Source organism: Anomaloglossus baeobatrachus, chromosome 10, assembly GCF_048569485.1.
Source record: "Anomaloglossus baeobatrachus isolate aAnoBae1 chromosome 10, aAnoBae1.hap1, whole genome shotgun sequence".
NCBI lineage: Eukaryota > Metazoa > Chordata > Amphibia > Anura > Aromobatidae > Anomaloglossus > Anomaloglossus baeobatrachus.
In genome coordinates, this window is record NC_134362.1 from 35412527 (window position 1) to 35556705 (window position 144179).

The 144179-nt window shown below is 50.2% G+C and overlaps 1 protein-coding gene across 1 annotated transcript; it reads right to left on the reverse strand.

The window, feature by feature from the left end:
• Positions 1 to 4119: 4119 nt before the first annotated feature.
• CTCF (CCCTC-binding factor) lies at positions 4120 to 119547 on the reverse strand. The gene is made up of 11 exons (XM_075325890.1): positions 119381 to 119547; positions 85186 to 85970; positions 72179 to 72349; positions 71827 to 71960; positions 42697 to 42817; positions 42374 to 42523; positions 41616 to 41776; positions 29124 to 29306; positions 12791 to 12938; positions 6155 to 6334; positions 4120 to 5668 (listed from the first exon to the last, which is right to left on the reverse strand). Exons 2-11 carry the CDS (start codon positions 85958 to 85960, stop codon positions 5484 to 5486), a joined length of 2208 nt encoding a protein of 735 aa, XP_075182005.1. The 5' UTR covers positions 85961 to 85970; positions 119381 to 119547; the 3' UTR covers positions 4120 to 5483.
• Positions 119548 to 144179: the final 24632 nt, after the last annotated feature.

Consider the following 144179-nt stretch of genomic DNA (forward strand, 5'->3'; position numbering starts at 1 on the left):
GAGCTCGCTTAGGGTGGCTGGGGCTATCATCTGAGTCATAATCCTCGGCCTGTGAAGCCGGGGACCCCCCTGTGGGCTGGATACATTCCAAGTGAGGGGGACCTGAGGACAGAGGCCTCGCCGTGCCCAAAGACTGAGCCCCATGCATAGATTGCAGGGTTTCAAGGATTTTTGCCATAGCCACAGACATATCAGCAAAAACTGCAAAGTCTGTCCCTGTCACCGGGGCAGAACCTACAAGCGTCTCAGCCTGGGTCACTACCTCTCCTGACTCCGGCTGGCGAAGCAGCACCGGGTCGGAGCATTGCACACAATGGGGGTCATCGGAGCCTGCTGGTAGATTAGCCCCACATGCAGCACACGCAGTATACACAGCCCTTTTTGCCTTGGCAGCCTTGCGTTTTGAGGATGACATGTTGCTGCTTCCACAGAGCGATCTGGGATATGCAGCCAGAAGCGACCTCACAGTGCAAGAAATACAATCTTTCTATATCTTACACAGTCCACCGATACACCGTGAGGCACTAGAGGGACCAGCACAGAAAAATCGCTTACCGCCCGCTTAAAAAAGCGGGTGTGTGGTCGCCAGATAGCCCCTAGTCCAGGTCTCCCAGAGCCTTGCATCCTTCCTCCAGCCAGACATGCATGTAATGGCTGCCGGCGTCCTGAGAGAGAAGGGGGGCGGGCCCTGGGCGTTCCTGACCAAGAGCGGGAAGCCTGCTTCCCTCTGTGCTTAGTATGAGGGCTGGAGCATGTAAATCAGGCTCCAGCCCTCGTCGCTGCTAGCGAACAGCGTCTCTCCCCTACCCTGAATGACAGGGTGGGGGCGGGAACGAATCGGAGCTGCCGGCGTCCTAGGCCCAAAAAGCCGGGGACTAAATTTATAACCGCCGCCGCCGTAAAAGCGCGGACGGCGGATCCCCGGCACACCCCAAGTCACGGCAGCGCCGCCCGGTCCAGAGGGGGTCGGCGCTGCGTTCCCATACACAAAAAAGTCCCCCAGTAATCTGTAGGGACACCAACTCCACGTTACGGTCCCCGGCGCACTACAACACCCAGCCCGGAGTGTGTCTGTGCCTGCCGGGGACACAGAGTACCTGTATGATGCAGGGCCTGTCCCTGATCGTACTCCTGCTCCGTATCCATCAGGTTCTAATGGGTCTGTGGATGGAGCCCGGCGTCAGAGCTGAGAGGCCGGCAGGATCCCACTTCCACAGAGCCCTACCAGGGGATGTGGAAGGAAAACAGCATGTCAGGCTCCAGCCCTGTACCAGCAATAGGTACCTCAACCTTACAACACCATCCAGGGGTGAGAAGGGAGCATGCTGGGGACACTATATGTGTCCTCTTTTCTTCCATCCGAAATAGTCAGCAGCTACTGCTGACTAAAATCTGTGGAGCTATGCATGGAATGTCTGACCTCCTTCGCACACAAAGCTAAAACTGGAGAACCCGTGATACCACGGGGGGGTATAGCCAGAGGGGGAGGGGCCTTGCACTTTTAATGTAGTGCTTTGTGTGGCCTCCAGAGGGCAGTAGCTATACCCCAATCGTCTGGGTCTCCCAATAGAGCGCTGAAGAAAACTGGAGTGGTTAAGGAACACACTCCTTGTTCTCTTAAGGTATACTGATGCCTTTCTGCCAGAGGGGGATGCTCCCCTGATACAGGCGGATTGAGGTCCAGTACAAATATAATGGACGCAATCAAATCATTAGCATCTGCGTCACCTTCGGACAGATCAATGGGGTACATGAAGTAGCGTCCGAGCCCCTAGTAAAGGCATCCTCCTCGTCCTGCGAGTCAGCTCGTGAATCAGAGCCGCGGGACGAGGAAGGAAAGAGGACCCTGCGTCTCCATTTTAGGAGGACGGGGTCTGAGACCAGATGAAGAATCCTCTGTGAGCTTTGCTGAGCGAGCCGTAGCAGCAGAAGCGCCCTGAGAAGGAGGCTGATGCATGCTCAGCAGTGTCCGGGACAGCTGTCCCCTGGAGAGAGGGATTCTACCCAAACCGGGGGTTCAGCCACCGGAGCCGGAGCAGCCGGAGGGACCACTGATGAGCTTCCAGGCTGAGGGACCACTATGTTAGAGCAAGCATCACAATGTGGTTATGTGCTCGGTACAGGCAGTACGAGTCTACATGCAGTGCATAATAAGAACAGCCTTGCAGCCTTGCTCTGATGTGAGACATGCTGCAGAAGTGGGGGTTCCTGTCCAGAATGACCCCCAGCAGAGTATATAAACAGAGTATATAAGCAGCTGCACAACTGGAGGTTGTGGCTTGCCAGACCGTTTAACATAGAGACATCTCTGTGCCCTCCAGATCCCCCAGCCCAGGCCCCCATTTGTCACAATGTGGTTATGCAGACATTGAGAACGCTGATAAAATGGCGCCGGAGCGAGGAGAGGGGGCGGGGCCTACTCTGAGGGCGGGATCCGGAGGACAAATGAGGTATACAGGGGAGGGAATCTTTCCTCAGTGAGGAGTGTCCGTTCCCTGTGCTGAACAGCCGCTGGGTGGAGCCGCACTGTCCCTCTGCATGACTGACATGCAGGGGCAGTGAAATCGAAACTAGGCCTCAGGCGAAGCCGGGGCCTAGATTTAAACATGCGGCCAGCGTGCAGGCACCATCGGCGCGGTTCTCCAGTGAAAACTGGAGAACCGGCCGGAAATGTTAACACAGTCATATAACACACTCTCCCCAATATATAAAGTACAAGGGATCCCTGGAAAGACCACTTTCTGTGGTAATAACGTCTCAGTACTTAGCTTGTGAGACGCAGGTGCCAGGTCCCTGGGGGGTGAGCGCTCCGTCCGGCAGGATCCTGAAAGGGCTGCGGATGGAGACCGGTCTCCTGCAAAGCAGTGAGAACAGTGATGGCTCCCACTTCAAGCCAGAGCCTCAGGGGATGGTGAAGGAGCGCGGCATGTGAAGGCTCCAGCCTTGTAAAATCAACCTTAACAGCACCGCCGACAGTGGGGTGAGAAGGGACATGCCGGGAGTCCAGATTGGACCCGCTTTTCTTCCAAATCTTTGAAATCAAAATTCAGAGAATGAATGTGTGTGTGTGACCTCCTGAACACAAAGCATTGAACTGGTTGGATTTGTCATCCAGGGGGTGTATATGCTCGGAGGGAGGAGCTACACTTTTAGTGTAGTACTTTGTGTGTCCTCCGGAGGCAGAAGCTATACACCCATGGTCTGGGTCTCCCATAAGGAACGATGAAGAAATGGAAATCGCACTGTGATCCTAAATTTCGTCTTCCCTTATCCTTTTGGAAACACCCAGATAGGGAGGGGGAGGTGACAACACACACACACACGAGAGCAGATTCTGCCCACTTTACTGCAGATGTAATGTGAGCTAGGTGTACAGTAGGATTTCAGCAGCTGCTCCCCCTAGTGTTTAAAGAGTGGAAAATATAAAAAAAAATAAATTATATTTTGCTCACTGATAAACAAAATTTAAACAAAAAACTTTTAAACACATTAACACTTGATATCTTTTTCAGTTATTTTAAAAAATAAAAAACAAAAAAAAAAACCCTAAAACAGAACTTTGAACACCTTGTTTGCAACACTCCAGGTTAAAATAAATAAATAAAATAATCTATATCTATATCTATATCTATATCTATATCTATATCTATATCTATATCTATATCTATATATATATATATATACACATACATACATACATACATACATACATATACACATACATACATATATATATATACATACATACACATACATGCACACATACATATATATATATATATATATATATATACACATATATTATATATATACATATATACATACACATATATATATATTATATGCATATACATACACACATATACACATACATACATATATATAAATATATATGGTATATACACACACACTAAGTGTATATATGCACATTAGTGTAGTGTATACATGCACACACACTAATATATATTAGTGTGTGTGCACATATATATATTTTTTTTTATTTTTTTTTTTGTTTATAATTTTTTTATTTAACTTTTTTTTTCTTTATACCTGGAGTGTTAATAAATTGTATTCATTTTTTACATTACGTGCAATACTAGTCAAAGAAACCACACAAGATAATCCTACATTATTTATTAGCTGTACAGTAGTACATTCGCATTTGAAAAAATCCTACTTTTTTTGCCCATCACAATATTTTAACAAATAATCAATGTTGGCCTTTTAAAATAATGAAAATTTCACAGGACAGAAATTTATAAAATAATTATGAAATTCCATGAGCAGAAAAAAAAAAAAAATTCAGACTTTTCAAAATCTAAACTGATAGCTAATGAAAAGCAATACATAGAGGGAAAATTAAATTACAGGCATAAGGATTGGAGTCTCTCTTATCATGATGTAATATATATAGTATGGATGAATCCTATGAATGTGATGGATATAAAGTCTAAAAGAAATGTATGTCAAGATGCTTGCAATACATCATTAAACTTATGGTTGGATGGAGAGGAGGGAAATAAAAAAAAAAAAATAAAAAAGAGACAAACCCAAACACTACATTTGGAATTTGAGGGTATTGGATTTGCAAATAGTAGCTTCCATGAACGCTTATGTATATTTATCTTCCCATGTCAGAAATTAAAATTGATCTGACTACAGTTTTCCACAGATTTAAACTTCTTGATAGAAAAAGATTAAATGTAAAAAAAAGTTATTTACAGAATCAAGTGTTGCACAACAAAGCCATAGTCTGGAAAAGAAAGTCAAAATAAACATTTAAGCATGCTTTATATATATATTTATATTTATACTAATGATGGACATCCATGTTTTGCAGTCAGTTGTACTTATTGGAACAAGGTTTTACGCCATAATTTTTAATAAAAAAATGTAGGCCTTACCAGAAGTCAATGCTCCTTAATGCAAATATAACAGTTTACGCAAAAGTAAATACCTGACACTGTAGCCAGTCCATTTGCAGTTGACATTTACCTTTTTATATATACCTATTTACCATTTAAAAATTGAAAGAATCTGCTAAAAAGTACAAGTTATGCAGTTTTTTTGTGTGTGTGACTTTTTTTTTTAACTGGGAAAAAAAAAACCAAAACAAAAAACAAAACCCTTACACGTGATCTCAATGTCGATACGTAAAAAAAACCAAAAACGTGAGCAACCATGACAGTGGTCAACTCTTCTTTTAGTGAAGTCTCTAAAACGCCATCAACACTACGTACAAAGCTCACGAGTCCATGATTTCAGGCTTGCCAACTTGGAGGACCATATCTTTCAGTAAGTCGATGTGTATCGCCACTTTTCCCATTATGGGTTGGTTTTTTTTTTGTAAAAGTCCTTAAAATTTACTGAAAGCAAAAAAAATAAAAAAAAAAAAAAATGAAAAAAATTCCCATAAAATAGAAGTGAGCCATTTAAACACAGCCCGGGCCAGTTCAATCAGAAGGCAATAAATCTTTTAGTCATCACCGGTCCATCGTGCTAAAGATCATCTCTGCGGTGATATCTCCATTCGGAGCTTCCACTGTAGCAACCATTGGTGGAGCATCTACTACTACTTCTGCCTCCATGTCAGTTTCTTTCTTCACTTGTACTATAATGTTTTCAATTTCTCCTGTACTTTGATCCTCCACATGAATAATGTTAGGAACTGTAAAGACAAATCATCATTAGGTTAAAGAGACTTCCTAGGAGACCAAACCCGGTTTGGCTTCTATCCTTAGGCGGTCGGACCACCACCGATCTGCTGGCTAAAAGGAGCACGAGCCCTTATCGCCTTCATTTGTAGTGGGTTTGTCTTGTGCTATAGCTCAGATACAATCACTGCAAAAATAAACAACTCAGTACACGGATTTAGAGAAGGATTTCTGGGTAAATCCAGACTTCTAAAAGACAAGCGGGTCTGGTTTATTCTGCCCACACTGGATACTCAGTGGGCAGGAAACAGGACTCTATTGTCTCCTCGAGAAATCCTGCTCCAAATCATATAAAAATGTATAGTGTTTACCAAGACGTTTTTTACGTAACTGAATCCGAGCTGCAGCAGCCACAAATTATACCACCCAATGTCCGATATATGTTGCTTAATTATTACACCACCTAACTTCATGTGATCAGAATAAAAAACTTAACATACTGTGTTTGTTAGTCTTTCCTGGAGGTCTTCCTCGGCGTTTCTTAGTTGGTGGGCTTAGAGACGTGATGGGCTGCTCTAAATCATGATCGTGTTCATGATCATGGTCGCCCATCTCAATTGGAAGGTCATCCTCGTCCTCCTCGTCTTCATCATCATCCAAATCTGGATCCGCGTTATCCTCTAAAAATAAAAAAATGTTGCAAAATAAAAACCTCAAACATCAAGAAGTTCGTAAATGAAAGCAGTAAAGTTTATTAATTCCTCAAAGTATGGGTCATATCAGATTGTGATAATTTGGGAAACTGGATATAGAAAACCCAAATCACTAACTACCGTACTTTTTGTTTGATAAGACGCACCCAAAATTTGGAGGAAAAAAAAATATGGGGTCAGTTTTATAATCTGGTGGTGTCTTACCAGGGAGAGGGTGCAGCAGTGGAGCTTGGGGGGGGTTGTCACAGGAGGCAGGGGCGGTTATGTAGTACTGAAATACTGCGAGTAGTATAGAGGGGGGCTCAGATACTCACTGCGGTCTCTGCCCTGTGCGGGGACGGCGACGCCACTCTGCCCTGTGCGGGGACGGCGACGCCACTCTGCCCTGTGCGGGGACGGCGACGCCACTCTGCCCTGTGCGGGGACGGCGACGCCACTCTGCCCTGTGCGGGGGGCAGTGAGTCACCAGTCAATCTGAACATGTCGGCGGTGAGCGCTTCAAATAATGGCGGTCGGAGTCTGCGCGTGTGCAAATGAGACCTTGAGCCGAGTACTCCATCTGCTCTCGTGCGGACCCTAGGCACCATTATTTGAAACCCTGACCGTCGACATCTTCAGAATGACCGCCCACCGCAGAGCAGTCGAGCAGAACAGAGCAGCCGTGCACAGAGCAGAGCTGATCGGCGCCGCCCGATGCACAGAAGAGCGTCGCACAGAAGAGCGTCGCACAGACCAGTGCCGGCAGCACACCGCATAGTATTACCCCTGCCTCCTGTGACCCCTCTGCACAACCCCCCCACAGTAAGCTACATTCGGATTTTAAGATGCACCCCTCATTTTCCTTTCGCCACGACAGCACCCACGAGAGAGGGATCCGCCCCCTTCAGGACAGGAAACCTACAGATAAAAAGGGGCGGTCCCCCTCCCTCATCAGTTGGTTTCCTGTCCTGGAAGGATCGGAACCTACCATACCTGGGTCTAGGAGTCCGTGCGGTGTCTAAGGGAACGGCGGAGCTCAGGATTCCAGAAGCACGGTCGGTGGAGCTCCCCTCGTGGACTCCATCCTTCCGGATTGTGGAGCATGTGCCGGGGGGGGGGGGCGTGTCCGGATACTGCCACGTCAGCTCACGCGCGAATTTCTGCAGGGACCCGGAAGTGAAAGGACACTTCCGGGGGAACGGATGGCTGGGAGACTCGTGGACTCCTCCTGCATACAATGTGTTTGGAACTTGCAGTAATCAACGGGCCGGTGAGTTGCTGTGTGCGGTGAGTCTGGCGCTTCCCCTGCACCACGTGCTTACAGTAACGTGTACGCGCGCGGGGTGGGGGGCGGGGGCGTGTCTGGGACTTGCTGCGTCAGCGCTCGTTGCCTCAGCGTGACGGAGCTGCAGGAGTGGTTGGGAAGCGCACAGCTTAAGAAGCGGGCTTCTTTTCTATTTGAATCTTCACCGCTTCTACAAAGATGGGAAGTCCCCGCGCCTCCCCAGCCCGGGACACCTCTCCGTCCAGGGATGCTGGACGTAAAGACTCGAGTGACACCAGGAGTTCCACGGGTCGTAAGAGGACCGAGGACTCTGCATCCTCCAAGGACCGGACAAATCGTTCGTCCCCACCTCCAAAGCCGGTATCCGTTCTTTTCCTGGTATGGGTGAGTGACCTTTGTGAATGTTGCCCTATACTGATGTTCCCTTCCGGTTCTGTTCCAGGGCCCTAAGAAAAGCACCGCTAAAACTAATAATAAGGAGTGCCCACTGTGTGCCTGTCCCCTCCCCAAGGACTATATACAGAAGCTTTGTAGGTCCTGTATCCAAGCTATTCGGGGGGAGGCTTCAGCTTCTACCAACCCCCCTCCGGATCTCAGGGAACTGATACGTACAGAAATTCAGGCTTCTCTTCAGTCCCTGCATGGGTCTAAGAAAACCAAGAAATCTCACCGCCAGCATGATTCCCCCCCGTCTTCTGACTCAGCTGACAGCCAGAGTGATGCTTCTTCAGCCTCTACCTCATCCTCTTCTGACGAGGCTGGAAAGGCGTGTTTCTCATTGGATGGGATGGACACATTAGTAAAGGCCGTTCGATCAACCATGGGGATTGCAGAAGAAAAAATCCCCAAATCTGCTGATCATACCTTGTTTGCTGGTCTCACTCAGAAGAAAAGGAAATCCTTTCCTGTGAATGAGGCCCTAAAAACCCTTGTTCGCAAGGAATGGCAGAAACAGGATCATCGTGGGTTTCTCCCGTCTTCTTCAAAACGGAGATACCCCTTTGATGATGCAGACTTGTCCCAATGGTGCAAGGTACCAAAGGTGGATGTGGCAGTAGCAAAATCCTCCAAAAAATCAGCCCTGCCTTTCGAGGATATGGGATTTCTACGAGACCCTCTAGACCGTAAAGCAGACGCCTTCCTGCGTAAAACCTGGGAAGCCTCTGCAGGGGCACTGAAACCAGCCATTTCCGCAACATGTACAGCCAGGTCACTTTTAGTCTGGCTAGATACCCTAGACAAGCAGCTTAAGTCAGGTACCTCCAGGGATAAGATTGTTTCCTCGCTACCCTTACTCAAAGACGCGGCTAATTACCTGGCAGATGCTTCTGCTGACTGTCCACCTGGCGGCCCGAGCGGCAGGATCTTCTAATGCAGCCCGGAGAGCCCTCTGGTTGAAATCGTGGAAAGGGGACACATCCTAAAAATCGAGACTGTGTGCACTTCCCTGTGAGGGTGAGTTCCTCTTTGGTCCACAGCTGGATGACATACTCACCAAGGCGGGTGATAGTAAAAAGGGGTTCCCTAATGCATTTGCTCCTCCTTCTAGGCTCCCGTATCGCAAACGTCGTTTCCAGCCCACACGACCTGATCGCAGGGATAGATCGGACAACCCCGCCTCTGGGTCCAAGGGGACCCTGTTTGGAAACCCTTCCTTCCGTAGGAAGTTCCCTAAACAATGATGGGGGGGTTCCGGTGGGAGGCAGACTCAGGTTTTTTGCAACCCTTTGGAAAACCATCACTTCCAGCTCCTTTATACTGGATTTGATTTCTCATGGTCTCCGGCTAGAATTCACTTCCCTACCTCCACAATTGTATTGTCTTACACCCACTAGGAGGTCGGAGGATCAACATAACGCACTGGTGACGGAAGTTCTCACTCTGGTGGAAAAACGGGTTCTTACGCCAGTCCCATTACATGAGAGGGGCCGAGGGTTTTACTCCCCTCTTTTCTTAGTACCAAAGCCTGATGGGTCGTTTCGGACCATAATTAATTTACGAAAGCTTAATCTCTTTCTAAAATACCGACGGTTTAAAATGGAATCCCTCCTGACCACCATAAAATTGCTCTATCCCAATTGCTACATGGCGGTCCTTGATCTAAAAGATGCATATTACCACGTCCCGGTTCACGCACATTATCAGAAGTACTTCCGGGTAGCACTCTATATGCACAACTCTGTTCACCATTTCCAGTTCACGGCCATGCCCTTCGGCGTTTCACTCGCCCCTCGGATTTTCACTAAAGTAATGGCAGAGGTCACTGCTCACCTTCGCGAGCGACAGACTTTCGTGATCCCTTATCTAGATGACCTACTGGTTGTGGGTAGCACGGCGGCACAATGTTCTCTCCGTCTCCATAATGCTATGTCAACTCTGGGTCGTCTGGGGTGGCTTTTAAATCTCCAAAAATCTAGACTCACGCCCTCAACTTTTCAGTCTTTCCTAGGCATGCTTCTGGATTCTCGTCAACAGCGTTGTTTTCTCCCAGTGGACAAAATAGCAAAAATCCAGAGGATTGTACGACACGCACAGAATCACAGATCTCTATCTCTCCGTTCTGCAATGTCCCTGTTGGGGTCCCTGACCTCCTGTATCCCCGCTGTCCAATGGGCCAAACTTCACTCCAGACCGCTTCAGTGGGAGGTCCTGGCAGCTGCACGATCCCATCCAGGGTCCCTCGATCGTCCTCTGAGATTGACAGACACTGCACGTGCATCCCTGACTTGGTGGCTTCGGGAGAACTTAACCAAGGGGAAGGAATGGCATGTTCACCCCACCAATGTCCTCACGACGGACGCCAGTCCCTGGGGGTGGGGGGCTCACCTGGGGGACTCTATGACCCAAGGTCTTTGGTCCCAGCAAGAATCAACCGAGTCCTCCAACCGGAAAGAACTCATGGCGGTCTCTCAGGCCCTGATGTCGTTTCTTCCCCTCCTCAGGGGAACACATGTACGGCTCTGTACGGACAATCAGACGGTGGTTGCATACATCAACCACCAAGGGGGAACGAGATAGTCTTCCCTCATGTCCTCGGCGGTTCAACTGTTGGAACTTGCCGAGACTCATCTGTTATCCCTCTGTGCAGTGCACATCCGAGGGGTGGACAATGTCAAGGCGGATTTTCTCAGCCGTCACACTCTCTATCAGGGAGAATGGGTCTTGCATCGGGAAGTGTTTGCTCAAATCATACAGTACTGGGGCCTCCCGGTTATAGATTTGTTTGCTACCAGAGACAACAGGCAGTTGAAACTGTTTGGATCCCTGAGCAGGGCGGATCAGCCAACGGTGCTGGATGCCCTTCAGGTTCCCTGGCGGTACAGCCTTGCCTTTCCTCCCATAATTCTTCTACCAACGGTCCTTCGGAAAATCAGGGAAGATCAGGCTCGCATTCTCCTTATAGCTTACCCTTCTGGCCCAGACGTCCCTGGTTCTCCCTCCTGAGACAGATGTCAGTGACGGACCCCTGGGTTCTCCCATCCCGACCGGATCTCCTATCACAGGGGCCTTTCCTGCATCCACGCGTCAAGGGAATCCACTTGACGGCATGGAATTTGAAAGGGCGTTACTAGACTCCCGGGGGTTTTCCGGTCGCCTGGTGGATACCTTGCTGCAGAGTCGAAAACCAGTGACTACCCGTCAGTATGGTCGGGTATGGCACCGGTTCCTTGTCTCCTTCCCTGATGCCGCACCTTCGGTAGTTCCGATTTCTTCTATTCTGGAGTTTCTCCAGTCTGGGCGAGATCTGGGTCTGTCAGTCAGTACCCTGAAAGTTCATGTGTCAGCTCTGGGCGCCCTTTATAATTCTAATATAGCGGGGGATAAGTGGGTCATGCGTTTCATCAAGGCCTGTGACCGGGGTCAGCCGCTCCGTCTTCCCTGCCCACCGACCTGGGATCTCACTCTGGTTCTGGATTCCCTAACCCGTCCACCCTTTGAACCACTCGCCTCGGCGTCTGACAAATTGCTATCTTTTAAAACACGCCTCTTAGTTGCACTCACTTCGGCCCGGCGGGTTAGCGATCTTCAGTCTCTTTCTGTAGATCCTCCTTTCCTTAGGGTCTTCCCAGATCATATTGTTCTAAGAACAGACCCGGCCTATTTGCCTAAAGTAGCCTCACAGTTTCACCGGAATGCCGAAATCATTCTTCCTTCCTTCTTTCCTGACCCTTCCACACCGGAGGAATGCCGGTTTCACACACTAGACGTAAAGGACACTATTCTAGCATATATCTCTAGGACAGCCCCTTGGAGACAGGATAGGGCTTTGTTTATTGCCTTTCAGGGTTCCAGACGTGGTCGTCAGGTGACGAAGCAGTCCTTGGCCCGATGGATGCGGGATGCCATTTCTGTTGCATATGAGTCGAAACATGAGCCCCTTCCGTCTCCTGTACAGGCTCACTCTACTAGGGCGATGGCTTCATCTTGGGCTGCCATGGCGAATGTCTCGATTGACAGTATTTGTAAGGCTGCGACCTGGTCCTCTCCTTCTACTTTTTACAAACACTACCGACTGGACCTTTCTTCCTCCTCTGACCTTTCTTTTGGGAGATCGGTTCTTCAGATGGTGGTCCCTCCCTAAGTGTGTTATCTCTCTAAGTCTCTCGTGGGTGCTGTCGTGGCGAAAGGAAAAGACTATATTACTTACGGTAATGGGATTTTCCAGAGTCCACGACAGCACCCTTTACACCCCTACCCTTTTGTTTTCTTCACCCTTTGGGTTTGGTGGTTCTACTTTTGTCTTGTCTTGTTACTAATTTGTGGCGGTTCCTCTCCATTTCTCTGAAACCAACTGATGAGGGAGGGGGACCGCCCCTTTTTATCTGTAGGTTTCCTGTCCTGAAGGGGGCGGATCCCTCTCTCGTGTGTGCTGTCGTGGACTCTGGAAAATCCCATTACCGTAAGTAATATAGTCTTTTCCTCCCAAAGGAATAGTGCATCTTATAATCCAAAAAATACGGTATATGGCAGAAGCAACAGATAGCGGTGTCTCTTTCACTGACTCCAATCTCCTGGGAGGCAGTGTAGCTTCCCCCTCTAAACCCCCCCAAAAAAAAAAAAAAAAAAAAAAAAAAAAAAAAAAAAAAAAAAAAGGTGCAAAACAACTGACATTAAAAGCCTGCAATTGCAGGCCATTTACCCAAACGGTATATTCCTACCACTGTCAGTTGATCCTTCCTTTTTGGAGCGCATCTTTCGCTTGCGGCCACGTTTCCCTTTTTTATGCAATACTTCACTATGACCTCCATTTTCTCCATCTGTGCCATCAGGGCCAGTGCAATTATCTGCATGCCGTGACATAGTGTTCTACAGAGACAAGATGACAAATAGGCATTATTGCATGCACTGCACATTATACAACACATACACACAATATATATATATGTTATACACAACCCCCACAAACTACCATGCTTCGTTCAATGTTTACTGCTAGAGAATGGAAAGAAGGGAATTTTGTTTACTTACCGTAAATTCCTTTTCTTCTAGCTCCAATTGGGAGACCCAGACAATTGGGTGTATAGCTACTGCCTCCGGAGGCCACACAAAGTATTACACTTAAAAGTGTAAAGCCCCTCCCCTTCTGCCTATACACCCCCCGTGGGATCACGGGCTCCTCAGTTTTAGTGCAAAAGCAAGAAGGAGGAAAGCCAATAACTGGTTTAAGAACAAATTCAATCCGAAGAAACATCGGAGAACCGAAACCATTCAACATGAACAACATGTGTACCCGAAAAAACAAAAATCCCTAAGAAAACAGGGCGGGTGCTGGGTCTCCCAATTGGAGCTAGAAGAAAAGGAATTTACGGTAAGTAAACAAAATTCCCTTCTTTGTCGCTCCTAATTGGGAGACCCAGACAATTGGGACGTCCAAAAGCAGTCACTGGGTGGGTAAAATAACCCCTCGTGATAGGACCGTAAAACAGCCCTTTCCTACAGGTGGGCAACCGCCGCCTGAAGGACTTGTCTACCTAGGCTGGCGTCCGCCGAAGCGTAGGTATGCACCTGATAATGCTTGGTAAAAGTGTGCAGACTCGACCAGGTAGCCGCCTGGCACACCTGCTGAGCCGTAGCCTGGTGCCGTAATGCCCAGGACGCACCCACGGCTCTGGTAGAATGGGCCTTCAGCCCTGAGGGAACCGGAAGCCCAGCAGAACGGTAGGCTTCAAGAATTGGTTCCTTGATCCACCGAGCCAGGGTGGATTTGGAAGCTTGCGACCCTTTACGCTGACCAGCGACAAGGACAAAGAGTGCATCCGAGCGGCGCAGGGGCGCCGTGCGGGAAATGTAGATTCTGAGTGCTCTCACCAGATCCAACAAATGCAAATCCTTTTCACATTGATGAACTGGATGAGGACACAAAGAAGGCAAGGAGATATCCTGATTGAGATGAAAGGGGGATACCACCTTAGGGAGAAACTCCGGAATCGGGCGCAGAACCACCTTGTCCTGGTGAATCACCAGGAAGGGAGATTTGCATGACAGCGCTGCTAGCTCGGACACTCTCCGAAGAGACGTGACCGCTACTAGAAAAACCACTTTCTGTGAAAGGCGAGAAAGGGAAACATCCCTCATAGGCTCGAAAGGCGGCTTCTGGAGAGCAAGTAGAACCCTGTTGAGATCCCAGGGCTCTAACGGCCGCTTGTAAGGAGGGACGATATGACAAACCCCTTGCAGGAACGTGCGTACCTGAGGAAGTCGTGCTAGGCGCTTCTGAAAAAATACAGATAGCGCTGAGACTTGTCCCTTGAGGGAGCCGAGCGACAAACCTTTTTCCAAACCGGATTGCAGGAAGGAAAGAAAAGTAGGCAATGCAAATGGCCAGGGAGAAACTCCCTGAGCAGAGCACCAAGATAAGAATATCTTCCACGTCCTGTGGTATATCTTGGCGGAGGTTGGTTTTCTAGCCTGTCTCATGGTGGCAATGACATCTTGAGATAATCCTGAACACGCTAGGATCCAGGACTCAATGGCCACACAGTCAGGTTCAGGGCCGCAGAATTCTGATGGAAAAACGGCCCTTGAGATAGCAAGTCTGGTCGGTCTGGTAGTGCCCACGGTTGGCCTACCGCGAGGTGCCACAGATCCGGGTACCACGACCTTCTTGGCCAGTCTGGAGCGACTAGGATGGCGAGGCGGCAGTCGGACCAGATCTTGCGCAGCACTCTGGGCAACAGTGCCAGAGGTGGGAACACATAAGGAAGCCGGAACTGCGACCAATCTTGAACTAAGGCGTCTGCCGCCAGAGCTCGGTGATCGTGAGACCGTGCCATGAAAACCGGGACCTTGTTGTTGTGCCGAGACGCCATTAGGTCGACGTCCGGCATCCCCCAGCGGCGACAGATCTCCTGAAACACGTCCGGGTGAAGAGACCATTCCCCTGCGTCCATACCCTGGCGACTGAGGAAGTCTGCTTCCCAGTTGTCCACGCCTGGGATGTGAACTGCGGATATGGTGGATGCCGTGTCTTCCACCCACGTCAGAATCCGCCGGACTTCCTGGAAGGCTTGCCAACTGCGTGTTCCTCCTTGGTGGTTGATGTATGCCACCGCTGTGGAGTTGTCCGACTGAATTCGGATCTGCTTGCCTTCCAGCCACTGCTGGAAGGCTTGTAGGGCAAGATACACTGCTCTGATTTCCAGAACATTGATCTGAAGGGTGGACTCTTGCTGAGTCCACGTACCTTGAGCCCTGTGATGGAGAAAAACTGCTCCCCACCCTGATAGACTCGCGTCTGTCGTGACCACCGCCCAGGATGGGGGAAGGAAGGACTTTCCTGTTGACAATGAGGTGGGAAGAAGCCACCACCGAAGGGATTCCTTGGCCGCCTGAGAAAGGGAGACGTTCCTGTCGAGGGACTTCGACTTCCCGTCCCATTGGCGGAGAATGTCCCATTGTAGTGGACGCAGATGAAACTGCGCGAAAGGGACTGCCTCCATTGCTGCTACCATCTTCCCTAGGAAGTGCATGAGGCGTCTCAAGGGGTGTGACTGGCCTTGAAGGAGAGATTGCACCCCTGTCTGTAGTGAACGCTGTTTGACCAGCGGAAGCTTCACTATCGCTGAGAGAGTATGAAACTCCATGCCAAGATATGTTAGCGATTGGGTCGGGGTTAGATTTGACTTGGAAAAGTTGATGATCCACCCGAAACTCTGGAGAGTCTCCAGCGCAACGTTCAGGCTGTGTTGGCATGCCTCCTGAGAGGGCGCCTTGACAAGCAGATCGTCTAAGTAAGGGATCACAGAGTGTCCCTGAGAGTGCAGGACTGCAATTACTGCTGCCATGACCTTGGTGAAGACCCGTGGGGCTGTCGCCAGACCAAAAGGCAGGGCTACGAACTGCAGGTGTTAGTCTCCTATAACGAAGCGTAGAAAACGCTGATGCTCTGGAGCAATCGGTACGTGGAGATAAGCATCCTTGATGTCTATTGATGCTAGGAAATCTCCTTGAGACATTGCGGCGATGACGGAGCGGAGGGATTCCATCCGGAACCGTCTGGTTTTCACGTGCTTGTTGAGCAGTTTTAGGTCCAGAACGGGACGGAAAGACCCGTCCTTTTTTGGTACCACAAACAAATTGGAGTAAAAACCGTGACCTTGCTCCTGAAGAGGAACAGGGATCACCACTCCTTCTGCCTTTAGAGAGCACACCGCCTGCAGAAGAGCATCGGCTCGGTCGGGAGGCGGAGACGTTCTGAAGAATCGAGTTGGAGGACGAGAACTGAACTCTATCCTGTACCCGTGGGACAGAATGTCTCTCACCCAACGGTCTTGGACCTGTGGCAGCCAAATGTCGCCAAAGCGGGAGAGCCTGCCACCGACCGAGGATGCGGAGAGAGGAGGCCGAAAGTCATGAGGAAGCCGCCTTGGTAGCGGGTCTTCCGGCTGTCTTTTTTGCAGGGTGGATTGATTTAAATCACGCCGATTTAAATCATGATTTAAATCACGATTTAAATCAAAAGATTTTTTTCTATTTAAATCGGATCGATTTAAATCATGATTTTAATCATGATTTAAATCACTAATTTAAATCAAAAGGTTTTTTTTTTAATATAAATCACGATTAAAATGAGAAGTGAGAGCAGTGTGCATGTGCGCCCATAGTTACACGGACGAAACTAGGGGCAACGATCTAACGCCAGGGTGAGGGGGGGACCCCAAAGTAAGTAAAAATCTTTTTTGTTTTACTATATGGCAATAGGTAGGTGTTTAAAAGCAGCATGTCTTAATTGTATAAACTATTAATAGCCTCCACATTTTGTTCATACTGCCCCTTTAATTCCACACTTCTAGCTTGGTTTCAGTTTTGGTTTAGTTTCTTTTTCCCTGCATTCAGTTGACATGCCCAAACTTGTTGGATAGTCAGCAGTACTTGGCTCAGGCTGTAGTAACATCAGCAGTGCTTGGCTCAGGCTGTAGTAACAATCAAACTTCATAAGTGATCTGTGTGAGCCATGGCAGCAGGTCGTAAGAGAGACCCTATTTGGGTTCATTTTGTTGAGATGCCAGCAGCAGATCTTGGAAAGAAAGGTGCAAGAGCAAAGTGCAAATACTGTCAAAAGGATATCCAAGGACTTGTTTGCCGTTTGAAATCACATTATGAAAACTGCAACCAGAAGGGAAATGAAGATGTTGATAGTGATACAACTAATGTCAATGAACCCCCACAGCTTCTTATGCACCAGGAGCCTAGTACTAGTGGTAAGTCTGGCAATTAATTTACAACCTATTTTTTTAACAGACATTTTACTGGGATGGTTAAAGTCTATGAAAAGAAAAATTTCTAGCACTGGTAGTTCTGGAGTATAGAATTTAAATTTATGTTAAGGCAGTATTTCACAGAAAATTAACGCTAAAGGACATGTGCACCTTTATTTTTTTAAGGTGCACATGTCCCCCCCCGCAGCGCTCTTACCTCCGATCCCCGCAGCGGTGAGATCCGTGGCTTCGTTTTGACCGTCCGCCTCCCGTCCTCCGGTTGCGGCCTACTCGCAGTGATCCAGCGGCGTGACGTCAGCGGGCCGCACGCTCCATTGAAATGAATGGAGGCGCGCTCGCGGACGGGCAGAACGAAGCCACGGATCCCCGCAGCGCTGACATCGGAGGTAAGAGAGCTGCGGGGGGAGGACATGTGCACACTGTGACTTGCTGCACCTTAAAAAATAAAGGTGCACATGTCCTTTAAGTAAAAATAAAGTGTGTATACGCTTATTATTTTTTTATTGTAGGCTGCAATTCACTTTTGAAGTCTGCCAAATTGACCATTTTAAAAAAAAAACATTTTTAAAACTTTTGTGACATAATTTTTTTCAGTTGCTGAGGCTCTGATATTAGTTACCAGTATTACAGCAACCTCACCGGAAAACTTGAGTAGCATAACTTTTGAGACAGCCCTTATAGGACGAGGACCATTACATTGTTCAAAAAGTTTGTTTCAATATTTTCGTTATATTTCTTCAAATACGCAGTCGATTTATATTTTTAATTTCTGTGCTTTCAGGGTCAAATATGGCTTGTGCTGCACGTGACAATCAATATCTGGGTACAACTTCAACAAAGCAGCCCAAAAAAAAACTTTGCGTGCAACAAAGTGTAGAAAAATTCATCTTAAAGACTACGACGAGCCAGAAAGAACATTTTGATGAATTAATTGCTAAATTCATATTTGCAACCAATTCTTCTTTCCGACTAGTTGAGCACCCATTGTTTGTACAAATGATCGAAGGAATTAGACCAGGCTACAAACCACCAAGTAGATTTGATATCTCAGGAAAACATCTTCAGGCTGTATACGACATAGAAAGAGCGGCTTGTACAAAATATTTGAAAGACAAGGTTGTTAACATGAGCTTGGATGGTTGGAGCAACATCCACAATGACCCCATAATTTGCACTTGTGTCACAACAGAAGATGGTGAAACTTACCTTACAGACACAATCGACACATCTGGAAATTCACATACTGCTGAATATTTACTTGAAATTGCTAGAACTCAATTCACCAATGCCAAGAACAGTTTGGATGTAAAGTAAGGAGCTTAGTTACTGATAACGCAAGCAATGTGGCAAAAATGCGAGCGGAACTGGCACAGGATGACACAAATGTCATTACATACGGTTGTTCTGCCCATTTGTTGCATCTTTTGGCAAAAGACCTGCATATTTTGGGTGTCAAGGAACATGTTGTAGAAATTGTTAAATATTTCCGCAATAATCATTTTGCACATGCAACCTACAAGGAAATGGGAGGACTGAAGTTGGCTCTACCACAAGATGTTAGATGGAATACCTTGGCTGACTGCTTGGAACTGTTTATTAACAACTGGTCAAAATTACTGTCCATTTGCGAAACACATCGGGATAAAATTGATGCTAATGTACGAAGCAAAGTATTAAATCTTGGTGTGAAGAGAAATGCCGAGGAACTTTTGGAAAGGTTAAAGCCAATATCGATTGCGTTGGATAAAATGCAGAAAGATACTGCAACCATAGCTGATGCCACAGAAGTTTGGAAAGATTTAGAAGGTTCTCTAGATCTCTTGAACCTCTCAAACAATGTAAAGGTTGCAATACAGCACCGCAAGGACCAAGCATTAAAAGAAGAACACTATTTAGCCAATATCTTGCATCCCATCTACAGAGGGAAAAAATTATCTGAGGCGGAAATCAACTCTGCAATGGAGTGGCTCGCCAATACTAACCATGACATTGTGGCAACTGTGCTGAAATTGAAGTGTGAATCTGCACCATTTCAAAAATACATGTTTGCAGATAACGTCGTTAATGAACTAAAACCACTGGACTGGTGGAAGTCGCAATCACTTGTTCTTCCAGCAAAGATAATAAATCTAGCTACTCAGCTACTGACTGCATCGGCTTCATCCGCAGGAGTAGAGAGATTGTTTTCTTCATTTGGTTTTGTGCACACAACAGTCCGAAACCGCTTAGGAACTGCTAAAGCAGGACAACTGGTTTTCCTATTAAAAGTCCTAAATAAACAGTAGGCTTAAAGGACTGATGTATTCACTGAAGATGTTTGCTTACTTCAAACGTTAGAGATAGGCTATTGGTAAAAAGTACTTAAGCTGGTGTCACACATAACGACGACGACAACGACGTCGCTGCTACGTCACCATTTTCTGTGACGTTGCAGCGACGTCCCGTCGCTGTCGCTGTGTGTGACATCCAGCAACGACCTGGCCCCTGCTGTGAGGTCGCCGGTCGTTGCTGAATGTCCAGCTTCATTTTTTGGTCGTCACTCTCCCGCTGTGACACACACATCGCTGTGTGTGACAGCGAGAGAGCGACGAAATGAAGCGATCAGGAGCCGGCACTGGCAGCTGCGGTAAGCTGTAACCAGCGTAAACATCGGGTAACCAAGGGAAGACCTTTCCCTGGTTACCCGATGTTTACGCTGGTTACCAGCCTCCGCTCTTGCTGCCAGCGCCGGCTCCTGCACTGTGACATGTGGCTGCAGTATGCATCGGGTAATTAACCCCATGTATACTGTAGCAAGGAGAGCAAGGAGCCAGCGCTAAGCAGTGTGCGCGGCTCCCTGCTCTCTGCACTGTGACATGTAGCTGCAGCACACATCGGGTTAATTAACCCGATGTGTGCTGCAGGAGAGCAAGGAGCCAGCGCTAAGCGCGGCTCCCTGCTCTCTGAACTGTGACATGTAGCTGCAGCACACATCGGGTTAATTAACCCGATGTGTGCTGCAGGAGAGCAAGGAGCCAGCGCTAAGCGCGGCTCCCTGCTCTCTGCACATGTAGCACAGCGACCTTATGATCGCTGCTTCTGCTGTGTTTGACAGCTAAGCAGCGATCATAACAGCGACTTACAAGGTCGCTGTTACGTCACCGAAAATGGTGACGTAACAGCGACGTCGTTGTCGCTGTCGTTTAGTGTGACACCAGCTTTACTCTCTGTAGTTCAATTCTGAGTGTTTAATAGTGCAAATAAAAATTATTAGGTTTCATAATCAACTGTTTTAATATAATTATTTGTGTAAAACAATTAGATTTGCAAAAAGACAAAGTTTTGCTTGTGTACAACTTGATTAAAAAATCTGATTTAAATCAAATGATTTAAATCAAAAAAATCTGATTTAAATCAAAAAAATCTGATTTTTTTGATTTTTTTAAAAAAATCAAGATTTTTATCCACCCTGCTTTTTTGGGCGTGACTGAGCCCGCCAAGAATCTGAGCTCCTCTGATCCTTTTGAGTCCTTTTGGACGAGGAGAATTGGGACCTGCCCGAGCCTCGAAAGGACCGAAACCCCGACTGTCCCCTCCTCTGTTGGGGTTTGTTTTGTCTGGGCTGAGGTAAGGATGAATCCTTACCCTTGGACTGTTTAATGATTTCGTCCAAACGCTCACCAAACAGTCGGTCACCAGAAAGAAGGGAATTTTGTTTACTTACCGTAAATTCCTTTTCTTCTAGCTCCAATTGGGAGACCCAGACAATTGGGTGTATAGCTACTGCCTCCGGAGGCCGCACAAAGTACTACACTTAAAAGTGTAAGGCCCCTCCCCTTCTGGCTATACACCCCCCCGTGGGAGCACGGGTCCTCAGTTTTAGTGCAAAAGCAAGAAGGAGGAAAGCCAATAACTGTTTCAAAAACAAATTCAATCCGATAAACAATATCGGAGAACTTAACTTATCAACATGAACAACATGTGCACCCGAAAAACAAAACCCTAAGAAAAAAACAGGGCGGGTGCTGGGTCTCCCAATTGGAGCTAGAAGAAAAGGAATTTACGGTAAGTAAACAAAATTCCCTTCTTTTTCGCTCCTAATTGGGAGACCCAGACAATTGGGACGTCCAAAAGCAGTCCCTGGGTGGGTAAAAGAATACCTCGTGATCGGGCTGTCAGGCAGCCCTTTCTTACAGGTGGGCCACCGCCGCCTGAAGGACTTGTCTACCTAGGCTGGCATCCGCCGAAGCGTAGGTATGCACCTGATAATGCTTGGTAAAAGTGTGCAGACTCGACCAGGTAGCCGCCTGGCACACCTGCTGAGCCGTAGCCTGATGCCGTAATGCCCAGGACGCACCCACGGCTCTGGTAGAATGGGCCCTCAGTCCAGATGGAAACGGTAGGTGTGAAGAATTGGTTCCTTGATCCACCGCGCAAGGGTGGATTTGGAAGCTTGCGATCCTGTATGCTGACCAGCGACCAGGATAAAGAGTGCATCCGAACGGCGCAGAGGCGCCGTGCGGGAAATGTAGATCCTGAGTGCTCTCACCAGGTCCAACAGATGTAAACCCTTTTCAAATTGGTGAACTGGATGCGGACACAAAGATGGTAAAGTGATATCTTGATTGAGATGAAAGGAAGAAACCACCTTGGGAAGAAACTCTGGAATTGGACGCAGAACTACCTTGTCTTGGTGAAACACCAGGAAGGGAGATTTGCAAGATAACGCCGCCAGCTCTGACACTCTCCGAAGAGACGTGACCGCCACCAGAAAAGCCACTTTCTGTGAAAGCCGAGAAAAAGAAATCTCCTTCATAGGCTCGAAAGGTGGCTTCTGGAGAGCAATTAGAACCTTGTTCAGATCCCAGGGATCCAATGGCCGCTTGTAAGGGGGAATGATATGACAAACCCCTTGCAGGAACGTGCGTACCTTAGGAAGTCGCGCCAGGCGCTTCTGAAAGAATACGGATAGCGCGGAGACTTGACCTTTAAGGGAGCTAAGCGACAAGCCTTTTTCCAACCCAGACTGCAGGAAGGAAAGAAAAATAGGCAATGCAAATGGCCAGGGAGAAACTCCCTGAGCAGAGCACCAAGATAAGAATATCTTCCACGTTCTGTGGTAGATCTTGGCGGAGGATGGTTTCCTAGCCTGTCTCATGGTGGCAACCACTGCATGAGATAAACCTGAGGCCGCTAGGATCCAGGACTCAATGGCCACACAGTCAGGTTCAGGGCCGCAGAATTTAGATGGAAAAACGGCCCTTGGGACAGCAAGTCTGGACGTTCTGGTAGCGCCCACGGTTGGCCTACCGTGAGATGCCACAGATCCGGGTACCACGACCTCCTTGACCAGTCTGGAGCGACAAGAATGGCGCGACGGCAGTCGGACCTGATCTTGCGGAGCACTCTGGGCAACAATGCCAGAGGTGGGAACACATAAGGTAGCCGGAACTGCGACCAATCCTGAACTAAGGCGTCTGCCGCCAGAGCTCGGTGATCGTGAGACCGTGCCATGAAGGCCGGGACCTTGTTGTTGTGCCGTGACGCCATCAGGTCGACGTCCGGCATCCCCCAGCGGCGACAAATCTCCTGAAACACGTCCGGGTGAAGGGACCATTCCCCTGCGTCCATGCTCTGGCGACTGAGAAAGTCTGCTTCCCAGTTTTCCACGCCTGGGATGTGAACTGCGGATATGGTGGATGCTGTGTCTTCCACCCACGTCAGAATCCGCCGGACTTCTTGGAAGGCTTGCCGACTGCGTGTTCCCCCTTGGTGGTTGATGTACGCCACCGCCGTGGAGTTGTCCGACTGAATTCGGATCTGCTTTCCTTCCAGCCACTGTTGGAAGGCTCGCAGAGCAAGATAGACTGCTCTGATTTCCAGAACATTGATCTGAAGGGTGGACTCTTTCTGAGTCCACGTACCCTGAGCCCTGTGGTGAAGAAACACTGCTTCCCACCCTGATAGGCTCGCATCCGTCGTGACCACTTCCCAGGACGGGGGTAGGAACGACTTTCCTTGTGACAATGAGGTGGGAAGGAGCCACCATCGGAGAGAGTCCTTGGCTGCCTGAGAGAGGGAGACATCCCTGTCGAGGGACGTCGACTTCCCGTCCCATTGTCGGAGAATGTCCCATTGTAGAGGGCGCAGATGAAACTGCGCGAAAGGGACTGCTTCCATTGCTGCCACCATCTTCCCTAGGAAATGCATGAGGCGCCTCAAGGAGTGCGACTGGCCCTGAAGGAGAGATTGCACCCCTGTCTGTAGAGAACACTGCTTGTCCAGTGGAAGCTTCACTATCGCTGAGAGAGTATGAAACTCCATGCCAAGATATGTTAGTGATTGGGTCGGGGTTAGATTTGACTTTGAAAAGTTGATAATCCACCCGAAACTCTGGAGAGTCTTCAGTGCCACGTTCAGACTGTGTTGGCATGCCTCTTGAGAGGGTGCCTTTATAAGTAGATCGTCCAAATACGGGATCACAGAGTGACCCTGCGAGTGCAGGACAGCTACTACTGCTGCCATGACCTTGGTGAAGACCCGAGGGGCTGTTGCCAGCCCGAAAGGTAACGCTACGAACTGCAGGTGTTCGTTTCCTACAACGAAGCGTAGAAAACGCTGATGCTCTGGCGCAATCGGCACGTGGAGATAAGCATCTTTGATGTCTATTGATGCTAGGAAATCTCCTTGAGACATTGAGGCTATGACGGAGCGGAGAGATTCCATCCGGAACCTCCTGGTTTTTACGTGTTTGTTGAGCAACTTTAGATCCAGGACGGGTCGAAACGACCCGTCCTTCTTTGGCACCACAAACAGATTGGAGTAAAAACCGTGACCTTGTTCCTGAAGAGGAACAGAAGTCACCACTCCTTCCGCCCTTAGAGCGGCCACCGCTTGCAGCAGAGCATCGGCTCGGTCGGGCGGTGGGGAAGTTCTGAAGAAACGAGTTGGAGGACGAGAGCTGAACTCTATCCTGTACCCGTGAGACAGAATGTCCCTCACCCAACGGTCCTTGACCTGTGACAGCCAGAATGATAGAATGAGAGCGGTCCCAGGATCAGAATCCTGATCAGTTACATCCGCCTCATCACCCATAGATTCGTCCCGCTGGGATCCTGACCAGTGAGACGAAGTTGAGGGCTGCTCATAGCGAGCCCGCTTAGGTTGTCTGGGACTGTCGTCCGAGTCAGAGTCGTCACCCTGGGGTGCATGTGACACTCCCGGAGCTTGGAAGTGTTCCAGCTGAGGGGGACCAGGGAGCAATGATGCAACCGTGTCCATGGTCTGAGTTACTGGTCTAGACTGCAATGTTTCAAGAATCTTTGACATAGTCGTAGACAATCTGTCAGCAAAAGCTGCAAACTCCGTTCCTGTCACCTGGACAGCATTTACAGGTGTTACACCCTGGGTCACATCCAGCAGAGGCCCCGGCTGTGCAAGTGCCACAGGGGCCGAGCACTGCACACAATGGGGGTCAGTGGAACCTGCCGGTAGAGCAGCCCCACATGCGGTACAGGCAGCATATAATATCTGTGCCTTGGCACCCTTGCGTTTTGCGGACGACATGCTGTTGCCTCCTTGTAATCTAGGAGGGTATATAGCCGAGAATCACCAGCGACCGTACAGTGCAAAGTATTTGGAAAAAACAAAATACTAAGTACACAAAACGGCACAAGTGGGGGTGAGCCCTGAGGGCTGCTTACCGCCCGCTGAACAGCGGGTATGAGGCCGTAGAATCCCGTGTCTGGGTCTCCCCGTCTCCCCTCTGCAGCTCAGCGTGCAGTCAGGAATGGCTGCCGGCGTTCAGTGAAGAGGGGCGGACCGTGGGCGTGCCACAAACAAAAGTGCGGGAAACTGCGTCCCCCTGTGCCTAGTGTGAGGGCTGGAGTATGTAAAAAAGACTCCAGCCCTCAGCGCTGATGCTCTGTACAGCGTCCCGCCCTCCTCCTGACTGGCAGGTGCGGAGGCGGGAACGAACGAACTAGGCCGCAAAAAGCCGGGGACTGTAGTAATAAGCGCGGCCGTGATATATGCACGGCCAGCGCGGTCCCCGGCGCACCACAAGTCCCAGCCGCGTCGCAGTCCCAGCGGCCGGCGCGACCGTTCGCCCTCAGTCTACTCACTCAGCCAAGCTGAAGTGAGGAAATGGCACAAGCGCAGCAGCGCTGATGTCCCCGGCGCACTAACACACCCAGCAATGCTGCGGTGTGCGCGCGATATGCACGGGGACACAGTACCTTGACGAAGCAGGGCCCTGTCCCTGACGATACTCAGCTCCATATCCAGCGGCTTCTCCAGGGGCTGCGGATGGAGCAAGGTCTCAGTGCCTGGAGACCGGTAAAATCCCACTTCATCCAGAGCCCTAATGGGGATGGAGAAGGAATCAGCATGTGGGCTGCAGCCTCCGTACCCGCAATGGGTACCTCAACCTTAACAAACACCGCCGACAGAAAGTGGGGTGAGAAGGGAGCATGCTGGGGACCCTGTATGGGTCCTCTTTTCTTCCATCCGACATAGTCAGCAGCTGCTGCTGACTAAACAGTGGAGCTATGCGTGCGTGTCTGACCTCCTTCGCACAAAGCAAAAAACTGAGGACCCGTGCTCCCACGGGGGGGTGTATAGCCAGAAGGGGAGGGGCCTTACACTTTTAAGTGTAGTACTTTGTGCGGCCTCCGGAGGCAGTAGCTATACACCCAATTGTCTGGGTCTCCCAATTAGGAGCGAAAAAGAAATGGCAAACTGGTTAAGCACTTTTTGGAAGCAGAATCTGCCTTCCATTCCCTTAACCACAAGGCTCTGCGTAAACCACGGAGTTGGCGGACGCCACTGCCGTACGGCTCGTAGAGTCCAGAACCGCATTAATCGCGTAAGACGCAAATGCAGACATTTGAGAGGTTAAGGATGCCACCTGCGGAACAGATGTACGAGTGACCGTGTCAATCTGTGTAAGACCAGCTGAAATAGCTTGGAGTGCCCATACGGCTGCGAATGCAGGAGCAAACGACGCGCCGATAGCTTCATAGATGGATTTCAACCAGAGCTCCATCTGTCTGTCAGTGGCATCTTTAAGTGCCGCCCCATCCTCCACTGCAACTATGGATCTAGCCGCAAGCCTGGAGATTGGAGGATCCACCTTGGGACACTGGGTCCAGCCTTTGACCACGTCAGGGGGAAAGGGATAACGTGTATCCTTAAGCCGCTTGGAGAAACGCTTATCAGGATAAGCGTGGTGTTTCTGGACTGACTCTCTAAAGTCAGAGTGGTCCAGAAAAGTACTTAATTTACGCTTGGGATACCTGAAATGGAATTTCTCCTGCTGTGAAGCTGACTCCTCCACTGGAGGAGCTGGGGGAGAAATATCCAACATTCTATTGATGGACGCGATAAGATCATTCACTATGGCGTCACCATCAGGTGTATCCAGATTGAGAGCGGTCTCAGGATCAGAATCCTGATCAGCTACCTCCGCCTCATCACACAGAGAGTCCTCCTGCTGGGACCCTGACCAGTGTGATGAAGTAGAGGGCCGCTCATAGCGAGCTCGCTTAGGCTGTCTGGGACTGTCGTCCGTGTCAGAGCCGTCACACTGGGATGCATGGGACACCCCCGGAGCCCGGAGCTGTTCCAACTGAGGGGGACCAGGGAGCAGTGGTTCAACCGTGCCCATGGTCTGAGTTACTGGTCTAGACTGCAAAGTTTCTAGAATTTTAGTCATAGTCACAGACAATCTATCAGCAAAAACTGCAAACTCTGTCCCAGTCACCTGGACAGTATTCACAGGTGGTTCTCCCTGGGTCACCTCTAGCAGAGGCCCCGGCCGAGCAAGTGCCACAGGGGCCGAGCACTGCACACAATGGGGGTCAGTGGAACCTGCCGGTAGAATAGCCTCACATGCGGTACAAGCAGCATAGAAAGCCTGTGCCTTGGCACCCTTGCTTTTTGCGGACGACATGCTGTTGTCTCCTCTGAGCAATCTAGGATGTATAGCCAAGAATCACCAGCGACCGTACAGTGCAATGTATAGCATGCAAGCATAAAAATACAATTGTACACTTCGGCACTAGCGGGGTCAGCACCGGAGGTGCCGCTTACCGCCCGCTCAAAAGCGGGTGTGTGGTCGCCAGAATCCCGTGCCTGGGTCTCCCAGAACTTGTCTCCCCTCTCCAGCTCAGACTGCACACAGGAATGGCTGCCGGCGTTCTGTGAAGAGGGGCGGACCGTGGGCGTGCCTCAGACAAAGTGCGGGAAACTGGCGTCCCACTGTGCCCAGTGTGAGGGCTGGAGTATGTAAAGTAGACTCCAGCCCTCGGCACTGACGTTCTGTACAGCGTCCCGCCCTTCCCCTGACTGGCAGGCCTGGGGGCGGGAACGAAACGAAACTAGGCCGCAAAAGCCGGGGACTCTAGTAATAAGCGCGGCCGTCAAATATGCACGGCCAGCGCGGAAGTCCCCGGCGCACCACAAGTCCCAGCCGCGCCGCAGTGTAAAACTGTCAGCAGCGGCCGGCGCGGCAGTTCCCAATACAATAACTCCCTCAGCAAGCTGTAGGTAGTGTGGCACAAGCGCGCAGCGCTGTTGTCCCCGACGCACTAACACACCCAGCCATGCTGCAGTGTGTCTGCGCGCGGTCTGTACGGGGACACGGAGTACCTTGACGTAGCAGGGCCCTGTCCCTGACGATACTCCGCTCCATATCCAGCAGATTCCCCAGGGGTTGTGGATGGAGCACGGTCTCAGTGCCTGGAGACCGGTGAAATCCCACTTCACCCAGAGCCCTAAAGGGGATGGGGAAGGATGCAGCATGTGGGCTCCAGCCTCCGTACCCGCAATGGGCACCTCAACCTTAACAAACACCGCCGACAAAAGTGGGGTGAGAAGGGAGCATGCTGGGGACCCTAGTATGGGTCCTCTTTTCTTCCATCCGACATAGTCAGCAGCTGCTGCTGACTAAACAGTGGAGCTATGCGTGGATGTCTGACCTCCTTCGCACAAAGCTTGAAAACTGAGGAGCCCGTGATCCCACAGGGGGTGTATAGGCAGAAGGGGAGGGGCTTTACACTTTTAAGTGTAATACTTTGTGTGGCCTCCGGAGGCAGTAGCTATACACCCAATTGTCTGGGTCTCCCAATTAGGAGCGACAAAGAAATGTGAACACAGAGGATTTAACTAGTCTCCTATGGAGGACACGTTTCCACATGGCACGGTGGCTCAGTGGTTAGCACTGTATGGTGGCTCAGTGGTTAGCACTGCAGTCTTGCAGCGCTGGGGTCCTGAGTTCAAATCACCAAAGACCACATCTGAAAGGAGTTTGTATGTTCTCCCCGTGTTTTCGTGGGTTTGCTCCGGATTCTCCGGTTTCCTCCAACACTCCAAAGGCATACAGAGATGGAATTTAGATTGTGAGCCCCAATGGGGACAGAGCTGCCAATGTATATAAAAGTGCTGAGAAATTAATAGAGCTATATAAAGCAATAAATATTTCCAAACACGTCTGGATCAAAGGGTCTGCGATGGCATGATGCAAGGAATGCTAGAGAAGAAAGTGTGTATTGTTTGTTACAAGGGAAATGATTTTGGTAGTGGTGGTTATGTAGAGTATACAATGAAGTCCACCTCAAAAGGCTGGCACACACACACACACACACACACACACACACACACACACACACACACACACTAGACCCTTTGCACGCAGCCTTGTAATTTCTGTAAATAATCTTTGTTAGTTGACATTTTTTTTCTATGGCTAATACAGCTTTATTTTCTCTTCCACAAAAAAAAGCAAACACCGTACCCTTCGTGTAAACGTTTTCCCACACTTGGAACAGACAAAAGCAGCGGGAACGAAGCTCGGATCGTGGTATCTCTTGAAATGCATGTCCAGGAGTTGCTTCTGACGGAACGTTTTGTCGCAATGGCTACAGGCGTAAGGCTTCTCGCCGGTGTGAGTACGTTTATGCATGATCATGTGACGTTCCTGAAGAAAACATAGTAAAAGACACAGACAAATTAGAGACAGTAGTTCCGCATATAAATCACTATTTATAAAAAGAAGGGAATTTTGTTACTTACCGTAAATTCCTTTTCTTCTAGCTCCTATTGGGAGACCCAGACGATTGACGATTGGGTGTATAGCTACTGCCTCCGGAGGCCACACAAAGCATTACACTAAAAAGTGTAAGGCCCCTCCCCTTCTGGCTATACACCCCCAGTGGGATCACTGGCTCACCAGTTTTAGTGCCAAAGCAAGAAGGAGGAAAGCCAATAACTGGTTTAAACAAATTCACTCCGAAGTAACATCGGAGAACTGAAAACCATTCAACATGAACAACATGTGGACCCGAAAAACCAACCCAAAAATCCCGAAGGACAACAGGGCGGGTGCTGGGTCTCCCAATAGGAGCTAGAAGAAAAGGAATTTACGGTAAGTAACAAAATTCCCTTCTTCTTCGGCGCTCCATTGGGAGACCCAGACGATTGGGACGTCCAAAAGCTGTCCCTGGGTGGGTAAAGAAATACCTCATGTTAGAGCTGCAAAGACAGCCCTCCCCTACGGGGAGGCAACTGCCGCCTGCAGGACTCTTCTACCTAGGCTGGCGTCCGCCGAAGCATAGGTATGCACCTGATAATGTTTGGTGACAGTGTGCAGACTCGACCAGGTAGCTGCCTGGCACACCTGTTGAGCCGTAGCCTGGTGTCGTAATGCCCAGGACGCACCCACGGCTCTGGTAGAATGGGCCTTCAGCCCTGATGGAACCGGAAGCACAGCAGAACGGTAGGCTTCAAGAATTGGTTCCTTGATCCATCGAGCCAGGGTGGCTTTGGAAGCCTGCGACCCTTTGCGCTGACCAGCGACAAGTATAAAGAGTGCATCCGAGCGGCGCAGGGGCGCCGTGCGGGAAAAGTAGATTCTGAGCTCTCTCATCAGATCTAACAAATGCAAATCCAATTCATATCGAAGAACTGGATGAGGACAAAAGGAAGGTAAGGAGATATCCTGACTGAGATGAAAGGGGGATACCACCTTAGGGAGAAACCCCGTAATCAGGCGCAGCACTACCTTGTCTTGGTGAAACACCAGGAAAGGAGCTTAGGATGACCGCGCTGCTAGCTCGGACACTCTCTGAAGAGACGTGACCGTTACTAAAAAAGCCACTTTCTGTGACAGTCGAGAAAGTGAAAAAAACATCCCTCAGAGGCCCCAAGGGCGGCTCCTGGAGAGCCATAAGTACCCTGTGCAGATCCCATGGGTCTAACGGCCTCTTGTACGGAGGGAGAATGCGACCAACCCCCTGCAGGAACGTGCGTACCTGAGGAAGTCGTACTATGCGATTCTGAAAGAATACAGACAGCGCTGGGACTCGTCCGTTAAGGGAGCCGAGCGACAAACCTTTTCCCAAACCAGATTGCAGGAAGGAAGGAAAGGTAGGCAATGCAAATGTCCAGGGAGACACTCCCTGAGCAGAGCGCTAAGAGAAGAATATCTTCCACGTCTTGTGGTAGATCGTGGCAGACGTCAGCTTCCTAGCCCGTCTCATGGTGGCAATGACGACTTGAGACAATCCTGAAGACGCTAGGATCCCGGGCTCGATGGCCACACAGTCATGATCAGGGTCGTAGAATTCAGTGGAAAAAACGGCCCTTGGGACAGTAAGTCTGGCCGGTCTGAGGGTGCCCACGGTTGGCCGACCGTGAGATGCCACAGATCCGGGAACCACGACCTCCTCGGTCAGTCTGGGACTACGAGGATGGCGCGGCGGCAAGCGGAGCTAAGCTTGCGTAGCACTCTGGGCAACAGTGCCAGAGGTGGAAACACATAGGGTAGCTGGAACCGCGACCAATCCTGAACTAAGGCGCCTGCCGCCAGAGCTCTTTGCTCGTGAGACCGCGCCGTGAAAATCGGGACCTTGTTGTTGTGTCGAGACGCCATTAGGTCGACGTCCGGCATCCCCCAGCGGCTACAGATTTCCTGACACCATTCTGGGTGCAGAGGCCATTCCCCTGCGTCCATACCCAGGCGACTGAGGAAGTCTGCTTCCCAATTTCCTACGCCCGGGATGTGAACTGCGGATATGGTGGATGCTCTGTCCCCCACCCACATCAGAATCCGCCGGATTGCCAGGTAGGCTTGGCGATGCGTGTTCCGCCTTGGTGGGCGATGTCTGCCACCGCTGTGGAATTGTCCGACTGAATTCGGATCTGTTTTCCTTCCAGCCACTGCTGGAAGGCTTGCAGGGCAAGATACAGTGCCCAGATTTCCAAAACATTGATCTGAAGGATGGACTCCATGACCGTCTGAGAAGGGAAACGTTCCTGTCTAGGGACGTCGACTCCCCAACCCATTGGCAAAGCATGTCCCATTGAAGTGGACGCAGATGAAACTGCGCGAAAGTGACTGCCTCTGCATGAGACGTCTTAAGGGGTGTGACTGGCCTTGAAGGAGAGACTGCACCCCCGTCTGTAGTGAACGCTGCTTGTCCAGCGGAAGGTTCACTACCGCTGAGAGAGTGTGAAACTCCATGCTCAGATATGTTGGCGATTGGGTCGGTGCCCGATGTAACCTTGAAAAGTTGATTTTCCACCCGAAACTCTGGAGAGTCTCCAGCGCCACGTTCAGGCTGCGTTGGCATGCCTCTTGAGAGGGTGCCTTGACAAGTGGATCGTCCCAGTAAGGATCACAGAGTGACCCTGAGAGTGCAGGACTGCTCCCACTGCTGCCCTGAACTTGGTGAAGAAGGGAATTTTGTTACTTACCGTAAATTCCTTTTCTTCTAGCTCTTATTGGGAGACCCAGACGATTGGGGTATAGCTGCTGCCCTCTGGAGGCCACACAAAGCACTACACTAAAAAGTGCAAGGCCCCTCCCCCTCTGGCTATACCCCCCCGTGGTATCACGGGTTCTCCAGTTTTAGTGCCAAAGCAAGAAGGAGGAAGCCAATAACTGGTTTAAACAAATTAACTCCGAATAACGTCGGAGAACTGAAAAACCGTTCAACATGAACAACATGTGTACCCGCAAACAACCAAGAAATCCCGAAGGACAACAGGGCGGGTGCTGGGTCTCCCAATAAGAGCTAGAAGAAAAGGAATTTACGGTAAGTAACAAAATTCCCTTCTTCTTCAGCGCTCTATTGGGAGACCCAGACGATTGGGACGTCCAAAAGCTGTCCCTGGGTGGGTAAAGAGATACCTCATGTTAGAGCTGCAAAACAGCCCTCCCCTACGGGGATGTCACTGCCGCCCGCAGGACTCTTCTACCTAAGCTGGCATCCGCCGAAGCATAGGTATGCACCTGAAAATGTTTGGTGAAAGTGTGCAGACTCGACCAGGTAGTTGCCTGGCACACCTGTTGAGCCGAAGCCTGGTGTCGTAGCGCCCAGGACGCACTCACGGCTCTGGTTGAATGGGCTTTCAGCCCTGAAAGAACCGGAAGCCCTGCAAAACGGTAGGCTTCCAGAATTGGTTCTTTGATCCATCGAGCCAGGGTGGCTTTAGAAGCCTGCAACCTCTTGCGCGTACCAGCGACAAGGGCATCGGAACGGCGTACGGGCGCCGTGCGTGAAATGTAGATTCTGAGTGCTCTCACCAGATCTAGCAAACGTAAATCATTCTCATACCGGTGAACCGGATGAGTGCAAAAGGACGGTAAGGAGATATCCTGATTAAGATGAAACGAGGATACGACCTTAGGGAGAAACTCCGGAATGATGCGCAGCACTACCTTGTCCTGGTGAAAACACCAGGAAGGGAGCCTTGGATGACAGAGCTGCCAGCTCAGACACTCGCCGAAGCGATGTGATCGCAACGAGAAACGCCACCTTCTGTGACAGGCGAGAAAAAGAAACTTCCTTCAGAGGCTCGAAAGGCGGCTTCTGGAGAGCAACTAGAACCCTGTTCAGATCCCATGGATCCAACGGCCCCTTGTACGGGGGTACGATATGACAAACCCCCTGCGGGAACGTGCGCACCTTAGAAAGATGTGCTAGACGCTTCTGAAAGAACACGGATAGTGCTGAGACTTGCCCTTTGAGGGAGTCTAGCGACAAGCCCTTTTCTAACTCCTATTGTAGGAAGGAAAGAAAGATAGGCAATGCAAATGGCCAGGGAGACACTCCCTGAGTAGAGCACCAGATTAAGAAAACCTTCCACGTTCTGTGGTAGATCTTAGCAGACGTGGGCTTCCTAGCCTGTCTCATGGTGGCAACGACCCCTTGGGATAATCCTGAAGACGCTAGGATCCAGGACACACAAGCCACACAGTCAGGTTCAGGGCCGCAGAATTCCGATGGAGAAAACGGCCCTTGAGACAGTAAGTCTGGTCGGTCTGGTAGTGACCCCGGTCGGCCGACCGTGAGATGCCACAGATCCGGGTACCACGATCTCCTCGGCCAGTCTGGTGCGACGAGTATGACGCGGCTGCAATCGGATCTGATTTTTGCGCAGTACTCTGGGCAAGAGTGCCAGAGGTGGAAACACATATGTGAGCCGGAACTGCGACCAATCTTGCACTAAGGCGTCTGCCGCCAGAGCTCTGTGATCGCGCGATCGTGCCATAAATGCCGGGACCTTGTTGGTGTGCCGAGACGCCATTAGGTCGACGTCCGGCCCCCCCCCAGCGGCAACAGATTTCCTGAAACACGTCCGGGTGAAGGGACCATTCCCCCGCGTCCATGCCCTGGCGACTGAGGAAGCCTGCTTCCCAGTTTTCTACGCCCGGGATGTGAACTGCGGATATGGTGGATGCTGTGTCCTCCACCCACATGAGGATTCGCCGGACTTCCTGGAAGGCTGCTGACTGCGTGTCCCTCCTTGGTGGTTGATGTATGCCACCGCTGTGGAGATGTCCGACTGGATTCGGATCTGCTCCCTTCTAGCCACTTTTGGAAAGTTAATAGGGTAAGATACCCTGCCCCGATTTCCAGCACATCGAACTGAAGGGTGGACTCCTGCTGAGTCCACGTCCCCTGAGCCATGTGGCGGAGACAAACTGCTCCCCACCCTGACAGACTCGTATCTGTCGTGACCACTGCCCAGGATGGGGGCTATGGCAATGAGGTGGGAATAAGCCACTATTGCAGAGAGTCCTCGGCCGTCAGGGAAAGGGAGACTTCCCGTCCAGGGAGGTTGACTGCCCATCCCATTTGCGGAGAATGTCCGATTGCCGTTGGCGCAGATGAAACTGCGCAAAGAGAACTGCCTCGATGGCTGCCACCATCTTCCTTAGGAAGTGCATGAGGCGCCTTAAGGGGTGCGACTGGCCTTGAAGGAGAGACTGCACCTCTGTCCACAGTGAACGCTGCTGGTTCAGCGGAAGCTTCACTATGGCTGATAGAGTATGAAACTCCATGCCGAGATACGTTAGTGATTGAGTCGGAGACAGATTTGACCTTGCCAAATTGATGATCCACCCGAAAGTCTGGAGAGTCTCCAGCGTAACATTCAGGCTGCGTTGGCATGCCTCGAGGGAGGTTGCTTTGACGAGTAGATCGTCCAAGTACGGAATCACTCCGTGAGAGTGCAAGACTGCTACCACTGCTGCCATGACCTTGGTGCCCACCCGTGGGGCTGTCGCCAGACTGAATGGCAGAGCTACGAACAGAAGATGTTCGTCTCCTATCACAAAACGTAGAAAACGTTGGTGCTCCGTAGCAATTGGCACGTGGAGATAGGCATCTTTGATGTCTGTTGAGGCAAGGAAGTCTCCTCGAGACATTGAGGCAATGACGGATCGGAGGGATCCCATCCGGAACCGCCTGGCGTTCGCATGCTCGTTGAGCAGTTTCAGAACCAGAACAGGACGGAAGGAACCGTCCATTTTTGGAGCCACAAAGAGATTGGAGTACAAACCCTCGCCCTCGTTCCTGAGGGGGGACAGGGATCACCACTCCTTCTGCTCTTAGAGCGTCCACCGCCTGCAGCAGGGCATCTGCTCGGTGGAGAGGTGGGGCCGTTCTGAAGAATGGAGTCGGAGGACGAGAACAGAACACTGTCCTGTGCACGTGAGCACAATGTCCGTCACCCACCGGTCTGTGACCTGTGGCAGCTAAATGTCGCCAAAGGCGGGGGAGTCTGCCATCAACCGCGGATGCGGAGAGAGGGAGAGAGCTGAGAGTCATGAGGAGACCGCCTTGGTAGCGGTTCCTCCGGCTGCCTTCTTTGGGCGTGATTGAGCCCGGCCGGAATCTGAGCCCGTCTGAGGTTTTGTAGCCCTTTTGCACGAGGACAATTGGGACCTGCCCGAGCTTGGGAAGGACCGAAACCTCGACTGTACTTTTAGGACAGCATTAATAGGGTAAGTCGCAGTGCAGACATTGCGGCGCAAGAACCGCTGAAAAGGTTAGGTTGCCTATACGGCTGTGAATGCCGGAGCAACCGACACGCCGATAGCCTCCTAGACAGATTTCAACCAGAGTCCATCTGTCTGTGAATGGCATCTTTAAGTGAAGCCCCATCTCCAGTGCAACTATGGCTCTATATGCAAGCCTGGAGATTGGAGAATCCACCTTTGGACCCTGGGTCCAGCGCTGACCACGTCAGGGGAAAAAAGGGATAACGTGTATCCTAAAAACGTTTGGAGAAGACGCTTATCTGGTAAGCGTGGTGTTCCTGGACTGCTTCTCTGAAGTCAGCGTGGCCAGAAAAATACTCAATATCTGCGTGAGACACTGAAAAGGAACTTCTCCTGTTCGTCTCCTATCTCCACTGGGGGAGCTGAGGGAGGAAGATCCAACCTTCCATTGGTGGACGGTATAGGATCATTCCGTATGGCGTTACCACCCGGTGTATCCGGATTGAGAGCGATGTCAGTATCAAAGCCCTGAAGAGCTGCCTTTTGTTCAAGTAGATTGCCCATGGGTGCAAGTCTCTAAATTATGACTACTCCGTCCCTGTCCATGGACAGGGTTGACAGGAGGTTTCTTTGGCCACAACTAGTAGAGCCCCGGCAGACGAAGTGCTAGAGACCCCGGCAGACGACGTGCTACAGGGGAGCATGCACACAATGGGACGGTGTCATGAACAGCATCCCATGTAGTAAAAACAGCACTGAAAACTGTGTTGCCTTTTTGCCGCTGCCGACTAGCTATCTAGAAGTATATAGCCAAGATTGGTGACCGTACAGTGCAATGTATAGCATACAGGCATAAAGTACAAATGACCACTGCAGCACAAGCAATACAAGCAGCATAGAAGCCTGTGCCCTGGCACTCCTGCTCTTCTGCTGCTGTATACTAGTCATCTAGGGGAATATAGCCCAGAAGAGTGACCCTACAGTGCAATGTATAGCATACAAGCACAAGTACAAATGAACACTGCAGCACATGCAATACAAGCAGCATAGAAGCCTGTGCCCTGGCACCTCTGCTCTTCTGCTGCTGTAGACTGGTCATCTAGGGGAATATAGCCCAGAAGAGTGACCATACAGTGCAATGTATAGCATACAAGCACAAGTACAAATGCACACTGCAGCCCATGCAATACAAGCAGCATAGAAAAAAACCTGTGCCCCAGCACCCTTGGTTTTCTGCTGCTGTAGTCTAGCCATTCCAGGAGAATATAGCTAAGACTAGCGACTGTACAGTGCAATGTATAGCATATCAGCATAAACACAAATGAACACCTCAGTCGTGCAAAAGAAGCAGCCTAGAAAGCCTGTGCTTTAGCACACCTGCTTTCCTGCTGCTGATGAGTCGCTCCCCAAGCGGGCATATAGCGACCTATACAGTTAAAAACAACACATGTATACACTGCATATATATTGTGGTCAGCACTATGTGTGCCCTTACCGCCCGCCTATAAGCGGGTGTATGAACGCCACTGTCCTGCCTTGGTGTCCCGAGCTCTGTAATGGCTGCCGGCTTCTTCCCCAGCTCGTGTGAGTAGGGGCGGGCCGTGGGCGTGCCCCCAAGTCAGAGCGGGAATCCGGCGCCCGACAGTGTGCAGTGAGAGGGCTGGAGCATGTAAATAAGGCTCCAGCCCTCGGCGCTGCTGATTGCTCAGCGCCTGTCCCCTTCCCTGAGTGACAGGGAGGGGGCGGGAACGAAGCGGCACTAGGCCGCAGAAGCCGGGGACTGGAGTTATAAGCGCCGCCGCCGTAAAAGCGCGGTCGGCGCCCAGTCCCCGGCGAACAACAAGTCCCAGCCGCGCCGCCGCTCCCGGAGCGTCCGGCGCGGTAGTTCCCAAAACACAAAGTCACTCAGCAAAGCTGCAGTGACTGTAACCCATTACTGTCCCCGGCGCACTAGCACACCCAGCAAGTCTGGAGTGTGCTGTGCCTGTGTGTACGGGGACACAGAGTACCTGTAATGGTGCAGGGCCATGTCCCTGAACGGTACTCCAGCTCCGTATCCAGCAGGTTCAAATGGGTCTGTGGATGGAGCCCGGCATCAGAGCTTTGAGGCCGGCAGGATCCCACTTCCACAGAGCCCCTCAGGGGGATGTGGAAGGAAAACAGCATGTGGGCTCCAGCCTCCGTACCAGCAATAGGTACCTCAACCTTACAACACCATCCAGGGGTGAGAAGGGAGCATGCTGGGGACACTATATGTGTCCTCTTTTCTTCCATCCGAAATAGTCAGCAGCTACTGCTGACTAAAATCTGTGGAGCTATGCGTGGATGTCTGACCTCCTTCGCACACAAAGCTAAAACTGGAGAACCCGTGATACCACGGGGGGGTATAGCCAGAGGGGGAGGGGCCTTGCACTTTTTAGTGTAGTGCTTTGTGTGGCCTCCAGAGGGCAGCAGCTATACCCCAATCGTCTGGGTCTCCCAATAGAGCGCTGAAGAAAACCCGTAGGGCTGTCGCCAGACCGAAGGGCAGGGCTACGCACTGAAGATACTCGTCTTCAATAACGAAAACGTAGCACACGCTGGTGCTCTGGAGCAATCGGCACGTGGAGATAGGCATCCTGATGTCTATTGATGCTAGGAAATCTCCTTGCGACATTGAGGCAATGACGGAGCGGAGGGTTACATCCGGAACCGCCTGGCCTTCACGTGCTTGGTGAGCAGTGTTAGGTCCAGAACGGAACGGAAAGAGCCGCCCCTTTTTTGGCACCCCAATCAGATTGGAGGAAAAAACCGTGTCTTGTTCCTGAAGAGGAACAGGGATTACCACTTCTTCTGCCTGCAGAAGAGCGACGGCTCGGTGGGGGGAGGGGGGGAGAATGAAGAATCGCGTCGGAGGACGAGAACAGAGTTCTATCCTGTACACGTGAGACAAAATGTCTCTCACCCACCGGTCTGTGACCTGTGGCAGTTAAATGTCCCCAAGCGGGAGATTCTGCCCCCAACCGCGGATGCGGAAAGAGAGAGCTGACAGTCATGAGGAGACCGCCTTGGTAGCGGTTCCTCCTGCTGCCTTCCTTGGGCGTGATTGAGCCCGGCCGGAATCTGAGCCCCTCTGAGCCTTTTGAGCCCTTTTGGGCGAGGACAATTGGGACCTGCCCGAGCCTGGGAAGGACCAACCTCGACTGTCCCTCCAGGACAGCATTATTAGGGTAAGTCGCAATGCAGACATTGCGAGGTTAAGGACACCACCTGCGGCACAGATGTACATGTGCTCAAGACCAGCTGCGCAAGCGCAGCTGAAATAGGTTAGAGTGCCCATACGGCTGCGAATGCCGGAGCAACCGACACGCTGACAGCTTCACAGACAGACTTTAACCAGAGGTCCATCTGTCTGTCAATGGTATCTTTAAGTGAAGTCCCATCTTCACTGCAACTATGGATCTAGCCGCAAGCCTGGAGATTGGGGGGATCCACCTTTGGACCCTGGGTCTAGCGCTTCACCACGTCAGGTGAAAGGGATAACGTGTATCCTTAAAACGTTTGGAGAAAACGCTTATCTGGTAAGCGTGGTGTTTCTGAACTGCTTCTTTGAAGTCAGCGCCAGAAAAATACTCAATATACACTTGAGATACTGAAAGAGGGATTTATCCTGCTGTGAAGCTGACCCCTCCCCTGGAGGAGTTGAGGGGGAAATACCCAACTTTCCATTGATGGACGCTATAAGATTATTCACTATAGCGTCACCATCCGGTGCATCCGGATTGAGAGCGGTCTCAAGATCAGAGTCGTGAACAGCTACGTCTGCCTCATGATACAGAGAGTACTCCTGTGGTGACCCTGACCAGTGATGAAGTCGAGGGCCATTCTCATGGAGCTCGCTTAGGCCGTCTGGGACTGTCGTCCGTGTCAGAGCCTGCACCCTGGGATGCATGGGACCCCCCTGGAACCCTGATTTATTCCCAATCAGGGTGGCCAGGGGCATTGAATCAACCTTGGCCAAGGTCTATCTGGACTGCAAAGTCTGTAAGATATTAGTCATAATCACAGACAATAAAGCAGCGGAAACTGCAACTCCATCCCTGTCCATGGACAGGGATCACAGGTGGTCTTTTGGCTACCTGTAGCGGAGACCCCGGTTGAGCAATTGCACATACTGGGGGCCCTGGAACCGTATCACATGCAGTACAAGCAGCATAGAAAGCCTGTGCCTTGGCACCCCTGCTTTTTTGCTGTTGTTGTCTAGCCATCTAGGAGCATTAGCTAAGAATAGCGACCTTACAGTGAATGCATACAAGCATGAAGTACAAATAAACACTTCAGCCCATGTAGTACAAGCAGCCTAGAAAGCTTGTGCCTTGGCACCTTTGCTTTTCTGCTGCTGTTGTCTAGTTATTCAGGAGCATTAGCGAAGAATAGCGACATACAGCGAATGTATAGCATACAAGCATGAAGATAAACACTGCAGCACATGCAATCCAAGCAGCATTGAAAGCTTGTGCCTTGGCACCCTTGCTTTTCTGCTGCTGTTGTCAAGTTATCCAGGAGCATTAGCCAAGAATAGCGACATACAGTGAATGTATAGCATACAAACATGAAAATAAACACTGCAGCACATGCACTTCAAGCAGCGTTGAAAGCTTGTGCCTTAGCACCCTTGCTGTTTGCTGCCGCTGGCTAGCCATCTAGGCGGGTAGACAGCCAAGAATAGCCATTACAGTGCCATGTATAGTCTGTGCTTTAGCACCGCTGCTTATTAGCTGGTGTTTCTAGGCCTGCATCCTGAATAGCGACTTTACAAAAAGTACAGCAGGACACTTCGGCATTAGTGGGTCAGCACTGCAGCTGCCGCTTACCGCCCGCACAAAAGCAGGTGTTGGCGCCTCCTGTGACTGCTAGCTCAGCGCTTGTCTCCGTTTTCCCGCTCTGCGTGCCGGAATGGCTGCCGGCGTCCAGAGACGAGGGGCGGGCCGAGGGCGTGCCCGAGACAAGAGCGGGAACCCGGCGTCCCACTGAGACTAGTGAAGGGGGCTGGAGAATGCAAAGCAGACTCCAGCTCCCTGCGCTGACTTACTGTACAGCGTCCCGCCCCTTCCCTGACTGGCAGGGCTGGGGGCGGGAACGAAAGTAAAACTAGGCCGCAAAGCCGGGGACTCGAGTAATAAGCGTGGCCGTCCTATGTGCACGGCCGGCGCGGAAGTCCCCGGCGCACCACAAGTCCCAGCCGCGCCACAGTGTAAAACACCCAGCAGCGGCCGGCGCGGCCGTTCCCAATACATAAATTCACTCAGCAAAGCTGCAGTGAATAATAGCACAAGCGCTCTGCGCTGTTGTCCCCGGCGCACTAGCACTCCCAGCAATGCTGGTGTGTGTGTGCGCGATGTGTACGGGGACACAGAGTACCTTAATGTCGCAGGGCCCTGTCCCTGAGGATACTCAGCTCCAAATCCAGCAGGTTCTCTGGGTCTGTGGATGGAGCCCGGTCTCAGTGCCTGGAGACCGGTAAGATCCCACTTCACCCAGAGCCCCATCAGGGGGATGGGGAAGGAAAGCAGCATGTGGGCTCCAGCCTCCGTACCAGCAATAGGTACCTCAACCTTACAAACCGCAAGTGGGGTGAGAAGGGAGCATGCTGGGGGCCCTATATGGGCCCACTTTTCTTCCATCCGACATGGTCAGCAGCTACTGCTGACTAAACAGTGGAGCTATTGCATGGATGTGTGCCTCCTTCGCACAAAGCTTGAAAACTGGTGAGCCAGTGATCCCACTGGGGGTGTATAGCCAGAAGGGGAGGGGCCTTACACTTTTTAGTGTAATGCTTTGTGTGGCCTCCGGAGGCAGTAGCTATACACCCAATCGTCAATCGTCTGGGTCTCCCAATGGAGCGCCGAAGAAAGGTCCTTTATGACACCATAGCTTCTTTAACCACTACACTTTGGATTTAATCAGGGTTTCCTCATAGGTAACATATGCCCCCCATTTCATCATCCGGTATGTTACCTGTCTGCAGGCGTATTCACACTGGTCACACTTGAACCTTTTTTCGTTTTTGTGAGACTTCTGGTGCTGTATGAGGGCATAACGCTCATGGAAGACCGTATCACAATAGCGGCACTTTTTGCCTTGCTCAATGAAGGAATGCTGTTTGCGTAAATGAACACCTTAAAAGAGAAAACAAATAAAAAATATTAAAAGAACACAATAACTAAAGTTTCACTGGCTTGCGTATGTTGTTCGCTTAAGGCTGCTTTCACACATCAGTTTTTTTTGCATCAGGCACAATCCAGCTCAAAAACTTATGCAATGGATGCGGCGAAAGAAACGGATCCGTTGCATAAGTTTTTCCATGCGGCCCGTCTGTTTTTTTGCGGCCGGATGCGTTTTTTTGCCGCAGGATGCCGCATCCGGCTTCAATTGTAAATTGCGCCGGATCCGGCGTGATGCGGTTTTTCGACGCAGACAAAAAAAACGTTGCATGCAACGTTCCATCCGGCCGCCGCATCGGCTAAATATGCCGTATCCGGCAAAAACCGGACGCAACGCAAGGCCATGCGGCACAATCCGGCTCTAATGCAAGTCTATGCAGAAAAAACGCATCCAGCGGCAAAAAAACCCCAAAAAAACGGATGTGATTTTTCTGCAAAGCGCCGGATTGTGCCGCACAGCAAAAACTTGATGTGTGAAAGTAGCCTTATCTCTAAATATTACTGCATAAGTAACAATCTGAAATCAGGATTTGTACCCAGCGTGTAACTTACCCAAATCACTTTTCCTTGCAATAACAGTATCACAGTGCGGACAGTGGAATTTAGCAACATTCTCTGTATGTTTCTGTAATATGTGCATTTTCATTGTGCCGCTTTGGGTAAAACGTGCATGGCAAATATAGCATTCATATGGCTTTTCACCTAGAAGAAATTAAAGGAATACAGATTACCAGCAGAAAACATCAAACGGGAAGACCAGATACTGATCCTTTCTAGGGTGTTCGGCTCGTTTATTATTTTACTGTATTTTCTGGTAGGTTATGGAGACAGGTTCTCGGTGCCAGTCTATTAGGCTTTGTGTCCAGAGCACTTACCTGAATGAGTTCTCATGTGTCGCTTCAGTTTGTAGGTGTCTCTGCTGGCGTAGCTGCACAAACTGCACTGAAAAGGGCGCTCTCCGGTGTGAGAACGGATATGCCTCTTCAACTTGCTTACCTAATCAAAAGAACAAAGACATCAAGTTTTTATAGGTCATTACAAAGCCTTATTCACACTACGGTATGGTGGAGATCTTTTTTTGCGCTGAAAATCCCAGGAGTGGGTTTAAGATATTGAATCTTTGATGTAGGTGTCCTTCACATGTACACATGGCATCTGTTTTTATCCACGGACACCACATGTATTCAATATAACCCATGTTAGCTTAATGTTGCTATTTTTTTTTTACCTTGATCAGTACCAGAAAAACAAGGATAGAAAAAAGAGAATTTTGTTTACTTACCGTAAATTCTTTTTCTTATAGTTCCGACATGGGAGACCCAGACCATGGGTGTATAGATTCTGCCTCCGGAGGACACACAAAGTACTACACTAAAAAGTGTAGCTCCTCTCTCCGAGCATATACACCCCCTGGATAACACATCTAGCCAGTTTAGTGCAAAAGCTGAAGGAGGACATCCACCCACAAGTAGAGATAGAGTAAAACCCGGAATAACCGGAACCTCTGTCTACAACAACAGCCGGTGAAAACACACGGAACAAGAACTGCCAACAGGCAACAGGGACGGTGCTGGGTCTCCCATGTCGGAACTATAAGAAAAAGAATTTACGGTAAGTAACAAAATTCTCTTTTTCTTCATCGTTCCTTATGGGAGACCCAAACCATGGGACGTCTCAAAGCAGTCCATGGGTGGGAAATAAACAGAAAACTGAGAAGTAGGCAAAACCTAACTTCACAAATGGGCGACAGCCGCCTGAAGGATGCGTCTGCCCAAGCTCGCATCTGCCGAAGCATGAGCATGCACTTGGTAGTGCTTCGAAAAGGTGTGCAGACTAGACCAAGTGCCAGCCTGACAGACCTGCTGAGCCGTAGCCTGGTGCCTGAAAGCCCAAGAGGCACCGACAGCTCTGGTCGAGTGCGCCTTAATCCCCGGCGGGGGAGGCACCTGAGAACATTGGTAGGCATCGGATATGGCCGACCTAATCCAACGAGCTAGGGTCGGTTTAGAAGCCGAGAGACCCTTGCGCTAACCTGTGGTCAGCACAAAAAGAGAGGTGCACCGCCTAAGAGCAGCGGTGCGTGACACATAGATCCGGAGCGCCCGCACCAAATCTAAAGTATGCAACGCTTTCTCAAAGCGATGTACAGGGGCCGGACAAAGGGAAGGCAATGAAATGTCCTGGTTAAGGTGGAAAGGAGACACCACCTTAGGGAGAAAGTCCGGAGTCGGACGGAGAACCACCTTGTCTTGGTGAAAAACCAAAAAGGGTGACTCCGAAGAGAGCGCAGCCAAATCAGAGACTCTCCTGAGAGAAGTTATGGCCACCAGAAAGACCACTTTCTGTGAAAGTTGAAACAAAGAAACCTCCCTAAGAGGCTCAAAGGGGGGTTTCTGTAAGGCAGTGAGGACCAGATTAAGGTCCCAGGGATCCAGAGGCCGCCGGTAAGGCGGAATGATGTGAGATACGCCCTGCATGAAGGTGCGCACCTGGGCCAGTCGGGCGATACGCCGCTGGAACAACACTGACAGAGCCGAGACCTGTCCCTTGAGGGAATTGAGAGATAGTCCTAGCTGCAGACCGGACTGTAGAAAGGACAGGATGGTCGGCAAGGAAAACGGCCAAGGAGCATGGCCGGAAGAGCGACACCAGGACAGGAAAATTCTCCAAGTCCTGTGGTAAATCCTGGCCGAGGAAGACTTCCGAGCCTGAGTTATAGTGGAGATGACCTCGGAAGGAATGCCTGAAGCCGTCAGGATCCAGGGCTCAAGAGCCACGCCGTCAATCTGAGAGCCGCAGAATTCTGGCGGAAAAACGGACCTTGTGAGAGAAGGTCTGGGCGGTCCGGGAGATGCCACGGCACCTCTACGGACAGACGGAGCAGGTCTGGGTACCAAGCTCGCCTGGGCCAGTCCGGAGCAATGATTATGACCCGACGGCCCTCCATTCTGATCTTGCGCAGGACTCTGGGCAAGAGAGCTAGAGGGGGAAACACGTAGGCCAGACGGAACTGGGACCAATCCTGAACCAGCGCGTCCGCCGCCAAGGCCTGAGGATCGTGGGAGCGAGCCACGTAAACCGGGACCTTCTTGTTGTGCCGGGATGCCATTAGATCCACTTCCGGAGTGCCCCACTTGCGGCAGATTGAGAACACTGCCGGATGCAGGGCCCACTCGCCGCTGTCCACGGTTTGACGGCTGAGATAATCTGCCTCCCAGTTTTCTACGCCTGGGATGTGGACTGCGGATATGGTGGACCTGGAGTCCTCCGTCCACTGAAGGATACGTTGAACTTCCAACATTGCTAGGCGGCTGCGAGTCCCGCCCTGGTGATTGATGTAGGCAACTGCTGTCGCGTTGTCTGACTGGACTCGAATGTGCTTGCCCGCCAACAGGTGGTGAAAGGCTACGAGAGCTAGGAGCACAGCTCTGATTTCCAGCACATTGATCGAGAGGGCTGATTCGGACGGAGTCCAAGTGCCCTGTGCTCGGTGGTGGAGAAACACTGCTCCCCAGCTGGATAGGCTGGCATCCGTGGTGAGAATCACCCAGGACGGGGCCAGAAAGGAGCGTCCCTGGGACAGAGAGAGGGGCCGAAGCCACCACTGAAGAGAGCTCCTGGTCTGTGGCGACAGAGCCACTAGCCTGTGCAAGGAAGAGGTCCGCTTGTCCCAACAGCGGAGAATGTCCAGCTGCAGGGGATGCAGATGGAACTGGGCAAAGGGAACCGCTTCCATGGACGCCACCATCTGACCCAGCACCTGCATGAGGTGCCTGATGGAATGACGGCGGGGCTTCAACAGAGAGCGCACCGCCAGATGAAGGGACTGCTGTTTACCTAAGGGCAGCTTCACAAGTGCCGGCAGAGTCTCGAATTGCATCCCTAGGTACGTAAGTTTCTGGGTCGGGGTCAGAGTGGACTTGGGCAGATTGACAAGCCACCCGAATTGAACAAGCGTGGCAAGAGTGAGTGAGACACTCCGCTGACAGTCTGCACTGGATGAAGCCTTGACTAGAAGGTCGTCCAGGTAAGGAATCACTGCCAACCCCTGGAGGTGCAGAACCGCAACCACTGCTGCCATGACCTTGGTGAATACACGAGGGGCCGTGGCTAACCCGAAGAGGAGAGCCACGAATTGGAAATGTTCCTCTCCGATTGCAAAACGTAGCCAACGCTGGTGTGAAACCGCAATTGGCACATGCAGATAGGCATGTCGATGGATGCTAGAAAATCTCCTTGGGTCATTGAGGCAATGACCGATCGCAGAGATTCCATGCGAAAGTGCCGCACCTGAACATGCTTGTTGAGAAGCTTGAGATCCAGGATGGGCCGGAAGGAACCGTCCTTCTTGGGGACTAGGAAGAGGTTTGAGTAGAAACCTCTGAACCGTTCCCGGGCGGGAAGCGGTACAATTACTCCATTGGCCTGCAAGGAAGCCACGGCCTGAGAGAAGGCGGCGGCTTTGGAGCAGGGGGGAGTGGACAGAAAAAATCTGTTTGGCGGGCTGGAAGAAAATTCTATCCTGTAGCCGTGGGAGATGATATCCCGCACCCACTGATCGGAGACGTGTTGGAACCACACGTCGCCAAAGTGGGAGAGCCTGCCACTGACCAAGGACGTTGCTGGCGCAGCCAGATAGTCAAGAGGAGGCTGCCTTAGTGGCAGCGGCTCCTCCGCTCTTCTGTGGACGCGGCTTCGTGCGCCAGCTGGGTTTTTGATCCTTGGCTGAGTTAGTGGACGAGGCCGAGGGCTTAGAGGACGACCAGTTAGAGGAACGAAAGGAACGAAACCTCGACTGATTCCTGCCCTGGACAGGTTTCCTGGTTTTGGTTTGTGGCAAGGAAGTACTCTTCCTGCCAGTAGCTTCCTTAATAATTTCATCCAGTTGTTCACCGAACAGCCGGGACCCAGCAAAGGGGAGCCCAGCAAGGTACTTCTTGGAAGAAGCGTCTGCTTTCCACTCTCGAAGGGGATTAGCGGAAGCCACCGCCGTGCGGTGAGAAGCCTCCAGAATGGCAGACATGGCATAGGATGAAAAAGGCCGAAGCCTGGGAAGTTAAGGCAACCATTTCAGGCATAGAGTCCCTGGTGAGGGAATGCATCTCCTCCAGAGAAGCAGAGACGGCCTTAAGAGCCCACACTGCTGCAAAGGACGGGGAGAACGAGGCCCCTGCCGCCTCATGCCTCATGCCGCCAAATCTGTTGGCCAGAAGGTCAACCTGGCGGTCAGTAGGATCCTTAAGTGAGGTGCCATCGGCCACAGATACAACTGTCCGGGCTGAGATTCTAGACACCGGAGGATCTACCTTTGGGGACTGAGCCCACTCCTTAACCACCTCTGGTGGAAAGGGAAAACGGTCATCAGAACTACGCTTTGGGAAGCGTTTGTCAGGACAGGCCCTGGGCTTGGTCACAGTGGCCTGAAAACTGGAGTGGTTAAAAAAAACATACTCCTTGCTCTCTTAGGTGAGGTAAACTGGTGTTTTTCTACCAGAGAGGCTTGTTCCTCTGACACTGGTGGATTGAGGTCCAGTACGGAATTAATGGACGCAATCAAGTCACTAACATCCACATCACCTTCAGAAAGATCGATGGGGTACATAGAGGTAGCGTCCGAGCCCACCGTAAAGGCATCCTCCTCGCCCTGCAATTCAGCTCGTGAATCAGAGCCGTGGGACGAGGAAGGAGAAGAGTCCCTGCGTCTCCGTTTAGGAGGACGGGGTCCGGGAACAGATGAAAAATCCTCTGTGAGCTCTGCAGGGCGAGTCGGAGCTGCAGAGGCGCCCTGAGAAGGGGGCTGATGCATGGTCAGCAGAGTCCGGGACAGCTGTCCCATGGAGTCGGCAAAGGACTGGGAGATAGCTTTAGAAAACGATGCTACCCAAGCCGGGGGTTCAGCCACCGGGGCTGGAGCAGCCGGAGGGACCCCTGGGGAGACTCCAGGCTGAGGCACCACCATGTTAGAGCAGGCATCACAATGTGGATATGTGCTCGGTTCAGGCAGTATGAGCTTACATGCAGTGCATATAGGGTACAGCCTTGCAGCCTTGCTCCTAGTGAGAGACATGCTGCTGAGGTGGAGGCTCTGCAGTAAAGAACACACTCCTTCAGAATGACCCCCAGAGAGTGTATAATAAGGTCCACAACCAGAGGTTGTGGCTTACCAGACCGTTTTGTGTGCCCTCCGGATTCCACAGCTTGGACCCCCAGACAGATTGCAGAGCTGCAGCAGCCAGCGCAGATCAGTGTGTAAACGCTGATAAAATGGCGCCGGAGTGAGGAGGGGGGCGTGGTTTAGTCCAAGAGCGGGAACCGGAGGGCCAAGGAGAAATACAGGGGAGGGAAACATCTCCTCAGAGAGGAGTGTCCTCCCCTGAGCTGAACGGCCGGTGGGCGGTGCCGCACTGTCCCTCTGCATGACTGACATGCAGGGGCAGTGAAAACGAAACTAGGCCGCAGCCGAAGCCGGGGCCTAAATTTACTCATGTGGCCGACGAGCAGGCACCCTCGGCGCGGTTCTCAGGAGAAAACCAGAGAACCGGCCGGAAATCACAGCACAGTGAAATAACACACTCTCCCTACAATAAATACACAAGGGACCCTTCAATAACGTCTCAATACTTAGCTTATGAGACGCAGGGCCAGGTCCCTGAGGGGTGAGCGCTCCGTCCGGCAGGGTCCTGAAAGGGCTGCGGATGGAGACCAGTCTCCTGCAAAGCAGAGGGAACCGTGATGGCTCCCACTTCAAGCCAGAGCCCGAGGGATGGTGAAGGAGCGCGGCATGTAAGGCTCCAGCCTTGTAAATCAACCTTAACAGCACCGCCGACACAGTGGGGTGAGAAGGGACATGCCGGGAGTCCAGGCTTGGACCCGCTTTTCTTCCAACTCTTTGAAATCAAAAATCAGATGAGAATGCATGTGTGTGTGACCTCCTGAACACAAAGCATTGAACTGGCTAGATGTGGTCATCCAGGGGGTGTATATGCTCGGAGGGAGGAGCTACACTTTTTAGTGTAGTACTTTGTGTGTCCTCCGGAGGCAGAAGCTATACACCCATGGTCTGGGTCTCCCATAAGGAACGATGAAGAAACACTGATGACACCGGTACGTGTTTTATACGCACGGGGCCTTATAGGGCCAATAACCATTAGATGAATGTCCACTGAAAGGGCCAATTTCGACTATAGCTTATATTAAACAGATACCGTATTTTTCGTTTTACAAGAGACATCACATTATAATCCGGTGGTGTCTTACCGGGGGGGAAGGGGGGGCAGCGGTGGTGGAGCGGGGCCGGAGGCGGAAGGGGTGGTGCTGGAGTGGGGGGGGGGGGGGGATGCTGCTGTCGGTGCAGCTGGTGTCCCAGATGCTAGCTACGGCACTGTGAGGCAAGAGGAATAACCAGGAACTGTCGGCGGTGCGGGCCTCAAAGAAATGGCGCCCAAAGTCAGTGCATGCGCAGATTCAGCTATGCGCTCAATCACAAGCAGAGATCTCATCTGCGCACGCGCCACCTATGGGCGCCATTTTCCTAGCGTGCGCATATGAGATCTTCAGCTGAGAGCTCCTGACTCACTCCGGGCGCCATTATTTGAAGCCCGCACCGCTGATAATCAGGATGGCGGCCCCTGCCTCACCGTTCGCAGCACAGCCCAGCATCGCCCTCGCCTCCAGCACCCCTAACACCCCCGGTAAACTACATTCGGCTTATAGACGCATCCCTCATTTTCCTTAAAAAAGTTTTTGGGAGGAAGAGTGAGTCTAATGCAAAAAATATGCTGTCCCACTGCTGCCCCAATCATCAGGGCAATATGCAATGAAATGACGATTGATTGACGAGGAGATGGCAGCATTCACTACTAGGCCGATTAATTGTGAACTGACAGTGAACGTAAACACAACAGATTCCAGAGATTATATATAATTTATTATAGCCCTCTGTACAGTCACTGCCATCTCCACAATAACAAAAGGATATGTGAACAGCCATGCCACCCATCCGATGGTTCACAAAAACCTGGCCCTGTCAGGGCCTATTACCCTTCTCAGCATTTAACGTACTGGAGCCTGCTTCCGGGTGTACATCACTGAGGCCATCAGCCTCAGTGAAACATATCTCCCCTCCAGGATTTTACCAGTGACCATTTTACATTATGGTTAAAAGGGTAACTAAAGCAGGCTTTACACACAGACATCGCTAGCGATGTCGCTGGTGAAAGCACCCGCCCCCATCGGTTGTGCGTCACGGGCAAATCGCTGCCCGTGGCGCACAACATCACTAGGCCCTGTCACACGGAATTACCTGCCTAGCGACGTCGCTGTGGCTGGCGAACAGCCTCCTTTCTAAGGGGGGGCGGTTCGTGCGGCATCACTAAGCAGCCGCCCAATAGAAGCGGAGGGGCGGAGATGAGCGGCTGCAACATCCCGCCCACTTCCTTCCTTCCTCGTTTCCGGAGGACGCAGGTACGGTGATCTTCCTCGTTCCTGCGGTGTCACACACAGCGATGTGTCCTGCCTCGGGAACGACGAGCAACCTGTGTCCTGCAACCATATTTGGGATTTGAACGACGTGTCAACGATCAACAATTAGGTGAGTAATTTTAATAGTTAACGGTCGTTCGTGCGTTTCACACGCAACAAAGTCGCTAACGAGGCCGGATGTGCGTCGCGAATTCCGTTACCCCAACGGCATCTCGTTAGCAATGTTGCAGCGTGTGAAGCCCGCTTAAATTTGCAACAAAAGTTGAAAAATAGGCTGACTACTAACTCCTCACATCTTCAAGGTTTATCCACTTTCTCGGTTACTGTAGTCAAATTTTCCAAGCGCTTATCCAGTGACTGCTCAGAAATTTACAATCCTCCTCACTGTGGGGAGCATGCAAGCTTTGCCAGTCCTATTCTGGCAGACCAGCCTTTCTCTCACTACCCATAATACATCGTTTTATTTTCAGGAGTTTGCACAATACGGCACCGATCACCGGCCAGCTAATCACCATGGAATGTCTAACCCCCCCCACCGTAATGCTGACCCAGCTAATGAGGCATACGTATTGGAGTGACTGTTATTTGAGACTACCTTTGTAAACGATAGGCAGTGACCTGCAAAGTCAGAAGGAGTGTAACCCCTGATTGCCAGCAATTTAGGAGTTTTTCTAAAAGTCATAAAACATTAAAATTTAAAGAAAAAGAAGGGAATTATGTTTTCTTACCGTAAATTCCTTTTCTTCTAGCTCCTATTGGGAGACCCAGACAATTGGGTGTATAGCTTCTGCCTCTGGAGGCCACACAAAGTATTACACTTTAAAAAGTGTAACCCCTCCCCTCTGCCTATACACCCTCCCGTGGACCACGGGCTCCTCAGTTTTGGTGCAAAAGCAGGAAGGAGAAAACTTATAAATTGGTCTAGGGTAAATTCAATCCGAAGGATGTTCGGAGAACTGAAGACCATGAACCAAAAGAACAATTCAACATGAACAACATGTGTACACAAAAGAACAAACAGCCCGAAGGGAACAGGGGCGGGTGCTGGGTCTCCCAATAGGAGCTAGAAGAAAAGGAATTTACGGTAAGTAAACAAAATTCCCTTCTTCTTTGTCGCTCCATTGGGAGACCCAGACAATTGGGACGTCCAAGAGCAGTCCCTGGGTGGGTAAAAGAATACCTCAATAAAAAGAGCCGAAAACGGCCCCCTCTTACAGGTGGGCAACCGCCGCCTGAAGGACTCGCCTACCTAGACTGGCGTCTGCCGAAGCATAGGTATGCACTTGATAGTGTTTCGTGAAAGTGTGCAGACTAGACCACGTAGCTGCCTGACACACCTGCTGAGCCGTAGCCCGGTGCCGCAATGCCCAGGACACACCTACGGCTCTGGTAGAGTGGGCTTTCAACCCAGAAGGAAGTGGAAGCCCAGAAGAACGGTAGGCCTCGAGAATCGGTTCCTTGATCCACCGAGCCAAGGTTGACTTGGAAGCCTGCGAGCCCTTACGCTGGCCAGCGACAAGGACAAAGAGCGCATCTGAACGACGCAGGGGCGCCGTGCGAGACACGTAGAACCGGAGTGCTCTCACTAGATCCAAAGAGTGCAAATCCTTTTCACATTGGTGAATTGGATTAGGGCAAAAGGAAGGCAAGGAGATATCCTGATTTAGATGAAAAGGGGATACCACCTTAGGGAGAAATTCCGGGACAGGACGCAGAACCACCTTATCCTGGTGGAAAACCAGGAAGGGAGCTTTGCATGACAGCGCTGTAAGCTCAGACACTCTCCGAAGTGACGTGACTGCCACCAGGAAGGCCACCTTCTGAGAAAGACGGGAGAGAGAGACATCCCGCAGCGGCTCAAAAGGCGGCTTTTGAAGAGCCGTCAGAACTCTGATAAGATCCCAGGGTTCCAACGGACGTTTGTAAGGTGGAACCATGTGGCAGACCCCCTGCAGGAACGTGCGGACCTGCGGAAGCCTGGCTAGACACTTTTGAAAAAACACGGAGAGCGCCGATACTTGGCCCTTGAGAGAGCAGAGGGACAAACCCTTGTCCATTCCAGATTGAAGGAATGAAAGAAAAGTGGGTAAGGCAAACGGCCATGGAGGAAAACCGTTATCAGTGCACCAGGATAGGAAGATTTGCCAAGACCTGTGATAGATCTTGGCGGACGTTGGCTTCCTGGCTTGTCTCATGGTGGCAATGACATCCTGAGATAACCCTGAAGACGCTAGGATCCAGGACTCAATGGCCACACAGTCAGGTTGAGGGCCACAGAATTCAGATGGAAAAACGGGCCTTGTGACAGCAAGTCTGGGCGGTCTGGAAGTGCCCACGGTTGACCCACCGTGAGATGCCACAGATCCGGATACCACGACCGCCTCGGCCAGTCTGGAGCGACGAGAATGGCGCGACGGCAGTCGGACCTGATCTTGCGAGGTACTCTGGCCAGCATCGCCAGAGGGGGAAACACATAAGGCAGTCGAAACTGCGACCAATCCTGGACTAACGCGTCCGCCACCAGAGCTCTGTGATCCTGAGACCGTGCCATGAAGGCCGGGACCTTGTTGTTGTGCCGTGACGCCATGAGATCGACGTCCGGCGTTCCCCAGCGGCGACAGATCTCTCGAAACACGTCTGGGTGCAGAGACCATTCCCCCGCGTCCATGCCCTGACGACTGAGAAAATCTGCTTCCCAGTTTTCTACGCCCGGGATGTGAACTGCGGAGATGGTGGAGCCTGTGTCTTCCACACACTGCAGAATCCGCCGGACTTCCTGGAAGGCTTGACGACTGCGAGTGCCGCCTTGGTGGTTGATGTAGGCGACGGCAGTGGCGTTGTCCGACTGGATACGGATCTGCCTGCCCTCCAGCCACCGATGGAAAGCCAATAGGGCTAGATATACTGCCCTTATCTCCAGGATATTGATCTGAAGGGACGATTCTATCGGAGTCCAGGTTCCTTGAGCCCTGTGGTGGAGAAAAACCGCTCCCCAACCTGACAGGCTCGCGTCCGTGGTGACCACAACCCAGGTTGGGGGTAGGAAGGATTTTCCCCGCGACAGAGATGTGGGTAGGAGCCACCACTGAAGTGATGTTTTGGTTGCAAGAGAAAGAGACGTTCTTGTCGAGGGAAGCCGCACTCTTGTCCCATTTGCGGAGAATGTCCCATTGGAGTGGCCGTAGATGGAATTGCGCGAACTGCACTGCCTCTATAGCTGCCACCATGTTCCCCAGGAAGTGCATGAGGCGCCTTAAGGGGTGTGACTGACTCCGAAGAAGTGATTGCACCCCTGCCTGCAGAGAAAGCTGTTTGTCCCGCGGTAGCTTGACTACCGCTGGCTGTGTATGAAACTCCATCCCGAGGTAAGTCAGTGATTGGGTCGGTGTCAACTTGGATTTCGGGAAGTTGGTGATCCACCCGAACCGCTGGAGAGTCGCCAGAGCAACGGTAAGGCTTTGTTGACACGCCACCCGAGAAGGGGCCCTGACTAGGAGATCGTCTAAGTAGGGGATCACCGAGTGGCCCTGAGAGTGCAGGACCGCCACGACGGATGCCATGACTTTGGTGAAAACCCGTGGGGCTGTCGCCAGGCCGAAAGGCAATGCCACGAACTGAAGGTGTTCGTCCCCGATGGCGAAACGCAAGAAACGTTGATGTTCGGGTGCGATCGGCACATGGAGATAAGCATCCTTGATGTTGATCGATGCTAGGAAGTCTCCTTGTGACATCGAGGCGATGATCGAGCGGAGAGATTCCATCCGAAACCGTCTGGTTCTCACATGTCTGTTGAGCAGCTTGAGGTCCAGAACGGGACGGAATGATACGTCCTTTTTTGGCACCACGAACAAGTTGGAGTAAAAGCCGCGACCATGTTCCTGAAGGGGAACGGGGATCACAACTCCTTCTGTCTTCAGAGCGTCCACTGCCTGAAAAAGTGCGTCGGCCTGAGCGGGGGGCGGAGAGGTTCTGAAGAAACGAGCCACAGGACGAGAGCTGAACTCTATCCTGTAACCGTGAGACAGAATGTCTCGCACCCATCGGTCTTGAACATGTGGCCACCAGGCGTCGCCAAAGCGGGAGAGCCTGCCACCGACCGAGGATGCGGCTAGGGGAGGCCGAGAGTCATGAGGAGGCAGTCTTGGAGGCAGTGCCTCCTGCGGCCTTTTGGGGGCGTGACTTGGACCGCCACGCATAGGAGTTCCTCTGGCCTTTCTCCGGCCTGTTGGACGAAGAGGATTGGGGCTTGGCGGAGGGACGAAAGGACCGAAACCTCGATTGTATTTTTCGTTGCTGAGGTTTCTTAGGTTTGGACTGGGGTAAGGAGGATTCCTTTCCCTTGGATTCATAATCTCATCCAATCGTTCACCAAATAAACTGTCGCCAGAAAAAGGCAAACCAGTTAAGAACCTTTTGGAAGCCGAGTCAGCTTTCCATTCGCGCAGCCACAAGGCCCTGCGGACTGCCACGGAGTTATCAGATGCTACAGCCGTACGGCTAGTGGAGTCCAGGACGGCGTTCATGGCGTAGGACGAAAAAGCTGATGCCTGAGAGGTAAAAGACGAAACATGCGGAGCAGAATTCCGTGTGACAGCATTAATTTCAGCCAGACAAGCCGAGATTGCTTGGAGAGCCCACACGGCTGCAAAGGCCGGGGCGAAAGACGCGCCCGTGGCCTCATAGATGGACTTCACCAGGAGCTCTGTCTGTCAGTGGCATCCTTCAGGGATGAGCCATCTGCAACAGACACAACGGACCTAGCAGCCAATCTGGAGACTGGAGGATCCACCTTGGGAGAGTGAGACCAGCCCTTAACAACTTCAGATGGAAAGGGATAACGCGTGTCAGTATGCCGTTTAGCAAAGCGCTTGTAGTGTGAGGAAGTCGGGGAAGAGTCCCAGCGAGACCGCTTAGCCGGTCGGGGGCTGCGGTCCGGGCAGGAGTCCTCTGCCTGAGACCTAGGGGCCAACCTGGGAGCGCGCTGCGGCGCGGACCGAGAGGGGCCTGGAGGAGACAAGCTAACAGGGGCCGGGGCCTGTGAAAGGTCCGGTCTGGACTGCAATGCCTCAAGGAGCTTAGAAGACCATTTGTCCATAGACTGTGCAATGGATTAAGAAAGAGACAGAGTTTCTCAGCGAAAGAGGCCAACACCGGTGACTCTGTCCCTGCAGCCTGCTCAGGGGGAGCAGGGGGGTCTACCTGAGCCGAAGGGCCCACAAGTGCCCGAGGCTCCGGCTGAGCAAGCGTGGCAGGAGTAGAGCATTGCTCACAGTGGGGGTACGTGGATCCCGCAGGCAACATAGCCCCACAAGAGGTACAGGCAGCGAAAAAAACCTGTGCCTTAGTAGCTTTGCTCCTTGTGGACGACATGCTGTTGTCTCCTAGGAGAGTGACCACAGAGTATATGGGGAAGAAGGGAATTTTGTTACTTACCGTAAATTCCTTTTCTTCTAGCTCCTATTGGGAGACCCAGACGATTGGGTGTATAGCTACTGCCTCCGGAGGCCACACAAAGCATTACACTAAAAAGTGTAAGGCCCCTCCCCTTCTGGCTATACACCCCCAGTGGGATCACTGGCTCACCAGTTTTAGTGCAAAAGCAAGAAGGAGGAAAGCCAATAACTGGTTTAAACAAATTCACTCCGAGTAATATCGGAGAACTGAAAAACCGTTCAACATGAACAACATGTGTACCCGAAACAACCCAAAAATCCCGAAGGACAACAGGGCGGGTGCTGGGTCTCCCAATAGGAGCTAGAAGAAAAGGAATTTACGGTAAGTAACAAAATTCCCTTCTTCTTCGTCGCTCCATTGGGAGACCCAGACGATTGGGACGTCCAAAAGCTGTCCCTGGGTGGGTAAAGAAATACCTCATGTTAGAGCTGCGAAGACAGCCCTCCCCTACGGGGAGGCAACTGCCGCCTGCAGGACTGTTCTACCTAGGCTGGCGTCCGCCGAAGCATAGGTATGCACCTGATAATGTTTGGTGAAAGTGTGCAGACTCGACCAGGTAGCTGCCTGGCACACCTGTTGAGCCGTAGCCTGGTGTCGTAATGCCCAGGACGCACCCACGGCTCTGGTTGAATGGGCCTTCAGCCCTGATGGAACCGGAAGCCCAGCAGAACGGTAGGCTTCAAGAATTGGTTCTTTGATCCATCGAGCCAGGGCGGCCTTAGAAGCCTGCGACCCTTTGCGCTGACCAGCGACAAGGACAAAGAGTGCCTCCGAACGGCGCAAGGGCGCCGTGCGGGAAAAGTAGATTCTGAGTGCTCTCACCAGATCTAACAAATGTAAATCGTTCTCATACCGATGAACTGCATGAGGACAAAACGAAGGCAAGGAGATATCCTGATTAAGATGAAAAGAGGATACCACCTTCGGGAGAAACTCCTGAATGGGGCGCAGCACTACCTTGTCCTGGTGGAAGACCAGGAAAGGAGCCTTGGATGACAGCGCTGCCAGCTCAGACACTCTCCGAAGAGATGTGATCGCTACCAGAAAAGCCACTTTCTGGGATAGTCTAGAAAGTGAAATCTCCCTCAGAGGCTCGAAGGGCGGCTTCTGGAGGGCAACTAGTACCCTGTTCAGATCCCATGGATCTAACGGCCGCTTGTACGGGGGAACGATATGGCAAACCCCCTGTAGGAACGTGCGCACCTTAGGAAGGCGTGCCAAACGCCTCTGAAAAAAGACGGATAGCGCCGATACCTGAACTTTAAGGGAGCCGAGCGCCAAACCTTTTTCTAACCCAGATTGCAGGAAAGAAAGAAAGGTAGGCAATGCAAATGGCCAGGGAGACACTCCCTGAGCAGAGCACCAGGATAAGAATATCCTCCACGTTCTGTGGTTCTTAGCGGACGTGGGCTTCCTAGCCTGTCTCATGGTGGCAACGACCCCGTGGAATAATCCTGAAGACGCTAGGATCCAGGACTCAAAGGCCCACAGTCAGGTTCAGGGCCGCAGAATTCCGATGGAAAAAACGGCCCTTGGGACAGTAAGTCTAGTCGGTCTGGTAGTGCCCACGGTTGGCCGACCGTGAGCTGCCACAGATCCGGATACCACGCCCTCCTCGGCCAGTCTGGGGCGACGAGTATGACGCGGCTGCAATCGGATCTGATCTTGCGTAGCACTCTGGGCAAGAGTGCCAGAGGTGGAAACACATAAGGGAGCCGGAACTGCGACCAATCTTGCACTAGGGCGTCTGCCGCCAGCGCTCTTTGATCGCGAGACCGTGCCATGAAGGTTGGGACCTTGTTGTTGTGCCGGGACGCCATTAGGTCGACGTCCGGCCTTCCCCAGCGGCGACAGATTTCCTGAAACACGTCCGGGTGAAGGGACCATTCCCCTGCGTCCATGCCCTGGCGACTGAGGAAGTCTGCCTCCCAGTTTTCTACGCCGGGGATGTGAACTGCGGATATGGTGGAGGCCGTGGCTTCCACCCACATCAGAATCCGCCGGACTTCCTGGAAGGCTTGCCGACTGCGTGTCCCTCCTTGGTGATTGATGTATGCCACCGCTGTGGAGTTGTCCGACTGAATTCGGATCTGCTTTCTTTCCAGCCACTGCTGGAAGGCTAGTAGGGCAAGATACACTGCTCTGATTACCAGAACATTGATCTGAAGGGTGGACTCCTGCTGAGTCCACGTACCCTGAGCCCTGTGGTGGAGAAAAACCGCTCCCCACCCTGACAGACTCGCGTCTGTCGTGACCACCGCGCAAGACGGTGGTAGGAAGGATCTTCCCTGTGATAATGAGGTGGGAAGAAGCCACCATTGCAGAGAGTCCTTGCCGTCTATGAAAAGGATACTTTCCTGTTCAGGGATGTTGACTTCCCGTCCCATTGGCGGAGAATGTCCCATTGAAGTGGACGCAGATGAAACTGCGCAAACGGAACCGCCTCCATTGCCGCCACCATCTTCCCGAGGAAGTGCATGAGGCGTCTTAAGGAGTGCGACTGACCTTGAAGGAGAGTCTGCACCCCAGTCTGTAGTGACCGCTGCTTGTCCAGCGGAAGCTTCACTACCGCTGAGAGGGTATGAACCTCCATGCCAAGATACGTTAGTGATTGGGTCGTGACAGGTTTGACTTTGAGAAGTTGATGATCCACCCGAACGTCTGGAGAGTCTCCAGCGCAACATTCAGGCTGAGTTGGCATGCCTCTTGAGAGGGTGCCTTGACAAGTAGATCGTCCAAGTAAGGGATCACAGAGTGTCCCTGTGAGTGCAAGACTGCTACCACTGCCGTCATGACCTTGGCGAACACCCGTGGGGCTGTCGCCAGCCCGAGTGGCAGAGCTACGAACTGAAGATGGTCGTTTCCTATCACGAAACGTAGAAAAACATTGGTGCTCTGTAGCAATCGGCACGTGGAGATAAGCATCTTTGATGTCTATTGATGCTAGGAAATTTCCTTGACATTGAGGCAATGACGGAGTGGAGGGTATCATCCGGAACCGCCTGGCCTCCACGTGCTTGTTGAGCAGTTTTAGGTCCAGAACGGAACGGAAAGAGCCATCCTTTTTTGGCACCACAACCAGATTGGAGGAAAACCGTGTCTTGTTCCTGAAGAGGAACCAGGATTACCACTCCTTCTGCCTGCAGAAGAGCATCTGCTCGGTGGGGAGGTGGGGACGTTCTGAAGAATCGAGTCGGAGAACGAGAACAGAACTCTGTCCTGTGCACGTGGGCACACTGTCCCTCACCCACCGGTCTGTGACCTGTGGCAGCTAAATGTCGCCAAAGGCGAGCGAGTCTGCCATCAACCGCGGATGCGGAGAGATGAGAGAGCTGAGAGTCATGAGGAGACCGCCTTGGTAGCGGTTCCTCCGGCTGCCTTCCTTGGGCGTGATTGAGCCCGGCCGGAAGCTGAGCCCCTCTGAGGCTTTTCAGCCCTTTTGGACGAGGACAATTGGGACCTGCCCGAGCCTGGGAAGGACCGAAACCTCGACTGTCCTTCCAGGACAGCAATAATAGGGTAAGTCGCAATGCAGACATTGCGAGGTTACGGACGCCCCTGCGGCACAGATGTACATGTGCTCAAGACCAGCTGCGCAAGAACAGCTGAAAAGCTTAGGGTGCCCATACGGCCGAGAATGCCGGAGCAACCGACACGCCGATAGCCTCATAGACAGATTTCAACCAGAGTCCATCTGTCTGTCAATGGCATCTGTAAGTGAAGTCCCATCTCCACTGCAACTATGGCTGTAGCCGCAAGCCTGGAGATTGGAGAATCCACCTTTGGACCCTGGGTCCAACGCTTGACCACGTCAGGGGGAAAGTGATAACGTGTATCCTTAATACGTTTGGAGAAAACGCTTATCTGGGAAGCGTGGTGTTCCTGGACTGCTTCTCTGAAGTCAGCGTGGCCAGAACAATACTCAATATACGTTTGAGCTACTGAAATGGGACTTCTCCTGCTGTGAAGCTGACTCCTCCGCTGGGGGAGCTGAGGGAGAAAAGATCCAACATTCCATTGATGGACGCTATAGGATCATTCCTTATGGCGTCACCATCCGGTGTAACCGGAGTGAGAGCGGTGTCAGGATCAAAGTCCTGATGAGCTACGTCTGACTCATCATACAGAGAGTCTTCCTGGGACCCCCCCCGGAGCACCGATTTTATTCCAAATGAGGGTGGCCAGGGAGCAATGATCCAGATTGCCCATGGCCTGTCCGGACTGCAAGTCTCTATCCCATTGCAACTCCGTCCCTGTCCTTGGACAGGGTTGAGAGGTGGTTCTTTTGGCCACGTCAAGTAGAGACCCCGGCTGACCAAGTGCTACAGGGGAGCATTGCACACAATGGGGTTCAGTGCCGTGGAACAGTATCACATGCAGTAAAAACAGCATGGAAAGCCTGTGTTGCTTATATGCTGCTGCCGACTTATAGAGCCAAGAATGGCGACCGTACAGTGCAATGTATATCATACAAGCATAAAGTACAAATGAACACTGCAGCACATGCAATACAAGCAGCATAGAAAGCCTGCTTTTCTGCTGCTGTAGACTAGCCATCTAGGGGAATATAGCCCAGAATAGCGACCATACAGTGCAATGTATAGCATACAAGCATAAGTACAAATGAACACTGCAACACCTGCAATACAAGCAGCATAGAAAAAAACCTGTGCCTCAGCACCCTTGCTTTTCTGCTGCTGTAGTCTAGCCATTCTATGGCGAATATAGCCAAGACTAGCGACCGTACAGTGCAGTGTATAGCATACAAGCATAAATACACATGAACACTTCAGTACGTGCAATACCCGCAGCCTAGAAAGCCTGTGCCTTAGCACCCATGCTTTCCTGCTGCTGATGTGTCGCCATCTAAGAGGGCATATAGCCACAAATAGCGACCTATGCAGTGTAAGCACAAAATACAAATGGACAAAACTGCGGTATTTAGTGTCAGCACTTCAGGTGCCGCTTACCGCCCGCCTATAAGCGGGTGTGTGGTCGCCCTAGTCCTGTGCCTGGTTGCCCAGAGTCCGATCTCTCAGCTCGGACTGCAGGAATGGCTGCCGGCGTCCTTCTCCAGCTCGTGTGAGTAGGGGCGGGCCGTGGGCGTGCCCCAAGTCAGAGCGGGAAACCGGCGTCCCACAGTGTCCAGTGAGAGGGCTGGAGCATGTAAATAAGGCTCCAGCCCTCGGCGCTGCTGATTGTACAGCGTCTCTCCCCTACCCTGATTGACAGGGTGGGGGCGGGAACGAAGCGGAGCTAGGCCGCAAAAGCCGGGGACTGGATTTATAAGCGCCGCCGCCGTAAAAGCGCGGTCGGCGCTAAGTCCCCGGCGCACTACAAGTCCCAGCCGCGCCGCCGCTCCCGGAGCGGTAGTTCCCAATAAATAAAGTCACTCAGCTAGGCTGCAGTGACTGTAACCCTTTACTGTCCCCGGCGCACTAGCACACCCAGCAAGTCTGGAGTGTGCTGTGCCTGTGTGTACGGGGACACAGAGTACCTGAATGGTGCAGGGCCATGTCCCTGAACGGCACTCCCGCTCCACATCCAGCAGGTTCAATGGGTCTGTGGATGGAGCCCGGCCTCAGGGCTTTGGGGCCGGTAAGATCCCACTTCCTCAGAGCCCCTCAGGGGGATGGGGAAGGAAAACAGCATGTGGGCTCCAGCCGCCGTACCAGCAATAGGTACCTCAACCTTACAAACCACCAGTGGGGTGAGAAGGGAGCATGCTGGGGGCCCCATATGGGCCCTCTTTTCTTCCATCCGATATAGTCAGCAGCTACTGCTGACTAAACAGTGGAGCTATGCGTGGATGTCTGACCTCCTTCGCACAAAGCTGAAAACTGGTGAGCCAGTGATCCCACTGGGGGTGTATAGCCAGAAGGGGAGGGGCCTTACACTTTTTAGTGTAATGCTTTGTGTGGCCTCCGGAGGCAGTAGCTATACACCCAATCGTCTGGGTCTCCCAATGGAGCGACGAAGAAATATTATTATATAATTAATCCATCCATCCATCCATCCATCGTGACCGGTGTGGCTTACCGACCGCTAACGAGCGGAGTGTGTCCTCCAGATTCCCTGTCTTGGATCCCCCGGAGCTGCTGAGCTGAGTTCACTGAGAAGCATCCACCAGCAGAATGCCAGAAAATGGCCGCCGGAGCTCTCAGGGGAGGAGTGGGGCAGAGGGCGGCGCCAGCAAAGAGCGGGAATCTGGGGTCCCCACAGTGGTCAGTGAGGGGGGAGGAAGACATGCAGGATGCTCCAGCCCTCACATCCGACGTCATGTCGGTAATCCCGCCCTTACCCCTGACAGGCAGGCCCGGGGGCGGGATTTTCGCGACTAGGCCGCGGTGAAGTCGGGGGACTAAATTTGAGGCCGCGCCCGACAAGCAGGCACGGTCGGCGCGGAAGTCCACCGGCCTCCTCAGTTTTACAACTACCCGCGGCTTCCGGGAAGAAGGTGCGCTCTCTGAACGATCCCCGATGGGGACACAGAGTACCTTTAAGTAGCAGGGCCCGGTCCCTGGGGTTGAAGAGGCTCCGGTCCAGCAGGTTCCACCAGGGGCTGCGGATGGAGCACGGTCCCAGCAAATGGATGACCGCTCAGGATCCCACTTCTCCCAGAGCCGCATAAGGGATGGTGAAGGAGACGGCATGTGGCTCCAGCCTCCGTACCCGCAATGGGTACCTCAACCTTAACAACACCGCCGACATAGTGGGGTGAGAAGGGAACATGCCGGGGGCCCCGTGGGGGTCCTCTTTTCTTCCAACCGACATAACTAAGTCTGAGAATGCATGAGTGGATGTGTGCCTCCTTCCACACAAAGCATAAAACTGAGGAGCCCGTGGTCCACGGGAGGGTGTATAGGCAGAGGGGAGGGGTTACACTTTTTAAAGTGTAATACTTTGTGTGGCCTCCAGAGGCAGAAGCTATACACCCAATTGTCTGGGTCTCCCAATGGAGCGACAAAGAAAAAATAAATTGAAGAATTGCTTTTCAAGACATTATCTATTAAACAAGTTCGAAAAGACAGTTCTGTTTTTTTTGTTTGTTTTTTTTTACAGTGTAACGCCAGGTTTATTGTCTCAGTCACAACATTAATCATGCCGGCCATGTGTTAACAGGACCACAATCTCATCTCACACAAGTAAAATCAGCACAGAATTAAAATCACTCATCTTGATATATCTTGATATCTGTTTTAAACAGAACTATTTCAAGCATCAATTCCCTTTTAATGGAACGACCCTGCTCTAATAATTCAATCAGCAGTGACATCAGCTGCCTTGTCCTTATTAAGGGCTCGTGTAGACCTCAGAGGATATGTAATGCACGCTGGCAGAGGGCCTCCCAACCAGAGCGTGACAGCCTCATCTAGAATATATATAATTGCCTTATTCTGTCTGTCTTGCTCCAAAATGACGTCATTACAGTGACAACTGTCGCCACACCGCGGGCTAGAGAGCCTGCGACCAACGGCTCAGCTAACTGAACAGCCCGAACTACAGGCCGACAGCCGACACTTTTCCCCGCACCCACATGGGAGCCCCGACTCCCAGGTGAGTGCTGCACCCCCGGGAGCCCACACCAGCAACCCAGCCGACACATACCCACCGCTCGTCTCTGCCCACCACACACATTACCCCACTCGGCTCTACCCCCCCCCCACACTCCGCATGTATGCACTGAACACAAACACCTGTCACCAGCCATGCAATCCCCAGCACTGACGTCCTCAGTGCCACGGCCCCGCTCGGCTCCACCCCCCTGCACACATTACCTCACTCTGCTCCACCCCCCCCGCACACATTACCCCACTCTGCTCCACCCCCCCGCACACATTACCCCACTCGGCTCCACCCACACCCCGCATGTATACACTGAACGAACACACCTGTCACCAGCCATGCAGTCCCCAGCACTGACGTCCTCAGTGCCACGGCCCCGCTCAGCTCCACACCCCCCTGCACTCCGCACACATTACCCCACTCGGCTCCGCCCCCCCGCATGTATACACTGAACACACATGAATAGTCATCTGTCCCCAGCCATGCAGTCCCCAGCACTGACGTCCTCAGCACCATGGCCCCGCTCGGCTCCAACCCCGCACACATTACCCCGCAGGATGGGGGCACATGTAAGGATGGTGGCTGCACCACAATGGGGTCACATACCAGCATTGGGCCACGTTAGAATCGGGCCACCTTCTAGTAGAAACATATGAAGCTGTCATGTTCCGGCTGGCAGACCCACAGCAAACAGGAGATCGGACTGAGAACCATGGACGTCTGCATGAGCCTTAACACTTTCTACTGAGCTAACAAGATCATTGAAATGAAAGAAAGTCATTCTGTGGAAGAGTTGAAAACTCAGTGGAAAGAAGGGAATTTTGTTTACTTACCGTAAATTCCTTTTCTTCTAGCTCCTATTGGGAGACCCAGACAATTGGGTGTATAGCTTCTGCCTCCGGAGGCCACACAAAGTATTACACTTTAAAAAGTGTAACCCCTCCCCTCTGCTATACACCCCCCCGTGCATCACCGGGCTCCTCAGTGTTGGTGCAAAAGCAGGAAGGAGGAAACTTATAAATTGGTCTAAGGTAAATTCAATCCGAAGGATGTTCGGAGAACTGAAACCATGAACCAAAAGAACAATTCAACATGAACAACATGTGTACACAAAAGAACAACAGCCCGAAGGGAACAGGGGCGGGTGCTGGGTCTCCCAATAGGAGCTAGAAGAAAAGGAATTTACGGTAAGTAAACAAAATTCCCTTCTTCTTTGTCGCTCCATTGGGAGACCCAGACAATTGGGACGTCCAAAAGCAGTCCCTGGGTGGGTAAAAGAATACCTCGATAAAAAGAGCCGAAAAACGGCCCCCTCTTACAGGTGGGCGACCGCCGCCTGAAGGACTCGCCTACCTAGGCTGGCATCTGCCGAAGCATAGGCATGCACCTGATAGTGTTTCGTGAAAGTGTGCAGACTCGACCAGGTAGCCGCCTGACACACCTGCTGAGCCGTAGCCTGGTGCCGCAATGCCCAGGATGCACCCACGGCTCTGGTAGAATGGGCCTTCAGCCCTGAAGGAATCGGAAGCCCAGAAGAACGGTAGGCTTCAAGAATCGGTTCCTTGATCCACCGAGCCAAGGTTGACTTGGAAGCCTGCGACCCCTTACGCTGGCCAGCGACAAGGACAAAGAGCGCATCCGAACGGCGCAGGGGCGCCGTGCGAGAAATGTAGAGCCGGAGTGCTCTCACGAGATCTAACAAGTGCAAATCCTTTTCACATTGGTGAACTGGATGAGGGCAAAAGGAAGGTAAGGAGATATCCTGATTGAGATGAAAAGGGGATACCACCTTAGGGAGAAATTCCGGGACCGGACGCAGAACCACCTTATCCTGGTGAAACACCAGGAAGGGGGCTTTGCATGACAGCGCTGCTAGCTCAGACACTCTCCGAAGTGATGTGACTGCCACTAGGAAGGCCACCTTCTGCAAAAGGCGTGATAGAGATACATCCCGCATCGGCTCGAAAGGTGGTTTCTGAAGAGCCGTTAGCACCCTGTTAAGATCCCAGGGTTCCAGCGGACGCTTGTAAGGTGGGACTATGTGGCAAACTCCCTGCAGGAACGTGCGGACCTGCGGAAGCCTGGCTAGACGCTTTTGAAAAAACACGGAAAGCGCCGATACTTGTCCCTTGAGAGAGCCGAGAGACAAACCCTTGTCCATTCCGGATTGAAGGAAAGAAAGGAAAGTGGGTAAGGCAAACGGCCAGGGGGTAAAACCCCGATCAGAGCACCAGGATAAGAAGATCCTCCAAGCCCTGTGATAGATCTTGGCGGACGTTGGTTTCCTGGCTTGTCTCATAGTGGCAATGACATCTTGAGATAACCCTGAGGACGCTAGGAGCCAGGACTCAATGGCCACACAGTCAGGTTGAGGGCCGCAGAATTCAGATGGAAAAATGGCCCTTGAGACAGCAAGTCTGGTCGGTCTGGGAGTGCCCATGGTTGACCCACCGTGAGGTGCCACAGATCCGGGTACCACGACCTCCTCGGCCAGTCTGGAGCGACGAGGATGGCGCGGCGGCAGTCGGACCTGATCTTGCGCAACACTCTGGGCAGCAGTGCCAGAGGAAATACATAAGGCAGTCGAAACTGCGACCAATCCTGAACTAATGCGTCCGCCGCCAGAGCTCTGTGATCTTGAGACCGTGCCATGAATGCCGGGACTTTGTTGTTGTGCCGAGACGCCATGAGGTCGACGTCCGGCGTTCCCCAGCGGCAACAGATCTTTGAAACACGTCCGGGTGAAGAGACCATTCCCCTGCGTCCATGCCCTGGCGACTGAGAAAGTCTGCTTCCCAGTTTTCTACGCCCGGGATGTGAACTGCGGAGATGGTGGAGGCTGTGGCTTCCGCCCACAGCAGAATCCGCCGAACTTCTTGGAAGGCCTGACGACTGCGTGTGCCGCCCTGGTGGTTGATGTACGCGACCGCCGTGGCGTTGTCCGACTGTATGCGGATCTGTCTGCCCTCCAGCCACCGATGGAACGCCTTTAGGGCTAGATACACTGCCCTTATCTCCAGAACATTGATCTGAAGAGAGGACTCTGTCGGAGTCCAGGTTCCCTGAACCCTGTGGTGGAGGAAGACCGCTCCCCACCCTGACAGACTCGCGTCCGTCGTGACCACAGCCCAGGACGGGGGCAGGAATGATTTTCCCTTCGACAAGGAAGTGGGAAGAAGCCACCACTGAAGAGAGGTTTTGGCTGCCAGTGAAAGAGAGACGTTCCTGTCTAGGGACGTCGACCTCCTGTCCCATTTGCGGAGAATGTCCCATTGAAGTGGACGCAGATGAAACTGCGCAAAGGGAACTGCCTCCATTGCTGCCACCATCTTCCCTAGGAAGTGCATGAGGCGCCTCAAGGGGTGTGACTGGGTCCGAAGGAGAGAGTGCACCCCCTGTCTGCAGCGAACGCTGTTTGTCCAGCGGAAGCTTCACTATCGCTGAGAGAGTATAAAACTCCATCCCGAGGTAAGTCAGTGATTGGGTCGGTGTCAATTTTGACTTTGGGAAATTGATGATCCACCCGAACCTCTGGAGAGTCTCCAGAGCAATGGTCAGGCTGTGTTGACATGCCACCCGGGAGGGTGCCTTGACTAGGAGATCGTCTAAGTAAGGGATCACCGAGTGGCCTTGAGAGTGTAGGACCGCCACCACGGATGCCATGACCTTGGTGAAGACCCGTGGGGCTGTCGCCAGGCCGAAAGGCAGTGCCACAAACTGAAAAAGTGCATCGGCTCGCTCGGGGGGCGGAGATGTTCTGAAGAAACGAGTCGGAGGACGAGAGCTGAGCTCTATCCTGTAACCGTGCGACAGAATGTCTCTCACCCATCGGTCTTGGACATGTGGCCACCAGGCGTCGCAAAAGCGGGAGAGCCTGCCACCGACCGAGGATGCGGCTTGGGGAGGCCGAAAGTCATGAGGAGGCCGCCTTGGAGGCGGTTCCTCCGGCGCTCTTTGGAGGACGTGACTTAGACCGCCATGCAGAAGAGTTCCTCTGGCCCTTCTCTGACCTGTTGGACGTGGAGGATTGGGACCTGGCTGAGGGCCGAAAGGACCGAAACCTCGATTGAATTTTTCGTTGCTGAGGTCTGTGTGGTTTGGACTGGGGTAAGGACAAGTCCTTTCCCTTGGATTGTTTAATAATTTCATCCAATTGCTCGCCAAACAAACGGTCGCCAGAAAATGGCAAACCGGTTAAGAACTTCTTGGAAGCAGAGTCTGCCTTCCATTCGCGTAGCCACATGGCCCTGCGGACTGCCACCGAATTGGCGGACGCTACCGCTGTACGGCTCGCTGAGTCTAGGACGGCGTTCATGGCGTAGGACGAAAAGGCCGATGCCTGAGAAGTCAAAGACACAACTTGCGGAGCAGAGGTACGTGTGACTGCATTAATCTCAGACAGACAAGCTGAGATAGCTTGGAGTGCCCAGACGGCTGCAAAGGCCGGAGCAAAAGACGCGCCTATGGCTTCATAGATGGATTTCATCAGGAGCTCTATTTGCCTCTCAGTGGCATCCTTGAGCGATGAACCATCTGCCACTGACACTACGGATCTAGCCGCCAGTCTAGAGACTGGAGGATCCACCTTGGGACACTGAGCCCAACCCTTAACTGCGTCAGAGGGGAAGGGGTAACGTGTGTCATTAAGGCGCTTAGTAAAGCGCTTGTCCGGAAATGCTCTGTGCTTCTGGACAGCATCTCTGAAGTTAGAGTGATCGAAAAACGCACTCCGTGTACGTTTGGGAAACCTAAACTGGTGTTTCTCCTGCTGTGAAGCCGACTCCTCTATAGGTGGAGTTGGGGGAGAAAGATCTAGCACCTGGTTGATGGACGCTATAAGGTCATTTACTATGGCGTCCCCTTCAGGTGTATCAAGATTGAGAGCAACGTCAGGATCAGAGCCCTGAGCTGCGACCTCCGCCTCATCCTCCAGAGAGTCCTCATGCTGAGACCCCGAACAGCGTGATGAAGCCGGGGAAGGTTCCCAGCAAGCCCGCTTAGCCGGTCTGGGACTGCGGTCCGTGTCGGAGTCCTCCCCGTGGGACCTAGGTGTCACCCCAGGAGCACTCTGCTGCATCGATCGAGAGGGGCCTGGGGGCGATGAACTCACAGTGCCCGGGGCCTGTGTGACCGATCTGGACTGCAAGGCTTCTAGTATCTTAGCAGACCTCTGTCCATAGACTGAGCCATGGATTGTGAAAGCGACTCAGAGTTTCTCAGCCAAAACTGCAAACTCTGTCCCTGCCACCTGGACAGTGGAAGCCGGTGGTTCTACCTGAGCCGAGGGTCCCACCAGTGCCCGAGGCTCCGGCTGAGTGAGTGCCACAGGGGCCGAGCATTGTACACAGTGAGGGTAGGTGGAACCTGCAGGTAACATAGCCGCACAAGAGGTACAGGTTGCAAAATAAGCCTGTGCCTTGGCACCCTTGCTCTTTGCGGACGACATGCTGTAGTCTCCTCTGAGAGTGATCACTGAGGGTATATAGCCAAAAGCAAAACAATGCGGCCGAACAGAGAAAATGTATACAAATATATATATATATTATATTATATTAATATATATATATATATTATATATATACACATATATACACACACACACAATATATATATATATATATATATATACACACATACACACACTTCGGCACCCAAGGGGGGCCAGCACCGGGTAACCGGTGTGGCTTACCGACCGCCCAAAGCGGTTGTGTGTCCACCAGATTCCCTGCCTGGGCCTCCCAGAGCTGTAGAGCTCGTTCTGAAATCCTCCACCGGCAGAAGTGATTGTAAATATGGCTGCCAGAGTTCTCAGGGGAGGAGGGAGCCGTGGGCGTGACTAATAAAGTGCGGGAATCTGGTGCCCCACAGTGCTCAGTGAGGGGGGAGGAGAACACCTAAGTATGCTTCAGCCCTCACTGCCGACGTCCAGTCGACCGTCCCGCCCTTACCCCTGACTGGCAGGCCCGGGGGCGGGAGTTATGGTACTAGGCCGCAGAAGCCGGGGACTAAATTTAATAACGCGGCCGGCAAACAGGCGCGGTCGGCGCGGTAGTCCTGGTCGTCACAAAAAAACAGCAGCCGCTGCAGCGTCTGTAACACAGGCGCTCCATGCACCGTCCCCAAGGGGACACAGAGTACCTTATAGATGCAGGGCCTGTCCCTGATGATACTCAGTCTCCTGTCCGTCAGATTCCCCCAGGGGCTGCGGAGGGAGCCCGGTCCCAGTGAATGGTGACCGGTTAGGATCCCACTTCTCCCAGAGCCTCTAAGGGATGGGGAAGGAAAAAACGGCATGTGGCTCCAGCCTTTGTACCCGCAATGGGTACCTCAACCTTAACAGCACCGCCGACTTAGTGGGGTGAGAAGGGAGCATGCCGGGGGCCCTGTTAGGGCCCTCTTTTCTTCCATCCGATACAATCAGCAGCTGTTGCTGACTAAAATGGGAGCTTGAGTGAATGTGTGCCTCCTTCAACACAAAGCATAAAACTGAGGAGCCCGTGATGCACGGGAGGGTGTATAGGCAGAGGGGAGGGGTTACACTTTTTAAAGTGTAATACTTTGTGTGGCCTCCGGAGGCAGAAGCTATACACCCAATTGTCTGGGTCTCCCAATGGAGCGACAGAAAATTTATTATACATATATATACATATATACACACACACACACACACACACACACACACACATATATACATTATATTTATTTTTTTTGGGACAAAGTTAATTTTCATGGCAGGAATGACTTGCAATTTTTTTTTTTGCACATTGTGGTGAAGCGATCAGACAATCTACAGTTAATGCAAATTGACACTTTAAAGCAGGGGTGGGGAACCTTTTTACTGCCGGGGGCCATTTGGAAAATTCTACCAACCTTCGGGGGCCGCACAAAAACATCAACTTGAAAATGACCCGGCTATAATTGGTCAAACAATTAACTCACCCCTATACCCCTACTGTGGCGGCCAGAGCTGATTCTCTTTGGTGCGCTGTGATGTTTGCTTCTCACAACTGCTTTTCCAGGTTTGTCTTTGTTTGAAGCGCAGATTGGTAAATCATATATATTACACAGGAGACACTGTACACACACACACCGCTCTGACACACTGCCCATATACTGCACACAGCCTTCACACAGTTGTCATATTGTACACTACCCATGACACACACTGGCCATATATAGTACACATGCACAGGAGATACTGTATACTGCACACAGCACTCACATGCCGTATACCGCACACACATAAGCCATACACAGCACTCAAGCCAAAAAGTTCTGCATGTAAACATGTGCACACCAGGAATTAGATATACCAATAAACCTTACAATATGAAACTTTATTAAGTGCCAAACACAGCACACACACCGCACACACGCCGTATACACAGCACATACACAGCTCACACACGCCGTATACACAGCACATACACAGCACACACGCCGTATACACAGCACATACACAGCACACACACAGCACACACGCCGTATACACAGCACACACGCCGTATACACAGCACACGCACATGTCGTATACACAACAGACGCTGGACACTTAAGTGACAAATACATTTGATATATGGTGGTATATATTAGATATAAACACACTTAGCGCAGATATAAGTACCTGCTGCTTAGTTGCCCTGTAAGATCAGGTGCAGCACAAGTGATGGATGCAGCAGCTCAGCTCAAGGGCTGGCTTCATTCTCGTCTTTTCTCTCCAAGACCTGCTAGCCATGAACAGCCGAGCACAGAATGGGAGTGTGAGAGGTAGAACGCACGGCACTATACAGCCTTCTATGTCCCGTGCAGGCCCCTCCCCCATCACTCTGATTCTAGCTGCAATCTCACAGGGAGCATGTAGGAGCAAGAGGGAGGAAGTCCCACCCCCATTGCTGTCTCCCGGCAATAGACAACATGAGCGGCTGCCAGAGCACCGCAGCCACCGGGAATCTGCTCCAGTGCCCCGGGGGCCACAGAAAAGGTCATCGCGGGCCGCATACGGCCCGCGGGCCGGAGGTTCCCCACCCCTGCTTTAAAGAGACACAGCTAAAAACAAAAAAATTTATATCAGGCTATGTGCGCATGTGTGCGTATTACATGCAGTTACGCTGCGATCTGCAGCGCAGCGTAACTGCATGCGTCCTGCATCCCCTGCACAGTCTATGGAGATTGTGCAGGAGCCGTGCGCACATGGCATATTAGAGCGCAGCGCTTCGGCTGCTGCCCGAATCACTGCATTCTAAGAAGTGACATGTCACTTCTTCCGTGCGCTTTGCCGGCAGCCCCTGCTCTGTCTATGGCAGGAGCTGCAGGCAGAGCGCACGTTCTCTGCTGGCACCATGCGCTTCAGAACGGAGCTTTTCAGCTGCGCTCTGAAGCGCACCTTTTAGGTGCGGTGCAGAGCGCACACGTGCGCATATAGCCTTAGTCTCAAAACTATTGGCAACAAATGTACTATCAAAATAATTAAAAAAAAAAAAATCCAAAACATTGCTATCACTTACCTCCACGCTGGCATAATCGCACATGGAACATTTAAAAGGTTTCTCATGAGTATGTTTGTAGCGGCGATGCCTCACCAACTCGCCGCTCGTCACGAAGGCCATGTCACAGTCTGGGCACTTATGAGGCCTGGTACCTAGTAATAAATGAGCAGGTACGTAATGTTAAAAGGAGATCACTGGAAAACTCATCTAAACAGGTCATTTTAAAGAAGGTAAAGCCGTAGCAAGCTTGGTAATTGCTTCGGAGAGATCTTGAAACAATTAAATTTATGAAGTTTATGCCAAGAAATCAACTTTACTTTATTGTCATATACGAATAAAACCAAAAAAAAAATTACAAAATAAAGCTGACCTGTATGGGTATTGAGATGGTTCCTAAGCAAGGTAACCGTTCTAAACGCTCGGCCACATAGATGGCATTTGTGAGGTCGTTCGTCGGTGTGACTCTTCATATGGCGATCAAGGTTTGACCGTCTCGGACAAGTATAACTACAAAGTTCACACTGAAAAGTCTTCTTGACACCTTCAAGAAAAAGAAAAAGTACAATTAGTCAAAATCAAGGCATTACAGGACATCTCAACATTTACGGGATTATCAAGCAGCTCTCGCTTTTGTATTGGGAGGTGATGGCGTTGATCGTGCACACATAATGCCGGATATCATGCATACAAGAACTTGTATGGCCACCTTACAAATGTTATCTGGCGCCCTTACTTCCAAATCAGAAGTACATGAAACCTGAGGATCGTGAGCGTGTCCTGGCTGCTACGTGCAAAAGAGACAATCAGTCCTGCACACATCCCAAAGCAGAAGCAAGTGGCTTTGGTCAACTGTGCTAAAGTTGCCATATAGCTGTCAAATAATGGCTACTGACACATTCTCAAGACACACACGCAGAGTTCGGCCAAGTGACCATGTTCTTCCACAAGCCACTGATTGACACCACCGGTAGTGGCATATCCTCGTTAACCCCTTCAGCCCCCGGGCACTTTCCGTTTTTCGCTCCCCTTCTTCCAAGAGCCGTAACTTTTTTTATTTTTCTGTCAATCTTGCCATATGAGGGCTTGTTTTTTGCGGGACGAGTTGTACTTTTAAATGAAACCATAAGTTTTACCAAATAGTGTACTGGAAAACGGCAAAAAAAAATTCCAAGTGCGAAAAATTGCAAAAAAAAAAAAGTGATCGTACAATAGTTTTTGGGATATTTTATTCACCGTGTTCACTATATGGTAAAACTGATGTATCTATGTGATGCCTCAGGTCAGTGCGAGTTTGTAGACACCAAACATGAATAGGTTTACTTGTATTTAACCCCTTCCCTACCTTTGACTCACCATATGCGTCATGAAACCTTGTGCCTTCCCCACCTTTGACGCACCGTATGCGTCATGGCGGGTTTCCGTTCCTGCAGCGTTGGTGACCGGGTTTACTGAAATGTCACCAGCGCTGCAGGTACATAAGGACTTGTAGTTGAGCCCAGGGGGGGTGGCTTTGCCCCCCCCCCCCGTGGCTACGATAGCTCTGATTGGCTTTTGAAAGTGTCACTTTCACATTCAAATCAGAACGATTGTAATATTTCACCAATGAAACTTGGTGAAATACTACACTCCAGCCATGGCTGATGATGCAATATCATCAGTCATTGGCTGGAGAAGGGAGATCTCCGTGTAATGCCCCCCCCCCCATCTGATTGGAGGTAGCGTCCATGTGACGCTATCCCTCCAATCAGATGTGGAGCAGCGATGTGACCGGTGGGTGGCCTCCCCCTTCAGCTTCATCCTGACCGTGGACTGCGACGCTGAAGAGGAGGGTCACCTGCTGCCGCTGCCACCGCAATCTGCCGCCACCGATCACCATCCGGTAAGTTTTTCTCCCCTCCTTGCTGTCTTTCCCTTTGTTTCTGTGCCGTCTTCCCCCTCCCTTCTGTGCTGTTCCACGCTCCCCTCTGCCGTCTTCCATTCCCCCCCCTGTTGTCCGATCCCACCCCGACCTTCGCTCCCCCCGCCGTCCGATTCTACCCCCCCCGCGATCACTGGGCAGCAGGGGGGGGGGGGGGCGATCACTGGGCAGCAGGAGGGGGCGATCACTGGGCAGCAGGAGGGGGGGGGCGATCACTGGGCAGCAGGAGGGGGGGCGATCACTGGGCAGCAGGAGGGGGGGGCGATCACTAGGCAGCAGGAGGGGGGGGCGATCACTGGGCAGCAGGAGGGGGGGGCGATCACTGGGCAGCAGGAGGGGGGGGGGGCGATCACTGGGCAGCAGGAGGGGGGGGGGGGCGATCACTGGGCAGCAGGAGGGGGGGGGGGGCGATCACTGGGCAGCAGGAGGGGGGGGCGATCACTGGGCAGCAGGAGGGGGGGGGCGATCACTGGGCAGCAGGAGGGGGGGGGGCGATCACTGGGCAGCAGGAGGGGGGGGGGCGATCACTGGGCAGCAGGAGGGGGGGGGGCGATCACTGGGCAGCAGGAGGGGGGGGGGCGATCACTGGGCAGCAGGAGGGGGGGGGGCCGATCACCCGGGCCCACCTGCGCCCCTGTGATTGCGGCCCACCTGCGCCCCTGCGATCTGCGCCCCACCTGCGCCCCTGTGATCGCCCCACCTGCGCCCCTGCGATCTGCGCCCCACCTGCGCCCTGCGCCCCTGCGATCTGCGCCCCTGCGATTATGCATCCCTGCGATTATGCATCCCTGCGACTGCGCCCCTGTGATTATGCGTCCCCCTGCGCCCCGATAATTACACCCCTGAGATTGCGTCCCTGTGATTGCATCCCCCTGCGCCCCGGTGATTGCACCCCAGTGATTACGGCTCCTGCATCTCCTCAGCCCTCTCCTGCAGTAGAAAGTTGCATCAAAACACTTGCACATACACACGCACACTAAAATAAAGTTAACGGTTTGGGGTGTTTTTGCACACGCGCACACAAATGTCCTGCTCGTCCCTCCGTAGCTGATAGTGAGGGAGAGGGTCCCACTTTTCTCTATTTCTCCCACTCTTCCTCCTCCAGTGACACAGACTTGACGTCGCAGGACAAGAAATCGTCCGGAGGCCGGGAGGAGAAGAGCCGGAGGCCATGGAGGAGAAGAGCCGGAGGCCATGGAGGAGAAGAGCCGGAGGCCATGGAGGAGAAGAGCCGGAGGCCATGGAGGAGAAGAGCCGGAGGCCATGGAGGAGAAGAGCCGGAGGCCATGGAGGAGAAGAGCCGGAGGCCATGGAGGAGAAGAGCCGGAGGCCATGGAGGAGAAGAGCCGGAGGCCATGGAGGAGAAGAGCCGGAGGCCCTGGAGGAGAAGAGCCGGAGGCCCTGGAGGAGAAGAGCCGGAGGCCCTGGAGGAGAAGAGCCGGAGGCCCTGGAGGAGAAGAGCCGGAGGCCCTGGAGGAGAAGAGCCGGAGGCCCTGGAGGAGAAGAGCCGGAGGCCCTGGAGGAGAAGAGCCGGAGGCCCTGGAGGAGAAGAGCCGGAGGCCCTGGAGGAGAAGAGCCGGAGGCCATGGAGGAGAAGAGCCGGAGGCCATGGAGGAGAAGAGCCGGAGGCCATGGAGGAGAAGAGCCGGAGGCCATGGAGGAGAAGAGCCGGAGGCCATGGAGGAGAAGAGCCGGAGGCCATGGAGGAGAAGAGCCGGAGGCCATGGAGGAGAAGAGCCGGAGGCCATGGAGGAAGACCCACAGTAAAGTTTGAGTAACCCCCAACCTAGCGCTAGTGCACTAAACCACACACACACACACCAAACTGAAGTACATTACACCACACTAACCTGAAATACACTACGTCAGGTTGGTATGCGGTGTGGTATAGTATACGTCAGGTTGGTGTGTGTGTGTGTGTGTGTGTAGTGTAGTATACATCAGGTTGGTGTGTGTGTGTGTGTGGTGTAGTGTAGTATACGTCAGGTGTGTGTGTGTGTGTGTGTGTGTGTGTGTGTGTGTGTTGTATACTACACCACACATCAACCTGACACACACCAACCTGAGGTACACTACCCTATACCACACTGCACACCAACCTTACTTAGTGTATGTTAGGTTGTTGTGTGGTGCATGTCAGGATGGTGTGTGTGGTGTATACTACACCACACATGCCAACCTGACCTACACTACACCAGATACCAACTTGACATACACTACGTCAGGTTGGTATGTGATGTAGTGTAGGTCAGGTTGGTATGTGTGGTGTAGTGTATGTCAGGTTGATGTGTGTGTGGTAAACACCACACACACCTACCTGATGTATAACACACACACACACACCTGATGTATACTACACTACACACACACACACACACACACACCAACCTGACGTATACTACACTACACTACACTACACACACACACACACACACCCCAACCTGACATACACTACATATTCTCCATACGCCACATGGTGTCCGTAAATAATTGGAGCTAATTTTCCATTCAAATTGTTAGCAGACACCATGTCGCGTATGGAGAGCCCCTGTGTGCCTACACATTGGTGCTCCCCCAAAAGTGACCCCCATTTTGGAAACTAGACCTCCCAAGGAACTTATCTAGATGCATAGTGAGTACTTTGAACCTCCAGGTGCTTCACAAATTGATCCGTAAAATTGAAAAAGTACTTTTTTTTTTTTTTTCCACAAATTTTCTTTTAGCCTCAATGTTTTTCATTTTCACATGGGCAACAGGATAAAGAAGGGAATTTTGTTACTTACCGTAAATTCCTTTTCTTCTAGCTCCTATTGGGAGACCCAGACGATTGGGTGTATAGCACTGCCTCCGGAGGCCACACAAAGCAATTACACTAAAAAGTGTAAGGCCCCTCCCCTTCTGGCTATACACCCCCAGTGGGATCACTGGCTCACCAGTTTTAGTGCAAAAGCAAGAAGGAGGAAAGCCAATAACTGGTTTAAACAAATTCACTCCGAGTAACATCGGAGAACTGAAAACCGTTCAACATGAACAACATGTGTACCCGCAAACAAACCAAAAATCCCGCAGGACAACAGGGCGGGTGATGGGTCTCCCAATAGGAGCTAGAAGAAAAGGAATTTACGGTAAGTAACAAAATTCCCTTCTTCTTCGGCGCTCCATTGGGAGACCCAGACGATTGGGACGTCCAAAAGCTGTCCCTGGGTGGGTAAAGAATACCTCATGTTAGAGCTGCAAGACAGCCCTCCCCTATAGGGAGGCAACTGCCGCCTGCAGGACTCTTCTACCTAGGCTGGCGTCCGCCGAAGCATAGGTATGCACCTGATAATGTTTGGTGAAAGTGTGCAGACTCTACCAGGTAGCTGCCTGGCACACCTGTTGAGCCGTAGCCTGGTGTCGCAATGCCCAGGACGCACCCACGGCTCTGGTAGAATGGGCCTTCAGCCCTGATGGAACCGTAAGCCCAGCAGAACGGTAGGCTTCAAGAATTGGTTCTTTGATCCATCGAGCCAGGGTGGCCTTAGAAGCCTGCGACCCTTTGCGCTTACCAGCGACAAGGACGAAGAGTGCATCCGAACGGCGCAAGGGCGCCGTGCGGGAAATGTAGATTCTGAGTGCTCTCACCAGATCTAACAAATGTAAATTCTTCTCATACTGATGAACTGCATGAGGACAAAACGAAGGCAAAGAGATATCCTGATTAAGATGAAAAGAGGATACCACCTTCGGGAGAAACTCCTGAATGGGGCGCAGCACTACCTTGTCCTGGTGGAAGACCAGGAAGGGAGCCTTGGATGACAGCGCTGCTAGCTCAGACACTCTCCGAAGAGATGTGATCGCTACCAGAAAAGCCACTTTCTGTGATAGTCTAGAAAGCGAAACCTCCCTCAGAGGCTCGAAGGGCGGCTTCTGGAGGGCAACTAGTACCCTGTTCAGATCCCATGGATCTAACGGCCGCTTGTACGGGGGTACGATATGGCAAACCCCCTGTAGGAACGTGCGCACCTTAGGAAGGCGTGCCAAACGCCTCTGAAAAAAGACGGATAGCGCCGAGACCTGACCCTTAAGGGAGCCGAGCGACAAACCTTTTTCTAACCCAGATTGCAGGAAAGAAAGAAAGGTAGGCAATGCAAATGGCCAGGGAGACACTCCCTGAGCAGAGCACCAGGATAAGAATATCCTCCACGTTCTGTGGTAGATCTTAGCGGACGTGGGCTTCCTAGCCTGTCTCATGGTGGCAACGACCCCTTGGGATAATCCTGAAGACGCTAGGATCCAGGACTCAATGGCCACACAGTCAGGTTCAGGGCCGCAGAATTCCGATGGAAAAACGGCCCTTGGGACAGTAAGTCTGGTCGGTCTGGTAGTGCCCACGGTTGGTCGACCGTGAGCTGCCACAGATCCGGATACCACGCCCTCCTCGGCCAGTCTGGGGCGACGAGTATGACGCGGCTGCAATCGGATCTGATCTTGCGTAGCACTCTGGGCAAGAGTGCCAGAGGTGGAAACACATAAGGGAGCCGGAACTGCGACCAATCTTGCACTAGGGCGTCTGCCGCCAGCGCTCTTTGATCGCGAGACCGTGCCATGAAGGTTGGGACCTTGTTGTTGTGCCGGGACGCCATTAGGTCGACGTCCGGCCTTCCCCATCGGCGACAGATTTCCTGAAACACGTCTGGGTGAAGGGACCATTCCCCTGCGTCCATGCCCTGGCGACTGAGGAAGTCTGCTTCCCAGTTTTCTACGCCGGGGATGTGAACTGCGGATATGGTGGAGGCCGTGGCTTCCACCCACATCAGAATCCGCCGGACTTCCTGGAAGGCTTGCCGACTGCGTGTCCCCCTTGGTGGTTGATGTATGCCACCGCTGTGGAGTTGTCCGACTGAATTCGGATCTGCCTTCCTTCCAGCCACTGCTGGAAGGCTAGTAGGGCAAGATACACTGCTCTGATTTCCAGAACATTGATCTGAAGGGTGGACTCCTGCTGAGTCCACGTACCCTGAGCCCTGTGGTGGAGAAAAACTGCTCCCCACCCTGACAGACTCGCGTCTGTCGTGACCACCGCCCAAGACGGTGGTAGGAAGGATCTTCCCTGTGATAATGAGGTGGGAAGAAGCCACCACTGCAGAGAGTCCTTGGCCGTCTGGGAAAGGGAGACTTTCCTGTCCAGGGATGTTGACTTCCCGTCCCATTGGCGGAGAATGTCCCATTGAAGTGGGCGCAGATGAAACTGCGCAAATGGGACTGCCTCCATTGCCGCCACCATCTTCCCGAGGAAGTGCATGAGGCGTCTTAAGGAGTGCGACTGACTTTGAAGGAGAGCCTGCACCCCAGTCTGTAGAGACCGCTGCTTGTCCAGCGGAAGCTTCACTATCGCTGAGAGAGTATGAAACTCCATGCCAAGATACGTTAGTGATTGGGTCGGTGACAGATTTGACTTCGTCTCCTATCACGAAGCGTAGAAAGCGTTGGTGCTCTGTAGCAATCGGCACGTGGAGATAAGCATCCTTGATGTCTATTGATGCTAGGAAATCTCCTTGAGACATTGAGGCAATGACTGAGCGGAGGGATTCCATCCGGAACCGCCTGGCGTTCACATGCTTGTTGAGCAGTTTTAGGTCCAGAACAGGACGGAATGAGCCGTCCTTTTTTGGCACCACAAAGAGATTGGAGTAAAAACCTTGACCTCGTTCCTGAAGAGGAACAGGGACCACCACTCCTTCTGCTCTTAGAGAATTCACCGCCTGCAGAAGGGCATCTGCTCGGTCGGGATGTGGGGAAGTTCTGAAGAACCGAGGCGGAGGACGAGAACTGAACTCTATCCTGTACCCGTGAGACAAAATGTCTGTTACCCACCGGTCTTTGACCTGTGGCAGCCAAATGTCGCAAAAGCGGGAGAGCCTGCCACCGACCGAGGATGCGGAGGGAGGCGGCCGAAAGTCATGAGGCAGCCGCCTTGGAAGCGGTACCTCCGGTTGCTTTCTTGGGGCGTGAGTGAGCCCGCCAGGAATCAGAGCTCCTTTGCTCTTTCTGAGTCCGTTTGGACGAGGAGAATTGGGGCTTGCCCGAGCCTCGAAAGGACCGAAACTTTGACTGCCACTTCCTCTGTGGAGGTTTGCTTGATCTGGGCTGGGGTAAGGAGGAGTCCTTACCTATGGACTGTTTAATGATTTCCGCCAATTGCTCACCAAACAGTCTGTCTCCAGATAATGGCAAGCTGGTTAAACATTTTTTAGAAGCAGAATCTGCTTTCCATTCTTTTAACCACAAGGCTCTGCGCAAAACTACAGAGTTGGCGGATGCCATTGAGGTACGGCTCGTAGAGTCCAGTACCGCATTGATAGCGTAGGTCGCAAACGCAGACATTTGTGTAGTTAGGGACGCCACTTGCGGCACTGCTGGACGTATGAGAGAGTCCACCTGTGCCAGACCAGCTGAAATAGCTTGGAGCGCCCACACGGCCGCGAATGCTGGAGCAAACGACGCGCCGATAGCTTCATAGACAGATTTCAACCAAAGGTCCATCTGTCTGTCATTGGCATCTTTAAGTGAAGCCCCATCCTCCACTGCAACTATGGATCTAGCTGCAAGCCTGGATATTGGAGGGTCCACTTTTGGACACTGGGTCCAGCGTTTGACCACGTCAGGGGGAAAAGGATAACGTGTATCCTTAAGGCGTTTAGAAAAACGCTTGTCCGGATAAGTATTGTGTTTCTGGATGGATTCTCTGAAGTCAGAGTGGTCCAGAAAAGTACTCAATTTACGCTTGGGATACAGGAAATGGAATTTCTCCTGCTGTGCAGCTGCCTCCTCTGCAGAAGGGGCTGGGGGAGAAATATCCAACAGCCTATTGATGGCCGCTATAAGGTCATTTACCATGGCGTCACCATCTGGCGTATCCAAATTGAGTGCGGCGTCAGGACAAGACTCCTGATCACCCACCTCTGAGTCATCATATAGAGACCCTTCTCGCTGAGACCCTGATCCGCGTGATGACGTGGAGGGTCTCTCCCAGCGAGCTCGCTTAGGCGGACTGGGACTGTCATCGGAGTCAGAGCCCTCAGCCTGTGATGCCTGGGACCCCCTTGAATTACGGATTAATTCCAGCTGAGGGGGGCCGGGGAACATAGACACAGCGGTGTCCATGGTCTGAGCAACTGGCCTGGACTGCAAGGTTTCCAGGATTTTTGCCATAGTCACAGACATTTTATCAGCAAAAACTGCAAATTCTGACCCCGTCACCGGGGCAGGGTTCGCAGGCGACTCTGCCTGGGCTACCACCACCATAGGCTCTGGCTGACGAAGTGCCACTGGGACTGAACATTGCACACAATGAGAGTCGTTGGAGCCTGCTGGTAGATTAGCCCCACATGCTGTACAAGCAGTGTAAGCAGCCCTTGCCTTGGCACCCTTGCGTTTTGTGGATGACATGTTGTTGTCTCCCCAGAGTAATATAGGGTATACAGCCAAGAAGCGACCAAACAGTGCAGTATATATATATATATAAATATATCTGGTACAGTGAAAAAACAGTACACAAATATAACACTGTGGCACTAGTGGGGCCGCACGTATGTGCTGCTTACCGCCCGCTTAGCGCGGGTGTGTGGTCGCCAGAAATCCCTAGCCTGGGTCCCCCAGAGCCTGCGTCCGTTCTCCAGCCAGACTGCATGTGTATAATGGCTGCCGGCGTCCTGGGGAGCTGCAAGCCTGGGGGCGGGCCTAGGGCGTGCACAGAGAAAAAGCGCGAAGCCTGTGTCCTACTGTGCTCAGTGAGAGGGCTGGAGCATGTAAATCGTGCTCCAGCCCTCGGCGCTGCCGATTGAACAACGTCTCTCCCCTACCCTGATTGACAGGGTGGGGGGCGTTAACGAAGCGGAGCTAGGCCGCAGAACAAACCGGGAACTAAATTTAGAAGCGCCGCCGCCGTAAAAGCGCGGTCGGCGCGTCCCCGGCGCACTACAAGTCGCAGCTGCGCCGCCGCTCCAGGGGCGGTCGGCGCGGCGATCCACACACATAAAGTCCCCCAGTAATCTGCGGGGACTATAAGCCCAGCGCACAGCGCTACAGTCCCCGGCGCACTAGCACACCCAGCAAGTCTGGGATGTGCGTGGCCTGTCATACGGGGACACAGAGTACCTGAAAGTTGCAGGACCTTGTCCCTGAACGGCACTCCCGCTCCACATCCAGCAGGTTCTATGGGTCTGTGGATGGAGCCCGGCCTCAGGGCTTGGTGGCCGGTAAGATCCCACTTCCTCAGAGCCCCTCAGGGGGATGGGGAAGGAAAACAGCATGTGGGCTCCAGCCTCCGTACCAGCAATAGGTACCTCAACTTTACAAACCACAAGTGGGGTAAGAAGGGAGCATGCTGGGGGCCCCATATGGGCCCTCTTTTCTTCCATCCGATATAGTCAGCAGCTACTGCTGACTAAACAGTGGAGCTATGCGTGGATGTCTGACCTCCTTCGCACAAAGCAGAAAACTGCTGAGCCAGTGATCCCACTGGGGGTGTATAGCCAGAAGGGGAGGGGCCTTACACTTTTTAGTGTAATTGCTTTGTGTGGCCTCCGGAGGCAGTGCTATACACCCAATCGTCTGGGTCTCCCAATGGAGCGCCGAAGAAATGGATCCTAAAATTTGTTGGGCAATTTCTCCTGAGTAGTAAATCAGCAATCCAAAATATTAATGTGCAAAATAGCATTAAAATATACACCTTTATTAATAACCTTAAAAGAGAAACGTTAGTTACTCTAATGCATACAAGTCAGGTACAGAAAGCCATCACTAACTGAGGTGAACACACCATGGCCACTTGAGTTAGCCAAAAAGGGACACACCCACAGGGGGTCCTGTCTAGTGATGGCCACTAGAAAAAACAAACACATGAAAAAAAACAAACAAACACAAACAAAAAATGATGTTGCTGTAGGCAAAGGACAATGGTCCAATTGACAAAAAAACCCTAAAGTGGCCATGGTGTGTTCACCTCAGTTAGTGATGGCTTTCTGTAGCTGACTTGTATGCATTAGAGTAACTAACGTTGCTCTTTTAAGGTTATTAATAAAGGTGTATATTTTAAATGCTATTTTGCACAATTTCTCCTGAGTACATAGATACCTCATATGTGGTCAAAAACCACTGTTTGGGTGCACGGCAGGGCTCGGAAGGGAAGTAGCGCCATTTGACTTTTTGAATGGAAAATTACCTCCAAAATCAAATAGCGCTCCTTGCCTTGCCGTGCACCCAAACACTTGATTTCCACCACATATGAGGTATCTGTGTACTCAGGAGAAATTGCACAATAAATTTGATGGTGTAATTTTTCCTGATACCCTTGTGAAAAAAAAGCTACCTGGTTGAAGTAACAATTTTGTGGTAAAAAAAAATATATAAATATTTTCACGGCTCAACGTTATAAACTTTATAAACTTCTGTGAAGCCCCCAGAGGTTCAAAGGGCTCACCAAACATCTAAAAAAAATTCCATGATGGGTCTAGTTTCCAAAATGGGGTCACTTGTGCAGGAGTTCCATTGTTTAGTTAGCTCAGGGGGTCTCCAAACGCAACATGGCGTCCCTTTACGATTCCAGACAATTTTGCGTTTGAAAAGTTAAATGGCCCTCCTTGCCTTCCGAGCCCTGCCGTGCACCCAAACATTTGATTTCCACCACATATGAGGTACGCAGGAGAAATTGCACAATAAATTTTATGGTGTAATTTTTCCTGATACCCTTGTGAAATGCTACATTTTATGGCTAAAGTAACATTGTGTAAAAAAAAGTAAATTTTCATTTTTTCCTTCCACATTGCTTTGATTCTTGTGAAGCACCTAAAGGGGTAATAAACTTCTTGGATGTTGTTTTGAGTAGCCTGAGCGGTACAGTTTTTAGAATGGGGTCACTTTTGGGTATTTTCTGTCACCTCGGCCTCTCAAAGTCACTTCAAATGTGATGTGGTCCCTAAAAAAAGTTTTTTGTAAATTTTGTTGGAAAAATGAGAAATTGCTGATGAACTTTGACCCCTTCTAACTTCCTAACCAAAAAAAAAAAAAAATGTTGTTTTGAAAATTGCGCTGGTGTAAAGTAGACACGTGGGAAATTTTATTTAGTAACTATTTTGTGTGACATATTTCTCAGATTTACGGGCATAAAATTTCAAATTTTGAAAATTGCACAATTTTCAAAATTTTCGCCAAATTTCCGAAATTTTCAAAAATGAACGCAAAAAATTTCGGCCTAAATCTACCACTTTCATGAAGTACAATATGTCACAAAAAAACAATGTCAGAATCGCCAGTTAATTTAAAACTTTTTTTTCACTTTTTTTTTTTTTTTTTTAACTAGTCCCCGCAGGGGGCTATAGGGGTCTATAGCGATCAGCAATCCGATTGCTCTGATCTATCTGCTGATCACAGCTATACAGCTGTAAACAGCAGATACGGTCACTGCCTGCTTCACTGGCCTCCTGGCCGAGTGAAAACGAAAGTGAAACGTCATAGCTGCAGGCGTCATCATATGACCCTGTGCTACCATGGCAACCACCAGAAGTCACGTGATCACTCACGTGACTTCCGGTGGGGGACGGCGGTAAGTGAAAATCTTCACCGCGCGTATATACATCTCACTGCCAGACTTTGGCAGCGAGATGTAAGGGGTTAATGTTACGGGTGGAATGCGATTCCACTCGTAACATGCAGGCACACGTCAGCTGTTGAAAACAGCTGATATGTGCGCCGATCGCCGCACCCTGCCCGCGGCAGGGGGCGGGGCTTAACGGCACACGATCCATGACGGATAGATCCGTCAAAGGTCGTGAAGGGGTTAAAGGGGTTGTCTACTACTTTGACCCCCTTAGGATAGTTCATCAATGTCTGATCAGCCGGGATCCGACACGTCGCACCCCCGCCGATCAGCTGTTCTTGGTCCCGGCAGCAGGAGCAGGCACCCGGAAATGCTCAGTTCCGGAGCTGCTCCGACTTCTGATAGCAGCCGCGGCCAGGTATTGCACATCCACTTCCTATTGATTAGAATGGGAGGCGGATGTTGCAGTACCCGGCCACTATCAGAAGACGGAGCAGCACTGGAACTGAGAATTTCCAGCCGCCTGCTGCCACCGCTGGAACCTAGAACAACTGATCGGTGAGGGTACAGCGTGTCAGACCCCGGCCGATCAGACATTGATGGTCTATCCTAATGATAGGCCATCAATGTCAAAGTAGTGGACAACCCTTTTAAGAACCCCCCCTTCTTCCTTCTCTTCCCCCACTAGTACACTGCCATGCAGAAATATTTTAGAGTATTACATGGGTGATTAGATTTCACATGCTTAACATTTTACTACAAAAAACAAGCATATAAAACAGACATTAGTATTGTTGCAATTGCATAGCGAACAACAAAGCCCAATGGCTGAATTCCAGTTTCCCCCCATTCAACAAATAATAAAGTTAAATTACTGCACCTTTCTTTTTAATTTTTGTGGGTTTAGGGGGCTTCATATTTCCGACTACTTTTTCTGCATTCACTTCGGAGAGCAGTCCTTCCTGCTGTTCCTCTTCAAAGTCGTAAACCGACACATCGACGTCCTTCCCTTCTTCTGTGTAGCGGAGTTTACTTTTCTTAATTTTCTTAATTTTTTTGATGGGTGGTGCATAATCTGGATCCTTCGGCCATGTGGAGTCATCTGGAGACTGGAGCTCCGTTTGCTCTAATGTTTCTACTTCACCATTTGCGCCGACCTTAACAACTTGGAAACCCTCTGGGAGAGGCAACGTGTGACAGATCATGGGCTCTCCTTCTGTCAAGACTTCTTTGGCCACGTCGTTGTCGTACGCTGCGTGAAGCTCAGCCACTGAAGTCGCAGCAACGGGGACCGCTACCGGGACCTGGACAAGCTGGAGTTCTCCTAAATTAATTGGCTGTTCCTCCATATTTACAACTTGCAAGGTTATGATCTGTGTATCGTCCACTGTTGGGTCGCCCTCTTGGGGAACGACACCTTCCATGACTTCAGTCTTCATCTGTAATATCGTAGAATCGAGCTGCTCCATCATAACCATCTGTACATTGCTACCGACATCGCTGACCACGTCACTCACGTCCGTCTGACCCTGAACCAAAACACAACCATCGTCGTCTGCACCACCTTCTCTGCGCCTCTGGTAAGTCTTTGTTTCTTTTCTTTTCATGAACGACTCAGAATCTTCCACAATGGCTTCTGCCATCTCGCCTTCCATGTTTAACTAACTAGAAGCGGAAAACAAAGGCAAATGTAAAATATATATCAGACTGTAAAACGTACATTCAATAGTATCAAGCATAGATGCTGCATAATAATAGGAAAAAAGTGTCTTAAAAGGAGTTATTCCATGTCCAGCATTACACATGATAAACATTTCCATCTACAGCAACATGTCACAATCAAGTCGGTCACTCTCAGTGCAAATACAGAGCGGAGAACATTGGAGCCGCATCTATCGACTTCACATCACCTAGAGGCCGCCATTTAAACATACGCGAAGTAACTGCTGTAATCACCGCAACAAGCATTAGCCCACAATTACTGCTACTTGGCCATTCCATGGACAGATGGAGCATGTTTTCCATGTAACTACAGATAATTAGTTGTGAGGGATCGCAACTGACACCATTAGTCCTATTCAGCTCTTATAGATGCAATACACAGGACTGACAATACTGTGCACACAGTAGCTGTATAAGACATTGTTGTACTCGAGAAATAAAAAAAAAAAAAAAAAAAAAAAATATCTATAAAAAAAACTAATTGTATTATATACAAACACACTATATCTACCGTATTTTTCGCTTTATAAGACGCACCGGATTATAAGACGCACCCCCAAATTTGGTGAAGGAATAGAGAATTTTTTTTTTTAAATAAATGGGGTGCGTCTTATAATGCCAGTGTCCGTCTAACAAATCATATAGAGTATATGTCCCTCATAGCAGGGCTGTGGAGACGGAGCTCATTTTGGTGGAGTCTGAGTCAGTATAAAATGCACCGACTCAGACTCCTAAAATATATAATAAATTGGGGACAGTAGTGCAATGCAGAATGTGCTGAGTATTTTACTAAATAATAACATTTAGTATAATGCTTATATTTAAGTGAAAAATGTATTGTAGTACAATGTGAACATCAGACATTTAATTATTTTTATGATACAATAATCAATATATTTGGATAGAACATAAGTTGTATTCCAATAAATATATTTTAACACAAAAAACTAATAAATTGTAAATATATAATACAAATTATATATATATATATATATATATATATATATATATATATATATATATATATATATATATATATATACACATATATATATATATATATATATATACATATATATATATATATATATATATATATATATATATATATATATATATATATATATATTTACAATTTATTAGTTTTTTGTGTTCTAAAGTTGTATTCCAATAAATATATTTTATGTTCTATCCAAATATATTGATTATTGTATCATAAAAGAAGGGAATTTTGTTACTTACCGTAAATTCCTTTTCTTCTAGCTCTTATTGGGAGACCCAGACGATTGATTGGGGTATAGCTACTGCCTCCGGAGGCCACACAAAGCACTACACTAAAAAGTGCAAGGCCCCTCCCCTTCTGGCTATACCCCCCCGTGGTGTCACGGGTTCTCCAGTTTTAGTGCCAAAGCAAGAAGGAGGAAAGCCAATAACTGGTTTAAACAAATTAACTCCGAGTAACATCGGAGAACTGAAAAACCGTTCAACATGAACAACATGTGTACCCGCAAACAACAAAAAAATCCCGAAGGACAACAGGGCGGGTGCTGGGTCTCCCAATAAGAGCTAGAAGAAAAGGAATTTACGGTAAGTAACAAAATTCTCTTCTTCTTCAGCGCTCTATTGGGAGACCCAGACGATTGGGACGTCCAAAAGCTGTCCCTGGGTGGGTAAATAAATACCTCATGTTAGAGCTGCAAAACAGCCCTCCCCTACGGGGAAATCACTGCCGCCTGCAGGACTCTTCTACCTAAGCTGGCATCCGCCGAAGCATAGGTATGCACCTGAGAATGTTTGGTGAAAGTGTGCAGACTCAACCAGGTAGCTGCCTGGCACACCTGTTGAGCCGAAGCCTGGTGTCGTAGTGCCCAGGACGCACCCACGGCTCTGGTTGAATGGGCTTTCAGCCCTGAAAGAACCGGAAGCCCAGCAGAACGGTAGGCTTCAAGAATTGGTTCTTTGACCCATCGAGCCAGGGTGGCTTTAGAAGCCTGCAACCTCTTGCGCGTACCAGCGACAAGGGCATCGGAACGGCGTATGGGCGCCGTGCGGGAAATGTAGATTCTGAGTGCTCTCACCAGATCTAGCAAACGTAAATCATTCTCATACCGGTGAACCGGATGAGTGCAAAAGGACGGTAAGGAGATATCCTGATTAAGATGAAACGAGGATACGACCTTAGGGAGAAACTCAGGAATGGGGCGCAGCACTACCTTGTCCTGGTGAAACACCAGGAAGGGAGCCTTGGATGACAGAGCTGCCAGCTCAGACACTCGCCGAAGCGATGTGATCGCAACGAGAAACGCCACCCTCTGTGACAGGCGAGAAAAGGAAACTTCCTTCAGAGGCTCGAAAGGCGGCTACTGGAGAGCAACTAGAACCCTGTTCAGATCCCATGGATCTAACGGCCGCTTGTACGGGGGTACGATATGACAAACCCCCTGCGGGAACGTGCGCACCTTAGAAAGACGTGCTATACGCTTCTGAAAAAACACGGATAGTGCTGAGACTTGCCCTTTGAGGGAGTCGAGCGACAAGCCCTTTTCTAACTCCTATTGTAGGAAGGAAAGAAAAGTAGGCAATGCAAATGGCCAGGGAGACACTCCCTGAGTAGAGCACCAGATTAAGAAAATCTTCCACGTTCTGTGGTAGATCTTAGCAGACGTGGGCTTCCTAGCCTGTCACATGGTGGCAACGACCCCTTGGGATAATCCTGAAGACGCTAGGATCCAGGACACAAAGGCCACACAGTCAGGTTCAGGGCCGCAGAATTCCGATGGAGAAAACGGCCCTTGGGACAATAAGTCTGGTCGGTCTGGTAGTGACCACAGTCGGCCGACCGTGAGATGCCACAGATCCGGGTACCACGATCTCCTCGGCCAGTCTGGTGCGACGAGTATGACGCGGCTGCAATCGGATCTGATTTTTGCGCAGTACTCTGGGCAAGAGTGCCAGAGGTGGAAACACATATGTGAGCCGGAACTGCGACCAATCTTGCACTAAGGCGTCTGCCGCCAGAGCTCTGTGATCGCGCGATCGTGCCATAAATGCCGGGACCTTGTTGGTGTGCCGAGACGCCATTAGGTCGACGTCCGGCACCCCCCAGCGGCAACAGATTTCCTGAAACACGTCCGGGTGAAGGGACCATTCCCCCGCGTCCATACCCTGGCGACTGAGGAAGTCTGCTTCCCAGTTTTCTACGCCCGGGATGTGAACTGCGGATATGGTGGATGCTGTGTCCTCCACCCACATGAGGATTCGCCGGACTTCCTGGAAGGCTTGCTGACTGCGCGTCCCTTCTTGGTGGTTGATGTATGCCACCGCTGTGGAGATGTCCGACTGGATTCGGATCTGCTCTCTTTCTAGCCACTTCTGGAAAGCTAATAGGGTAAGATACCCTGCCCCGATTTCCAGAACATCGATCTGAAAGGTGGACTCCTGCTGAGTCCACGTCCCCTGAGCCATGTGGCGGAGACAAACTGCTCCCCACCCTGACAGACTCGTATCTGTCGTGACCACTGCCCAGGATGGGGGCTATTGCCCGTCCCATTGGCGGAGAATGTCCCATTGCCGTTGGCGCAGATGAAACTGCGCAAAGAGAACTGCCTCGATGGCTGCCACCATCTTCCTTAGGAAGTGCATGAGGCGCCTTAAGGGGTGCGACTGGCCTTGAAGGAGAGACTGCACCTCTGTCTGCAGTGAACGCTGCTTGTTCAGCGGAAGCTTCACTATTGCTGATAGAGTATGAAACTCCATGCCGAGATACGTTAGTGATTGAGTCGGAGACAGATTTGACCTTGCCAAATTGATGATCCACCCGAAAGTCTGGAGAGTCTCCAGCGTAACATTCAGGCTGCGTTGGCATGCCTCGAGGGAGGGTGCTTTGACGAGTAGATCGTCCAAGTACGGGATCACCGGGTGTCCCTGAGAGTGCAAGACTGCTACCACTGCTGCCATGACCTTGGTGAACACCCGTGGGGCTGTCGCCAGACTGAATGGCAGAGCTACGAACTGAAGATGTTCGTCTCCTATCACAAAACGTAGAAAACGTTGGTGCTCCGTAGCAATTGGCACGTGGAGATAGGCATCTTTGATGTCTGTTGAGGCAAGGAAGTCTCCTCGAGACATTGAGGCAATGACGGATCGGAGGGATCCCATCCGGAACCGCCTGGCGTTCGCATGCTCGTTGAGCAGTTTTAGGACCAGACCAGGACGGAAGGAACCGTCCTTTTTTGGAGCCACAAAGAGATTGGAGTACAAACCCTCGCCCTCGTTCCTGAGGGGGGACAGGGATCACCACTCCTTCTGCTCTTAGAGCGTCCACCGCCTGCAGCAGGGCATCTGCTCGGTGGGGGGTGGGGCCGTTCTGAAGAATGGAGTCGGAGGACGAGAACAGAACACTGTCCTGTGCACGTGAGCACAATGTCCGTCACCCACCGGTCTGTGACCTGTGGCAGCTAAATGTCGCCAAAGGCGGGGGAGTCTGCCATCAACCGCGGATGCGGAGAGAGAGAGAGAGAGCTGAGAGTCCTGAGGAGACCGCCTTGGTAGCGGTTCCTCCGACTGCCTTCCTTGGGCGTGATTGAGCCCGGCCGGAATCTGAGCCCGTCTGAGGTTTTGTAGCCCTTTTGCACGAGGACAATTGGGACCTGCCGGAGCTTGGTAAGGACCGAAACCTCGACTGTACTTTTAGGACAGTATTAACAGGGTAAGTCGCAGTGCAGACATTGCGGGGTTACGGACGCCTCTGCGGTACAGATGTCCCTGTGCTCAAGGCCAGCTGCGCAAGAACAGCTGAAAAGGTTAGGTTGCCTATACGGCTGTGAATGCCGGAGCAACCGACACGCCGATAGCCTCCTAGACAGATTTCAACCAGAGTCCATCTGTCTGTGAATGGCATCTTTAAGTGAAGCCCCATCTCCAGTGCAACTATGGCTCTAGATGCAAGCCTGGAGATTGGAGAATCCACCTTTGGACCCTGGGTCCAGCGCTGACCACGTCAGGGGAAAAGGGATAACGTGCATCCTAAAAACGTTTGGAGAAGACGCTTATCTGGTAAGCGTGGTGTTCCTGGACTGCTTCTCTGAAGTCAGCGTGGCCAGAAAAATACTCAATATCTGTGTGAGATACTGCAAAGGGACTTCTCCTGTTCATCTCCTATCTCCACTGGGGGAGCTGAGGGAGAAAGATCCAACCTTCCATTGATGGACGGTATAGGATCATTCCGTATGGCGTTACCACCCGGTGTATCCGGATTGAGAGCGATGCAGTATCAAAGCCCTGAAGAGCTGCCTTTTGGTCAAGTAGATTGCCCATGGCCTGTCTGGACTGCAAGTCTCTATATTATGACTACTCCGTCCCTGTCCATGGACAGGGTTGACAGGTGGTTTCTTTGGCCACAACTAGTAGAGACCCCGGCAGACGAAGTGCTAGAGACCCCGGCAGACGACGTGCTACAGGGGAGCATGCACACAATGGGACGGTGTCATGAACAGCATCCCATGTAGTAAAAACAGCACTGAAAATCTGTGTTGCTTTTTTGCCGCTGCCGACTAGCTATCTAGAAGTATATAGCCAAGATTGGTGACCGTACAGTGCAAGTATAGCATACAGGCATAAAGTACAAATGACCACTGCAGCACAAGCAATACAAGCAGCATAGAAGCCTGTGCCCTGGCACCCCTGCTCTTCTGCTGCTGTATACTAGTCATCTAGGGGGATATAGCCCAGAAGAGTGACCCTACAGTGCAATGTATAGCATACAAGCACAAGTACAAATGAACACTGCAGCACATGCAATACAAGCAGCATAGAAGCCTGTGCCCTGGCACCCCAGCTCTTCTGCTGCTGTAGACTAGTCCTCTAGGGGAATATGACCCAGAATAGCGACCATACAGTGCAATGTATAGCATACAAGCACAAGTACAAATGCACACTGCAGCCCATGCAATACAAGCAGCATAGAAAAAAACCTGTGCCCCAGCACCCTTGGTTTTCTGCTGCTGTAGTCTAGCCATTCCAGGAAAATATAGCTAAGACTAGCGACTGTACAGTGCAATGTATAGCATATAAGCATAAACACAAATGAACACCTCAGTCGTGCAATACAAGCAGCCTAGAAAGCCTGTGCCTTAGCACACCTGCTTTCCTGCTGCTGATGTGTCGCTCCCCAAGCGGGCATATAGCGACCTATGCAGTTAAAAACAACACATGTACACACTGCAGTTATATTGTGGTCAGCACTATGTGTGCCGCTTACCGCCCGCCTATAAGCGGGTGTATGATCGCCACCGTCCTGCCTTGGTGCCGAAAGTCCGAGCTCGGACTGCAGTAATGGCTGCCGGCTTCTTCCCCAGCTCATGTGAGGAGGGGCGGGCCGTGGGCGTGCCCCCAAGGCAGAGCGGGAATCCGGCGTCCGACAGTGTGCAGTGAGAGGGCTGGAGCATGTAAAAAGGCTCCAGCCCTCGGCGCTGCTGATTGCTCAGCGCCTGTCCCCTTCCCTGAGTGACAGGGAGGGGGCGGGAACGAAGTGGCACTAGGCCGCAGAAGCCGGGGACTGGATTTATAAGCGCCGCCGCCGTAAAAGCGCGGTCGGCGCCCAGTCCCCGGCGAACTACAAGTCCCAGCCGCGCCGCCGCTCCCGGAGCGTCCGGCGCGGTAGTTCCCAAAACACAAAGTCACTCAGCAAAGCTGCAGTGACTGTAACCCATTACTGTCCCCGGCGCACTAGCACACCCAGCAAGTCTGGAGTGTGCTGTGCCTGTGTGTACGGGGACACAGAGTACCTGTAATGGTGCAGGGCCATGTCCCTGAACGGTACTCCAGCTCCGTATCCAGCAGGTTCAAATGGGTCTGTGGATGGAGCCCGGCGTCAGAGCTTTGAGGCCGGCAGGATCCCACTTCCTCAGAGCCCCTCAGGGGGATGTGGAAGGAAAGCAGCATGTGGGCTCCAGCCTCCGTACCAGCAATAGGTACCTCAACCTTACAACACCATCAACGGGTGAGAAGGGAGCATGCTGGGGGCCCTATATGGGCCCTCTTTTCTTCCATCCGAAATAGTCAGCAGCTACTGCTGACTAAAATCTGTGGAGCTATGCATGGATGTCTGACCTCCTTCGCACAAAGCTTGAAAACTGGAGAACCCGTGACACCACGGGGGGGTATAGCCAGAAGGGGAGGGGCCTTGCACTTTTTAGTGTAGTGCTTTGTGTGGCCTCCGGAGGCAGTAGCTATACCCCAATCAATCGTCTGGGTCTCCCAATAGAGCGCTGAAGAAATTATTAAATGTCTGATGTTCACATACACATGCACTACAATACATTTTTCACCTAACTATAAGCAATATATGTAGGAGTCGGTGCATGAGAAATTGAGGAGTCGGAGTCGAAGGTTTGGCTTACTGACTCCACAGCCCTGCCTCATAGCCCCCCCCATCCTAAAATTAGCCCCCTTAATCTGGATATGGCCACCTTATACTGAATATAGCCCCCTATTGCTGGCACACGCGGCCCCCTGTGTTAGATATCGCCCCCATGCTGCTGCTTTTAGTAAAATAAACTCTTTCCTTACCTTCTCCAGCGCTGTGCTCCCTCGTGTCCCCCTCCTTGGGGTTGAGCACCGGCCTCCTGCCTTCATTTCCTGGTTCACGGTCCCAGTCATGTGATCGGCACGTGCAGGATCACAGCACCAGGAGGGAGACCGGGGAGACACGCAGGAGGGGGTAAGTAAAGAGTTTTGTTTTTTTATTTACTATGGGCAGCAGCATGGGGGCCATAGCTAACACAGGGGAGGGGGGGGCATGTGCCATCAAAGGGGCACAGTCAGATATAATATGCGCCGCTCCCCCAGCCCATCGCCACGGTGCGGTTTCAGCACCACAGTGATGGACAGCGGCTGTGCATATTATATGAGCGAGAGCAGGAGATCAAAGGCTCCCTCCCGCAGCTTCACCAGCCCCCCAGCACCGCTCCCCACCTCCCCTGGACCCTGCAGTATATAATCCGTATATTTGGTTTATAAGATGCACCTACTTTCCCCCAAAATTTGGGGGAACAAAAGTGCGTCTTATAAAGCGAAAAATACGGTATATCTCTAACAAAATTATAATATATATGTATATATATATATATATATATATATATATATATATATATATATATATATATATATATATATATATATATATATATATATATATATATATATATATATATATATATAAAAATAATTATAATATATTAATATATATAAATTTATATTACTATACATATATAGAATTATTATAATACATATAATATATATAGCTTTATATTACTATACATATAAATATAATACATACACACACATACAGAATATATATATATATATATATATATATATATATATATATATATATATATATATATATATATATATATATTTATTAAGAACACAAACCAGCAGTGTAGAATACATTCTTACATTTTCATAAATTCTGATATTGCATATATAGTAATTCAATTAGAAACCAGGACTATATCAAAACAGGGCATAAATCGTATAATATATATAGCTGGATATCTAGCACATGATATATAGGTCTTTCTTGGCTATACATTGACCACTAGTCAATATTCATGGTATAGCGACCCCTGCTGTCCACTTGTTAAATCTACTTTTATGAGAATTCTATAATGCCATAATATATGGGATTGTCTATTAGCCTTGATATCTAGTATGGTATCGCTGATTAGAGGGCTTCCTCAATGAAACTGCAAAACAACGCACCTTTTCCATTCTGCGCCACCAAATCCCTAACAGTCTGTATACCCAAATTCTGAGGAATGCGGGTATACAGACTCTCCACATCAATCGAGGTTAAAGCAAAGCCCTCCTGCCATGTCATACCCTTTAGCAGTGTTAAAAAATCACTGCTATCCTTAACATAAGAGGGGATATGACTCATGATTGGTCTTAACAGCCAATCCAAATAGTGCGACAAAGGCTCTGTAAGAGAGCCGATGCCAGCCACTATTGGGCGACCCGGTGGATTATCCCTGCTCTTATGTATCTTTGGTATGCAATACCAGTGGGGCTTTGTAGGAAAAGGAGGAATTAGTTTATCAGCCTGTGAGCGAGACAGAAAACCCAGCCCCACGTATTTGTCCAGCAACCGCACCAAAGATTTCTTAAAATCTTGAATTTGGGTATACAGACTGTTAGGGTATGTGCGCACGTTGCTTTTTACCTGCTTTTTTGCTGCTTTTTCTTCTGCGCTGTTTAATGCCAAAATGGATGTGTTCTTCTATTCAAGCAAAGTCTATGGGAATTTGGGTTTCTTGTTCACACTATGTTGTTCAAAATGCTGCCTTTTTGTGGCAGAACTTTGGTCAAAAACTCAGCTTTGCAGTGCAAAACCCAAATGGCAAAAACAATTGACATGTTGCTTCTTTGAAAAGCTGAGTTTTTGACCAAAGTTCTGCCACAAAAAGGCAGCATTTTGAACAACATAGTGTGAACAAGAAACCCAAATTCCCATAGACTTTGCTTGAATAGAAGAACACATCCATTTTGGCATTAAACAGCGCAGAAGAAAAAGCAGCAAAAAAGCAGGTAAAAAGCAGGTAAAAAGCAACGTGCGCACATACCCTCAGGGATTTGGTGGCGCAGACTGGAAAAGATGCGTTGTTTTGCAGTTTCATTGAGGAAGCCCTTGATTTCGTTTTATCTAAAAACGCTTTCATGTTTTTGGACAGTTGGTACTTGCAGTGCAGGGGTACCGCCATGGGTACCCCTGTCTCTTGTGCCATGGCCAATATTTTTTTGGGCTCCTTTGAAAGCAAATATGTTTTTTCTGACACCAACCCTTTTTTGAAATATATTCGCCATTTTTTGAGGTATGTGGACGACATATTCATAGTGTGGGCTGGCACTGAGGTCCTTTTTGCAGATTTCGTGTCTTATCTTAACACCTGTAACACCATGAATATGTCCTTTACTTCCTCATATGGTGGCGATACTCTCAATTTTTTAGATATTGAGGTTTCTATCAAGGAGGGCGATATTTGTACAAGGTTGTTCAGAAAGCCGACGGCATCTAATTCCCTTCTTCATTATCAAAGTGCTCACCCACTCCACATTAAGACGGGTTTGCCCTACAGTCAATTCCTGAGAGTACGTAGAGCAAACAGTTCAGAGGAATCTTTTTTTCAACAATCTCAGGAGTTGAAGATTAGATTGCATCAAAGAGGTTACCCAAAAAAACTGATTGATTCAGCCTGTGAGAGAGCTAGATCAGACGGCGCCACGTCTGTCCGTAAAAACCGCACCAGAAAATGTGTTGACAATTTGGGTAGGTTTGTCTTTAATTTCAAATTTGGACCTCTGGAGCATGCCATTAGAACTGCTCTTTGCAGAAATTGGCACATCTTGAGGAATGATCCGGCTTTATCTGATAGGACAATGTCCAATCCTTTGGTATCGTTCAGACGATGCGGCAATTTGCGGGACAGACTTGTGAGGAACAGACTTACCAATTCGACAACCTGGCTAGACAAATGCTGCCCACCAGGGAATTACCGGTGCGGTCAGTGTCGTTTTTGGAGCCAGCATTTAAAAGGTCGCTCCGTACAAGTCGGCCCGCACTTGCACACTGTCCATCAATTCATTTCGTGTAAAACCAAGTTTGTGGTCTATGTGGTGCTCTGCCCTTGTGGCAGGTTCTACATAGGCAAGACTATAAGATGCTTATATGTGCGATTCAGGGAACATTACAGTTCGATAACATCAGGGAAAGGTTCTCCCAGATTAATTTCCCATATCCAGGATTGTCATGATGGTGACCCCGATGTTTTGCGTTTTGCCGGCCTTAAAAAGGTCTCCCTCCCTTTGAAGGGGGGCGACCTGCACAAATTGTTGCTACAAGAGGAGGCTAGGTTGATTATTAATTATGGGGCACAGGGCCCCCAAGGGTTAAACGATCGTGTGGATCTATCTGTGTTCCTATGATAGTTCTGCCTGTCTATCACCCATTGCTTCATTTTATTTAAGTGTGTTCTTTTATATGTTTAAATTTGTTGTAATTTCATGCATGGAAATGGATACATGTATTTTATATGCATACACAAATCTCCTATTTGTTTTTATGTGGTCTGGGGCAATCTGTGAGCACTCCTTTAAAAGGGGTGTAGCCGTAGCTCCACATGTGGACCTGTGGAAGCCCAATTTGGGCGAAACAGCTGTCGTCCATTCTTGAGGAGCCAGCTCACAGTGTGTCTCCAGCCCTCCACTCTGCACGTGTTTGAATAAAGATATCCTTCACAGCAGATTGAGTGCGGTCTCTTTCTACTCTCACGCTTCATCAATATCCAGTTTATGACGCAGAGGTCCCCTTTTCGCTATTGGCCATTGGGTAATTTTGGAAAATAGTGACCCCTGCTGACTATTTGTAAAAGTTATTTCTATAGAAATTATTAGTATATATATAGACACATATGCTGGATATTTTTGATTAACATACCCTCTATCACATTAATATAGATACTATGAGTATGACTAGAGGATATATATTATAACAGGATATGCTATTGGTGGTCACAACCACACAACTCCGCTGTATAAATTTGAGTTTTATATGATATATATGATGCATAATTTGTGTCCACTGAAATACTTGTGATAACACTTGCTAATAATAAAAAATCACTTCTTGTATAAATTTGATTTTTATCTTTATTGGGCTTTGATCATTTGTTCTCCTTTTCTTCTCAATATATAATATATATATATATATATATATTTTTATATTATGTGTGTGTATATATATATATATATATATATATATATATATATATATATATATATATATATATATATATATATATATATATATATATATATATATATATATATATATATATATATATATACATACATACATACATACATACACACACATATATACATATATATACACATATATACATACACACACACACACACACACACACACACACACACACACACACACACAGTGAAAGCTTAAGTTTCAGCTTTTAAAAAAAAATTGTAATTTGGTTTAAGAGCAGCGATTTGCAATTAGAGCAAATGCTCACCGTGCACAATTCTGGTCCTGTCTTTTCACCGCGCACTGACCTTCTCTAAAGGTAACTTTCTGTACTGTATACAGTATTCCATTGTACGGTATATACTATATAGCATGTCTATAATTTGCATTTGTGAATAGTGTTGTATGTTCTTTCTGCTAACCAGAACAGCACATTGTTTATACTGTATCTCTCATACACCAACAATTCTATTGTAAGCTAAAGTGCACTTTAATTTGTTTTTATATTTTTTACTGTACAGTATTCTGTGTTAGTGTACTGTAATAATTTTATATGAATAAAGTGCATTATTTTGTATTACTGTAATATGTTTGTATAAATACTTTAAATATTTTTGGGTTCTGGAATGAATTGTCTGTTTCAATTATTTCCTATAGGAAAATTCGCTTTGATATAAGAGTAACTTGGTTTAAGAGCACAATCCCGGAACAAATTATGCTCATAATCCAAGGTTCCACTGTTTAAATTATAATATAGATTGATCAAGAAAAAACCTTGAAGTTTAAATACACAGCAGGATGGATAGATTTTCATTAAGAAAAAGGTCTGCTCCTCAGTAAGGAAGGCAGTGTGCATTTTTCGCTTATCGACCCTTACGGTATGTGGCCATGATTATTTTTTTTTTGGTGTACTTGCGCTGCGTCAAAAACACAGCATTTTACAGTTCACGCACAGTGGATGAGATTTATAACAATCTCATGACCACTATTTTTTTTTTTACGCTGCGCAAACTGCCCTTAGCTGTTTATTTCCAAGACGCAGCAGGTCAATTTCTTGGTGATACGCTGTGTCTTAAGTGCAGAAATTCCCCATAGATATGCATTAGATGCGGAAAAATCCGCAGGAGATAAATCGCACGTGCGTTTTTAGTGAATTTCCAAGGCAGAAAAGCACTAAACACTGCATATAATCCACACTTGATGTCAATAACCGAAAGTTTCAAAATCAAAGCTTTATTTAAAGCATGACACACTAGACCGCATTAAAAATGCATGAAAAAATGCACATAAATGCAAGTAAACTAAAGTGAAGAAATTCTGCAGTGTTAAAAACTCAACAAAACATGGATTGTGAGAACGTAGCCTTATATGTTAACGCTCCTCCCCGCATGTCTCCTGACTACTCCATATACAGAACATGTTGCTCAGTGCGGCGCTCCCTAAGGCTATGTTCACACACTGCGTTTTTTACCTGCGTTTTTGGTCCATTTTTGCTGCAGAAATTTCTTGAGAAATTCTTGTAACCTTTCTGCAGACATTTCCCAGCAAAACCTATGGCAAAAAAAATTAGCTGTGCGCACACTGCGTTTTTTTCTTAAGAAAATTCTTTCAGTAGATTTTCTCAAGAAAAAGAATTAGCATGTCACTTCTTTTCTGCAGCTAACTGCGTTATTTGCCATAGATAATTGGCACAATAACGCAGGGAGCAACCAGCGGTAAAAACGCACCAAAAACGTACCAAAAACGCGGCAAACACGCAGGTGCGTTTAACACAGGTGCACTAATCCTTCACTCTTGAGAAATTTCTTAAGAAAAATCATTTTTCTAGTGTGAACATAGCCTTATTCTCTATAATGACATGTACCCACGATCAGGGCCCGCTGCAAGTCCGGACCTGGAGATGGCGGCAGCACAGGAGATGGCAGCTGCCTGTGCCCACAATCAGGGTTTGGAGCGTTGCAGTCTCTCGATTGTGTTCTCCCTACAGAGGTCGCTTGCGACTTCGCAGCACAGATTTGACATGCTTGAGGCTCAGGAAGCCGCACTGCAGGCCAATTTTCGCTGTGGGCCGCACACGCACAGTGGGCATGGGATTTCTGTAAATCCCATCCACTGCGCAACAGCGTTTTTGACGCAGCGCAAACACGCTTCATCCCAAAAGCTGCAAACTCTGATCATGGGCACGCACCCTAATAGCCACTGACAGACGTCTCTTGTGGCAGTGTATCTCCCCGGAGCAAAAGGATCGATTGTTCAACTTGAACCAGAAGGCCCCCATAACACACTAGACTTTGTGCTAATCCGGATAGCATTAGCTTAAAGCACAGCTCCAGCGGTTTTAGCTTTTTAGCGCTGGAACGGCGCTTTAAATCCAAGTCCCCTATCTTAGGCCTTGTGCGCACGCGGCTTTTTTTTGCTACATTTTTAGTGCAGTTTGTGGTCCTAAACTGCATTTATGACCATCCAAGAGCAAAGTGTATGAGAAATACGAAAGGCTGTGCGCACGTTGCTCCTTTTTTGCCTGCATAAAAAAGGAGCAGCATGTCACTTTTCTGCGTTTTTCCCTGCATTTTGCCATTGACAGTGTTAAAAAAATAAATAAATAAATGTGCGGGGGCAAACACGCATGTGGGTTTTTTTTTTTTTTTTTTCGGCTAGAGGTGCTTTTTTCGCTGGAGAAACAAAACTGCAGTCTGCGCTCATACCCATATACTTACTTTCCAGCATCTTCACCTTTACTCGACTCGCCATCTTGTGCCCATAACGTCCGACTATCCGGAAGTCAGAAGTTACGTCACAAGCGCTCAATACAAGTCTATGAGAGGAAGAACGAGGCTCTCAGATTTATTCAGTTGTGTCCTCCAGCTCCATTAAACACTGGAGTGGCTGGCAAGTTACAAATTGCCGCAGACCATCCGGAGTGACGCTGGAAAAAGATGAAGACTGTGGCTTGCATTTAAAGCACCACTCCAATAGTGTAATAAAAACAAAAAGTCAGTGGAGTGGTGCTTTAATGTGTATTCCGACCTTTAAGGCCTGTTACAAATACTAAAATTATAGGCAAAACTAAAAAAAAATCCAGCTTTCAGCAGAGTAAAAGTGCCCAATTGCAAAGCTCCACTAAAAGCCCTTGAATATTGACAAAAAGCTCCAGTTACAGTGCCTTGCGAAAGTATTCGGCCCCTTGAATATTTCAACCTTTTCCCACATTTCAGGCTTAAAACATAAAAATTTTAATGTTCTGGTGAAGAATCAACAACAAGTGGACACAATTGTGAAGTTAAACAAAATTTATTGCTTATTTTAAACTTTTATAAAAAATAATAAACTGAAAATTGGGGCGTGCAATATTATTCATCCCCTTTACTTTCAGTGCAGCAAACTCACTCCAGAAGTTGATTGAGGATCTCTGAATGATCCAATGTTGTCCTAAATGACTGATGATGATAGATATAAGCCCCTGTGTGTAATGAAGTCTCCGTATAAATGCCCCTGCTCTGTGATAGTCTCAGGGTTCTGTGTAAAGCGGAAATAGCTTCATGAAGACCAAGGAACACAACAGGCAGGTCCGTGATACTGTTGTGGAGAAGATTAAAGCCGGATTTGGTTGGAAAAAGATTTCCAAAACATTAAACATCCCAAGAAGCACCGTGCAAGCGATCATATTGAAATGGAAGGAGAATCATACCACTGCAAATCTACCAAGACCCGGCCGTCCATCCAAACTGTCATCTCAAACAAGGAGAAGACTGATCAGAGAAGCAGCCAAGAGGCCCATGATCACTCTGTATGAACTGCAGAGATCTACAGCTGAGGTGGGAGAGTCTGTCCATAAGACAACAATCAGTCGTACACTGCACAAATCTGGCCTTTATGGAAGAGTGGCAAAAAGAAAGCCATTTCTCAAAGATATCCATAAAAAGTGTAGTTTAAAGTTTGCCACAAGCCACCTGGAGACACCAAACATGTGGAAGAAAATGCTTTAGTCAGATGAAACCAAAATCGAACTTTTTGGGCACAATGCCAAACGATATGTTTGGCTCATCACCCTGAACACACCATCCCAACTGTCAAACATGGTGGAGGCAGCATCATGGTTTGGGCCTGCTTTGCTTCAGCAGGGACAGGAAAGATGGTTAAAATTGATGGGAAGATGGATGGAGCCAAATACAGGACCATTCTTGAAGAAAACCTGTTGGAGTCTGCAAAAGACCTGAGACTGGGACAGAGATTTGTCTTCCAATAAGACAATGATCCCAAACAAAGCAAAATCTACAATGGAATGGTTCACAAATAAATGTATCCAGGTGTTAGAATGGCCAAGTCACAGTCCAGACCTGAACCCAACTGAGAATCTGTGGAAAGAGCTGAAAACTACTGCTCACAAACGCCTCCATCCAACCTCACTCAGCTCCAGCTGTTTACAAAGGAAGAATGGGCAAGAAGTTCAGTCTCTCCATGTGCAAAACTGATAGAGACATACCCCAAGAGACTGTAGCTGTAAATCGCAGCAAAAGGGGGCGCTATAAAGTATTAACTTAAAGGGGATGAACAATATTGCACGCCCCAATTTTCACTTATTTTTTTAAAAAGTTTAAAATAAGCAATAAATTTCATTCACCTTCATAATTGTGTCCCACTTGTTGTTGATTCTTCACCATAACATTACATTTTTTATCTTTATGTTTGAAGCCTGAAATGTGGGAAAAGGTTGAAAAATTTAAGGGGGTCGAATACTTTCGCAAGGCACTATTTATATAGGAAAGGTGGTTGGTGCTACAAGTGAGGGAAGGAGACTCATAAGGGATCACTCTCTTTCCTTTCTGTCTTTGTTGGCAGCACATCATTATATACACAAGAGGGGGAGGGGGTTCTGCAGCATATAAAAATTGGGTGAGAAACGAGTGTGGGCAATGTTTACAGAGTGAGGATTGCCTCAATAAATGATTATGGGAAGGCTTGATCTCTATTAGCCAGTAGACAAGTGCTTATGCCTCTACTCACAATGGCATCAGGACTTCCATTTCACAGGACCCGCCCACTTGACTACACCAATCACAGCGCTACAAAAATAAAAAAAAAATGGCCGTTTGTGATGAGAAGCCTTTTTCTGTGGTTTGGGCAGCATGACCCTCCTAAAAAGGTTCCATTTAGCGGAATGAGACTCATTGTATTTATCTATTGGACTGTTGTACATACCAACTGCATAATATGGATATACCTGTAATGAGGTCAGCCACTTAGTGTAGCAATCCCCAAACCGACAGACCCTTCTGTCCATACATTGGTTGCTCATTTTGGGACAACCGACAGCCTCCTCCAATCATAAATCCTCCTCACAAGGGAAGAAGGGAATTTTGTTTACTTACCGTAAATTCCTTTTCTTCTAGCTCCAATTGGGAGACCCAGACAATTGGGTGTATAGCTTCTGCCTCCGGAGGCCACACAAAGTATTACACTTAAAAGTGTAAAGCCCCTCCCCTACTGCCTATACACCCCCCCGTGTATCACGGGCTCCTCAGTTTTGGTGCAAAAGCAGGAAGGAGGAAACTTACAATTTGGTCTAAAGTAATTCAATCCGAAGGAAGTTCGGAAAACTGAAAACCATTCAACATGAACAACATGTGTACACAAAGAACAACAGCCCGAAGGGAACAGGGGCGGGAGCTGGGTCTCCCAATTGGAGCTAGAAGAAAAGGAATTTACGGTAAGTAAACAAAATTCCCTTCTTCTTTGTCGCTCCATTGGGAGACCCAGACAATTGGGACGTCCAAAAGCAGTCCCTGGGTGGGTAAAATAATACCTCGTAATAGAGCCGTAAAACGGCCCCTTCCTACAGGTGGGCAACCGCCGCCTGAAGGACTCGCCTACCTAGGCTGGCATCTGCCGAAGCATAGGTATGCACCTGATAGTGTTTCGTGAAAAAGTGTGCAGGCTCGACCAGGTAGCTGCCTGACACACCTGCTGAGCCGTAGCCTGGTGCCGCAATGCCCAGGACGCACCCACGGCTCTGGTAGAATGGGCCTTCAGCCCTGAGGGAACCGGAAGCCCAGAGGAACGGTAGGCTTCGAGAATTGGTTCCTTGATCCACCGAGCCAGGGTTGATTTGGAAGCCTGTGACCCTTTACGCTGGCCAGCGACAAGGACAAAGAGTGCATCCGAGCGGCGCAGGGGCGCCGTACGAGAAATGTAGAGTCTGAGTGCTCTCACCAGATCCAACAAGTGCAAATCCTTTTCACATTGGTGAACTGGATGTGGACAAAGAGAAGGTAAGGAGATATCCTGATTGAGATGAAAGGGGGATACCACCTTAGGGAGAAATTCCGGAACCGGACGCAGAACCACCTTGTCCTGGTGAAACACCAGGAAAGGAGCCTTGCATGACAGCGCTGCTAGTTCAGACACTCTCCGAAGTGATGTGACTGCTACTAGGAAGACCACTTTCTGCGAAAGGCGTGAAAGAGAAATATCCTTCATTGGCTCAAAAGGTGGTTTCTGAAGAGCCATCAGCACCCTGTTCAGATCCCAGGGTTCTAACGGACGCTTGTAAGGAGGAACTATGTGACAAACCCCCTGCAGGAACGTGCGCACCTTTGGAAGTCTGGCTAGGCGCTTCTGGAAAAACACAGAGCGCTGAGACTTGTCCCTTAAGAGAACCGAGCGACAAACCCTTTTCCAATCCAGATTGAAGGAAGGAAAGAAAAGTGGGCAAGGCAAATGGCCAGGGAGTAAAACCCTGATCAGCGCACCAGGATAAGAATATTCTCCACGTCCTGTGGTAGATCTTGGCGGACGTTGGTTTCCTGGCCTGTCTCATAGTGGCAATGACCTCTTGAGATAACCCTGAAGATGCTAGGATCCAGGACTCAATGGCCACACAGTCAGGTTGAGGGCCGCAGAATTCAGATGGAAAAACGGCCCTTGAGACAGCAAGTCTGGTCGGTCTGGTAGTGCCCACGGTTGACCCACCGTGAGATGCCACAGATCCGGGTACCACGACCTCCTCGGCCAGTCTGGAGCGACGAGGATGGCGCGGCGGCAGTCTGACCTGATCTTGCGTAACACTCTGGGCAACAGTGCCAGAGGGGGAAACACATAAGGCAGTTGAAACTGCGACCAATCCTGAACTAATGCGTCTGCCGCCAGAGCTCTGTGATCTTGAGACCGTGCCATGAATGCCGGGACCTTGTTGTTGTGCCGGGACGCCATTAGGTCGACGTCCGGCATCCCCCAGCGGCAACAGATCTCTTGAAACACGTCCGGGTGAAGGGACCATTCCCCTGCGTCCATGCCCTGGCGACTGAGAAAGTCTGCTTCCCAGTTTTCTACGCCCGGGATGTGAACTGCGGATATGGCGGATGCTGTGGCTTCCGCCCACAGTAGAATCCGCCGGACTTCCTGGAAGGCTTGCCGACTGCGTGTGCCGCCTTGGTGGTTGATGTATGCCACCGCTGTGGAGTTGTCCGACTGAATTCGGATCTGTTTGCCTTCCAGCCACGGCTGGAACGCTTTTAGGGCAAGATACACTGCCCTTATCTCCAGAACATTGATCTGCAGGGAGGACTCTGGCTGAGTCCAGGTACCCTGGGCCCTGTGGTGGAGAAAGACCGCTCCCCACCCTGACAGGCTCGCGTCCGTCGTGACCACCGCCCAGGATGGTGGTAGGAAGGATTTCCCCTTCAACAATGAAGTGGGAAGAAGCCACCACCGAAGAGAGGCTTTGGCTGCCTGAGAAAGGGAGACGTTCCTGTCGAGGGACGTCGACTTCCTGTCCCACTTGCGGAGAATGTCCCATTGAAGTGGACGCAGATGAAACTGCGCAAAAGGAACTGCCTCCATTGCTGCCACCATCTTCCCTAGGAAGTGCATGAGGCGCCTCAAGGGGTGTGACTGGCCTTGAAGGAGAGATTGCACCCCTGTCTGTAGTGAACGCTGTTTGTCCAGCGGAAGCTTCACTATCGCTGGAAGAGTATGAAACTCCATGCCAAGATATGTCAGTGATTGGGCCGGTGTCAGATTTGACTTTGTGAAATTGATGATCCACCCGAATCTCTGAAGAGTCTCCAGAGCAATGTCCAGGCTGTGTTGGCATGCCACTCGGGAGGGTGCCTTGACAAGCAGATCGTCTAAGTAAGGGATCACCGAGTGTCCCTGAGAGTGTAGGACTGCTACAACTTCTGCCATGACCTTGGTGAAGACCCGTGGTGCTGTCGCCAGGCCGAAAGGCAGTGCCACGAACTGAATGTGTTCGTCCCCTATGGCGAAACGCAGGAAGCGCTGATGCTCTGGTGCAATCGGTACGTGGAGATAAGCATCTTTTCTGCCTTCCATTCACATAGCCACATGGCCCTGCGGACTGCCACCGAATTGGCGGATGCTACCGCCGTACGGCTCGTAGAGTCCAGGACAGCATTAATGGCGTAGGACGCAAACGCCGACGCCTGAGAGGTTAATGACACCACCTGCGGAGCAGAGGCACGTGTGACTGCATTAATCTGCGAGTGACAAGCTGAGATAGCTTGGAGCGCCCATACAGCTGCGAATGCCGGAGCAAAGTACGCGCCGATAGCCTCATAGATGGATTTCAACCAGAGCTCCATCTGTCTGTCAGTGGCATCTTTGAGTGAAGCCCCATCTTCCACTGCAACTATGGATCTAGCCGCCAGTCTGGAGACTGGAGGATCCACCTTGGGACACTGAGCCCAACCCTTGACAACGTCAGGGGGGGGAAGGGATAACGTGTGTCCTTAAGGCGCTTAGAAAAGCGCTTATCTGGACAAGCTCGGTGTTTCTGGACTGCCTCTCTGAAATCGGAGTGATCCAGGAACATACTCATTGTACGCTTGGGAAACCTAAAACGGAATTTCTCCTGCTGAGAAGCTGACTCCTCAATTGGAGGAGCTGGGGGAGAAAGATCCAACACCTGATTGATGGACGCTATAAGGTCGTTCACTATGGCGTCCCCTTCTGGTGTATCTAGGTTGAGAGCGGCTTCAGGATCAGAGTCCTGATCTGCCCCCTCCGCTTCATCCTCTAGAGAATCCTCCTGCTGAGACCCTGAGCAGTGTGATTAAGTCGAGGGAAGCTCCCAGCGACCCCGCTTAGGTGGTCTGGGACTGCGGTCCGTGTCAGAGACCTCACCTTGAGACCTATGAGTCACCCCAGGAGCACTTTGCTGCTCCAACCGAGGGGGGCCTGGGGTCAATGATTCAACAGTGCCCGGGGCCTGTGTTACAGGTCTGGACTGCAAGGCTTCTAGTATCTTAGCAGACCATTTATCCATAGTCTCAGAAAGTTTGTCAGCGAATACTGCAAACTCCGTCCCTGTCACCTGGACAGTGGCAGCCGGTGTTTCTACCTGGGCCGAGGGTCCCACTAGTGGCTGAGGCTCCGGCTGAGTAAGTACCATAGGTGCCGAGCATTGCACACAGTGAGGGTAGGTGGAACCTGCAGGTAGCATAGCCGCACATGAGGTACAGGTTGCAAAGTAAGCCTGTGCTTTGGCACCCTTGCTATTTGCAGACGACATGCTGTTGTCTCCTCTGAGTACAATCTGGGAGGGTATATAGCCAAAAACCAGTGCGACCGTACAGAGTAAATGTATAGCATATAAACCTATATATATACACTTCGGCACCCAGGGGGGCCAGCACCTAGAAACAGGTGCGGCTTACCGACCGCCCAAAGCGGTTGTGTGACCACCAGATTGCCTGCCTGGATCTCCCAGAGCCGTTTGTCTCTCCTCTCTAGCTTCAGAAGTGCTGACAGGAATGGCTGCCAGCGTTCTGTGAGGAGGAGGGGGCCGTGGGCGTGCCCAAGAAAGTGCGGGAATCTGGTGTCCCACTGTGCTCAGTGAGGAGGATACAAAGTATGCTCCAGCCCTCAGCGCTGACGTCCAGTGCAGCGTCCCTCCCTTCCCCTGACTGACAGGCCCGGGGGCGGGAATATGCAGTACTAGGCCGCAAAAGCCGGGGACTAAAGTTATAAGCGCGGCCGGCAAACAAGCGCGGTCAGCGCGGTAGTCCCGGCGCACTAACACACCCAGCAGTGCTGCAGCGTGTATGACACAAGCGCTCCATGCGCTGTCCCCAAGGGGACACAGAGTACCTCACAGTAGCAGGGCCTTGTCCCTGACGATACCCAGCTCCTGTCCAGCAGATTCCCCAGGGGCTGCGGAGGGAGCACGGTCCCAGTGTCTGGAGACCGATTAGGATCCCACTTCACCCAGAGCCCTGCAGGGATGGGGGAAGGAAAACAGCATGTTGGCTCCTGCCTATGTACCCGCAATGGGTACCTCAACCTTAACCGCACCGCCGACCAGAGTGGGGTGAGAAGGGAGCATGCTGGGGGCCCTATATGGGCCCACTTTTCTTCCATCTGAAATAGTCAGCAGCTGCTGCTGACTAAATTGTGGAGCTATGCGTGCATGTGTGCCTCCTTCGCACAAAGCATAAAAACTGAGGAGCCCGTGATACACGGGGGGGGGGTGTATAGGCAGTAGGGGAGGGGCTTTACACTTTTAAGTGTAATACTTTGTGTGGCCTCCGGAGGCAGAAGCTATACACCCAATTGTCTGGGTCTCCCAATGGAGCGACAAAGAAAGCTGCTTTTCTATTGGAGGAGACTGGATTGGATACATGCTCCTCCCAACCGGAGCTTCATATATTTTTGGCAGGATAGACATGGCCCCCGTCTGTGCGTTGCAGTCCAAGATTGGACCAATTTGCACGGATGTCTGTATCAACACTAACATTGGATAGGAAGATCCTGCCTTAACACAGTGTGAGCCAGGAAAGCTGAAGAGCGAACCTGTGGTGTCCAGTTTCCTTTTTTTAATCATTTCTCGTCTTGAGCATTTTTTTGTACACATCATGGCTTTGGCACTACTTTTTAGTTACAATGGATTATGAAAAAGGTTTTCTTGGATGTGCGCATTTGGTGAATGTTCTTTGGATTTGATATTGAGTGGGTCCAACCATTTTTCCAGTCTTGTGAAAGTGTCCATTTATTATATCTATTTAGGAAGGAGTTTTCAGCATTTTCAGAACAAGGCTTAAATATAAGCCCTAGTCATAGTTCAATTATGAATACTGTCCACGCAGCTAAAAAAGTTAAATAATACTGTAGGATACTTCATTCTAGAAAGCAGACACCCCCAAAAGAAAAAAAAAAAAAAAAAAGAGAAAAGACCCTGCAATCACACCAGATCGGGAGGACCTGCAGTGGAACCCACACACATCAGATCTGTTGCGCACGCACAGCAATACTGATTGCTTCTGGCTGTGGAGCGTGAGGACCTGTGGGTGGAACGCATTTATGCACAGGTCCTCGAACTCCACTGCGTCCCAGCATGATAAGCCCGAGCCCCATAAACAAGCCCTAGCCCAGGCAAAAAAAAAAAGGCCTAGCCCCAAAAATAAGCCCTAACCCCAAAAATAAGCCCTAGCCCCAAAAATAAGCCCTAGCCCCAAAAATAAGCCCTAGCCCCAAAAATAAGCCCTAGCCCCAAAAATAAGCCCTAGCCCCAAAAATAAGCCCTAGCCCCAAAAATAAACCCTAGCCCCAAAAATAAGGCCGAGCCCAGGCAAAAAAAAAAGAAAAAAAAAATATAAGACAGTGTCTTGTTTTCAGGGAAACACTGTACCAGTAGCTTATATTTAGCCAACTGGTGTCCAATTTTGAGACAGTCTTCTCTCCAGGTGCAAAAGAGCCTACATAACATCACACTGTCGGTTCCTCCATATGGCACTTAATGCATAGACAGTTTCTTCCACATTTTATCATATCAGAGAAGTGGGGCACGTATCACAGTTATTCACTTTGGCATGATTCCCAGTGAAATTAATTCCATATGACATTAGAGGCATAAAAGGTACGGTACAGCCCAGGACGTTCTGAGCACCGAATTAGTGGTCTATGAAAGATTTTAGACTTTCACGAACTATTGCATTTTCTAACTTAAAGGTGTTCTTTAATAAAATTTTAGAAAATGTGTACTTAGGGTGAGAGTCGGCAAGAGTCCTCATAACTTTACTCCTGGTCATACTTTATAGACATGATAGGGATCACCTGATCAGCGAGCAAAGTGCTCATTCACCAAGTGATTGGATCATTTGTGCCGGCATAAGGACCAGTCATTAGCAGCACATCACTGTGTATACAGGAAATGTGCTGCCGATAACATAGTATAGGGACAGAATGCTCTCTGTTCCCATCAGTACCCGCCAGCCAGCAAGTAAATGAGCTTCTGAGATATTGGGAGGTGCGTTCATTGCTTCCAATACCATTGGAGCGGCCTGTGCTGGATCCACAGTTACGTATAGCACAGTATGTCGTTTTATGATAACCCATGGTTAAAAAGAAAAAAAAAAAATAAATAATCTCTGGATATTTCAAATTTCCTTTTCTGTAAGTCAGCAGGGGGGACGGCAAGAAAACAATAGGAATATACCAAAAAGCAGGAGACCTATAGGCATATAATGCTCCTCTGGGTACTTAAATATGCAAATAGCCTCTTCAGAGATGAAGAGGAGCAGAACTTTAGTGCCGGCCTGGCTCTTTCCACAAGGAGAAGCGTTCCCACTTATACCCCTTGTAGGACGCCTCACTTAGCATGAACAGACCTCCTGTTACGCAGTGATGTTGATCACGCTACTGTGAACGCCTGTATGGCCTGAACCTGCTCCCATGGCTGCGGAGTCTCTGGAATTGTATCCCATCCAGCACATCCAAGAAACAGAAAAGAAAATTCAGCTCACCGAGTGCTATGATCCGCTGTATGTCCAGGGCTGCGCACGGAGGGCTAGGCTGCCATAGAAGAATCAAGGAAGAGAAATTTCCAGCGCGGTCCAAATTGTCTTCTAAAAAATCATCTTTATTTATAAATCCATAAAATAGGAGTTTACAGGCGGTCAGCAGGATATTGCATAGATATTATTTAGACCCCACAAAGCTACGCGTATAGGAAGCCGACATCCCTTCCTCCCCAGAGCATGATTAAGACTCACGTCGAAACGCGTAGCTTTGTGGGGTCTAAATAATATCTATGCAATATCCTGCTGACCGCCTGTAAACTCCTATTTTATGGATTTATAAATAAAGATGATTTTTTAGAAGACAATTTGGACCGCGCTGGAAATTTCTCTTCCTTGATCCAGCACATCCGGGATGTTGTTGCTTGGCAAACACAAGGAAGCTGCCAGCACCGGATCTTGATGATTTTCCCAAGGGCATTCAGTGGCAGAACCTTCCTCAGACAACCATTAATAACCCCAGGGATAAACAGCCGAGGCTGCAAGTGCTGGGACATCTGCAAGTGGCTCATACTGAATACATTGAAATGTTGAAGATTTTACTTGTATTTTTTTCCATTGTCTGAATTTCATAACATGTCTACGAATCCTGTGATTTCCAGTACTGCATGACCCTTCTGTGTCTCTGAGATTTGAAATTTCCATTTAATACCATCAATTCCATGATTTCATGTCCATGATGCTGTGGTCTGGGTTACAAAAATATTTGGCCACAGGTAGATCCATCCTTTTTTTCTTTGTGTGGCGATGATAATTCATCCTTGTCCTGAGCTGTTGTCCTGTCTCCCCTACATACAGACCCCAGTTGGACATTTGGTACATATAATTAAAGGGAACCTGTCAGCAGAAATTTCGGCTAAAACCTAACAGATTCCCCCTCTGCAGCTCCTGGGCTGCATTCTAGAAAGGTCCCTGTTAGTATTGTGCCCCCTTTCTGACCAAAAAAAGAGTTTATATAGAGGTACCTTTTTGGCTTTGGATTCTCTAAATGGGACACGGGGGCGGGCTGCCTGATGGCCGTTATTCTGCCCCCTGGTCCTGTATGCCGCCCCCATCGCTGATTTCCATACTTCTGGACGCCGCCCCCTGCTCCAGCCATCCCCGCGCATGCCCAGTGCTCATCTCTCGTGGATGAGCACTGTGCCCAGTGTCACCGCTGGTGACGTGCACGCAGGGTTTAGATTATGGGTGGTGCTGTGATGTTTATTAACAAGCAACCGCCCATAATCGCGGGACCGCTCTTCCCATCTATTTCCTTGCTCAGGGCAAGATGGGAAGGAGGTGACGTGAGGTCAGCAGCAGCGCGCTTGCGCAGAAAGAAGCAGGCTGAGGGGGAAAGCACGGTCCCGCGATTATGGGCGGTTGCTTGTTAATAAACATCACAGCACCACCCATTATCTAAACCCTGCGTGCACGTCACCAGCGGTGACACTGGGCACAGTGCTCATCCACGAGAGATGAGCACTGGGCATGCGCGGGGATGGCTGGAGCAGTGGGCGGCGTCCAGAAGTATGGAAATCAGCGATGGGGGCGGCATACAGGACCAGGGGGCAGAATAACGGCCATCAGGCAGCCCGCCCCCGTGTCCCATTTAGAGAATCCGAAGCCAAAAAGGTACCTCTATATAAACTCTTTTTTTTGGTCAGAAAGGGGGCACAATACTAACAGGGACCTTTCTAGAATGCAGCCCAGGAGCTGCAGAGGGGGAATCTGTTAGGTTTTAGCCGAAATTTCTGCTGACAGGTTCCCTTTAAGTACACCACATTAGTTGTGGTGCAGCTGAATGTACCTGGGATCTTTTAGCCCTGATAGGATCTGGGAATCTTTATCTTGTCCATTGTCAATATAAATGGACAGGTCTTACATTTTTTCTAGTTGCAGAGAAATGTTCCTGTTGGAGAGGACAAATTTAAAATCCCAGAGACAGAAGGGTCTGGGAGTACAAACTTACGATGAGCTTTGACACATTCAGAGCAGGAATGAATGTGTCACATGGATTTATGTCTTTTTACAATCAAGAAATGTGCTGCTCAGAGCATCTGGGGGCATCACAACTCTGGACCAGACCTCAATCAGAGGACAATAAAACTTTCACACTCCTTATCTATGAACTGCTCCAATATCTACTGCCACAACTGTTTGTCCCATTATGTAAAGGCCACTTTAGGGTACCTTCACACTTAGCGATGCAGCAGCGATCCGACCAGCGATCTGACCTGGTCAGGATCGCTGCTGCATCGCTACATGGTCGCTGGTGAGCTGTCAAACAGGCAGATCTCACCAGCGACCAGTGAACAGCCCCCAGCCAGCAGCGACGTGCAAGCGACGCTGCGCTTGCACGGAGCCGCCGTCTGGAAGCTGCGGACACTGGTAACTAAGGTAAACATCGGGTATGGTTACCCGATGTTTACATTAGTTACCAGCGAACACCGCTTAGCTGTGTGTGCAGGGAGCAGGGAGCCGCGCACACTGAGCGCTGGCTCCTTGCTCTCCTAGCTGCTGTACACATCGGGTTAATTAACCCGATGTGTAATGCAGCTAAATGTGCAGAGAGCCGGAGCCGGCAGCACAGGCAGCGTGAGAGCTGCGGAGGCTGGTAACTAAGGTAAATATCGGGTAACCACCTTGGTTACCCGATGTTTATCTTGGTTACAAGCATACCTCAGCTGTCAGATGCCGGCTCCTGCTCCCTTCATTTGTCGCTCTCTCGCTGTCACACACAGCGATCTGTGTGTCACAGCGGGAGAGCGCCTTTGAAGAAAACGAACCAGGGCTGTGTGTAACGAGCAGCGATATCACAGCAGGGGCCAGATCGCTGCTCAGTGTCACACACAGCGAGATCGCTAATGAGGTCACTGCTGCGTCACAAAAACCGTGACTCAGCAGCGATCACGGCAGCGATCTCGCTATGTGTGAAGCACCCCTTACACACAGAGATAAATCTGCGGCAGATCTGTGGTTGCAGTGAAATTGTGAACAATCAGTGCCAGGTTTGTGGCTGTGTACAAATGGAACAATATGTCCATGATTTCACTGCAACCACAGATCTGCCAAAGATTTATCTCTGTGTGTGTAAAGTGGCCTTAAAGGTACCGTCACACTAAAGGCCCCTTTGCACACAGACTTTCTAGCGATCCCAACCTGGCCGGGATCACTACAACGTTTCTGGTGAGTCGCTGGTGAGCTGTCAAACAGGCATACCTAGAAAATGATGCAACAGCAATCCGGACCTGCACAACGACCTAGCTAGTCATTGGGGACATTGTAAAGCAGCTTTTTGAAAGGGAAGTCGCTAACAAAGTCGCTGTAACGGTGTCAAACACACCGATGCATGCTGCACAGCGGGAAACAAAAAGACCAAAGAATGGTCCTGAGAGATGTGTAGTGATCAGCGACCTCACAGCAGGGGCCAGGCCGCTGGTGCGTTTCACACACTGCAATGTCGCTGGGAGGTCGCTATTACATCACAAAACTGGTGACGTTACAGCGATGTCGTTTGCGATGTTGCAGTGTGTAAAGGGGCCTTAAGCGACGCTCCAGCGATCCCACCAGCAACCTGACCTGGCAGGGATCGCTGGAGCGTCGCTACACGGGTTGCTGGTGAGCTGTCACACAGGCAGATCTCACCAGCAACCAGCCACGCATGGAAGCGATGCTGCGCTTGGTAACTAAGGTAAATATCGGGTAACCAACCCAATATTTACCTTGGTTACCAGCGCACACAGCTTAGCGCTGGCTCCCTGCACTCCTAGCCAGAGTACACATCGGGTTAATTACCCGATGTGTAGTCTGGCTATGTGTGCAGGGAGCGCCGGCACTCGCCGCGTGAGAGCGGCGGACGCTGGTAACGAAGGTAAATATCGGGTAACCAAGGAAAGGGCTTCTTGGTTACCCGATAAATACATTGGTTACCAGCGTCCGCAGAAGCCGGCTCCCTGCACATTCAGTTGTTGCTCTCTCGCTGTCACACACAGTGATGTGCGCTTCACAGCGGGAGAGCAAAAACTAAAAAATGGTCCAGGACATTCAGCAACAACCATCCACCTCACAGCAGGGGCCAGGTTGTTGCTGGATGTCACACATAACATCGCAAAAGTTGTGCCTCAGCAGCGATGTTGCTTAGTGAGACGTGGCCTTAAGGGCTACTTATCACATAGCGAGATCGCTGCTGAGTCACAGGTTTTGTGACGTACCAGTGATCTCATCAGCGACCTTGCTGTGTGTGACACTAAGCAGCGACCTGGTTCCTGCTGTGAAATCGCTGATTGTAACACACTGTTCTGGTTCATTTTTTGGTCGTCGAGCTTCTGCAGGGCAGCACGCTTCGGTGTGTTTGACACCTTACCCAACGACATTGTTCGCGACTCACGTAGGCGTGTATCTTCATTGTTTTCCGCACCCTCTCTGTTACGATTGGTGATCACTACTGCGTTCGGATTGGCCACTTTCACCCTCTGTTCTGGCTTGTAGATCGCAGTACATTTCAGAGGGCTGAATTCACTTGTCCCGGACCGCGTGTAGCAGCAGATCGTAATACAGTCCATTCTGCATCGGGACTGTAGGATGGACAAGGATGGAGAAGAATGGAAGCGCTATTATACTGCCTTCTCTAAAGGCAAGGCCGCCCAGTCACAACACACTTACAACCACCAATCGGAGCAGAGGGGGCGTGGAAAAGGCAATGTAGATGCACGCCTATGTTACTAATCAAAATTTGAATCGTGCTATGTGAGAGGGTCCCAGCGACCGCTGTATCGTTGCTACAAAGATCTGACTGTTTGACAACTCACTAGAGACCCTGTAGCGACGTACCAGCGACCCTGACCAGGTCATATCGTGGTCGGAATCACTGGTACGTCGTTTAGTGTGACAGTACCCATAGTTCTGATTCACATAACGTCTCTTATTTACTGCTCCTTTCTATGTGCTGTTGTGTTTAAATATGTGCCTCTTCAGATTTTGTGTTATACCATGCCTGATGAAGAGACCTGAGTAGTCTCGAAAGCTTGCTTTTATTACCATCTTTTCAGTTAGCCATTAAAAGGTATCAACCACTGAGGACTCTCAGTTCTTTTAAACAATTTTTTTTTTATCTCTACTGGCTATCACGATACAAAGATATACTTTACCTGTTTAAAAAGTTGCAAACTTTGGTAAAATTCTACTGCAGATGCCCCTGATTGTACTTTTACGCAGGGTTTTCAAGAAACATCTTTTACAGCATTTTGAAAAAGTTGTGACTTTTGCTCAAAAACTTGTGAAAATAATGACTGCAAAGAAACACTTATTTTTACTTGTTGTCAAATTCATGAACGGAATGCACGTAACAAATCAGCAGCAAGTACCTCACAAAAAGTGGCTTTATGTGGGTGAAATATACCTTTCTGTATGTAAACAAAAAAAAAATATATATATATATGTAAACCCGGCAAAACTGAGGGCTAAAATGGGCATGTAACCAATGTTCATCTATGGGCACTACTCATTATTAAATGTGACCAGGGCCTAAAACATTGCCTGTGGCTTCTGAGATCACAGACGTCACCAATAGGAAAAAAAAAAAAAAAAAAAAAAAAAATACAAAACAAAAAAAAACTTAGCAATACGGTAAATTCAGGCCTGTAACAGCGTTGGCAGATGAAAGGCACCTGCAACCTCCTTTACCTGTTTAGTGCTTTTAACAATTCGGGAACAAAAAAAGAAAGTTTCTTTATTGCACATATGTCACCAGTTTTTTTTATACTGTTCATTGCATCTGCGAGTCGAGAAAAGCACCCGCACCACAGCCCACCATCTAACCCCGCTGATGACAAAACGCCCCCTCTCACCCCATGGCAATAGAACCTCAGCTCCAGAAGCCTCCCTCTCTGTCACAAGGGTCCATGATGAAATGCCCCCACCCACAGAAACAACAACACAGCCCCCCTTCCAACCCACCAGTGACAACCTCAACATAGCACCCTCGCCCTCATGGCAATACAATCTCTGCCCCAGAAGCCTCCCTCCTGGTGACGAGTGCCCGCAGCAAAGGTCCCCCTGAGGCAGCAAGTGAACTCGCGCCACAAGCCCTATTCACCCTCCTTCCGAGGTGAGAAACGCATACGTACCACATCGCCACCCCAAATTACAAACTATCCCCATGGTTGACAGCAGCTTAGTCCCAGAAACCCCTCTCCTGGTGACTAGCACCTTTCCAACTCACTAGCGACAAAATGCCCTCACCATAGCACCCTCCCCCTTGGCAATAGAACCTCAACCCATGAAGCCTCCCTTCCAGTGACAAAAACATCTGTCCCCAAGGCAACAAACACACCACAACCCCAAGCAACGCATTTAAAACCGCCCATTCGTCACGGTCCCCAAGGTCCACATTAATAACCACCCCTGTGTCACAGCCTCCAAAGTCTGCATTAATAACCGCCCCCGCGGTCTACATTAATAACCGCTCCGGCCCAACGAGGTATGCATTAATAACGGCCCCCGTGGTCCGCATTAGTAACCACCCCGCTCCACATTAATAATCGCCCCCGCGTCACAGCCCCCGAGGTCCGTATTAATAACCACCCCTGCCCCATGCGGTCCGCATTAATAACAAGCCCCGCCAATCGAGGTCCACATTAATAACCTCCTCCGTGTCACGGCCCATGAGGTCTGCATTAATAACCTCCCTGGCAGGCCACATTAATAACCACCCCCGCTCCACGAGGTCCGCACAATAACCACCACCACCAGAGGTCCACATTAAAAACCGCCACCGCGTCACAGCCCCCAAGGTCCACATCAATAACAGCTTTCGCCATCGAGGTCCGCATTAGTAACCACCCCACGCGGTCCACATTAATAAACGCCCCTGCATCATGGCCCCTGAGGTCTGCATTAATAACTGCCCCGGCGATCCGCATTAATAACCATCCCTGCCACACGAGGTCCGCATTAATAACCACCCCAGCCCCTCGAGGTCAATATTAATAACTTGCCCCCACGTCACAGCCCACGAGGTCCGCATTAATAACCACCCCCGCTCCACAAGGGCCGCAATAATAACCACCCCCGTGTCACGGCATCAGAGGTCCGCATAAATAACCGCTTTCGCCCCAGAGGTCTGCATCAATAACTGCCCCTGCGTTCCGCATTAATACCCTCTCCCACCACAGCCCCCGAGGTCAATATTAACTTGCACCCGCGTCACGGCACACAAGATCCGCATTAATAACCACCCCCGCTCCACAAGGTCCGCAATAATAACCGCCCCCGTGTCACGGCATCAGAGGTCCGCATAAATAACCGCTTTCGCCCCAGAGGTCTGCATCAATAACTGCCCCTGCGTTCCGCATTAATACCCTCTCCCACCACAGCCCCCGAGGTCAATATTAACTTGCACCCGCGTCACGGCACACAAGATCCGCATTAATAACCACCCCCGCTCCACAAGGTCCGCAATAATAACCGCCCCCGTGTCACGGCATCAGAGGTCCGCATAAATAACCGCTTTCGCCCCTGCGGTCTGCATTAATACCCGCTCCCACCACAGCCCCCGAGGTCAATATTAACTTGCCCCCGCGTCACGGCACACAAGGTCCGCATTAATAACCACCCCCGCTCCACAAGGTCCGCAATAATAACCGCCCCCGTGTCACGACATCAGAGGTCCGCATAAATAACCGCTTTCGCCCCTGCGGTCTGCATTAATAACCGCCCCCGAGGTCCGCATTAATAACCGCCCCCGTATCACGGCATCAGAGGTCCGCATAAATAACCGCTTTCGCCCCTGCGGTCTGCATTAATACCCGCTCCCACCACAGTCCCCGAGGTACGTGAATAAAACTGCACCACTACCCCTAATTAAAAGAAAAAAAAAAAGCCAAAAACGCCCGCCCTCGCCACAGGCTGAGGTAATTTGGGCACGGAGCGGATGAGCCCGGCTGCATGAGGCGGCGGTGCGCGACACTGTCCCCGGCGTGAACCTTCCTCCTCCTCCCGCTCAAACCCCGAGCCGCAGCTTCTCCTCACATATATATAAGGGCAGTTATGTACAGGGCCGCCCGGCCCGGAGCGCAGGGGTAACGGCCGCCGCGAGCCGCAGTTACCGCCAAAAGCTGCGTCCTCCTGACTGAGGCGGCCGCGTCCTGTCCCTCAGCGGAGCCGCCCGCACACACAGGTAGGAGGACGCGGCGTAGACGGAGGACGATGGCGATAGATGTATTTTTTTTTTTTTTTTTATTTTTAATAACCAGGGAGCGGGGTTTCCATAGAAAATGGAAAAAAAAAGGTAAAATATAAAAAGTGCCTAAAAAAAGCGGGAAGAGCCCTCGCGCCCATAAATCGATAATAATATAGTCCGCGTAGTGTTGTGGTAAACAGAAGAGAAAAAATGGCGCACAATCAGTCTATAAAATAAATCAGCGCTTCTGGTAATGGAGCGGCGCGACAAGACCTGGCTGTACAAGGAAAAAAAAAAAGGCAGCAGAGAGGAAAATGGAGGAGCGGCCCTGAGGAGAGGCCGGCGGCACAGCCCGACCGCAGCAGCGCCATCCTGGCGAGCACAGCGCATCGCAGCGCCTCACTGCTCCTGGGCCCGGGCTACAGACATTTTACCAAAATACTAATAACGATAGAGGGAGACAAACACCCCCATCAGCCGCCCGAACCGGAGCCCCATCGTGACACCTAGAGGCCGGAGAAAGATCCTGCAAAATCGCGTTTTCCCCTCTCCTTACCTCCCTAGAGCAGCTTTTTCGTTGTTTTTTTCTGCTTTTCGGACAGATTTGGATGATCCAGACTCCGCAAACCGGAGAACAGACGAGAACGGAGGCGCCAAGGCGATAACCAGCTCACCGTTTAATCTCCGAAAACCCCTGCTTCACAAAATGGCGGCATCGCCAGCCACTGGGCATGCGCAGTGCGAGGCGTGGCCAGCAGGGCTTCTGGGAGTCGTAGTTTGAAGCGGCCGTAGAACGGAAACTACATAATCGCTCCTGGGAGGGGAGGAGGGACGAGTGTCTGGTGGGGGCGGGATGAGGAGAGACAGATTGGGCGCCAAATTTGAAAGGCGGGGGCGTGTGATGACGTAAGAGGAGGACGTGGTGCAGCTCAAGGTCACAGTGGTGAGGGGAAAGCTGCAAAGTGCTGGTGATAGAAACTATATATGTATATCATGTGCACAAATCCACATTTGGGAAAAATACTGATTATTTTTCTTTTATTTATTTTGTAATTTTCATGTCACCATTTCTCTTTACTGTAAATGTCATCGGAATGTTAAAAAAAATCTTAATGGTCGGCACGGTAGCTCAGTGGTTAGCACTGCAGTCTTGTGGTGGCTCAGTGGTTAGCACTGCAGTCTTATGGTGGCTCAGTGGTTAGCACTGTAGTCTTGGGGTGGCTCAGTGGTTAGCACTGTAGTCTTGCGGTGGCTCAGTGGTTAGCACTGCAGTCTTGGGGTGGCTCAGTGGTTAGCACTGCAATCTTGGGGTGGCTCAGTGGTTAGCACTGTAGTCTTGTGGTGGCTCAGTGGTTAGCATTTCAGTCTTGGGTGGCTCAGTGGTTAACACTGCAGTCTTGCAGCGCTGGGGTCCTGGGTTCAAATCCCACCAAGGACCCCATCTGCAAGGAGTTTGTATGTTCTCCCCGTGTTTGCATGGGTTTCCTCCGGGTTCTCCGGTTTCCTTTCACACTCCGAAGACATACAGATAGAGACTCTACATTGTGAGCCCCAATGGGGACAGTGTTCCTGATGTATGTAAAGCACTGCGGAATATGTTAGCGCTATATAAAAATAAAGATTTGATTTTGATTTAATGGTCACGTCTCAGGAACCCCCCTGCTCAGTGGCGTAACTAGAGTCCGATGGGCCCTAATGCAAGGTTTGAGACACACGTATACACGTCAGATGTATGGGACGTTGTAGCGAGTTGACACCCTCCCCCTTGTGTAGCACTGACCGCCATAGTGAACTAAACTGCCACTTCCTGGTAAATATGTCCCCCATCCTGGTGTATGACGTCATCATGGATATATGCTGGAATATATGTCACCATCCTGGTATACATGGCCTCATTATGGCCGCGTCCAGATATATATGGCCTCATCCTGGTATATATGTCTCCATGTCCACATCCTGGTGTATGACCCTATCATGGCTATATCCTGATATATATATCCACATCCTGGCCCCATTCTGTTATATATGACCCCATACTGGTATAGATGTTCCCATAATTGCCCCATCCTGTTATACTTGTCCTTTATAATGGCCGCATCCTGCTATACAGTTAGGTCCAGAAATATTTGGACAGTGACACGATTTTCGCGAGTTGGGCTCTGCATGCCACCACATTGGATTTGAAATGAAACCTCTACAACAGAATTCAAGTGCAGATTGTAACGTTTAATTTGAAGGTTTGAACAAAAATATCTGATAGAAATTGTAGGAATTGTCACATTTCTTTACAAACACTCCACATTTTAGGAGGTCAAAAGTAATTGGACAAATAAATCAAACCCAAACAAAATATTTTTATTTTCAATATTTTGTTGCGAATCCTTTGGAGGCAATCACTGCCTTAAGTCTGGAACCCATGGACATCACCAAACGCTGGGTTTCCTCCTTCTTAATGCTTTGCCAGGCCTTTACAGCCGCAGCCTTCAGGTCTTGCTTGTTTGTGGGTCTTTCCGTCTTAAGGCTATGTTCACACTAGAAAAATGATTTTTCTTAAGAAATTTCTTAAGAAATTTCTTAAGAGTGCACCTGTGTTAAAAAACGCACCAAAAACGCACCTGCGTTTTTGCCGCGTTTTCGGTGCGTTTTTGGTGCGTTTTCGGTCCGTTTTTGGTGCGTTTTTACCGCTGGTTGCTCCCTGCGTTATTGTGCCAATTATCTATGGCAAAAAACGCAGTTAGCTGCAGAAAAGAAGTGACATGCTCATTCTTTTTCTTAAGAAAATCTACTGAAAGAATTTTCTTAAGAAAAAAACGCAGTGTGTGCACAGCTAATTTTTTTTGCCATAGGTTTTGCTGGGGAATGTCTGCAGAAAGGTTACAAGAATTTCTCAAGAAATTTCTGCAGCAAAAACGGACCCAAAACGGACCCAAAACGCAGGTAAAAAACGCAGTGTGTGAACATAGCCTAAGTCTGGATTTGAGCAAGTGAAATGCATGCTCAATTGGGTTAAGATCTGGTGATTGACTTGGCCATTGCAGAATGTTCCACTTTTTTGCACTCATGAACTCCTGGGTAGCTTTGGCTGTATGCTTGGGGTCATTGTCCATCTGTACTATGAAGCGCCGTCCGATCAACTTTGCGGCATTTGGCTGAATCTGGGCTGAAAGTATATCCCGGTACACTTCAGAATTCATCCGGCTACTCTTGTCTGCTGTTATGTCATCAATAAACACAAGTGACCCAGTGCCATTGAAAGCCATGCATGCCCATGCTATCACGTTGCCTCCACCATGTTTTACAGAGGATGTGGTGTGCCTTGGATCATGTGCCGTTCCCTTTCTTCTCCAAACTTTTTTCTTCCCATCATTCTGGTACAGGTTGATCTTTGTCTCATCTGTCCATAGAATACTTTTCCAGAACTGAGCTGGCTTCATGAGGTGTTTTTCAGCAAATTTAACTCTGGCCTGTCTATTTTTGGAATTGATGAATGGTTTGCATCTAGATGTGAACCCTTTGTATTTACTTTCATAGAGTCTTCTCTTTACTGTTGACTTAGAGACAGATACACCTACTTCACTGAGAGTGTTCTGGACTTCAGTTGATGTTGTGAACGGGTTCTTCTTCACCAAAGAAAGTATGCGGCGATCATCCACCACTGTTGTCATCCGTGGACGCCCAGGCCTTTTTGAGTTCCGAAGCTCACCAGTCAATTCCTTTTTTCTCAGAATGTACCCCGACTGTTGATTTTGCTACTCCAAGCATGTCTGCTATCTCTCTGATGGATTTTTTCTTTTTTTTCAGCCTCAGGATGTTCTGCTTCACCTCAATTGAGAGTTCCTTAGACCACATGTTGTCTGGTCACAGCAACAGCTTCCAAATGCAAAACCACACACCTGTAATCAACCCCAGACCTTTTAACTACTTCATTGATTACAGGTTAACGAGGGAGACGCCTTCAGAGTTAATTGCAGCCCTTAGAGTCCCTTGTCCAATTACTTTTGGTCCCTTGAAAAAGAGGAGGCTATGCATTACAGAGCTATGATTCCTAAACCCTTTCTCCGATTTGGATGTGAAAACTCTCATATTGCAGCTGGGAGTGTGCACTTTCAGCCCATATTATATATATAATTGTATTTCTGAACATGTTTTTGTAAACAGCTAAAATAACAAAACTTGTGTCACTGTCCAAATATTTCTGGACCTAACTGTACATGTTTCCATAATGGCCCCATCCTTGTAAACATGTCCCCATAATGGCCCCATCCTGGTCTAGGTAGCCCCATCCTGGTCTAGGTGTCCCCATAATGGCCCCATCCTGGTCTAGGTGTCCCCATAATGGCCCCATCCTGGTCTAGGTGTCCCCATAATGGCCCCATCCTGGTCAAGGTGTCCCCATAATGGCCCCATCCTGGTCAAGGTGTCCCCATAATGGCCCCATCCTGGTCAAGGTGTCCCCATAATGGCCCCATCCTGGTCTACGTGTCCCCATAATGGCCCCATCCTGATCTAGATGGCCCCATCCTGATCTAGATGGCCCCATCCTGGTCTAGGTGTCCCCATAATGGCCCCATCCTGGTCTAGGTGTCCCCATAATGGCCCCATCCTGGTCTAGGTGTCCCCATAATGGCCCCATCCTGGTCTAGGTGTTCCCATAATGGCCCCATACTGGTCTAGGTGTCCCCATAATGGCCCCATCCTGATCTAGATGGCCCCATCCTGGTCTAGGTGTCCCCATAATGGCCCCATCCTGGTCTAGGTGTCCCCATAATGGCCCCATCCTGCTCTACGTGTCCCCATAATGGCCCCATCCTGCTCTACGTGTCCCCATAATGGCCCCATCCTGGTCTACGTGTCCCCATAATGGCCTCATCCTGGTCTACGTGTCCCCATAATGGCCCCATCCTGGTCTACGTGTCCCCATAATGGCCCCATCCTGGTCTACATGGCCCCATCCTGGTCTACGTGTCCCCATAATGGCCCCATCCTGGTCTACGTGTCCCCATAATGGCCCCATCCTGGTCTAGGCGTGCCCATAATGGCCCCATCCTGGTCTAGGCGTGCCCATAATGGCCCCATCCTGGTCTAGGCGTGCCCATAATGGCCCCATCCTGGTCTAGGCGTGCCCATAATGGCCCCATCCTGGTCTAGGCGTGCCCATAATGGCCCCATCCTGGTCTAGGCGTGCCCATAATGGCCCCATCCTGGTCTAGGCGTGCCCATAATGGCCCCATCCTGGTCTAGGCGTGCCCATAATGGCTCCATCCTGGTCTAGGCGTCCCCATAATGGCCCCATACTGGTCTAGGCGTCCCCATAATGGCCCCATACTGGTCTAGGTGTCCCCATAATGGCCCCATACTGGTCTAGGTGTCTCCATAATGGCCCCATACTGGTCTAGGTGTCTCCATAATGGCCCCATACTGGTCTAGGTGTCCCCATAATGGCCCCATACTGGTCTACGTGTCCCCATAATGGCCCCAAACTGGTCTACGTGTCCCCATATTGGCCCTATACTGGTCTACATGTCCTCATGGCATAGTTTCTGTTCCCCATGCCCTGGAATATGGGCAAGGGGAGCAGTGAATATTCATCGCCTTAATCTGCAGCCGCCACATTGCAGTGCAAGGACCCAACGGGTCTCTGTGCAGCAGTGTATGTCAGCTGGATGCACGCTGTCGGACGCACATCCAGCAGAAACCTGTACCCCGAGCCTGGTTATGATCGCTGCGCCCCTGCTCCTCACTGCCACCCAGTCTTGCCCTCGGCACATCTTTAGATTGCCACCAGTTGCGCTGATGTCTCAGGACTTCAAGCTTTGCGGGGGTGAAAGGTCACAACATTATGACAACATGGCGCTCCTGTGACCGAGTGCACAGAACCTTCCCGGGCCCTGTCAAGGACAAAAGCCCAGGCTGAGCATAAGAGGGATTTCAGTGCTTGGTATCAAAAGATGCAATGAGGACTGGACGGGAGATGGTGAGAGTCCAGACAGGTGATGGTTGTGTTTTTGTTTTTTACACCTTATGTCTATTTTTCTCTGCGGTCTGGAGAGCAGAGATACTCCAGACTCCATTTGGCCTCTGTTCAGTGGCGTCCGTCTTTTTAAAGGTACACAAAACTGGTGTTGACTGCCTAAAAAAGACACGTAAAAAGATGGACACCACTGCACCACAGGCCAGACAGGAGTTCAAAGTGACGCTCTGCCGCACTCCAGTGAATTTTCCATTGGGAATTTTGCCTGAATCACGATCTTTCACAGACTTACACGTAATCCCTGGTGTTAGTGCTCAGCGCAGGATAAATATGAGCCACGGTGATCTTTGGGAGTCAGAATAAACAAATCAACAGCAGTAGCAAAATTAAGTTTGTTTTTACACAGTTCACCTTGCAGTATGTGTTTAGGCGGCTTTATTCCTCAGTTCAGTACAATTACAGTGATACCAGATTTATATATATTTTTTAGGTTTGGCTACTATCACATAAAATATGTTTTTTTGTTTTTTTTCTTTTTACAAAATAAATATTCTTTACGTCACCGACTGTTGAAGGCTATAGTGTGTGTGTGTTTATTTATGTTTTCTTTTGCAGACAGCCATGCGAGGGCTTGTTTTTCGCGGGACGGATTGGAGTTTTTTATTGATACCATTTTGAACCACATACATTTTTATTGCTTTATAGCCGGCTTTTTGTGAGGGAAAATCAAGAAGAAACAGCAAATTAGGAATTGGTTCAGATAACCTGGCAAACTTCTGACATCATCATAGGTCTTTAAAGTGAACCTGTCAGGTGCAATATGCATCCAGTACCACAAGCAGTTCTGGGTACATATTGCTAGTCCCTGCCTAACCATCCTTGTATCTAGTAGCATAGATAAAGAGATCTAAATGTATTGTCCTTTATGATATGCTAATGAGGCCAGAGACTAGTTGCAAGGGTGTTAGTTCCCTTGGCTAGTCAGCCCCCTTAGCATGTCATGGTAATGAATGCATAGTGTCAGAGGCATGGTTGCACTAACCTTTCTGACCATTGCGTCCGACTTGGGACTTTGGCTCAATGCACATGATCCCAGACGTTCGGTCATGCACTTTACACGAGTTTGAAGTCAGGATGTGAACATAGTCTTCATAGTGCGCCTGACCGAAAGTCCGGGGTCATGCGCACTGAGCAGAAATCAAGGAGACGGACGAGATGGCAGCAGAGAGGTGAGCACGACCATACTCTGACGCTGCACATTTATTAGCATGTTGGCACACCCACAGGGGCGTGCTGGGATGCTAAGGGGACCGACTAGCCAAGAAAACGAACGCCCTTGCAACTAGTCGTTGGCCTCATTAGCATATCAAATGGGATCTTTAGAAATACTTTTTTTAAAGATCCCTTTATGTATGCTACTATATACTGGGACTGTTAGGCAGGGATTAGCAATATGTATCCAGAACTGTTTCTGGGTACATATTGCACCTGACAGGTTCCCTTTAACTTTAATTAGTCTGATTGTAGGTATAATGTATTGCAATGCAAAAGCATTGCAGTATATTATACCTGTCAGTATTACACTGACTGCTCCTGTGTCCATTTGCAGGAACACACCGCAATATAGGAAGTACCAGTAAGTTTGATGTCGGGAAGGGCTTAAATGACACCATTTTATTTTTACCATGAAATGGAATTTTTCTCCCCCACTTTCAATACAAGTGAGGTGAAACCGTGAAAAAAAAGAAACAACAAATTTCCCCTGTTTTCTGTTTTTTTTTTTTTTTTTTATTTTTACAATATTCATTGTGTGAGGGGAAAAATGGCCTAATTATGACCAATCCTGAGTAGAGTTGAGCAAACATGAAGTTCGGTTTTCGAACCAAACACCAAATTTAAAAATCAAGGTTCGGGTTTGAGGATCGGATACTGTAGGTGTGAACAAAACTCGTGCGAGCAACACTGTCCTCAGGTACACTCGGTGCTCACCCCTGTGCGAGCTGCTTGCAGTGTTTGAATGGCGTACACTAGGGGTAACAACAGTATGATCAGATGTAGTGTGCAGCAAAAAAAAAATTGAAAAAGCCTGCTCGTCCCCAGAAGTATTCTGCTTATGGCTGGCTGTATGTGCGCGGAGACTTAGGGCGGCTTTGCACACTACGACATCGCAGGTGCGATGTCGGTGGGGTCAAATCGAAAGTGACGCACATCCGGCGTCACTTGCGATGTCGTAGTGTGTAAATCCTAGATGATACGATAAACGAGCGCAAAAGCGTCGTTATCGTATCATCGTTGCAAGCTCCGACTTTTCCATAATTTTGCTGCAGCGATGGTACGATGCTGTTCCTCGTTCCTGCAGCAGCACACATCGCTGTGTGTTACGCCGCAGGAGCGAGGAACTTAACCTTACCTGCCGCCGGCGGCTATATGGAAGGAAGGAAGTGGGCGGGATGTTTACATCCTGCTCATCTCCGCCCCTCTGCCTCTATTGGCCGCCTGCCGTGTGACGTCGCTGTGACGCCGCACGACCCGCCCCCTTAGGAAGGAGGCGGTTCGCCGGCCAGAGCGACGGTCGCAGGGCAGGTGAGTGCATGTGAAGCTGGCGTAGCGATAATTTTCGCTACGCCAGCTATCACACGATATCGTACCTGCGACGGGGGCGGGGACTATCGCGTGCGACATCGCAGCATCGGCTTGCGATGTCGCAACGTGCAAAGCCCGCCTTAAACGTCCAATCAATGATTTGATCCGGGGTCCTGGTTAAGCTTGAGCCTGTGAAGCTAGGCTCGTTTGCTGCCGGCAAACTGAACCTCCAAAGGTTCGTTCATCTTTAAGGCTAGGTTCACATTTCCGTTGTTTTGCATCAGTTACATGCGTTGCTTGACGCCGTCGGACTCCGTTGTAAAGGAGAGAGCGATCAGCTGATCGTTCACAATAGCCGGCTTTTGAGAGTGAACAGATGATCTCCCAGCGGCCGGCTAATAAGAGCGATCAGCTGATGGCTCACAGCAGGCGGCCGCCGGGTGATCAGCCGATCGCTCACAGCAGCCGGCCGCCAGGTGATCAGCCGATCGCTCACAGCAGCCGGCCGCCGGGTGATCAGCCGATCGCTCACAGCAGCCAGGTGATCAGCCGATCGCTCACAGCAGCCGGCCGCCGGGTGATCAGCCGATCGCTCACAGCAGCCGGCCGCCGGGTGATCAGCCGATCGCTCACAGCAGCCGGCCGCCAGGTGATCAGCCGATCGCTCACAGCAGCCGGCCGCCAGGTGATCAGCCGATCGCTCACAGCAGCCGGCCGCCGGGTGATCAGCCGATCGCTCACAGCAGCCAGGTGATCAGCCGATCGCTCACAGCAGCCGGCCGCCGGGTGATCAGCCGATCGCTCACAGCAGCCGGCCGCCGGGTGATCAGCCGATCGCTCACAGCAGCCGGCCGCCAGGTGATCAGCCGATCGCTCACAGCAGCCGGCCGCCAGGTGATCAGCCGATTGCTCACAGCAGCCGGCCACCGGGTGATCAGCCGATCGCTCACAGCAGCCGGTCGCTGGGTGATCAGCTGATCGTTTGGCCGCCGAGAATGTGTGCGGGGAGCGGAGTGCGGGGTGGCTGGAGCCGAGCGGGGCCATGGCGCTGAGGACGTCAGTGCCGGGGACTGCATGGCTGGGGACAGGTGAGTGTATGTGTGTGTGCGTATGTACATGCCGAGTGCGTGAGAGGGTGGAGCCGAGCGGGGAAGTGTCGGGCTCCCCGCACACGTAGCCAGGGTAAATATTGGGTAACTAAGCAAAGCGCATTGCTTAGTAACCCGATGTGTACCCTGGTTACGTGTGCAGGGAGCCAGAGAGAGCATGCGCAGCGAAATCCTACGGATTGCGCTGCTCAAAAAACGTTACAAGCTGCGTTCCTGCCGCCCGACGGTCAGTCGTTCCACGACTGATCAGTTGGGAGAAGGATGCAACGCAGCGTCATCAGTCACAATCTACCGCTCATACAAGTCTATGGGAACAACGGAATCCGCCAAACAGATTCCGTTGTTTACCAGAGCCGCGGATTGTGACTGATACAAATTGACGGAAATGTGAACCTAGCCTAATCCTGAGCAGGCAACAACATTCTGTGGGAGGAGCACATGCCCCCACAGTAGCTGAGAACAGGCTTTCCAATGTATGAGACCTGTAATGACAGACAGCGGTGTTCTCATTGCAGAGCTGTGTGTGATTAGGCTATGTGCGCACATTGCTTTTTTTTTTTTTTTTTTTTTGACGCTGTGTTTTTGGCCGAAAAAAAACGCAGAAAAATGCACCCATGGCAAAAACGCAGCAATAAAAACGCACTGTGTTTCACTGAGTTTTTGACTGCGTTTTGCTGCGTTTTTCCAATGCATTGCATGGGTGGAAAAACGCAGGAAAACGCAGAAAAGAATTGACATGCTCATTTTTTTTTTTTTCTTTTCAACTCAAAACCGCAGCAAAACAAAACTGCACTGTGCGGACAACAAAAATTAAATCTCACAGGCTTTGCTGGGGAAGCAAAGTCATGCAGTTTTGAGCCCAAAAATGCGGTAAAAACCGCAACGTGCGCACATAGCCTTAAAGTACTAGGAGTCGAGTACTCTTCCAAGTGCTGAACAGGAGTAAAGTGTTGAAGAACAATCCAGCTCATCTGTTTTAGTTCACTGGAGACCAGTAGTTTTGACCGTGCATGGACCAGGAAGGAGGAAGCCAAACTCCAGAATAGATAAGCAGGTATATTGTAGTATAGTCCAGCAAACAGGTCCAAAAGAGTTTTCTTAAAAGTAGTACATTTATTTCATCATAGATAAAAATTCCATCATGTCAGGCAAAAGAAATAGAGCAGGAGGACGCGTTTCGGATATCACATCCTTATTCTGTCTCCATTTTTTATCTATGATGAAATAAATTTACTACTTTTAAGAAAACTCTTGGACCTGTTTGCTGGACTATACTACAATATACCTGCTCTTCCAAGCGCTGATATGCTCTCAGTGCTCTTCTAGACTGAATTCCGTATAGCTTCTATGCTAAATTTTTGATGACTGGCAAATCTGATACAATAAAAAAGGAATTTTATCAGAAAAATGCCTTTGCATCCATACTTCTTTTCAGCTGATCAGTGAGTATCCTGGCTTAGACCCCACAGATTTCATATTGATTGTCTATCCCACCAATAGGTCATCAGCTCAGATGTAAACAAACCGTTAAGAATACCACTTTAATAAAAGGGGTTCCTGGGACTTTGCAAATTATTTAATCTTCAGTATAAAAAAAAACGCAGTTGGCGTATGCCTCAACAAAAAGTGAGAAAAAAAGGTACTCGTATGGGGTGAGCATGTCTGGAGAAAAGTCACAATCTGCTGAGGAAAAAAAGGCTCACCTTCAAATATTGTGCTAGGGGTACAACTCCTAGTTGAGAAGCCTAATAGATCAATGCCAGTGTCCTATAAACTGGTCCGGTGTGCTAAACCTTACAGGGATATAAATGGGGCTTCTATGTAATGGAAGACGATTTGTTCTGTGGAGACCACCAAATGGCTCTTTTTTGAGACATCAGCAGTACCACGCATTTTGGGCCACTTTCTCTAGTAACAAAATGCCTCTACAACCAGCTAAGTAACTTTAAATATTGTTAAAAAAGCACCATTCCCAACTTTAATTGCATATTTTTTTTGTGTTGCTTATTAGGCTGTATGTTGTAGTTTCAATAAAATCAGTGATTTATCAGCAGTAGGGTATCATTACAGAACTTGCAACCCAGTCCAGATAATCTGTAAAGGTACCGTCACACTAAGCAACATCGCTAGCAACATCGCTGCTGCTAGCGATGTTGCTGTGTGTGACATCCAGCAACAACCTGGCCCCTGCTGTGAGGTCGTTGGTTGTTGCTGAATGTCCTGGGCCATTTTTTAGTTGTTGCTCTCCCGCTGTGAAGCACAGATCGCTGTGTGTGACAGCGATAGAGCAACAACTAAATGTGCAGTGAGCAGGGAGCCGGCATCTGCGGACGCTGGTAACCAATGTAAATATCGGGTAACCAAGGAGCCCTTTCCTTGGTTACCCGATATTTACCTTCGTTACCAGCGTTCGCCGCTCTCAGCTGTCAGTGCCGGCTCCCTGCACACGTAGCTGGAGTACACATCGGGTAATTAACTGGCTAGGAGTGCAGGGAACAGGGAGCAGGCACTGGCAGTGTGAGAGCGGCGGACACTGGTAACGAAGGTAAATATCGGGTAACCAAGGGAAGGGCTTCTTGGTTACTCGATGTTTACCGTGGTTACCAGCGTCCGCAGAAGCCGGCTCCCTGCTGCCTGCACACGTAGCAGAGTACACATCGGGTAATTAACCCGATGTGTACTGTGGCTAGGTGTCCAGGGAGCCAGCGCTAAGCGGTGTGTGCTGGTAACCAAGGTAAATACCTTAGTTACCAAGCGCAGCATGCTTCCACGTGTAGCGACGCTCCAGCGATCCCTGCCAGGTCAGGTTGCTGGTGGGATCGCTGGAGCGTCGCTTAGTGTGACATCTCACCAGCGACCTCCTAGCAACTTACCAGCGATCCCTATCAGGTTGTATCGTTGTTGGGATCGCTGGTAAGTTGTTTAGTGTGACTGGGCCTTAACACTGATTGGCAATATTCTGTCTATGCACAGGGTACACAAGAAGCTGACAAGGTGGGATTATACACAGCTCAGCATTTTAATCTCTACTACATATGCAGCTGAGAAAGCAAGGATTCTAGCAAAACTACACAAAGCACAAGGCCTACCCTGACCATTGGAGGTTCTAGTGAAGACAAGGTAGTTGCTTAGTTACGCCCCTCCAAGGTAAGCCCGTACCCATGACGCAGTGGGTCCACACCCACCAGCGTGACAGTTTGCTCAGGCCTTCTATGTGCTACCAGGTCTTGCACCCACTGCTTTTGGGCCTGTTGTGGCTTCGGAATCATGAGCCCGTCTTGGACTGGAGAAGTGCTTTGATGGGTTCAGTGCTGTCACGAGTGTTGTCTCTTTCCTGTCCGTGCTGCCTGACCGACGGCGACTCTGTCAAATCTTTCAAGTCTTCCTCCTGCCTATTGATCCTACAGACGTCTTTGATAAAAAGAAAGCGGAGATATTAGCACCACACAAGCTATATAACTGCCCAATAGACCTACTTCTTGGCTCTTCTCCTGGAGGCTGAATCTGCCCTCTGTCCCAGGCAGAGACCCCCATGTCCAAGTACATCAAGGGAATTTATTCAGAAATCCTCTTTTTCAGCTGGTGCTTGGTTCTTATTTGTGATGAAGAAAGATGGCTTCTTCCGGCCCTGTATTGATTATAGGGAACTCAAATTACGGTCAAGGATAAAGGTCTGCTGCCTTTCGTTCTGGAATTATTCGATCATCTCAGAGGCTCCAAAATCTAATCCAGATTTCATCTTTGGGGAGCGTATAATCTCATTTATTTTTGACAGGGGGGTGAATGGAAGAGGCTCAGCAATGCCCCTGCGTTTTTTCGAGAGTTCGTAAATTACATTTTCCAGGATTGTGTGTGTGTGTGTGTGTCAGTTTGATGGTTTCTTGATGTCCTGATGAAGGGGATAGTCTGTCCCTGAAACGCGTTGACCTGACCTGTATTATAAATAAAAAAAAATAGAATAATCAACATCTGTTTTCTGGCAATAGCACTGCATATGACCATTCTCTCTTGATTACATGGGAGCATGTTTAGGGCTCTCACGCTGCTTCCTCCTCTTAAAGGGCCTGTGCATCTTCACCTTGAAGTGCATCTCGGCCTATAGCTGAGAGGCAACAAGTATTTAAGACATCCTCCCCTTTTTGGGAAGTGCCTGAGCAACGTGTCTTGTCAGTAGCCTGCATCCTTGCTAGTTGTCGGTCCCCTGACCTTGTACCTGCCTTGAATACAGTTGCCATGTTCCTGTCTCTGTTCCCCACCAGAATTTCAGCATTCGAGTTCCTGAGTCAGTTCCAGCCTTTTGTTCCTGTACCAGTCATCCTGCCAGTACTTGCTGTCCAGTCTGTTTCCACTGGCCTGCCTGTACCCAAGTCCGTAGCTGCTTGGTAGACCCCTGGGGTCAGCTGCCACAGAACCAAGGACGGCCGTGGAATGCCTAACGTCACCTTTAGAGACTCTAGTGAAGATTTGGTAGTAGCTTAGTTACGCCCCTCCAAGGTAAGCCTGGACTTGTGGCACAGTGGGTTCACACCCACCAGCGTGAAAAAGGCCCTGGTGGACCTATCTAGGCTTGCACAAGCTGGATAATTCTACTTAGCATTCATCCATCAAGTCGCCATAGCTCGAGGTCGAGCTGACGGCCGTTAAATAATTGAATGACAGTGTTCAGCTGGTCACCTATCACATGTAGGTATCACACTGGTGTTCTCTGGGCATGATGCAGGGCCAGCACCCGGGCACTTTCGCCTCAACCCTGCCCTAAAAATCTGCAACATCAAAAGCTCTGCATTGGTACGTAGCCTAAACTTTAAAAAAAATTTATATATTTTTTTTTTATTTCTATAGCGCCAACATATTCCGCAGCACTTTACAATTCATAGGGGACATGTACAGACTATATGAGACAATGCAAATAAGAAAATTCAGATACCAAGAGGATTGAGGGCCCTGCTCATAAGCTTACAGTCTATGGCCTCTTTCACACGTTCGTGAAAAACCACGTATGTTTTTCACGGGCGTGTCAGAGGTGCGTTTTGCCCTCGGTGAGCCGTGTTTATGGGCTACGTGTGTCCTCCGTGTGTTATCCGTGATAACACACTGAGAACGGGAACTTTCTGCTCACCTGTCCCTGGCGTCGCTGTCCGTGGTGCTGATCTTTGGTCTCCGGTCCTGCCGACTCCCCACTGCTGCTGCTGCTTCCGGCCGCAGTGAAGTGAATGTTCAATGAGCATAATGAGCGGCGGTCGGCAGCAAGTGACAGCAGCAGCAGAGACTGCAGGGCTGGAGAAGGTGAGTAAAGGTTTTTTTTTTTTTTTCTTCTCTCACAGACACATATCTTCTCTCCGGTGTGTGTGACACGGAACACATCCGTGTGGTCCGTTTGCATTGCATGTGACACGTTTGCGTTCCGTGTGACACCCATGATGCTGGAGAGAAAACGGACATGTCAGCGTGAGAAACACACGAACACACGTAAGTACGGAAGGACACAAGTTCCGTGTGAAATTACTTACGTGTGTCCAAAACCATAGGAATACATAGGTCTACGTGTGTACGTGTCTCCGGTACGTGAGAAAACTGCCAAACACGTACCGGAGGCATGTACGTGTGAAAGAGGCCTATGAGGAAGTAGGGTAGGCACAAAAGGTGAATGGGGGGAGAAGAGCTTGTCATATGTGGTCCAGCCATCGATTTAAGAGGGGATTCAAAACCAGCTGCGTGGACCGGTTGCCAGCCAGCAGCAGGAAATCTGTATATCCAACTACACGCCGTCCTTACAAAGCCTTGGTTACACATTGCAGATTCAGAGGGATTTTTTTTATATATTTTCAAAAACAAAGAGGGGATCATAAACATGTAAGATGTGCATAGTAAATACAGTACACACCATACGTGTGCATTAGTAAATGTAGACAAGTGTTAGCACTCGCAGGATGTGCAGTCACAAAAGTAAAATTGGGAATGGCACCAAAAATTAATGCTACTGTGCTTACCACATCCCCCTCTTAGCTCACTGTGTCACAATAGATAAGGGGAGGGCCTGGTCAGCATGAATACACCAAAACCAGTACAGACTGAAGACACTGTACACTTTACTATTCGTCTTTGTCACCTGCAGCTACTGGTTACACAAGTGCTGAAACACAAAAGGCCCTTTGTTTGCCGGATTGTGTTGGATTCATTGGAACCAAGAATAGATTGATAACCTGTAGCTTCCTGGCAGCAAGAGGTTCATTCAGAGGTGCAAATTTCTGCCCATAAATATTCACCCATTGACTTTATTAAGGTGGCTTTACACACTGCAACATCGCACACGACATCGCTGTAACGTCACCGGTTTTGTGACGTTACAGCGACCTCCCCAGCGACATTGCAGTGTGTGAAACACATCAGCGACCTGGCCCCTGCTGTGAAGTTGTGATCGCTACAAATCGTTCAGGACCATTCCTAGGTCCTTTGTTTCCCGCTGTGCAGCATGCATCGCTAGAAAGTTTCAGTGTGTAAAGGGGACTTTACAGCGACTTCCCTTTCAAATAGCAGCTTTGACACGTCCCCAACAACCAGCTAGGTCGCTCTGCAGGTCCGGATCGCTGTTGCGTCGTTGGCCAGGTTTGCCTGTTTGACAGCTCACCAGAGACTTTGTAGCGATCCCGGCTAGATTGAGATCGCAGGTTGTATCGCTACCTCAGTGTGTAAACCCAGCTATAGTGGCTTGGCTCTCCTATAACCTCTTCTTGCAGCAGCCAATCTGCATTAAGGCACTTTTGTTTTTTCATCTCTCTTCAAACAGTAATAACAACATGTATTTCTCTTTTTTTTTTTTTTTTTTTAAACTAGATGAGTTGTAGTTTTGAATAACGCAATGCATTTATTTCATTCATTGTGCTGGAAAGCGGGAAGGAAAATATTTATCCAGTTATATAGCACCATTAATTCCACAGCACTTTACCTACTGTACATTATCATCACTGTCCCCATTGGGGCTCACAATCTAAAGTCCCTATCTATAGGTCTTTGGAATGTGGGCGGAAACCCATGCAAACAAGGGGGAACACACAAACTCCTTGCAGATGTTGTCCTTGATGGCATTTGAATCCAGGACCCCAGCGCTGCAAGACTGCAGTGCTAACCACTGAGCCACAGTGGTGCCTGGCTACACCAAATATGCTTGTTTTTTTTTCTTCTAATTTTATAAATGAAGGAAGGGGTGAATTGATCTGAGCTATCAGCAGCTGCGGCTTTTATAGGCATTTGTTTAGCATGTTACCAACCCCACCCATACACACACCAGTTTCAACCTGACATCCTGAATTTGTATCTAAAGCACCACTCTAGCTTTTTGTATTTCTTCAGTACTGGAGTGGCGCTTTAAATCTATGTCCCTTGTGATATACTCAAGTTCCAGCATCTTCACCATGTACCGACACTGCTCCAGTCCCATGGCGCGATCTTGTACCCATAACATCTGACTGGCTGGAAGACAGAAGTTGCATTACAAACTCTCATTACAAGTCTATGAGAGTCAGAACGAGGCTCTCATAGAGATGCATTGAAAAGTGACCTCCGACATGCTCCATGAAACACTGAAGTTGCCAGCAGGTCTCAAATCGCCAGAGCCCAACAGAGCCATTGCGATAGTGGGTGAAGCCACCAGAAGGTGAATATAAGGGTGCGTGCCCACAATCAAGGTTTGCAGCATTTTGGATGTAACGTGTTTTCGCTGCGTCCAAAACGCTTCGTTGTACAGTACAAGCACAGTGGACGGGATTTCTAGAAATCCTATGCCCACTGTGCTTGTTTTTTTCCACAGCAAACACTGACCTGCGGTGCGGCTTTCCAAGACGCAGCATGTCAGTTGTTTGCTGCGGATTTGTATGCGTCCTCCGTAGGGAACACAAGTGAAAGGCCGCAGCACACTGAATCCTGATCGTGGGTATGAGCAGCTGCGTTCTGCGGAGGAGACTCTGGGCCCCACATGACATTGCCCGCTGCATCCAGGACACAGTGAGTCTTGATCGTGGGCACATACCCTAAGACCTTTGGCTTGGATTTAAAGCACCACTTTTACAGTAAAAAAATGCTGGAGAGGTGCTTGAAAGGGTTATTCCAATCACCAAGATCCTATCACAATATGTAGTAGGTGTAATAATAATATTAGCAAATATATCCAATTAGAAATGTAGTAGACAGTCCTGTGCGAAAGTATTCACCCCCATGGATTTTTACCTATTTTGTTACATTACATTCTGTTTACAAAATTATTTAAACCTGATTTATGTGTGATGTATCAGCACTAAATAGTATATGTTGGGGAAGTGAAGTGAGAAAAATAAAGGCAAAAATTAAATTTATGGGATAAAATAAATTAAAAATTGCCATGTGCATACGTATCCACTCATTTTGCTTTGAAGCCCCTAAAACTTTCTGGTGCAAGCAATTACCTTCATAAGTCACATGTTTAGTGAAAGGAAGTCCACCTGTGTGCAGTCGAAGTGCCCCGTTGTCTGTCTATATATAAACACCTTTTCTGAAAGGCCACAGAGCCTGCAACACCATGAAGCAATACACACCATGAAGACCAAGGAGATTGCCAAACAAGACAGTGACAAAGTTGTTGAGAAGTAAAAGTCAGGGCTGGGTTCTAAAAAAATATATGTTCCAATCTCTGGTGATCCACTGGACCACCATCAAATCCATTATCATCAAATGGAAAGAACAACAAATCTGCCAAGAGAGGGCTGCCCACCAAAACTCTCAGCCCGGGCAAAGATGGCATTCATCAGAGAAGAGGGGGCCTAGGACTGGAGCCTTGAGGTACCCTGATAGTAAGGGGAAGATTAGAGGAAAAAGAGTCGGCAAACATTACAGTGAAGGAGTGGTCAGATAGGTAGGAGGAAAACCAAAGAAAACTGTGTCCTTGAAGCCAACACAGCGGAGCATAGTGAGGGGGAGCTGGTGGTCCAGTATAAAACACAGTAGAGCTCTGTGGCGCCCCTGAGGCTTCCGTCGCCACAGGTCATTGCACCCCATCCAGCGGTGTGATGCCCCATTCTGTGAGAGGAAGAGAGTGAACTCCGGTCCCCTGGTAAATCTACACTACACCCATTGTTAGGTACATACTGGGACCAGGGAAAGTGGCAGTTACCCCCCCATGCTGCATGCTGGGAGGGGCCCTAAGACCCATCCCTGCTCCTATAGGGTACAGCTTAGCAACTGGGGAGGTGGGAGGAGCCATCTGAGAGCAGACACAGAGAGGAAGGTCAAGTTTAGTTAGTCTACCTCAGGGAGTGAGAGAGTGAGCATGTAGTTGGAGAAGAAGAACGAGAGAAAGGAGGGAGGAGGAGGCCTGCTGGAGGCAGGCAAGGAGGAGGAAAGAAAGACAAGAAAGAAGGAAAGAAAGCTCCAAGTCAGACAGGAGCAGAGAAACAGAAGGAGATGCTTCCTGGTGAAGATCCTGGGACCCAGAGGTCCAGGTGACACCACGTAGGAGACAGAAGGAGTCGCAGGGCCACGGGTAGTCCTAGAGGTACCACGAGCAGTCCTAGAGGTACCAAGGAGAGGGCCTGGAGGCGCCACGGGTAGTTGTAGGCTGCGGTGGCCTGTTCCATATTAACATCGGTGGAGTGATCAAGCTGCGACAGGGGACGGTCCCTAGAGACTGGAGGAGTGCAAAATCATCTCCAAACAGTAAAAACCGAGGCCCAGGGAACGTTGTAAACTCCCAGGGCCAGAACCCATAGCAGACTTCCAGAAAAGGGGTAATCAGCCGACAGGTGACCCCCCCAGCCTGGAGGCTGTAGTGGAGGCCAAGCCAGGTCCATCCTAACAAAGGCAAGGCTAAGGAAGACAGCAGGAGAAAGAGACACTAAGAGAAGGGTACCGGCTTTCACTCTCAGAATCACCCAGAATCGGCGGAGGTCCCTGACAGTGGTCCCAGCAGTCCAAGGGTTCCTACAGAGCTCTGACAAGAATTGTGAGTAAATAACTTGAACTGCACCCTTGGAGTGGTCTCTGTTATTTCAGCTGCATAGACACTTACAAGCACCAACTGTGCCCCGGGCATTGCTCCACCTGTGGGGAGCAGTACCACCATTGCTGCCATAACATCATCCCGGAGGCCCCACACAGCAGCGGCGGCTTAATAGCCGCATACCACAGGTGGCGTCACGAACACAACCTTTATTCAGCAAGCCACATATTCTACTGACACCCACCAGGGCCACGGAGCCGGGCCCAGCCACCACTGACCACCACCGGACTAGTCCGGCCCGGCACCGGGTGTCCCATAGCCCTGGGGTGGGCGAGTCAACTTTGGCGTCACGAACAGGATTTCGTGCCCGGTCACACCGGGTACTGTGCGCCTGAAGAATCGTGAAATAGCCTGTGTTTACTGTGAGAAACTGCCGCCATTGAAGTCACTGAGCGTGGGAAGAAGGGGGGCGTGCAAGAAAAAAGGGCGTGAAGAGAAGCCCCGCCCCCTTGTCCAAGAAAAGAGCGCGAAGTGGTGCCCGCCAGAGAAGGCGGAAGAAGAAGAGATGGCGACCAGATAAGCTGGCCGGCTGGCAGAGAGAGTCTGAATGCCAGACCAGCAGATAAAGAAAATGTACCTTATCGCAAACGGAGTGATGCCGGCCGTGATGGGCTGGGCGCCAGATGCTAGTGCAGCCTCCGGCCCCGCCTCCGAGAAGGGAAAGGGAGCAGCCGAGTGGCGTGGTCGAGCACCCGAGCAGTGTTCCAGGCAGCATTCCCCAGGTCGGCAGCATGGCGGAGGAGCTGCAGCAAGGTGCACCAGGGACCGGAAGAGTGGATCCCGAGCTGGACCTGCTGAGAGAAGAAGTGCGAGTCCTGGCCCGGAGGCTGAGTAGTGTGGAAGTGGAAGCGGACCGGCAGAAAGAAACGCCGAGGGTGCCGGAGGATCTGGAGCGGTGGATGGATGCCGCGGAGCGGAAGCAGGGTGAGCAACCAGAAACCCCGTCCAGTCCGGACCCAGGGCCCCGCCACGCGCCCCCGCTTAGCCCCTTCACTGACCCTCTGGCCTTCCCAGCCTACCCCGCGGACGCCCGGTGGGGTACCGGAGGCCTGCCTGAGACCCCCACAGACGGAGCTTGGGGAGGGGTGGACCCCGAACAGCTAGCGGGCCCCCTGCCGAGTCCCCCTGTGAGCCTCCTGGGAATGGCATCCCCGGGAGTGAATTGGGACGCAGCGCCCATTGAAAGCAGGGGGCTGCAGCGGCCGCTGCGCCCTAAGGCGACCCCCCTGGCCAACGAGCTAACGTGCCAGAGGCTGGTGATCGAGTATCAGAGGGAGCGGGAACTCCGGGAGGAGAAACGCCGGGCCAGAGAGGTCGCTAATCTGGCCTCCAAAGAAGAGGTCAGGAAGGCCCTGAAGGGATCCGAGGGCCCAGTGCGACGGGGCCTAGTAGTGGACTTCCGACAAGCTGGTGGCTGGGGCTTCATCAGGGAGCCCGGCCTGGGCAAGGACGTGTTTGTAGCCCGAAGAGACATCGAGGAGCACCTGCCCAGAGGCCACCCAGGGCGCAATGCCAAGCCGGGTGATGTGGTGGAGTATACACGGCTGATGGGGGACCGTGGATGGTACGCGCTGCATGTACATATCCTGCGGGAAGAAGCGGCCCCCGAAGAGCCAGAGTGGCGCCGCACAGTGCAGGAGCGCAGCATCTCCCCTAGCAGCAGCACCACCTCAAGGCAGACCCAGGCCACTGAACTGAGCAGAGGTCCTGCAACAGCCACTCAGGAGACGCAGACCAGGATCTCCATGGCGTGTGTGATGCAGGGAGCTCGGCCAAGACAGGGCCCTAAAGACCACAGTAACAGCCCCCTACAGGCGAGCAGCCCTCTGCAGCAACGTCGTACAAAACCTGCAAGCAGTCCCACTCCAAGCCAGGCTGCAGAACAGCGCAGAAGGTCGGGGACCAGCGCCCAGGGGACCCAGACGATGATCTCGTCGGCATACCTGCTGCCAGGAGCAATGCCGGAGTGGGACCCTCGCATCTACCCTCGTGAGTAAAGGAGAAGAGATGCTGAACTGTATATAGCCCCTGTCTGCCCCTCATTCTTTTTGAAGATGTCCCTTGTGTTCTGTCCCAATGTTCTTTTCGAAGATGACACCCCTTTCCTGCTGTACTGCCCCTCATGCTTTTCGAAGATGTCACCCCCATGTTTATGTGTACCGGGCCACTGAACTGGAATGTGGGCCCTGGTGAATGTGTATGTGTCCTGTGTAACCAGGCCACTGGACTTAGTGGCTGGTTTTGTTTTCCACTTTGTTGATTGAAAGAAACGAACTGCCAGGCTACTGGACTTGTTGTAGCCGAAAATGTATATAGTTGCACCTGTTGTGCCCCCTACCAGAATTAAGGGGGATGTGCCCAAACCGTGCAATGAACTGGAAGTGCACACATAGTTTCTTTATAAGAAGTTTGCAACGTTAAAGTGATTATGCCTCCCATAAAGGGAAGAAATGTTTTATTGTTTTATGTTTTGCATACCAAAAATGTTTTGCAGTTCTCCCACATGTTTTTGTTGTTTTTCAGCCCGAGGACGTGCTGGGATTTGCTGTGGGGGAGTGTGGCGCCCCTGAGGCTTCCGTCGCCACAGGTCATTGCACCCCATCCAGTGGTGTGATGCCCCATTCTGTGAGAGGAAGAGAGTGAACTCCGGTCCCCTGGTAAATCTACACTACACCCATTGTTAGGTACATACTGGGACCAGGGAAAGTGGCAGTTACCCCCCCATGCTGCATGCTGGGAGGGGCCCTAAGACCCATCCCTGCTCCTATAGGGTACAGCTTAGCAACTGGGGAGGTGGGAGGAGCCATCTGAGAGCAGACACAGAGAGGAAGGTCAAGTTTAGTTAGTCTACCTCAGGGAGTGAGAGAGTGAGCATGTAGTTGGAGAAGAAGAACGAGAGAAAGGAGGGAGGAGGAGGCCTGCTGGAGGCAGGCAAGGAGGAGGAAAGAAAGACAAGAAAGAAGGAAAGAAAGCTCCAAGTCAGACAGGAGCAGAGAAACAGAAGGAGACGCTTCCTGGTGAAGATCCTGGGACCCAGAGGTCCAGGTGACATCACGTAGGAGACAGGAGTCGCAGGGCCACGGGTAGTCCTAGAGGTACCACGAGCAGTCCTAGAGGTACCAAGGAGAGGGCCTGGAGGCGCCACGGGTAGTTGTAGGCTGCGGTGGCCTGTTCCATATTAACATCGGTGGAGTGATCAAGCTGCGACAGGGGACGGTCCCTAGAGACTGGAGGAGTGCAAAATCATCTCCAAACAGTAAAAACCGAGGCCCAGGGAACGTTGTAAACTCCCAGGGCCAGAACCCATAGCAGACTTCCAGAAAAGGGGTAATCAGCCGACAGGTGACCCCCCAGCCTGGAGGCTGTAGTGGAGGCCAAGCCAGGTCCATCCTAACAAAGGCAAGGCTAAGGAAGACAACAGGAGAAAGAGACACTAAGAGAAGGGTACCGGCTTTCACTCTCAGAATCACCCAGAATCGGCGGAGGTCCCTGACAGTGGTCCCAGCAGCCCGAGGGTCCCTGCAGAACTGTGAGTAAAGAACTTGAACTGCACCCTCGAAGTGGTCTCTGTTATTTCTGCTGCATAGACACTCACAAGCACCAACTGTGCCCCGGGCATTGCTCCACCTGTGGGGAGCAGTACCACCATTGCTGCCATAACATCATCCCGGAGGCCCCACACAGCAGCAGCGGCTTAATAGCCGCATACCACAGGTGGCGTCACGAACACAACCTTTATTCAGCAAGCCACATATTCTACTGACACCCACCAGGGCCACGGAGCCGGGCCCAGCCACCACTGACCACCACCGGACTAGTCCGGCCCGGCACCGGGTGTCCCATAGCCCTGGGGTGGGCGAGTCAGCTCCAGGAGGACAAACCCTCAAAAGATTGGGTTTCCAGTACCATCTCTATGCCGACGACTCCCAATTATACACTTCTCCAAAACACCAAGGATTGTGTTAGAGTGTTAGAGACATCGGGCAGACAATGCCCTCCCTCTATCTGAAACTGAATTTCTCCAAAACTGAACTTCCTGTGTTTGGGGCAGAATGGTGACTCAGTGGTTAGCACTGCAGTCTTCTAGAACTGGGGTCCTGGGTTCAAATCCCACCAAGGACTTAAGGGTTACCTCACACACTCCAAGAGACATACTGATGGGGACTTAAGATTGTGAGACCCAATGCGGACAATGTTGCTGAGATATATAAAGTGCTATGGAATTAATGGCTCTATATAAGTGAATAAATAGTAACATTATTATTATTACTTCCTCCTTCTAATTACCTACCTATACCTGATATTGCAATTACCTTTGGTTCAAACATACGGTAACTCCCAAGCCGCACACTTGCTGTAATGGGGTCATATATAACACTATATCTAATCACCCTCTCATGTTACCTACATCTTAAAAACATCTTCAGAATGTGACCTTTTCTTACCTTTGAAACTGCAAAAACTCTTGCTTTCGCTCCTGTTCAATCTAGTCTGCGCTACCAGAAATCTCTACTGATTTGTCTCCCTCTTGCCAAACTTTCTCCTCTGCAATTTGACCTGAATGTGACAGCCAAGATTGTATTTGTCAAGCTGCTACACTGGTGCCTCCACCCTGTGCTAGTCATTACACTTGTTACCAATCCACTATAGTGAACAATATAAACTTATCACTCTCACCCACAAAGCTCTCCACAATTATGCACCAACATAGATATCCTCCCTCATCTCTACCACCTTACCCATGCTTTCAGTTTTGCAACTGATCTAAAGACCCCGTCACACACAGAGATAAATCTTTGGCAGATCTGTGGTTGCAGCAAAATCATGGACATATTGTTCCATTTGTACACAGCCACAAACCTGGCACTGATTGTCCACAATTTCACTGCAACTACAGATCTGCCACAAATTTATCTGTGTGTGACAGGGCCTTAAAAGAAACATACTCCATAATTCAAACCACCTACTTGTATCTCCAAGAATTTTCTCGTGGTGCGCCAGTTTTTTGGAATCCACTGGGCTGGACAATCCAATTAACTCCCAGTGTGCTCTAATACGTGTCTCTTTTGCATGGCCTATATCCTCATTCACTAATCTAAAGGGTACTTCTCACATAGCGAGATCGCTAGCGAGATCGCTGCTGAGTCACTGTTTTTGTGACGCACCAGTGACCTCATTTGCGATCTCGCTGTGTGTGACACTGAGCAGCGATCTGGCCCCTGCTCAGATCGCTGCTCATTACACAGTGCTGGTTCATTTTTTGGACGTTGCTCTCCCGCTGTGAAGCACACATCGCTGTGTTTGACAGCAAGAGAGCAACGATCTGAATGTGCAGGGAGCTGGCATCTGGCGGTAAGCTGTAACCAAGGTAAATATTGGGTAACCAAGCGAAGTGCTTTGCTTGGTTACCCGATATTTACCTTGGTTACTAGTGTCCGCTCTCAGGCTGCCAGTGCCGGCTCCCTGCACCCTGCACACGTAGCTGGAGTACACATCGGGTAAATAAGCAAAGCGGTTTGCTTATTAACCCGATGTGTACTCTGGCTACGAGTGCAGGGAGCCAGCTAAGTGGCGTGCGCTGGTAACCAAGGTAAATATCGGGTAACCAAGCGCTTGATTACCCGATATTTACCTTAGTTACCAAGCGTAGCATCGCTTCCACGTG

Excerpts from the sequence above, each read along its gene's own strand:
- CTCF (XM_075325890.1), bottom strand. The coding sequence starts at position 85,960 with ATGGAAGGCGAGATGGCAGAAGCCATTGTGGAAGATTCTGAGTCGTTC. Across the intron at positions 6,335-12,790 it reads GGAAGGATCAACTGACAGTG|AGGATAACGCGGATCCAGAT; the intron begins GTAGGAATATAC and ends TTTTATTTTTAG. Across the intron at positions 5,669-6,154 it reads AGGAAAGACTAACAAACACA|TTCCTAACATTATTCATGTG; the intron begins GTATGTTAAGTT and ends TTGTCTTTACAG.